Source organism: Amblyomma americanum, chromosome 1 (genome assembly GCF_052857255.1).
Source record: "Amblyomma americanum isolate KBUSLIRL-KWMA chromosome 1, ASM5285725v1, whole genome shotgun sequence".
NCBI classification, from domain to species: domain Eukaryota; kingdom Metazoa; phylum Arthropoda; class Arachnida; order Ixodida; family Ixodidae; genus Amblyomma; species Amblyomma americanum.
In genome coordinates, this window is record NC_135497.1 from 130,335,757 (window position 1) to 130,478,752 (window position 142,996).

A 142,996-nucleotide genomic window follows, 5' to 3' on the forward strand; every position below is an offset into this window, starting at 1 on the left:
TGTTTAGCTGGCAGTCTGAAAAGTTATGTACAGCCAAGGACATTTGATAGTTTACTACTGGTAACGAAATTTCCACCCAAGTTTCATATTCGGAAAAGTTGGCCTCTATGAGAAGAGCTATCATCGATGAGAGAGTAGCAATACGCCATCCTGCTTGCTTCCTGCATTGCAGAACTGTTCGCGCTGAGCAAATTAATCAGTGGGAAAATGCATGCGTCCAGCACCCGAACAGTGCACGCTGATTCCAGAGACTTCGTAGGAACCCCAGGCACTCGCTTTATGACGCGTTGAACGAACGTACTCGTTTAAGTCGCTGCAGCAAACTGTTACCTGACCCACGCTCAATGTATGCATAGGGGTGCACAGCTATAGTCGCATAGAACTCCATAGCGAAGCGGCGTATGCCCTTCAATGCAGACCCTCCAGCCAAAGGCATCAACCGGTTTTCATGATGCCGCAGTTGATCCGATTAAGTCATGGTTGATCCACTTTTACTCTCACCCTCTGAGGTTCGTATTCACACCCGGGGGGGGGGGGGGGGGCAGTCATGACAGCGCCTCTTCTGGGTAACAGGGAACAAACAAAATTAGGAGACACTTTGGCAACTAAAGTGTTGAGAGGCAAAGGCCGACCATTCTGTGACCATTTTCACTATTCCGTGACAACTTGGTGGATGTGACGTCACACCGTTGTTGTGGCTCTATCGATACCCAAATTATACATCTTTCGGGGATCTTAAGTATTAATTACGCTTAATTACACATTTTTCCATCTAATTTGACACAAATTCGACGTTTTTTCGACCATTCTGTGACAATTTACGCTATGCCGTGACGACTTCCAGTAAATGTGACGTCACATTCTTTTTGTGACTATCGATCGACGCCTGCGCTATTTCGACGCAATTTAGACATTTTTGCCTATAATTAATTAACTAATTACTCTACAGTCATCAAACCTGGATTATAGGTTCATTTTTCCCTCCTCTATCTGAACAACCGTTATTTTTCTGCTATCTTTTTTTAGTTCCTGAGTTAAACGTGTGACACCCTCTGCGAACAGACGGACGACAGTATGAGCCATTAAAGGCTTTCGCCTTAATAGAGACGAAATTTACAACCCTCCTGTTTCAGTGCCGATTGGTAGGGCCACTTACCCCCTTTCCCCCCTCTGTGTACTGATGACGAATATCGGATTATCGACGGCAACCCGTAGCCCGGCGCGTGTAACGCCGATTCCCACTCTACATCGCTCAGAAGCTGTGGTGCCGGCGAGCGCGGGGCATCTGGGCCTATGGTTTCGAACTTCACGCGAAAAACCAAGTTTCTCTTCGAGAGTAGATGGAAGCATGAAGTGCGTTGCAGAAAGGGCGTAGCGCATTCTAGAACTGCTCACGAACGGTTGTATCCGCACACCGGTATTGGCCAGGGACTTTGGCTGCCTTCGAGCAGCCCGCGTCTGTTCTTCGAGCCGGCAGTGTGCAAGGCCTCCCTGGCTACTTTCTCAGCTTGAGGAGCCTCCGCCCTCAGTCGCTTTCCTTAGCTGTACAGCGCGCGGTCAGCTCCCATCGCCGCTTTTAGTGATTTTGTGCAGCCCCGTTTAGCTGCTGCTCTTTTTTCGTGCTGGGCAGCACGCTCAGCGTCCCTCGTTGTTTGACACGCTTAGCGCTCGCCCACTCTTCATCGACCTTACCGACGCTCAGTGACGGCGCCCAGAGGCGATGGGGCCGGGCTCCACCCCCGAAAATTGTAGCCTACCATGTCGCCTAGAGTAGACGCCTGCATGAAATGCACTGCAGGAAAGGCGCTTGCCCATTCTAAGACGGTACCGTCAGGAAAACGTTAGCTTACAGAGTTGGACGTGTGTTCTTCGCTGGTTCGACGAGTGGCGCTCGAACGGGCCGCGCGTTTGTTAGTTGTTTAGCTTCAACCTGCGCGTCGCACACAAACGCAACCTTCACGTTCTACTTGCGACTGTGAAGAAAGGGAAGCCTGTTATACGTAGTGGCACAGGCAGGAGCTTATTGGTTTACGTTTTTTTATGGCAGCTCCACCATACTTTTTGTGAAGAAAGGGAAGGGCACGGGCCTCTTGACTGGCACCAGCTGGGCCACTAAATATATATCACTGCCGTGTGCAGTTCGAAAGGGAGTGTAGACGGAACCGAAAGAAAAGGTTCGAAGAGTGACGGCAGTGGCTGGTGGAAGCCAGATACTTTCTTCCACGCGCGCCGCCACGACGATTTATGAATGATGTTGAAGAGAAATCAGCGTTACATGCGCTGTGCCACGGGTTTCCGCCGATAAACTATTTGCCGTCAGGTTCGGAGTCATGATTGATATTCGCCTGAGTTTGCGGAGAACGACAGCTAAAAGCGTTTCATACTTCAGTCCTTTCCTTCAGTTCCTGACGAACAGCACATCACGTCAGCGGGCTCGATGCTGCGGCGGCCGTGCTTATGAACCGCTTGGCTGCCGCACGCGCGCTTCGAGATATAGGTAAACAGCTAGGCGCGTTCCGTGATGCGACTGGCTCCTTTCTTTTTGCGTGGAAATGCCACCTCTTGCGAGTGCGCAGCCCTTTCACGAAGGTCACAAATGAAAGAAAAATGAAATTTGGTTTTGAGGAATGGAAATTGCGCAGCAACTGTCTCATCTCGGTGCACACTCGAACCGCGCCTTAAGGAAGAAGGAAGGAATAAAGCATGGAGTGAAAGAAGAAAGGGGTGCCGTAGTGGAGGACTCGGGAATAAATTCGACCATTTGGGGATCTTTAAGGTGCGCTGACATCGCACAGCACATGGGCGCCTTTTTGCGTTTCGCCTCCATCGAAACCCACCCGCCGCGGTCGGTTTCGAGCCCGGGTATTCTGACTCAGTATAGTTGAGTGCTCTAGGCACTGGCTACGGCGCTCGGCTACAATGTGACCGTGTAATGCCTGGGGAGATGAAGATGGACATTTTGCCGGAACCGCGCGCAGAGAAGTCTGGGGAAACCGCCAGTCGCTCGATCACAAACGTAGCCAGGGAGATGAAGCTTTTCGCTTTCGACCAGGGTTAACCAGAGCTAAACGGACAGCAACCACCAAACCATTTTTTTTTTGGCGGGGGGGGGGGGAGGTTTGGTTTATGGGGTTTAACGCCTCAAAGCAACTCTGGCTGTAAGGAACGCCGGATTGAAGGGCTCCTTAAATTTCGGCCACCTGGTGTTCTTTAACCTGCACCGACATCGCACAGTACACGGGCCTCTAGAATTTCGCCTCCATCGAAATTCGACCGCCGCGGCCGGGATCGAACCCGCGTCTTTCGCGTAAGCAGCCGATCGCCATAACCACTGAGCCACCGCGGCGGCTCATTTTGTAGCGAAAGCTACACTGGGCTACCAGCCGAGCATTTGGCGGTGGCTAGGAGAGGAAAGTTGTGCGCATGCGCCATTACCATAACAACCGGAAAGGAGCAGCAGGTGGGGCGTGCGCTTCGCCGTCGCCGCAGCCGCGCGCCCGCTCCATTGTCGGAACGAAGCACGCCGCGCGCTTCGTAGCCGCCTCGCCGCTCTATCACCCGAACTGCGCGTCGCATGCGCAGCATTGCGTATAAAAGGCTTAGATGTAATGAGCGGCTGTACCACAACGTTTGACATGGATGCAGAGGAGAGCCCAGCCGCTGCTAAACGGCGGTATAGACAAGGGAAGATTCACTCTTCCGATCCTGAGGCTGTCGCTTGACACTTCGCTACTAAACAAGGAGAGAATGATGATGAATCATTATGGCGCAAGGGCGTCTATGGCCAAATAGCGCCATGGCACAAGGTATTTTCGATTACTCAAGGTGGGGTCAAAGACCCATTTCCCAAGCATTTCACCCTAATGAAGCCGAGCACCAGGCCTAGGGAAAGCTTGTACCCATTGTATCAACGGTGGGTACCCGGCGGCACTGGGGATCGAACCCCGCACCTCCCGCATGCGAGGCGGATGCTCAACCACTCGGCCACCGCTGCGGTACAAGGAGAGAGTGAGCGTAAGAAGACGAAGAAAGCAGCGGAGACGCTGGAACAGTGAGAGGAACGGCCTGCCAAACGGGGATGCTGACTGCCAAGCGTAATAGATGGCGCATAGCCGCCGAGACGGGGCCTATATGTCTCTCATTGCTATACAGTGACCACAACAACCTCAGCCAGGGAAATTTACCTCTCGCTACATATATCCTGGCATAGCCGAGCTAAGCCACTGCCATTTTTTTAGGAAAGGAAATGGCACAGTAATCGCCTCACATCTCGGTGGACACCTGAACTGCGCCATATTGAATGGAGGAAGGTCGGAATAATCTCGACCGCCTGGGGATCTTTCACGAGCACTGCCATCGCACAGCGTCCGCCGAAATGCGGTCGGGTTCGAAACCGTGAACTCCGGCTCAGTAGCCGAGCGTCCTAACCACTTAGCCACCGCGGCGGGTCCATGCTTTACCGAAGGAGAAGCGACGGTGCACAGTCGGGATTCGTCTCCTCAGGGTACTTACTTGGGTGGTCTCCATTTCAAGACAGTCAGTATACACAGCGAGGCCTTCATTGTTTCGCCATTATCACGTTGACGACAGTCTGAGCTACAATTTACTCTTATGAAGCGCGCATCGGGGACATGAAGGTTGCTGCCTTTTTTACGGAAGTTTTCACGTTTCATGCGCGCGCTTGCAAGCTCTGTGTTCAGTGCACCTTCGGTTGCTAGCACATGGTCCTCTGGAATCTTCTGTGTTCAGAGGGTTATATTCGCCAGAAGTTTCCTTCCGCGATGACCGCTGTGCTTGGAGCGACCGAATATCGCGTACACCCATACTTAAATGACGCGGCATGCAGACTGCAGGCGCTCGTGGTTCACAAATTTGGCGGACGCATACCCCAGGATTCCTTTCACTGACGTCAGTGCAAGCTATATATTCGCCAGTAAATGATCTAAACGTGTTTGTTCGTGCATTCACTTGACTGGTAGGCGAGCGAATGTGCGAAACTCTCGTCGATCATTACAAATAGCAGTGCAGTGAAGGCATCATCCCGGCCGCACAATTTACATGACTTCCCCCCCCCCCCACCCCTTTTTTTCTTTTCAGTGCCACCGACGCGATGGGCCGCTCCGCCCGCCTTCTCACCTTCGTGTGCGGCTATGTGAAGGTGCCGTTGACGACAGGCGAGCCTTTTTAAAAAATCTCGACTCATTCGACTGCACTGTGCGACTACGGCATGCAGCAAGCGCGATTTGCGCCAGGCATTTGGAAGCGCAGAACGAACGGTTGAATGCACGCCGCTCGGGTTTGTGGTATGGCGAAAGTTTGTTTTGTTTTGTTTTCTAGGTACCAGCAGAAAAATAATAAAAGACCCTTGTGCAACAATGTATTTTGATTGTGTATTGTGTCTGTAAATCGATGCTGAATAAGAGACCTTTTGTCTATTTTTTATTGTTTGGTGTCTTATTGTTCAATTTTATTGTTCAGTGTCTGCTTTTTACATTTCATGTTATGTACGGGCATGGCATTCCGAACAATTCGGTAGTTCGAATTGACGAGATTCCTCTGGAGCAGCAAAAAAAATTGATGTGACAGCATTAGAGCATGTCAGGAGCAAAATCCACCGTCCGATGTCACGAAATTCGACGATTTGTCGAGATAGATTACGTGACCTTGTGACGTCATCAAGACCTGCCCATCGAATTGTGTGCAGGAGGAACGCGGGGCCTTCCGGTTGCGGGGATCTGCCCTGCAGTCCCCTGTGTAGACTTTCCCGCGATGCACCGAGCAGCAGCAGCCTCGCCTCGAGGGGGAGCACATTCCCTTGTTAATTACCTCAACTAACGTGAGAGGACGCCAGCATCCCAGCGTGAGAGCCTGCGCGCACGCGGGAGAGGGAAGAAGGCTGTTAGACTGGGATCGTCGGCGCGAGCGGACGTGTTGCTCGCGGCGCCGCGCTTCGCCAGCGGGGCGAGGAAGCGGCAGGAAGACTGGCTCCCGTATCTCGTCCCGTCCGGCCTCGGAGTATATCCCTTGCCCTAGCGCGGGCGAACATTCGCTCGGAACCTTGCTGGTGAGTCGGGTGACCTTGATTCATTCGCATATCTTGTTGCTAGCTGGTGTTATTGTTGCTGTAGCAATAAATGCCTGTTTGTGTCAGCAATGTGTTGTTCCTTTGTTGCCTCAGAGCAAGGCCGGCCGTGGTCGGCATGCGCTTGGTAGCGCACGCGATCACGGGGTGGGGTCCGGGCGGCTTTGAATTGTGTCAGCCGCGATTAAGTGGGGAGAACGTATTTATCTCCCCAATCAAAACTCCACACGGTGTAATGAAATTCGCTGATTGGTCGAAGTGTGTATGACGCCGTAATGTCACATGATCCTGAAGGAGGTATGACGTCACGTGGCCCCGAAGTAATCAATCACAGGCCGCTACCCAGAGGAGGCAAATTGCAAATGTCGGCACCGTCACAGCATAGCGGATACCTGCTACTGTACCTAGCAGTCCGAATATAACGGTTAAAGGAGCTGACGCAAACACAGAAGTTAGGGTGTATGACTGTCAAGCCCTAGGATGCAGATTCAATCCCGGCCACGGCGACCCCATAGTTATCTGAACACGCTCAATGTATGGAAGACTCACTGGGCGCGCCATCTACTGTCAGTTACTTACTCAGTATGTTGGGTCGCGTCCAATCTCCACCACTGTAGATCTGGGGCCGTATTTTGTAGCGGCTTTTCTCACCGTGCATTCATTTGCTTTCTTAGCGTTGGGCAGTTCCGCCTTCAATACCGGAGCCGATGACTGGCAAATCTTGTATAGATGTCAGTCATGACGTCACAGGTCGCACCTACCAATGGTAAACAGGCATAACATTGAAGCTGGGAAAGAATCGTAACAAAATGCGTCCCTAGTGCTCATTGATATCGTTCATTGGCGCGTAGTTCGCGATGTTTCTCGATTCTGTCTTCTTACCTATGGCAGGTTTCAGTCATCATCCAGTGGCTGAAAGACCTGGTGAATATAGCAAAGTATTACCATTCTGTTTTGAATGTATTTCACTTCCACGTTTTCTCTCTCTTTGTGATCGCCTCATGCGACGTCGCGCTCCGCGTTACCTCTCCGTCATTGGCGGAAGTTCAGCGAGGGCATGGAGTCGCTTTAGCCAAGCACAAAGAATGAAAAACAGCCGACGCTCTAAAAATAAAAATGGAATGGATGGCTTGAGCTGGCGTCATATATCATCTCCCATTTCGGTGGACCAGGGCCGTGGGGAAAGTCTGCGCCCTGATCTAATCCGCTTTCGATGTGCATTGTAGAAGATTTCATGGTCTACAATCGTGGCGCTTGGGACGTCACGTGCAGGCTTTTATACCGGCCCAGGATAAATACCGTTGCTGGTCAGGCTGCGGGCACTATCGCGAACTTGGAACTTGCGGCAGGCTGCGCTATTGCATTCAACCATGGGAAGCGCAGTCACGGGACATGGAGTTTAATGTAACAAATGGGTCGGCATAATATGCGATTCCTATTTTACACTATCGTCTTTTTTTTCGCTGTGTGGTTTGCTGAAGCGACGCCAAGTTCCCCACTTCCTTCTTGTCGTTGGCTTAAAAATAGTGAAAGAAGTAAATTGAATAGAACTAGAGCCTGTATACATTATACGTAGGGCCTTTCCTTTCGGGTAAAACCCGATTTTACACGATTCATGTACCCCCGAAAATGCGCCTTCTAGAGAGCGTACTTTCCCAGTACATGACGCTGAGGGCGCTGCACTAAAATTACCATATACCTTGCTTGCTCTTATGCCAGAGCTGTGCTTACAGTTAACTGATGATTTTAAACCTCTTTAACGCTATAGTTATTAATATGTGGCTTTGCTAGGGGAAAGTTGGAAAAGTGCGTTCTAGAAGCGAGAGGCTAAAGCTTAATTGAGTATACTTGCCAGACGTCTCATTGCCATCGTATCAAGCGTAACCCACGCTAACGCCAGCTCGCTCGAATGCTGTTGTGCAATTAAAATGATGGCCGTGATGCTGAATTAATGTTTTCGCAGTGTACAGGCTGTGCAAGTCTTTCACGGACGCGGAAATGCTGCCCAAGAGATGCACAGGGCGAAATGACAGCAATAAATGAAAAGCAAGTAAATATGGGATTGTCTAATACTTTTGTGCACCCTGCCATTTTCATATAAATAATGAAATAATGAGCAAAGAAGAGACCATTTTGACCCCCCCTCCTCCCAAAAAATCGCTTTCTGTTAAATGACTTTAGCTGCAAAATATGTACCGATTTGGCTAAGTGACTTGATTTGTACCCAAACTTGAGTTAAAGGTATACGCACGATTTTACCCCGCTTCCCCTTCCGATTTCCGAAAAAAAAAGAAATAAAGCACCTCGCCTAATTTACTCGCCTGACCTCTGCTTGCATGGTTGCCGTTCCACGGTACACCTCCGAAGCGCTGTTGGCTATACCGTAGCGCCGTATGCTCAGATTTATCACCGGCTTAGGGCTTTAATGCATTCACTGCGACAGCGAGTTTCTGGGCACTAATCCCTGCGCGTCATGGCCCACGCGTGGGCCAACCTTAAGATTTTCTTGGATGCGGTGTGACCCACCAGTGAGCCTCCGGCAAAGCCAACTACGGATGGCAATAGCGGCCTGGCATGTGTGTTTTTCGCAAGTTCTTTGAAATGTCTGAGCTGTCCCACGGAGGGCCACTCAGTATTTGTGCCGCTCAGCAGGAATAGACGACGTCACCCGTGACCGGTGACTAACGGCGCAATTAACGTGTTTTAAGTAATTTTTTCAAGGCATATAAGCACTGCGGCCTTTGGATCCGTAACAAGCAACTGCCAAAGTGAAACCATGCAACCGTCATGTTCTGGCTTCCGCGACCATTCAGCGGAGGTTCGATCGCTGCATTCAGCACCCGGACCATATGATGAACGGCCCCCCGTTCGTTCAGCGCAAAGTGCAACCAGAACATGGCAACCAAGTGTTTAGAACGAAACCGCCGCTTACGTTTTTGTCTCACGGCCGGGTCATTTAACTTCGATATTTTTACATTTTATTACGACTGTACGACATCCTTCTGCAAGGACAGCTCTTAATACGGCCATCTGTGTGTAAATTACTGCTACCTAAGCTGTTCGTCCCAACAAAAATAAAAAGCCAGGATAAACTCTCCATTACTTTCGACCGCATAGGAGCACCATATATTTAACTGAACACACCCAAGAAATCATACGTAGGAAATAATATTCGGCGAAAAAAAAACCAAAAGTTGCATTCTGAAAAAAGTCCGCCGAATTTACAAAAAGAAAAAAAAAACGAAAAGTCCAACCCTTATATTGCCGAGAATATTTTCAGTGCTTGTTCATTTTTCAAATCTGCCGCCACACCACTTTATCGCTTTGTTTGCGACACAAGACGCGACTAGATTTATCTCGATTGATCGCAGCCAGGCAGAGCTGATTCTACGTTGTTCCGGAATGTTCTAGTAACTTTGCACGCTTTATCTCAAAAGTTCGCTATCAGCTTTAAATTGAGCACGGCCGACCGCGGCGGGCATTCTGTTCGACGACCGCCGAGCACGCTTGTCGCTTCGCCGCCGCCGAGTGATTCAGTCCATTTTAGGTGCAAGTCAGCCCAATAAACAGTTTTTCTTTTAGAAGACCCTTTCGTCCGTCTTCATCGCTGCTTCGACTGCCGTCACCACTACGTGACATCTGGTGGAGGTGTGGGGTTGCCTTCCATGTTCCGGACGCCCCTTTCAAGTCGTGAAGCCAGCCTTCAGCGATTCGCACCCGAGGACGAGCCAGCAGCTCAGCGAGCCAGCCGCGTCTCCAGAGAGAGGAAGCTGAGTTCGGGAAACTACCGGACCGCACCAGACAGCGAAAACGAACGAGAACCGGCGTATTCAGCATGGTATGGCCGATGGCAGAGAAAAAACGCTGCTACGAGCACCGCAACCTCGCCAAAGATGTCGACACCGATCATACTACAGCAGCCGCGGGTGCCGCCAACTTTCAATGGATCCCTAGGCGAAGACCCTGAAGAATGGTTGGATCAATTTGAGCGCGTGGCGTCATTCAACAAGTGGGATGATGCGGCAAAAATTGGACACGTGTCCTTCTCATTGGATGGCTCCGCACGCACGTGGTACGAAAACTACGAGTCGTCCCTTACGACATGGGAGCTATTCAAGAGAGAACTATTGAAGGTATTCACCAGTGTCGTGAGGAAAGGAAGAGCCGAATGACTCCTCGAGTCCAGTATCCAGCTTCCGAATGAGCCCGTCCGCGGTTACATCGAGGAGATGAAGCGCCTATTTCGCCGCGCCGACCCCGGGATGACCGAGGAAAAGAAAGTTCAGTTTTTAATGCGCGGAGTAAAAGAACAACTCTTTGGCAGCCTCGTCCGCCAGTCGCCAACAACAGTCAAAGAATTCATGCAAGAAGCCTGCACGATTGAGAAGACCCTCGACGTCCGAGCTCGGCAGTACAACCGCCCTTCCTCTGCCTGTGCAACCCGTTCGGACACGCTGGCCACCATAAGTGACAGCTTGCGGGAAGTTATCCGCGATATCGTCCGAGAGGAGCTACGCCGATTACTGCCATCCTCCCCACAGCCAGAAGCAGCGACTCTGATGGACGTGGTACGGGAAGAAGTGCAGCAGGCACTTGGCACCCCGGCGGCCACAGAACCCCAGGCCATGACCTACGCCGCTGCAGTAAGGACTGCCCAGCCCCAACGACAACCCCCACGTCCTCCCCGGGATGAGCCACTTGTTCCACAACGCCGCCTCCCAGCCCCCGCCCGCCCAGCCTATGACCGACGCTCAAGCCCCAGGAAATGCGACGCCTGGAAGACTTCCGACAACCGGCCGTTGTGCTTCCATTGCGGTGAGGCCGGCCATACTCTTCGTCACTGCCCGTACCGACGTATCGGTCTTCGAGGATTTGCCATTAACGCCCCACGACCACGCTTCGGACAACGTCCGCAGGAAATCGACGAGTACCTGCGTCGAGAAGAGTACACGACGAACCGCTTTTCGCGCTCACCATCGCCGTCAACCTCGCGCTTTGCGTCGCCACGCCGCAGCTACGCAGCCGCGCTACGAGGAAGGTCTCCCAGCCCCCGTAGGGGAAACTAAAGGCAGCAACCTCTGGAGGTGAGGTTGCTCAAGAGCGAAACGTCGAAGATCCTCCACCGACCACGCCCCATGAAGGCGCTGCACCCGCGACTCCGCATGAAGAACCGGCACTCGCTGCACCGACGCCGCACAGAATGAGAACCCCGACCACGACGCAAACTGCCTTCAAAACGACGCCGCCACACAGAAAAGCTTCGACGACACGCCCCACCCGCGATTCGCATACGCGACAAAGCCGGGACCCGATGCCGAGGCCGGATTGCGATGAAAGAGCCAGGACATCCGACTTAGAAGTGACTATCGACGGCCGGAAAGTTACCGCTCTAGTCGACACAGGAGCCGATTACTCGGTGATTAATGGAACAGTCGTTGCGCAGCTGAGGAAAGTCATGACCGCTTGGGACGGCCCACAAATTCGCACCGCGGGGGGCCACCTCATTACGCCATCAGGACGATGCACAGCGCGAGTGACTGTCAAAGGACATACCTATCCTGCGATCTTTGTTGTGCTACCGCAATGCTCCGCACCATTAACTTTTCCGTGGTGCTTGCTGTTTTAAAACTAGTTCCTCGAAATATTAAACGGACCTGTCCATAATTTCGCTTATAACCTAATATCTCATTATTTTGCAGGAGCTTCAAGTTGAGGACGTAGTAAGCTCTGCCAAGTTCCTAAGTGGCGTTGGTGCTGCTTTCCTGTACTGCGTCACGTTTAATCGTTTTTAAATCCGTTTCAGAAGTTTGCAAAGCGTGGGTAATTCCGAACATAATGTAACACCTGTCTCATTCAAAAGGCGTTTATCCAATTAGGCGAAAACATTTCGTACAGCTGGCCACGGCAATGAGATTGACGGCCATACCTTTTTTTTCTTTTTTGCATGTATGTATCAAGCGCAATTGAGCTGTTTGCAGGCTGGAGTACTACTTGCAATATCCCGGTCATACATATTTAATCTATAAGCTTACCATGAATTCTGAGCATCTCTAAATTTGTGTTAGGGATAAAGGTGGCGACTGAAAGGAGATATTTAAAAGTTAAGACGTGTTAGCAAGGTAGACAGTCAATATTTACAAATATGCTGAGACAAGATATCCGCCTGACAATGTATAAAAACCTTAGATGATTTCAGTGAACCCCGTGTATATTGCAATGCTGCTGTTTGGTCTCAGCGACGCCGACAATGTGATTCCAGCGTTACTGCATGAGTAATGTCGCAGTCACTTAGCTCTAAACAGTTGTGTGCTTTTTGCTGCAAACGTGCTAGTTTTAACTTAGGCTATCCAGTTAAGCGCAGTTAAGTTTAATGAGTTGCGTTGAAAGGAGGCAACTGTAAATGGTCCGGAGGGCTTTTTTTCTTACTCGCAAAATCTCAAAGATTCGTGTTGCTTTCAGCGTGCTGTTTCGCGGATGTTGCTGCTGGCAGGTCTTCTGGGTTGTGGTGAAAAACAGTCACTGGCGTTTTCTCACTGGGTCAGGGCCGCTTCGCGTTGAAGCCCCGTCGAGACGTCACTGGGACGCAGCCGTCTCGCTCGAAGTCGCAGTGTTGCGCGCACTGTGTGCTGGGCAAGGACTCTGGCAATAGCGAGGCGTGTGCGACCATCGTTGGTGGTGGTCTGCGTCCGCCCAGTCATGAAAGTTGGCCAGAGTGCGCAGCCTATTCGCTGCGACGTCGCCCACGCCGTTTTGGAAACCTTCGTGGCGTCGCGAGACGGCTCCAAATTAATTTCCTTTTTTTTGTAATCTTGAGTGGTGTGGTTTGTAAGCATTGAGAGTGAGCTGCATATGTGTTTTGAATACATGTCTTTATTCAAGGATTTGTGCAGAGTCATGTGCTTGAAAGAGCAGCTTATAAATGGTCAACACACGAGCACTTAAATGCAGCGTTTGTAACGCGCACTTTGGTGAAAGACTGCGTATGTATAGCAGGCACTGCAGCATGAAGTAGGACGAAACAGTAAGAATTAAAAGGCTCAGCATTTGCGTATCCATCTGGCGGAAGCGCTAGCTGCTGTCCCAAGCGCCGCAGCGTTTCACGCCTGTGAAACTAACACACGTGGCTGCTACAGCGACGTCGTTAATGCAGTCAATACATTTCGGCTACTACAGCGTGTAGAATTCACCGTAAGATTCGTTTTGAAGGGCAGCCGTTTGTTATAGTTTTAAGGCAGTTGTATATTTACACATAAATAAGTTTTAAATTACAATGAGCGAAAGTGAGAATTGATGGGCAATAAATTAAGTATGAAACGTGATTGCTGCTGTCTCTTTTAGCAGTGGTGCACTGTTAGCCATAAGCAACGCTTATCATATGCGTGAGAATGCAGCGTCTCGATTTCACTCGTGATGATTCTCAAACGTGGAAAGAGCGCAAAGCATTTGCATAGCGTTTCAACGCGAACGAGAAAAGAAAAGAATGCCACCCTGTCTACAGCGTTTGCTGGCCAGCGCTCCCCCTGAACGTGTCTCACAGCTTATACATGGGGAGAACGGCGAAGTAGATATCAGCTCTCACAGCTCATTTGTATATCTCCATATTCCCATAGAACGATCTGGAAGCGGGACGCGTGTCGCTTCCACATCGTTCCCACGTCGCTTTTGTGGGGAGGCGTCTGCAGCATAAGTTTCACTCGAATCGGGGCTCTATTACCACACGGTCTGATAGCAATGCACGCGCTCTCGGGAGCGAGCACTGGAATACTGGAATGGTACGTTAGCGAAAAATGGGAGAAGTGAAACTCGTGCTGAAGACACCATGACGTGCCATTGCCGGAGCGTTCTTATTTCCTTGTTCCCCCTAGCTGCCGCGTGTTGGCTGAGCTGAAGGCCTTCATAGAGTGATCCCTAGCGGTCGGTGGCGTCGAAACTGTGTGGCCACTGTTCCGGCTATTGGAGAGTACTTCGGAGCATCACGCCCGTTGTGCCGCTGATTTTTTCACTGCCTGGTCGCTCACTCCTCGTATCGCCTCACCGCACGCTTTCGGCAGATTGGACTTCGGCAGTCGTTCATTCAAAGCAAGTATCCGAGCATGTTCGCCATGACCAAGCAACCCCATATTCCCGAAGGCGGAGTGACCTCGCCATTGGTGCCAGACGCTTGCGCGTGCACCCGATGAGCGTTTGCTCGCGGTGAATTGTTTGTGTAAAGAAAAGGATCTTACAGAAGCGCTGTGTCAGTGCGCTCTCGGACAAGAACGGAAATTTGTGTTAGCATAAGGAATTTTCTTTCTCAACCGGCTGAAACTGGGCAACTTTAAAAGTCTACCGCATGTATCTTACTGGACGGGGTCATTTCCTCCACTGACTCGGTAACAGTATAGCTGGCTTGCATCTGTGGAGACTTCATACGACTACAGTAAGCTAGAACAAGTTCAATACCATAGAGTACCTGCATGAACGTGACCATTTCCAAGTGAAGCGCGCAAAAACCATGCTTTCGTCTGCTTTCAACGAAAAGACAACTGCGGACAAACGCGAACAAATCGGATTTGGGTTCGTGCCTGCAGGAACGCTTTGGCCCAGCGTGCTGTGCCGTCCTCATTTTGGTGTGGCTTTAGGAGGAAAAGGTCTTCCGTCCTGTGTCGTGCGCAGGCGGGCCTCACGTCGCCGTTGTGCGTCGGTTTGTGTGGCTTCACATGCGTTGTTTGCAGAACCCTGTATTCGGCTCAACTGGTACTGTCCAACTGCATGTGGACGCACTTTCCGGGCAGTTGGTAGTACGTCAGGTTTGGTCTGCAAGTGAGTCCTTCGGCACAGGTGCCTCCGTGATTCAAGTAACCACCACACTCCTCACCAGGCCCCTGAAACAGTAAACGAAAAAAAAAAATTTTTAAGTCGCGTTTAGTATTCCTTGCTTGCTCTTGAAAGGCTCGCTGCACGACTATCGGCTTTGTTAGAGGTGAAAATCATCAGGCGCTTAATGAAAGTGACGAGAAAAAAACTTAACCCCCGATTTACTTCGTTGAACTAAATGCGACGCAGATGCGCTAGCACATTCACTTTGCTTAATTTTGTATCTTCTTCAGTCTTGGTGATCTTTCTGCGGGGGTTAAATCGGAGGTAAATTTAGGGCGACCAAGTTTATTGATGCGGAGGAAATGCGAAAGCATGCGGCCTTTCAAATCCGCTTGAGCAGTAAGGGGCACATCAGGCTTTCGTTATATCGAGGTTTTTCGTTACATTTGAGTCCTGTCTCTTGGCAGGTAGCTCTTCCGTTAATTAACGCCCGAACAAGACGGCTTTTTCGCTAGCTAAGCATTTGGTCCAAATACGAATTCAGTGCTCAAGCACTTCGTTTTTCACTTCGGTTTTTGGGTCTATTGCGCACGAATGGTGCATTAGTCAGGCAGTAAATACGATTAAATACGCTCAAGAAATTTTGTAGGGTCTGCGGAAATTCTGTCAATTTGCAAAAAAAATGTGTAGGGCAGAGGCGTGGGGACTGGGGAAAAAAGCCTAGGATATTTGAGGATGTGTCTTAGTTATCGACTCCAGCAAAGTATCTCGGAGTCCCGCTAGAAAACTACATTGGTGTGACCCATACTGGAAGATCAGTGTTTGCTCGCGCAACCTCATGCAATTTGTTTTTGCCAGCAAAAATGTGGCATGGTCTGCAGGTTTTGCATTGTTCGAGCAAACAAGTCGAACGCATCTTTTCCGCCAGGTACGCGCCGATGGCCTCTCCATAACTGCCTAAAAGACAGTTTCACGTGCGTGCAGAGTTCACGTACGCAAACGTGAGAAGTCTACGTAGCATACGCGCACGTCGTTTCAAATCCTTTTAGTTGCACGTGCGCGACAGACGTCGCGCGTTCTTCTTAGCGCCACCTACTGACAGATGCAGACACTGCTGTATAGCCACTCTAAGACAAGACTAGTCAAAGCCAAGACAGTCGAACTGCGTCGGTAAGCGTCGGAGCGCTTCTTCCTTAGGCTTAACAGCTGGAAAATCGCCTTTATATCTGAAAAACAAAAGCTATTTGTCGCTTGAAACTTTATACGGGACTACCGGAGACGTATACCGGTTTACCGGACGCCGGCTTCGCACGCGCAGTGGCTCCCCCTCACCCCCTCTGCGCTCGCGCAAGCGGGGTCCGGTAAACCGGTATACGTCTCCGGTATGCTAAAAACCGCATTTATTCTTGCGTCATGTTGTTAACTTCTAGTTATCTCCCTAGAAGGATAACTAGAAGGATAAGAATGGGGTGGAGCGCATATGGCAAATTCTCGCAGATCATGAGTGGCAGTTTACCAATTTCCCTCAAGAGGAAAGTGTACAACAGCATAATCTTACCGGTACTCACCTACGGGGCAGAAACGTGGAGGCTAACGAAAAGAGTTCAGCTTAAGTTAAGGACAACGCAGCGAGCCATGGAAAGAAAAATGATAGGTGTAACGTTAAGAGATCGGAAGCGGGCAGAGTGGGTGAGGGAACAAACACGGGTTAATGACATCCTAGTCGAAATCAAGAGAAAGAAATGGGCTTGGGCAGGGCATGTGATCCGAAGGCAAGATAACCGCTGGTCTTTAAGGGTAACGGAGTGGGTTCCAAGAGAAAGTAAGCGTAGCAGGGGGCGGCAGAAGGTTAGATGGGCGGATGAGATTAAGAAGTTTGCAGGCAAAGGGTGGATGCAGCTGGCAAAGGATAGGGTTAATTGGAGAGACATGGGAGAGGCCTTTGCCCTGCAGTGGGTGTAGTAAGGCTGATGATGATGATGATGATGATGATGAAGTTGTTAACTGGTTCATCTCGCAAAATGTGGAGGATCCCTTTCTACGCACTGTTTGTCAGGTTCGCTTGGCAAGAGCTTTACCGATGTTTGTTGTATCAACTGTTTGTCATGTCACTGGTGGAGCGTGTGGTTGTTTCCGTGAAATTGTCCAAGCAACCCTTTTTTTATGTGCCAGACTCTCAATGGAATATTTAACTACTCTTATCAAAGAACAGCTTTACAGAGATGTTAAGTATAGCCTTGCCTATTCCCATATATCGGTCAGTGTACTCTTTGGACCGGGGCAAAATGTATTGAAGCGTGTAAAACGAATGCCTGTACATCCTGCTGTACAGACTGCATGTCGGGGTTCTCCTTATAAAAACATGGATGGCGGGAGGGGGAATTTTTCTACCGTGTGGTGTCGATTGCATGCCTTTGCAGAAATTCGAAGACTGTTGAACATGTATTTTTAGATTACTGGGATGGGGTTTTCTTTTGCGTGTTTTACAGCGAACTTTGATGAAAGGTTTTCCTTTAGATCCCTATGGAATTCGGTTTTTGGCAGTCGAGAATGATGATGGTGTGCCGTATGATATGCGTCAAGTGGAAAGCATGTGGAAAGGCCGAATGGATGTTCACGTCAGATATTCGTCAGAATTTTGGTGATTTTGTTCGTGAAATCGTAGAGGTTTTGAAAACTCAGTCGTGTGCACCTGAGTGGATAAGTGTGTGCTGGAGAAGTGACAAACTTGTGTCATTTATAGCGAGACTAGTTGTCTGTAAATCAGATCACCTTTGAGATTCGTCCAGTTTGTATTTTATTTTGCGAAATAAAGGCAATAAAAAAAAGTGGCGGTAGTGCAGTGGTCAACAAAGCGGACCTGTTCGCGCCGCCCCGGGTTCGAAACCCACTCGCGGTCGTAAAGAGATTTATTTTAGTTTATTTGTGCTCCGAAGCTTCATCCGCAGACAAGACGGCTTTTACGCTAGCGATCCACTTAGTGCTAGCGCACTAAAAACTCATAACGGCATATCATCACTGGCTCACCGCGGCTGGGGTTTCTAAGGCTTGCAGCAAGATGACGCTTTTAACATTCAGTAACAGCAGGAAAAAAAAACAAAAAGGCGACGTAAAGGCTCGCTGACTAGGGCATAATGGAGATTTTAGAAGCGTACTGTTATGCGCTTCTTTTATCGACTCTTGTACGCGTGATTCGCGTCATCGCTCGTGCACTCACTTTCGTTAATCTCACCCCTTAACACTTTCGTCTGCTGTGGCGCAGCACACAGTTGAGGCCGCACGCATTTGACGCGGCAGAATTCTGCTGCGCGCTTGCGCGACCAGGTTGGTCAGACATCATGGACCCTCACCGACGTTCCTAAATCTGTTGCTTCTAGGCGAAATATAGATTTTTCTCTGGTGCACTGAGGGCGCATGCCATTCCCGCAAGTGACGACCTTCAGGTCGTTTTAAATTCGCACATGGCCACTCGGACTTGTACCATTCCTTATGCGAGACGCTCCGTCATTCCTATAGATTCACGCAAAAATGAAAAGAAATACTACACGCAAATCGTCGGTTAACATTCACTCTAGGCTGCGCTGTGTACTCTTTCTATGCATCTTAGTGCACGTTACGTGCATCCGGCCAATTCTTTAACGGTATCACAATTAACAGTGTGAATAAAATGCCATAAAGCGCTCTGTGACAAAGCGGAGTGGCAAAACAGGATGACAACGGCAAGCAGAGGCCGTTTGTTCGACAGTCGGGTGATACTGTTATATTGTCGCGTTCCTTTCAGTTGTTTCCGCGCTCAACGCTGCATTTCTATGGGAGAACGTCGTTCGTTTACAGGGCTTCGTTTGTGGAACTCAAATGACACCTCAAGTCAGCGGCAACGCTCATGCGACGTTGGAGACTGTGCGCAGCGGATGTTCTGAGGCATGCAGAGGCTTGAAGCTCAAGCAAGATCGAGTGCGCTGCTGCTGTGTATGATGTGGCAGTTGGAAGCGATGTTTATCGGCGAACTTGCTTTCACTGAGCTGGTTTTTTTTCTTCTTACTTCTCGCTTTCTGGTTTTCCCGTTGACCACCGCCAACGTCACGTGATAAGCAAATCAACAAACAGGGAAAGCATTCTTGTCTCATAAATTGCGCAACACTAGTCTACTTGCGTCAGGCTTTACCCTCGTTTACAGAAACGCGGACATATGTGACAAAAACTGAAAGGAAACAAGGAAACAAGAGAAAAGCGAAACACTCACGACTGGAAGCCCCGGCAGCGAGGCTGTTTCGTAAGGCCTCCCCAGTCGTCAGTTTTTGTTTTTCCCCTCCCTCCCCCGTGACGCAAGGGGTGCACACTCACGCTAGCGCAGACTTTGCAGCAGCCGCACGTGTCGCTCGTGACTCCGTAGGCGCAGTCTTCTTCCAGCGGGCACTCGACCTCCAGGCAGTCCGGACACGAGGGCATCGACTCGGCCCTGGCGATTGTGGGGCGAAAGCGAAAAAAGAGCCGCCACGGTCACCCAAGCGGGTCCACCAAGCGAGATGCACCGGTGCGCTTTACGAGCATCCGCCTGGGCTTTGCGCAGGGTGGAGTGAGATAGGATGGGATGCACGCCTGCGGCTGAGCCGCTTTTGAAGCCGCCATTGCGGCGCACGCAGCGACACACGCTGTTTGCCACAAGAGTGAGCACAGCTTTGCGTGCTCGGGTTGTCCCCGGCGAGGAGGGTAGAGGGGGAGGCCATGACGAAGCGTGCAGCGGTCGGTTACACGCGCCCCATTGATTCCGTGTAACTCCGCCTCACGAAAGACGTGCAGTGTTGTGGAAGCTACTGAGCGCGCGCGGATCATCTAACTGGGGCCCCATCCAAAAAAAACTGTCCGAGCGTGCAGAGGGCGGCTCGTGATTGAGCCGACGTGATTGGGCTGGCCAATCGCGATAGCCAAAATGCGATGGCCAAGGCGCCGGTAAACCACGAATCGTTAATTGCGGGCAGACAGCTCTGCAAATGCGGCTAGCCCTATGGCTAAGTCAACGGTGCATGGTTTTTGTGCAGGCGTATCTTAGCCTCCCCCGGATCCCGTTACTACGCGCGCACAGGGAACGCGGTTTACAGGCATAGGCCGGATCAGTGCGCGTAAGCGCAAAGGAGCATAACCGATGAACCTATCCAATTGATACGGCGGCAGTTCCGAGTTGGCTTCCGCGAATGTAATGCTTCGCTGTGCGCCTTCGTGGGGAAGTAGATGCGGCCCCGATGAAGACAAAGCTACAGAAATAAGGAAAGTTCTCGCTTATCTGTTAATACATCAACGGCGTGGCATGTACGGTTCGTCCGTGACCGAGACCGATGAACCGGTCATGCAGTGATGTTCCATTGGAGTAATTTTCCCTTCTGCGGGGAATATGAGGTAAAATTTGGCGAAGGGGGAATTTCTAAAGTTTTGGGAAGTTTTAGGAACAAAATGTGACTTTTTCTTCTGAATGGCGGAGTTTTCAAGCTTCTGCGAGGAAAAAAGGGCCTGAAATAGGGATTTTTGGATCTGAATGAGACAATTTTTCGTTGCTGCATTTTCATCACAGCGTTCATGCGCTCTTGTACAGACACCCAACTGAAGTGCGACACGACCTTTTGGGATGCGGCTTTGCAAGTAAATTTATGATGGAAGAGGATGCACTCTATATTTATTCTATACATATATGAATATACACTATATACATTATGTAATATATGTCATTATATGCATTATATATCCATCATATGTAAAGGTGAACAAGGTGAAATGCAGTTTCGACTTTTCGGCCTCCTGCTGAATGTATGCCCTATGACCATGCACTGTACTGTTAGTATGAAGTAAATGTTCTATGTTCAGAAAAGGAAAAAAAATGATGACGGAAGACAATCCAGGCGAGCAACCTGCTGTCAACTCAACAGCAGGTCAACTCGCGAACCTCAGTTGGTACGTAGATCACACATGAAGGAACCAGTGCTAATAAGTTGCAGGGCGCGGAAAAAAGATGGGACACATCAGCGCCACTGGACTTACAGCTGATTTATTATGGGGCACTTGCATCGCACATAAAAGTCTTGTTGTGCGCATATACTCACATGCCTAATTCGTGAATCTATGTGCTGCACAATAAATCAGTTGTCGGTCGGGTGGTGGTATGCACCTTCCTTTACCTGGACCAGCGTGTCCTTACCACTAGTTGTTTTACACATCTAGTGCAAGTAAGCAGCTGCACTGAATGAACAGTGATAGCAGAGTTATGCAATGGCGGATACCAGTGGTCGATTCATTAGAATTTGGAGTCACTCGTTTCGAAGCGTTCAACGAGTTCTGAACGAGTCGTCCAGTCGGTGATACGCCTTTGTTGGGTTCACCGATCTCCAGCAGCACATGTATGGTTCGGATTAGACGACCGGCATTCACCACACTGTCAAAAGGCAGGAGAAAAAAAAAAGAAAGGATAATATGCTTGCACTTACAGTGCGACGAGGCCGACGAAAAGCAGAGTGGCGCACAAGGTCGTCTTCATGGTTCTGTCGAGGCGACGTCCTATAAGCAGAGCTGACTGTGTCTGGATGTGGTACTCTAATTAGCTCGGCTGGTTTCTTCGCGGCGCTTATATGGGAGCGCGATTCGGCGGGTTGCTTGCAGCCGGAAGTGGCATATCCGTCCATGACGGGATGTGCGCACCCCTCCCACCGTTGCTGGTTACGCAGCCCGGGTTGTGCTCCGGGGTTCTCTTGCCTGCCGAGTGACATTTCGTGCCAAGATGTAAAGCCCCGCGCATAATGGTGGCTGGACTCGTTGCTCCCACACGCTTGCGTTAAGGCGCCCTCACTGGCGTGCAACCCCCGATTAGGCTGGGTTTGTCCCGGACGCGACTTCCGAGATTGTGTTACTACATTGGCCCCCGACTGTCGAGGGGGGGGGGGGGGGGGGGGTTAACACCGAGACCCTTTTGCGCAACCTCTGTGACGTAGAAACCGTCGGCGCACACGGACAGATACCCCCCCCCCCCCTCCCCTTTCTGCTCCCAGGAAAACACAGAATGCGCGCGCGCGCGCACGCACAAAACAAGAAAGGAGAAAAAACCCGACGTGGGCAGAAGGAGGCACTCAGCACGAGGGGTAATGATTCGTAAAACGAGGCTAAATAATCTCAAGAACGGTGATTAGGGTGTGGCGTTGCAGAGCCAGCGGTATATCGCGCCAAATGTGTTCCTCCTTGGCGTAACTGGACACGGCTTGCTTGGACCTATTTTTATCAGCTGTTTGCTCTGCGAAGACTTCAGCAGCTGCAGGGAGAGGACGCTTGCGAAGCGCTTCACTTAAGTCGCTCGCGTGATGCGTGTATTTCAGACGGCGCATTTCCTTTTTGCGGCGCGGCTTCCGTGTCCGCTTTCAATGGCAAAGCGACTGGGAGAAGGGGTCGAAGCACGTTCTGATAGGACAGTTTACGCCGACTGCTAGTTTCTGCACTCAGTTTTAGTCAGGCTCTGGGGGATCTGGAACACTGGCTACGCGTTGTATATATATACTGGGTAGACTGCAATCAACGAACCTGAAAATGGAAACGGCAGCAGTTTTAAACTGGAAAGCGTACTTGGAGCTCACAGTCTTGCCTTCGTATCTCAAAGTTTTTTTTTTACAGATACCGCGTGCGCTATCCCTCTTCCGGTGAATGTAGAAGTTGCGGGGCACTTCGAGGTAGAAAGGCAAGTTGTGCGACGTTTTGGCGCAACTGATTGCGTACCCTTCTTGCTCAGTTTTGCCGAGAATTACGCGAATAACGGTGTACATAATTGAATGATATCAGAAATCACAGATACGTATAATAAAAAAAAATCGTACTTAACTGCCTCGTGCATGCCGTACTTGCTAAGTTGAACCAGTTGCGCACGATAGAGTGCTGCAACAGTGACGCAAGACAGGGAAGGCAAAAGCATTCGTGAACACCCTCAATTATAGCGAATAAGAGAGCGCAAACAAGAGCTGGCATATCGATGGGAGTGCGTTCAGCAAGTATGACAGCGTTTTTGAAGTTATTGGGGGGGTTAGTACGGGGCACTGAGGTTCCCACGAAGTGCTTGGAGATGTGCTAATTTTACTTTTGGTAGGAATTCTGACTCTGCGTCACCTAATGTGGCGCATAACAGCAGTTACCGAACTTAGCGACTACTCCTCAAGACGGGAAAAACGACGGCAACGGCTTTAATGACAGATATTTTAATGAGCACTGAATCTACGAGCTTTTAGAGCCACAACACCAAACATTTAAAAGTAAGAAAAAACAGCAGACGAATTGTTTCTGATATTATCAATATGCCCTCTGCATAGCCCAGATGTTAATAGCGTTTAGATATATCGTACGGCAGTCAGTGGAACACCGGAGCATTGGCTTTAATTTTTTAAAATCATTTTATTAAAAGATGTTGCTGTAGCTGGCCTTTAGCTGTGGCCAATAACGTGATCGCTTAAAGCTGCCGTTTGTCCCTTGAGTACATATAAGAATTGGTGCAAATTGCGAAGCGGGAATAGAATTAAAAGTATTGAAAGTTTTTTTTTTATGAAAAGCGCACAACGAGTCGCACGAAACATTTATTAATAGAAGCACGACTCCACAAGTTCACAAGACTGACCCCCCCCCCCCCCCCCGCCCCCATCCTGTGCCTTGCATTTTCATAACAAAAAGGGTTCTGGCGTTGCGTCCGTTTCTGAGGGCACTAATAGTGCGTTTAATAGTGACAAGGGAAAAACTGGCATACGAATGACAGTTTCGCAAAAAAAGAACGAAGCTTTATTTAATTGTTCCGACCATTTGTCGGTATACTGCACAGAATATTTTCGCGACTGGTGTAGATTCGCACTATGACAGCGCATGCATGCATTACACTAGCTGTGTATACTGCCGGAGAACATTGTCATCCACATCATTGTGGACTACGATATGTCATGCAAGTCCATGCAGTATCTGCCGCCATATTAATCGCACTGTTGCACACGCACAGTTGCTGGGGGTCACCACGCACAGTCGGATTTTTCGTCGCGCCAACGGCAATGCAAAGGCCGTGGCTATATAACGCCCCAGAGATTCGACATAGTCCGTCCTCTTCCATCTTGCTGAAGTCGTAGCGAGGTGTTCCCGGCACTGGCGCGCCCACTACGCCACGCTGGAGGGCAGAGCTTCGCCGGTCTGTCCGTAGCAGTAGCGCTTCTTCTTGGTCCCCAGCCTGGCCGTGCCGGCAGAGGAGACGATGGCACTGTCGGCAATGGCCGCGTGTCGGGACTTTCCCTTGGCCAGGGTTCGGTGCAGCGTCTCGAGCTCTCGGTTGAACAGCATCTTGTGGTTCTGAGCAAGCATGTACTCCCAGGCCTTGTAGGCCTCGGCCTCGTCCGCTTGCTCGTCGTCGATGTCAGTGGTGATGCGGAAGTGGACGCTCTTTCCGGGGCCCCCGGTGGTGGCCGCCGCCTGCTGCAGGCCGATGGCGATGACGCACGTGCCGCCGTCGCTGACCAGCGACGCGACAGCCTGGTTGAGGCGCTTGGCTGCCGCCATCGGGTTGGGCGCGTCCAGGGCCTCGGCCAGCGCGGCGTCGGGGGCGAGTGCTTCGCCCAGCGCGGCTGTGGAGAGCACCACGAGCCGGTCATCCGGCCTCAGCGTCACGTGCCGGATGCTGGGCGACGGCAGCTCGCACGGGGGAGGCCCGCGCGCCGTCGACGGCCACGACGAGCTGGCGTGCGTCTGGAAACCCTCCTGCGGCATGCCACAACAGTACTGAGCCCATGGCTGCGTTCTTCTGCGGGCTGCACACTGTGTAACTCTATGGTCTCTGAACAAACTGATGATGCTCAACAGAAAAAAAAAAGTTTTACTATACTCTAGGTAACCGCATGGCTTCAGTATCTTATGTGAAGTATCCTATATATTCAGCTAGAACTCCAGCTACCGCATTTACTCGACTGTAACGCGTTCTTCTTATCGAAAATAGAAGTGAAAAGTCACCCTTTGCGTTAAAATGGAATATTACATGGATACAAAGTAACACTGTGCTGTATTTCTCGCATATTGGTTGATGCGTCGTGCAGGTCGGCCTTCAACTTCGGGAAACGGGACCGGAAAAAAGCAGACTGCCGCATTGGTCGATCAACGGAAGCTCTGAGCCACAAATACTGATCAACACACATTGGAGCAGCGGCCAGACAGCCATAAACTCCTCGCCGAAGATGGCGCACTTGCACCGAACGCGAATTCGACGCATCGTCCTGAAGAAACGCGATAGAATACGCGCGACTTGAAGACATTTTTTTTTTTCTGTGGAAGTTTGGCAGATACCCTCATCGTTCGCAGTGCCATCGATGCCGCACGCGAATGACAGTGATCAGCTTCGGGTGCACGCAAAGCTTGGCGTTGCTACTTGGACGCGGAAAGGCGCTCTCGCTGTACTTTCCTCGGTATCGATATCTGGAGCACTTTTCGGCGACATAGAACTCGCGCAATTTTTCGACGGTGCCGCGCAAAACGAGGACTCGTTTAAATGTTGCCGAATGATGGCCACCGCCGTTCGGAAGGCACGACTCGCCACTCTGTTGTTGAAATGGGTTTTGGTTTTTCATAATTGTTTTTTTTTTGGGGGGGGGGAAGGAAATGGCGCAGTATGTGTCTCATATATCTTTGGACACCTGAACCGCGCCTTAAGGGAAGGGATAAAGGAGGGAGTGAAAGAAGAAAGGAAGAGAGAGGTGCCGTAGTGGAGGGCTCCGGAATAATTTCGACCACCTGGGGATCTTTAACGTGCACTGACATCGCACAGCACACGGGCGCCTTAGCGTTTTTCCTCCATAAAAACGCAGCCGCCGCGGTCGGGTTCGAACCCGGGAGCTCCGGATCAGTAGTCGAGCGCCCTAACCACTGAGCCACCGCGGCGGGGCTGGAAATGGGAGAAGTTTCGTTTTTACGACGAGGCATCTAAAGCGCGTGCGCGGTTGACGCGAGGACGCCGCGGCGGGACTCCTTACTTATAACTTCACTATCGCTCTCATCTGACAATCTTTTGCGCAGCTCTCTTGAAGCAGAAAGGGCGCGTGAAATAGATTTGTTGAGGCCCTTTTGTTCGTAAACTCATTTTTCTGTATACTGCGGCATCGTTCCTTGTAATACAATCCTGTTCTTTCGTTTTTATTTCCCCTTTACGCGCCCACGAAGTCGACCCTCGCGTTACAATCGTGGTCGCGTTACATTAGGGTAAATACGGTATATACTTTGTGATCGCAGTATCATCGACTTGAATAGCGTTTTTCCGTCTTTACAGTGAAGGTTGAAACCGAGCGATTTGCGAATGCAACTTAAACGAAGCGCGCAGCCGTAATCTGGACCAATTCGCGACCAAGCGGAAATCAGGGGCCCTAAAGGTACCGCGCATCACCACAGCATCGCCCTAATTCTGTTAGGCAGCTCATTAGCATAACTGAGCACAAAACAGTTCTGTTAGCTGTTTGTTTATCTTGTATATCCAAGACGAAAACGGTGTAATTATTTGATCCCACCTGACTGTATTAGAGTTTTATGAATGAATTTCTCGGCTTGAAACTCATGGACGAAATATGGGCTAAAATTCATCCACTCACGCTACCGGGAAGATGAGCTGACCCTATACATTAGTTAATCTTACAACATGAGAAGCAAGGTTCGTGAAGCCGTTCCTTCTATAAATCATTGCGCGATCGACACCGCTGACGATACAGAAAATATGGGCAAGCATTTACAACGATTTCCTTTCACAACTGGCTGCCGGAGTTCTATATGCAATAATATATTCGCCGCCGCGATGGCTCAGTGGTTATAGCGCTCGGCTGCTGACCCGAAAGGCGCGGGTTCGATCCCGGCCGCGGCGGTTGAATTTCTATGGAGGCGAAATTGTAGAGGCCCGTTTACTGTGCGATGTCAGCGCACGTTAAAGAATTTCCGGTGCCCTCCACTACGGCGTCCCACATAGCCTGATTCGCTTTGGGACGTTACCTTTGGGACGTTAAACCACATACACCAGTATCATATTCAGATATGTCGGGGATTGGCATATTCTGGCGCGCTCTGGTCATCGCTCCGTGTTTGAGCGCAAGCGACTGGCCGCGGAACGTTTCCCCGTAAAAGAAGGTTTGCTGCCCGCGATTCGTACGCCAGCGGAATGTGACTGCTCGCTGTTGTGCTATCGGCGTCTTTTCCCGGTGTGGTTTTTGTCGGTCACGCGGGGAAAAGCTACCGCAGTTACGGAATGCTGTCGAGCGCCTCTTCATCTCAGAGAGCGGCGCAAGTTTTTTGACTACTTTCTGCGTGCCTGTTTTGTTGAGAATTGAACAGCTGCGCCTAGCCGGCTTAAATATCCGTGCGCGGCGAAGAATGGAGCGGGGAATGTACGGCTCACCTGCACCGCTGCGTCCCAGTCGTCGGCGACGCATCGTGTGGTTTGGCCGTTTGAGTCGAACAGGATGGTCGCCTGCTTGTCGGCGTGTGCCAGCAGGCACGTGGCCCCGCCGCACTGCGCCACCGTCATCAGGTACGCGGCCCCGTCGGCGTCCGCGCTGGCGTCGGCTGGGGCTAGGTGGCACAGGACGATGTTCAGCTGGTGGCAGCAGGCCTTGCTGCCCAGTGCCCTGCGCGGCAGTGCCCGAATTTGGCATCGATTGATCGGCGCAATCAAAGCACTTCACTGGACAGTTTGGCGCTACCTCAAGCTTGTGAATCGCTTCGTCATTTGACGAATTCATAGACCCCGTAAGACCGGACATGTCGCTTAGTTTGCTCTGAAGGGGAAAGAGGTACCGAACTTTATCGTTCCCCAAAAAGAGGCCCTGATAAAGCAAGTTTAATATATGCGCTAATTGAGATGCGTGAAACCTTCAGGCAACTCGCTTCAATGGCACAGAAAAAACAGCTGGCTAGAAGGCACGTCTAAACAGGGGTGCGTCTGTTCTCTTTAAAGATAGCAGGTAGCACTTTAAATAAAAACTTGCTTACAAACTCTAATCTTGATGGTCCGCATTATTTCACGCATTCCGTCCGCATTAGTGCCGGTGTATAGCTGGGGCGACGAAACAGATGCGATGGAAAAAAAAATGTACCAAGCGATGTAGGTAAGCTTACGCGTCTTAGGCGGGCTGGTCATCGAAACCAGGCCATCTCTTGCGCTTGTGTTACACGGAACGGAACGGGTTGGGAGGCTCGCTGATTAATAGTGCGTCCTAAAGCGGCAGCCGAACAGCCCTCCGTGCTATTTTTTTATTGCTATACTTTTTTCGTACTAAGAACCTTAATTTACTCAGAAAATAAGCCGGGGATTTCATATTTGCTGTCTTAAACTGAACAGCCAGTCATAAAGCGAGTCTAACGAGAAGGCTAGCTAATGCGGAAGGTATATGTCATAGCGCAACGCTACAGACAGAGAAGGTCGTTGACCGAGTTAAAAACGTAAAAATAAACATGAACATAGGAACATAGAAACGGAGACAATTACGAGAGTTATGAGCGCCTGTCATTATCTTACCACACCACGCCGCGCCACACCTGTGCGCTGTCATTGCTTGTGTGCGCTGCGTTCTTTCGTGCATTTTACCTAAATTTATACGTTGATTACGCACTACTGCAGAACCTCAGGTATCAGAAGTCAACTATGTAGTCAGCTGCCAAAGTCAGTAAACTTCCGATGCTTCCATGAATGCACTATGGTGCATCGGGTCAAACCCCATCTTGGTCGGCTGCCACGGTCGAGCTGACGAAACCGTATGCGTTTTGATTTTGCAGTGTCGACTGTGCAGCCACTGGTGTCCAAGTAACAAATAGAAGGGCGGGGGGGGGAGGCACGTGATGGCCATCTAGCCGGCGATACCTGTACGTGGAGAGGATGATGCTCTGCAGGAATACGGCCGAGGAGTCCGCCGAGCGGCGTTCCTGGCGTACAAGCTGGGCGACGGCCGCCTTGGCGGTGGACAGCAGCTGCCGCTGGGGGCTCTCCAGGATGGCCGCCAGCACCTCGGTGTGGCCGCTAGGCTGCGTGCACTGGTTGATGTAGAGCCTGCGAGGGGCGCACCACAGACTCCTGCAGCGCCGCGCTCGTTCCCGCCGCCGTTAAATGCGGCTGACGCTAGTATATGCGCCTGCCCAGACTGCCGGTATTGGGAGAAGTAACGACCCGCCGTTTTGCAGTGTATCAATACTATAGCGGCGTGGAATGATTATTTGCAACGGCTAGTGATGAACTATGGCCATGAATTTGGGGAGGATGATGATATCATTTCAATGGCGCAAGGGCGGCTTGTCCAAATAGCGCCGTGGCTAACGTGTGTTACTTAGTCTGCTCGGGGAAGGGGTAAAAGAGCCATTTTCCCAAGTATCTCACCTCGGGGAAGGCAATCACCGGACCCTTGGAAATTTCTTGCCCATTAGAAAAACTGGCAGGTACTGAGCGGTATACTGGGCGGTATAAATTTGGTACGCCGTAAAATACACCAGAAACTCTGTTAATTTCTCGATGAAGCCATAGAAAGGCAAATAGAAATAAAAGGAGAGGCTAACGCGTAGCGGAAGCGCGGCTGCGGACACGCTCGAGGGCACAACTCTCGTGGTAATTTTTCGAGCTCACCGAAACAACAAAATCTATTCATTTCCCATCGAGGAAAGAAGAAGCCTTGCGGGCGTCGTTGCAGGCGCTTACCTGGCAGGGCCCTTGAGGCTTTCCGAGAAGCCAGTCGTCCAGAAGGGGCTCTCGAGGCAGGTCTGTCCGGGGCCGTTGGACTTGAAAGGTGGGGCCAGGCGCCCCGAGAACTTGGTGTCCACGACAGACACATTCCTTCTGGAACTGGAACGGTTTGGAGAAGGGGTCATGAGTTATATCAGGCAACTTTAACAAGACACACACCACTGCCTTCGAAAACAAGTCGCATTATAGGCGTCACCATGCCGACACACACAATGGGAAACTGCTTTCCCTATGTGAGCCACGCTCTTCTCTATATAACAAGTAATGACTGGGCTTTCATTCTGTTCCGGGCGCAAATAACGCAACGCCTACATAACGCGGCTTGAACTTGGATTTGCTCTTGCTTATGATGCGCAAGGCTTTGCACGGGCTCTAGGAAGTGTCCTCTCTTCTTTTTCGCTGAGCAGAGAGCGTGAGAGCTTTGAAAAGGAGAATATCAGGAAGGCCGCAACGTTTTACAACTGTCCCGAGATGTCGGTCATGAGAGCCGCGCACAGCTCAGCTCGCCTTCGGTCGAGGGCTGCGCGCCTGTTTCTCTTCTCGCGGGGTAATACGAGCGTGACATTGCGTTTCCGGGTTTCTTTTTCCCCATCCTTGAGCGAAAGCGCCGTTCCGCGAGGAAAATTCGCACAGCACACAAACGCGCGATTAGGACGCGTCGTGGTCGTTAGGCTGAAAAAACGCGCGTCCAGGCTGGCTGCCAGGAACCGGGTGGGAAGCTGGGCGTCCCCAATCAACCTCGGCGCCGCGCACCACTTCCGCTGTGGGCAGGCGAGCGAGCGCGCGAACAGGATTACGACCGGCTATAACGGGCAACGACACGGCGTGTGGACATTACGAGGCCCACCTGCATGCGCTCGTAACACTGCGCGGAGGTCACGTGCTCCGTCTACTGCGGGAGGCTCGGCGCACCGCTGTGTGGAGACACAAGAACACTGCAGTTGGGGGACAATCTAGCAGGACCTAAAGCTGCACTCTTGCGCACGCCAGTCTTCGACAGCCTTGTTTCCCACTGATATTCGACACCTGTCCTTCCCAGAAGGAAAAGATAGGCACACGCTCGCCGCACCAGCGTCAAATGGCATCCGGCAAAATAGTCATCCGAACAGGGCCTATGTCCTTACGCCGGAATTTGCTTTCCAAAGCAGGAAATCAAGGATAAATATGTGAATTGTATCAGTCGTGGTAAGACGTGCAGATTTTGGAACGTTGCGCGCATAGCTTCCTTTAGCAGCACTGAGATGGAGAGCAGTGTGTGCGCTGCTTTGTTGACTCTGTGCAGTGCTTCTTCCTCTTTATACACAGTTTTGTCGGACGTTTTTTTTTTTTATTCTGGCAACGCTAGGATTTAGCCCCAAGACACTTCCTGTTTGAACGAAAGTTGGCGCGTCACCTGCACCGGCGCCTTATCAAACACTGCACGGAATGCTTCGCTTGCCGCTCTGCCTTATCAAGACCAGCGCGACACACGTCGTCTGCACCTGGGCAAACCTTTTCCGCCGCCGCGCAATTGATGCCGGCAGCGCTCTGGGGGCTAGTATCGTCATCAGCACCCTTGCTTGTTTGTTGGTTTACAAGCGTCAAAACTGGGCTACTGGGGCGCTTGCTGCTTGAACATTTGAGCACGCCTGGCAGGCACGTAGCCACTTTTTCTTTTTTTTGGGTGGGGGGGGGGGCATATTACCTGTGCTGCTGTGGAACAGCACCTTTGTTTTCCCCTCCTAACGGAGCCTTGTTTTCAGTCTTTTTCTTACCTCCTGAATGCGTTCAAACTGTCACCGACAGGGCATTTCGGTTTCCGCTTCTGGTTGTATGTAACCTACACACACACACACACACACACACACACACACACACACACACACACACACATATATATATATATATATATATATATATATATATATATATATATATATATATATATATATATATATATATATATATATATATAGGTTACATACAACCAGAGTTAGGTTACATACATACAAAGTCCATATGTTCGCAGGCATCTGTGAACAGCTACTTCCACTCGCTTTATAAGCGGCCTCAGCGTTTTCTTCGTTGGCACCGAAAATTGTGGACACTTTACGTAACACATGTGGCAAAAGTACAGAGCAATTAAGCTGCGTTTATGTCACGAAATATGTTGAAAAGGGCTTGAAGAGGTGAACACCTATCCAATGCGCTGTGAAAATGAAAGCGAGTAGAGGACACAGGTTCACGCTCACCAGAGGACGTGGAACTCTTGCGTGTCCACGAACAGAGCTTGATTGCACGAAATGTCGAGTTGCTGCAAGGTCGGCGACACCAGCGACGAGAGGGTCACTTTGCTCAGCAGATTGCACGACACGTCCAGCACCTGCAATTGTCATATTGTCGGAACGGATAGGCCTCCAAAGCATTCGCTTCACTTCAAGTCGTTATGCGGCTCAGCAGCGGTGGTTATTTCGAGGACATAATGCGCAGTGACTTGGAGTCCAGAAACGGACGACAAAGAGGTGCTCCAGTTTTTTCCGTCCGTTTTTCTTCCGTATCTCTTCTGCGTGTGACCGTGTCGAAAGTGAAGGGAGATGATTAGTGAACGGATTAAGCGATCACTAAGTCTTTGCGAGTGTAGTGATCGCCATCGGAACGCACACGCGTCCGTACTTTTATTCGCATAACTCGGGGGCCAAGGAGTCGCACACACTGCGCTCACAAGCGAACGGCCAGTCTCGCATGGGCTCGACTGGAAGCAAGGGATCGCTGGATACAGTACACAAAGCCTTAAGCTACTCAGCTGCAGGATTTGGTGCATGCTAGCGTTCGAAAGTCGAGTCGCGCTCTCTTCACGTACCTGCTCACTCCGATAGGTGCTGAAAACGGCGTTTTCTTTATGCCTGCGCATAATATGGAGCTTCTGGAGCAAGCGCCATCGCGCTTATATTGAAATGTTTACACACTGAGGTGTAGTGCTCCCGGAACACTTGAGTTGGGTATGTTAGTGACCCAATAGCATATCCAGTTGGGCGTTTCATAGCGGCCTTTCTCCTATGTGCGCGGTAAACGACGAATTTGGCATGGCGTTCATTGTCCCGTTATCTCTTCGGAGGTAAGCCTGCCTACAGAAGCATTTATTTTTAGTTGAGTCTGCGGATGCCCTGCAAGGAAACCAATACCCTCTGAACGAAGAGAGTGGTGCGATTTCGCACGTACAGCGCATGCGGGCCTCGCCGGCAGCGCTCACTGGCGTGGAAGCCGATCGTGAGAGACTCGCCTTGAGGGAACGGATGTGCTCGAAATTGGGCAGCACGTCGAGCTGGTTGCAGTTGAGGAGGAGCGCCTCGAGTGCAGGAAGCGAAGCCAACGACTCCGGAAGCCGCTGCAGCGCGTTGCCCGTCAGCACCAGGTCGCGCAGGTTCTGCAGCTCCGATATCCTGCGCGACGCGTCCCCCGAAGTAAAGTTGCCATCCAGGCTTCTACTCAAGCGCCGCCTGGAGGTTGAGGTTGTGCGCTTCAGGTGGGACTAGCCTCGTGTTATTCTGTCGGCAGTTGTTCCACCACAGCGACACTTGAATAGTAACTAAGCCGCCGGGAGGGCGCCGTCCAGCTAGCCGCGAGCAGCCTTACCGGGCGGGGACTGTGAGCAGCTGGTTGTAGGCCAGTTGAAGCACCTTGAGCCCGGGGCAGGCCAACACCAGGGGCCAGACCAGCTCGTCCGTGAGGCCCGTCCGCGTGAGCAGCAGCCAGCGAAGCGGCAGGCTGGTTTGCTCGGGCCGCGCCAGGGACGACAGTTGATTGTAGGACGCGTTCAGCCATTGCAACCTGCGCGTGAGCCACAGATTGGCGTTTTGGACGCGCCTGTAACAGCCGACACAAGGAGTGCTCTGCTGTTAACAACACTTCGGCACGGAAGGAGGCGCTGCGGCAGCCCACGGGACATCGTCTTGTAACTTCTGCGGCCACATCGCTCCATGCTGACCCCACTCTGTGTTACGTCACCTACGCTTTGCGGTTCAAGAAAAGAAGTCAAAGAACACGCGAGTTTACAGAGTAAACCGATTTGCACTTCTGTGCGTTGATTGCAACTACAATGCAAACTTCGGTGAGAACAAGGCTACAGCGCAAGGCTGTAGTATTCGGACAGGACTCCGTTCTGGCGCGTCTCATCCGAAGAATAAATGGTGCATACACTCGTTCTTGATGCAAGAACGCATACAGATAACAAACTTAAGATTTTGCTGCCAGTCTTTTGCACCGCTCCCATCGCTGACGCTGTTAATTGTTCAGCGCGTGAAATTTAGTGCCTACATGCTGCAAATGTGTTTTGAGCAGGATGTCGACTGCAGCAACACAGCCCGGATGGACTCCCAGCGTCACAGAAAGGCCAGCGAAAGCTTTTCTGCTGGATTTTTCGAAAAACCTGTCATCTTTTTGCTGTATACCTGTAAGCATGCCTCAGGAGGTTGGCAGGCAAGCTGGTTAGGCAGTTGTGCTGCAGGTCAAGGTGGCGGATGTGGCACTGTGCTGTGATGCTTTCTGGGAAGCTGGCGAGGCTGTTGTGGTTTAGTCGCACCGTGTCCAGCTGAGACAACGTCGGGCTGAACAGGCTGCAAGAGGCAGAGGGCGTCACATCGGCTGAAAAGGAGAGCTCACTCGTGGCTTGCTACACACAGCAGGCACTGCCCGACTGTCTGATCGCTGTATCGTCCGCTAAGCGCATGGCGCAATGCGCTGTGTCGGGTCACCCGTGAGTCTTGTTTCGTGAAAGGGACCGTAGACACTTGTCACCCGTGAGTCTTGTTTCGTGAAGGGGACCGTAGACACTTCTCGTCAGCCCTCTCATCCTGCATTTATTTTAATCCCTCCCCGTCCATCGTGGCCTCCGGCTACAGCAGTAGGGCTGTTTTTTTGCGGCGCCGAGGATAAAATGTCTCCATTTGCCGACTTCCTCAACCGAGAAGAGAAGGGAGCACGTTCATCGAGCGCATCGTCGAAAAAAAAGGGGTGAAAACGACGCAGCCTGATATCGTCTTACTGACCGAGCACGCTTGCAATGGGAGCGCTGGCCGTGATGCACCGGACCTCATCCCAGCACGCTGGTAATGGGGAGGAGAGGAAATCGCAGAGACAAAATTTTAAAAATATATATATAAGTAGGCTTGAGGAAAGATGGCTAAGAGCCCCTCAAACCCTTTCAGTAGCTAGCTGTTGCTCGAAATGTTAGGCAATCTTTGCAATCAGCGCAGAGCGTTAAAAAAAAACAACATACGATGACGGTGATGAAACAAGAGCAACACCGTCGGTGATTCTCTTTTGCGCAGATTTTCCGCAGTTAGTTAACGCTTATCGTCGCGCACGCGCTCTTGGTCAAATGGGCCGATTGTTTTTTAAGTTTCAAATGCCTTCGCGACCGCGTAGCACGGACAGAACTCCCTTTAACTAGTTTTTCTTTGCAAGCTGCGTCATCCCCTAGTTAAGACGGCTTTTACGCGATCTTGTGACAGAGGTATCATAAACAAGGAGAGACGATTACCCTGACAGGGCCTTTCTCGGGGCAAGGCCCCGCATGTCGCTGTCGTTACACGCAACGGGCACTTGCTGATGCGACTCACCTGGCGGGAAGGCTTGCGAGGCGATTGTGGCTCAAGTCCAAATGCTGAGCGCTGCGTGCCTGGGGCACCCAGTAGGGAACCTGCGCGAGCTGGTTCCTGCGTAGTCGTGCGTTCATTGGATCGGAGAATTCACGGGCAGAGATCACGTCTCTAGAAAATGGGCCGGCTACGGCCCACTTTCGTGTTTGCCTGGTGCACCTTACTCTACTTGTGTTCAGCACCAATTTGCGTGTATATGCTCATTCTGAGGAACGCTCGTGAGACATAAGCAGCCTTTGTCAAACGTTCTCGGGCCTCAGCAGCCGCCTGGCCTCGTGATGGAACGCTCCTTGGCCTCTGGAAGCGCTGGACCGCAAGAGTCCGTCTTAAAGATAAAGCGCAGCAGCCATACGGGCCTCATAGGGTTACTATACCACACAAGCCGACCCCAAATCCGGTCATGCGCGCTTAGGCCTCTGAATTATTGACAAAGACAGCACATATAGTGTTAGGACGTAAAGTTGTGTACGAGTGTAGGAGGGGACAAAGTTGCTCGTCCACACCAGGTCACACCAGGGCAAATATATCGAATAACATGCCGTTTAGACACATTTCAACTGTTTGTTCATCTAATCTAAGGTTTTAAATGCGACTTACATGGACAGATCGATGTAGCTGAGTACGTTGCATGGGAGCGTGATGTCAACATTCTGCAGGCCTGTAAGAATAGAAGGTCGTTATTTTCCACTCTTTTTTTTTTCTTTCACACACTAAACAAACCAAAGCAGACTGCTGAGTAGCTAACTTGCGTTCCGACAAAGACAATGGCACCTATAGAGCGTGCCAGGACGGAGACACGAACCAGAAGCTTTTGTTTGTTTTTTTCTTGCACGTCGTAATATTATCGTGCAAACACCGTTGCTGTGCACAAAAGAGTAACGCAGCAGATCAGTTGAGGGTAGTGCGGTCGAGGAAACGAAAACACCGTGGTTGTGGTCACCTTAATCTCAGCCGCTTTTAAGTGCGAAATTTGGTGCTTTCTTAAATATAAATGACAGCGTCAACGGGATCCTTCCTTAACGCCAGTGAGTTCCAAGCGTACGCAGTCAGTGAACCTGACGCTCTGCCCCTGCCTGGAAGGAGACGCTATGCAACACCACGCTTCGTTTTGCCCTGACATGCCCACAGTTTCCACTTCCAGCTAATTTTTCAGTCCGCGGACTTTGTCTTTTATTTTTCAACATTTAGCAAATGTGCAATGATTTGCCATATATTTAGGGATTTTTTTCTTTGTTATTCCACCTTTTCTCTCGTTATCGGGCAGAATCATTTCCATGCGCAGCTAAGTGCAGTACGCACCAACAAGAATTCCTTTCGCAACAACGCAAGATGCTCCAAACTCCAAAACCACCCCTATCGGCTCCCTAAAACCACCTCCTCCTCCAGAGTAGGGCTAACTCTTAGCACTTTCCTTACTGATGTCTTGAGATATCCGGAAGAGTCTGGAGGAAAAAAAAAGCTGCTTTCGTGTATGCCCGTACCGTTACAGGTTCGATTATTTTAGCACAGTGCATGCACGGTGAATGCGATTTTCGAATTTATGCATACATAAGGCACCGCTGCGATCTCTACAGTTGTGCGATTTGCTGGACCGGCTCCTGGAGCTGTGCTTAGTCTCCCTGCCACGCCTTATCAACGAGTGACACCGGAGTGCACGACTCAGGCCTTGCGGTGGTGTCGTGTCACGTCCGCCGAATCTCAGAGGAACGCAAGGTTACGCGGACGTGTGCTGGGGATACGGCATTTCTTGGGCTCGCGACGAGGCGGCGCTCGGTTAAATTTAAATGATTTACGCCGATTAATATAATTTATGTCAGTTAAATTGAACGAAAAGCTATTTTACTGGGGCTTTCTGTTAGTCAACGAAGCTTGCTCGACAAGCTGAAGGTTTACTACCTTCCTCGGCATCTTTAAAGGAATGGCAGTGAGGCCAGGTGTCGCTGCCCAACTCGTTTGATGGTTACGGCAACTGCTTGTCATTTAGAGGGCCAGCACTCATAGATTTCCAGAAGGACGTCCGTTGTCCAGTGTACCTTCAATAGGCATGTCCATAAAAACTATCTCTGTCCGAGAAGGAGGTATTGATCCGAGGAACCTCTACCGTTGGAGGCTACCGTTGGAAGAGGAGGCAAGGCCGAGCAAGTGTAAAATATTTTCCTTGTGCCCCTTAATGCCCATCTTTCCCCTTTAGGTTTAACTCTCGGATGCCCTGCAGATGCGACGTCGCATGACTACGAAGGCTCGTGCACTGGCAGATAAATTGCGCTCCCCCTTACCACGTATTCGGGCTAGCGGGATCTAATAATATTATTTAAAGTGCTGATTTATTCTTCTTTTCCTCGTGTGCCCTAAAATATTAGGGGTGACTCACGGTTATGACTAGAGCAGAGTGTCTCGAGGCGCCCTCCGGGCAGGTTCAGCTCGCGCAGGCAGTTCCGCGAGCAGTCCAGATGGCGAAGGCGGTTCGTCGTCGGTAGCCGCAGTTCTTCGATTTTGTTCCAGCTGACATCCAAGGCTTGTAGGCTCTGCAGTTGGTGCAAGATGGAGTTTTCGCGTTTCACTTCACAGCTTAACAACGACACTGCATTTACAGAGATTATATAAGCGCCGTGAAAGTAAAATTGGGCGTCAGCAGTTCATGAGATGGGGAATACTAGAAAGACATAAATAAGGCCATCTTGGATTTTTTTTTTTTACAGAGCCTCGACTGTGTACATGATTGTTAAAATTATAGTGCTACTTGGTACATGTATGAGACTTCGTCTTCAAAGACAGAGCGATTGTAGCTATATGCAAATGAAAGAAAGTGTAGACATCGCCAGTCTAATCGCCTGCCTTTACGCCTGCTTTTATGCCCGTATATATGCAGCATTCACCTTTGACAAACAGCACACTGATGCGTGCAGTCACGAAGAAGCAATGCGAGCGAGATGCGCGCATATAAATTCTCGGGAGCGAAATAATCCTTGGTTTCGAAGAGCCCACAATAGAATTCAACTGCAGTCTATCTTTGCAGCCTGAAGGGAAAACTAGGAATCTAGACAACAAAAATTGTTATTACCCGCGTCAAAACGAGCTGTTACTCAAATGGCGGAATGAATTTAACCTCTAAATGAATTCTATTTTTTTTAATGTGGCTATTTATGAGTAAGACAGGACTCTATAATCAGAAAGCTCGTGAACTAGTTTAAATTTGGGGCATTATAATCTTCGCGATTTCAAATGCTAAAAGATATTTCTTGTTATTCATTGGTACCCAGTTATTGTCATTGATATTTGCTTTTGTGTTGTCCTTTTTTTCGGTAGTAAGTGGCGGTTTCAAGATGCAGCAGTAGTCAGTGTTACAGTTCACTAATTTTCTTTCTGCGCCGATTTTTAACGCGATAGCGTTAAGGGTCCCATGTCGCAGAAAAGTCGGCGTCATTGCCGGTGAGGGAAAAATCTACGAAAATTCTCCAGAGATGCAACCTAGCTGGCAGGTGCGGAGCCTAGGTCACGTGACCTTGTAACGTCATCCCAACCTGCCCATCGGTTTGTTAGCAAACTGCGTACCGTGGCAGGCGGCAGTAAAATTAATGATTGGCCGCGACAGGTTGCTCGGAAAGCGCAACCTAGGTCTCAGAAACCCGGCCAGTGACAGCACCTGCCATCGTAGGACAGTGGCGTATCGCTTAACCGCTGCACCTCTGCGCCAGGACTGATACGAGAACTGCCAAGGATCTATGCAAGTAGAGAATGACCAATTCCGCATATATGGTCATTAACCAGTTACGTTTCGTTGGGGGCGGGAACGCCACCGCGAGGCGTGCCTGACGTTATCCGCACCTGCAGGGCACTAAGGTCGGCGACGCCCTGGATGCAGTTGGCGCGCAGGTCGAGGCGCCTGAGCGCCTGCAGCGGCTGCAGCGCAGGGGGCGGCGGCAGCTGCGCGATAGCGTTGGCGGCCACGCGCAGGCTCTCCAACTCCGGCAGCCTGCCGAGGGTCTCCGGCAATGCCTCGAGGCGGTTGCCGCTCGCACTGAGCACGCGCAGCTGGCTCAGCGCCGACAGCTCGCAGGGCAGTTCGTGCAGCTCGTTGAAGTCCACGTGCAGTTCGCGGAGCCTGCGCAAGAGAAAACGCGCGTCGTGGGTGTCAGCGGCTGGGCCAGTCTGGCAGAAATGAAGTGCACCCAGAGAGGAACGCGCGCCAGCTGCGGGGAACGAACTATGGGAAAACGAAGGACATGTTCGAGGAGGCCCCGATCATGTCCATTTTCGTGGCTACAAGCCATAGACATTTTGACCGGATCTTTGTAGGTTATGCACAAATAATGAGGCAATGAGATGCGCGTTCAAAAGAGGGGGATGCACAAACAGTGAGAACCGGGTGTGCGGCTTAGCCGCTTCCTTTAAGAGTTATCGCGCAAATAAAAACAGAGGCGCTCTCAAATACCGTGGAGTAGAAATCCAGCCGGTCTCCCTTTCTGCTGTACTCCGTTTACATACTCTGTGTGAAAGGGTTTGCGCTCTACATAACCCGTAATACCTTGTCTTCGAGCCGACGTGCGCACTGTCGAAGTTGGCCTCACATCTCGACCGTGTGCCGGTATATAAGCTCCCGTGAACTTAACAGTAGGGAAGTCAACGAGACTAACAAAATTAACGTCACGACGTCATCTCTACATTAAGTGTCCGCATGAAGATGGGACAAACATTTTCAACCGCACTCTTGCCGCGAAGCGCCCAAGTTATGGCGGCGGTGGGGATGGTGGCACATCGTTGGTGACAAGTCATAGCTGTTATCGTGTCTTGCTACTAGGATATGAAAATGGCTAGGAACTTGGAATGACTGGTGTGGATGGTGCCAGGTCTCGACTTTCTGCTCAAATTTGTTTAATCGATGAACAAGGAGAATCCAATTTCCTGTTGCGACGTTCACGCTGGAAAAAAAAAATTACTGAATACGTCAATTTCCAATTTCATTCCCCTTTTTTTAAAGATCATTTTTCTTTTGCGGCTGACATCGTTTGACGCGTTCACGGATCACTACGCTTGCATTATTGACCAGGATGGCTTTTTTTTCTTTTTAACTTCTTCGACTTCTTTTTCCTGTCTCTGTCGGCAGCGCCGACGACCCCAGGCTTTCGAGAACGACTGCTTGTTGCAAAAATACGGGCCAGTACTGTCATTCTGATGGGCAGCCACCCGATCATCAAAACGCAAGTGGACGCAGCCGATAAAAAAGCGCGTCGTGTCAGGCTCGTCTTGGAACGGGCGGTCGCGTTCGGCCGAAGGGGCGCGGCGCGAGCAGCGCGCGCCCCAGCCGGTCCGTGCGGCGTCGGCGGCGACCCAAACTTGACCGCTCGCTGGGATCGTCGGCTGCGCGCACGTGAACGGCTGGCTTCTCCCTCGGCCGTGGACGAGAGGGAGGCCATTTCCGCCGCAGCGGACGCCAAACACGGCATCCTTCGAGAACCAGTCGCAACGGCCCCAGCTGGGGCGGCAGCAACGATCGTGCACGCAACGGACCTGGCGACCTTCGCGCTGCGCGGTTTCTTGAACTGTCGGCGGGAGCGGCCTGACCCGTGCGCACCGGAAACGACTTCGCGTCTTCGTATACCTGTCCCTTTCAAGCTAGCAAATTCGAGCGCGCATGTTTGGCACTGGCTTGGAATGGAACACAAACATGCAAGGCCGCTAAAAAAATCTTTTTAAGATTCAGCCCATGGCGTAGGCGAGTGCTTTGGCCGACTTCGGCACCGCTCGCGCTAACATATAAACCCAGTGGCGGTGATTTGTGTACATGTTGTATAGTCACCTATACTGTGCGCGCGCGCCCGAAATCGCAAAAGTGGAACTTTCGATACACCACTTTACCTTGAATGCGACTTGACCCACGATGTGGCAACAGTGGCTTTCTCGATATTTTCGAGGCAGCGTTATTTAGAATAAAGGCAGAAAAAAAAATGTAAAGAGCGGTAAAACATATGTGCTGTTTTTTTCTGTGAGCGCGCGGCCGTGCGCCGTATGTAACCGTGTCCGACGACGCAGCTGTCAAGCCATTGTACACGTATACACTACGCGAACGGCACGCGCTTCACGATGAATGGGTGTCTTGCGTAATGGCTGCGCGGTAGCAGTATTGTTTGCTGAGACTGTTTGCAACCTCGCGGAATCACTTTCGAACTCCGCGAAGCACAGGAGCAAATGGCTGGCGACTGCCATTATTCCGCGGCCTTCTTTCTTAATGACTCGCACCTTTCATCCGCTGTTGTGAGGTTTGCATGGGGCACGGTGTGGACGCGTTCTTGAGCGCCTAAGTTCGCGCTTGCGTGCATTAGCGGGTGCGTAGGTGTCGCAGCGATTTGTTCGTGTTGTCGATTACCAAGGTCTTCGGCCTTGCACGCACTACGCATTACCCCCGCGACGAACCGGTGAATCATTTCCCTCAACATCTGGTCGTAATTTGAACGCTTTCGAGAGCCTGCGCGCTGTCAAGTGCTTTGAGGGTGAGCGGAATTGCCGAAAAGAACTGGGACACACCGTAGCAGACGACGTCTGCGCGCGCTTGGCCCAGCTATACCTATGCAGATTCGTCGGCTAATGGGCTAACGCACCCCGCGACCTTTCTCCCAGATATCGATGCCCAAGGCTGCAGCTGCGTAATCGATTGCGTGGTGCGCAAAATGTACTGCTTCGGGTGTACACGGATGCGTGTGCATGAGTGAGCTCGTCGATAGCCGAGATACTACGACTTCAATCAGAGGCAGAACCTTATGCCCTGCAAGGTCGAAGAGGGCGCAATGTCTTAATCATCGCCAGGAAAAGCTGGACAATTTCTGCCGCGATCGTGAGCTTCTTAGCTTTGAATAACGAGCGCATGTGGTCGGGACAGGAGGGTTCACACTAGCACGAACGGCTGACTCAGTTCCTTACGCTGTCTGCGTTTGCACAGTGCGACGCTGAAGGCGAAGCACGTACGAACACTGACTGCCCGAGATATGATGATCAGTGTTTCACCAAAGCAATGGATTGAGGTCAACTATTTCGCTCCGACGAGATGACATGCATAATTTTATTTTAATAGCGCGAATGCAGCTTGGCCAAAAAGCACCATACCAAACTGTTTTAGGTCAAAGGCCATTTTTTTCAAGCATTTCAACCCGGAGAATCCGATCTCCAGACGAGGTGAAGGTTTGTAGACACTTGAAAACCGGTGAGTACTCGGCGACAGCAGGGATCGCACCGCGCACCTTGTGCGCGTGAGTCGGATGCGCAAACCACCATATATGCCACTGGTGCGGTATTTCGCTTGGAAGTAATCCAAACAACGAACAATGCAGAAGTGGGAATGACTGCTACGTTCACGCCTCTTTCAGCTGCGTGTGAAGATCTCCGCTTTCCGGATGACTCCATTTTCCATATAGGGCCTAATCGCGATGGGGGCGAAACAGGTTTCTGCTCCGAAGAGCGGAGACCCACTGTTTATCGCAACGGCGCAGCCCCTTTGCAGGGTCGTACGTTTACGAGCGAAGTCTGTTGAATGCAGGAGCAAGACCGAAATGCTATATTGCATCCCGCAGTACCATGTGGCATGGAACGATGTTGGTGCGTTTTACAAATGCAGCAAACAAACCATATCCTGCGTAATTGCCGGGTTCCCGAAGGCTAGTTTTTTAAGCGCAGAAAGACGGCGCAGGAAAAAAATCGAACTTGACAGGACAGAGCGCGAACTCAGGTTTTTATTGACAGAAGTAAGTGGTCTGTCAAAAAAAAAAAGCTGCGTTGTTAGCGCTCTGTCCTATCAATTTCGTTTTTTTTTCCCTTGCTGTCTTTCCGCGCTTTAAAAAAATGGCAGTGGCGTAGCTCGGCTATGCCAGGTTATGCGTAGTGAGAAACCTATCTTCTTCTGCCGATACCGCCGCTGAACAGCGGCCGGACTCTCCTTCTCATCACCCATGTGAAACGACTGTGATACGGCCGCTGTGTCACCTCCGCGTTTTATACACGCAGCTGTGCATGCGCAGTTATGCGCATAGCACGTGGCATCCACGTGTGTCATGCGCGTCCCCAGTGGCGAAGGCCGGCCAGCTACTCTTCTCTGGTTGCCGCGCATGCGCACAACCGCTCTTCCACGTGACGTGACGCGCAGCGCCGGCGGTGGAGTCGGCGCGCGGCAGCAGCTAAGCTCTGACGTCGCTGCTTCTCTGCTGCTTCTCTCCAGCCGTCGCGCATGCGCACAACTATCCTCTCCGGACCACGGCGGAATGCTCGACTGGCAGGCAAGTGTAGCTCTCGCTACAAAAAAAAAACAACACAATTCCAGTAATGCACCAACTAGCCTGCAAAAAAACGTCCTCGCAAGTTTACTCACGGCTGGCGGCCGTGGCTGCTATTAAATAACTACGTATACCTACCGTACCAAGAAGACGGCAGTGCTACCCCGCATGTCGTTTGCTCTGCATATAGCAAGTACTACTTCAAACCTAATGGGCTAGTGGGAAAACATTATCGAAGACACTCCGGTCAATTGCCGCTCTCAAGAGTCCTGTTGCTGAGACTTGGTAACTGAATATAAGCATGCAAGGCGGTAAAACGCCCTTGCAGCACGGAAATCACTAATATCTGTCCTATGATCGAGGGGCTGTTTAGATTGCAGGCATACAGCACCCTTGGGCACAAGCGCTCGCCGCTGCCGTGATGAGATTGTTCGTCTCGCGGAGAGCGCGTTCCCTGGACCCGCGAAGAACCGGCGCTGACACTGATCCGCTTTGCAATATATATATATATAAGCGTACGGGGAAAAAAAAGGCTTCAATTGTCGCTCCTGAAACCTGGCAGATATTTTAGCGCGACATTGAAGGTTGTTTCTCGGGATTCTAGCTGATATTAATCAAGTTCAGCAATTGGGAACATGCGGTTACTTACTGTTTTTTTTTTTCACAGGGTGCCGCATGCGATCTAGCGAATTCGAAATGGTCTGAAATACGTCCGGTGTAAATGTTATTTGTTCCTGCACACGATGCCGATTGTGCGCGTTTTACGCCACGAACCAAAACGTACTGCTGGAATACGTAGTAAGTAATTAACCGTCACATTCTGCTGATTCTGACGATCCATCAATTTGTCTTGCCGCGATCTACACTCCATCATTTGTTCTTTCCTATGCGCTCACCATTCATTCATTCATTCATTCATTCATTCATTCATTCATTCATTCATTCATTCATTTATTTATTTATCTTGTTAACCCTTACTAAGCGTCATGACTGCGACGACATTAACAACACAAACAAAAGCAATAACACCTTTTAAAATTTCAACTATGACAAAATAAAATAACGAATAGATTGAGTTGTAATCATATAAACACCATCTCAAAAAAGCTCGTGTGCCGGTACAAGCGCATAGAAAGCAGGAATGCACATACAAAGTAATAGGGCGTGACGAACAGGCAGCAATATGTTAGCATTCATTAAAGTATTCGTCGTGAATTGTCTAAAATCCTATCTTACTGGCACTCTCTACAATTTGGGCAGGCAGTTTATTCTACAGCTCTATGATATCATAAAGAAAAAAAAAAGAAAAGCGAAATACGTCAGTACGTGCAAAAGTATGGCCTTATCGCTGCGCTATCACTCAACTATCACGTGATTGGGCCCGTGTAGCGGAAATTTCATATGGGACCGGGTCTTGATTGTCCACCGTTTTCTCCCTTCTCCGTTTGCAGTGTGCACGGTTCCTTCCCTTCTCCTCTCACGGCCTCACGCATGTCGACGTGAAGTCCATTCAGGTATAAAATAACCATGTGCTTGTCTACTTTGTTAAGCGTGTTCTTTTCTAATCAGTCCCGTTGGGCTTCCACTACAACGAGCGAATAGCGATGGTGACCGCGGGCTGCGATGAGGCCGGTTCATGTAAAACGAGGATATTCCACATCACCCCGCCTTTTCTCTACAAGCCGGTCGTATAAATCGCCCCCCCCCCCCCCTCAAAAAAAAAAAAAAAAGCTGACTACGTCGCTGTCGAGGTGGAAGTATTAATCGCAGATTTTAGCAAAGCGTTGTTGCTTAGTATCGACCTGAATGTCGCATTCCAGTGTACAAGACGTGCATGTGACAACTTCGCTACGTAAATAAGTACCCTCTAAGTCCTTGCATGCAATCCAGAGGCTGTGGCGAACGAAAAATGTAAGAAAGAAACAGCTCGTTTCTGCGATTCAACCCTAACCCATTCACTAGCCATGCAGTGCTGTCGTTTTCACCGACCTCGCCAGTTACGTGCTTTCCAGGCCACATTTCTGAGGGAGCTCACACTCCTTTAACGCCGGAGTTATCTGCCTTGCAGATCACCCTATGCAAGACGTGTTGTGGGGTTGCTCAGTATTCCTGGTATTTTCTTAGTAGGTGCACGAACTTAATTAACGGTTTTCTGCCTCCATTCAAGCACAGGGTTGGTCAGTGGGAAGCGGTGCAGTGCCGAACAGTTGAAAGACCTCTCTTTGTACTTGTTTTCGCGTTCCTTCACGCACCGTTGACTTTGCTCCGTACACCCATGCCATACAGGCATTCCATGTAACGCCGAAGCGCCAGGCATTTTGTGAAGCAGATCACGAAACGACTCCCCACGGGGGCGGTGTTAAGAGAACGCCCGCGGACGTGTCGGATTGCTTCATCGATATGCTAGAGCCCCACCGCGGAAGCCGTGCTGTTTCGAAACGAAGCTGGCCTGACTGCGTTTTTTTTTTTTGCTTCGCGCTCGGACTGAGCGTAAAAAGAAGTATAACAGGCCACGCACCGAGAAGGGACCGCGGCGATAACTATCAGCAGAGCCAGTAGCACACGAAGTGTACTGTCGAAGATGACCGAAACATTATGTTTGGCTATGATGACCTTACTTCGCGGAATAAATAGATCGGCCATTTGAAACAGGAGAAGGTTTTTGTTGCCATTCTCGAGAACAGCCTGCATCAGAAGAGCTTTGTGGCTGAGCCCATTTTCCAGGCAGAACCAGTTTCTTATAACCCACGCTCATGTCATTGGACATGTGTTGGTCGTTTGGGGGGCTTTGTGGGCTTGTTTCTTTGGAGGGCTTGGAGGCTTATTTCTTATCAAACCACTTTGTTTATATCATCATGTCGCTCTATTAGTGCAGGGGGTGGATTCAAGGGAAGGAGGGAGGGAACAATTCCTCCTCCCCCCTCCTTGAGCGAGAAACTTAGCAATGAGAAACAGCAGCAATTAAACAAGAAGAACGCAAACCAAGGAACGGACGTGCACATTTCATGTTGTTGTTATCGTTGTCGAAGCAACTAATGGCACATACCTACATTAGGTAATCGGACAAGAATCGGGATATGTGGAAAGGTTAATCAGCCGTACATTTTTTTTTGTCAAGAAAACGAAAATAACAAAGAATAAGGTAGACGACAACACGCGCTGTAGACCATAACCAGGCGGGCCTATCAAAGTGAATGGGGTGAAATGAATTCAGTAAAGACCGAAAGGGTATATATACTATTGTTGCATTTATCATGACAACCGCTGTTTTTCAAATAAGTATAATATTTCGAATGGCGGAAGAAACAGTCCTGTGGTTCTACCCAAGTATGCCGGCTCGAAATGATAGCAAGGCAGGACTGCTCAAACCAAGGCCAAGTCGACGCAGCCCCCCCCCCCTCCCCACCAAACACTCTTCTTCTCAAAGAGGAGACAACGTCCTCTCCTACAGAGAGAGCGTTCTTCGTCGTTGTTGAGAAACAGTGCGTTCAAAATTAGAGGCACATATGGACAGAGTAAGAGCATGCGAACCGGTATCTGAGCGATACAAACAATAGTAAAGGTCAACTGCTTTTACGAGAAGACACAAGATGATATTTGCCATAGTGTACGCAATATATGTACAGAGTGCGTCGAAAGGGTCTGCTTTTGGGCCTTGCAGTGTGGTATTTACAAAGAACCCACTCATCAAAAATATTTGTCAGGTGTCAGAAGAAGTGTCATATTCTCACCTCTGAGAACCTTCGTAGCTTCGCGTGCATACTCGCCCAATGCTTTTCACACTACCTCACTTTGTATAGGCCGCTGCCGCTGGTACGCACCAATATCAGAGATTTGGAAACTGTATCAGTAGCTGCTTGTAATGACTACCGGTTTGCTGGTCACAATGGGCAAAAAGACTTCTAGTGAATAGTTCTGATATTACTAAACCTACCATTTATTTAACCGGATAGATTAAATGGCAGCCGAAATGATTCCCGAAAAATCTGGGCTGAATTTCGAAATTATATGTTCTGACTTCAGCTGAATTTATGTGATCAAAATACGCATGCAATTTTACAGCTTATCGCTAATTTCAAAAGACACTTTGCCCCGAATATTGCCCCACACAGCTGGAATAAAAATTTACTTCCGCAATAAACAGACACAATAGATTCGACCTTCAAAAGGTAGAATTAAATTTTCATGATTGTATTGGCGTGAAAACAGAACATTTTCCTGCAAATGCTTCGTCAGAAACATATGACTTCTTGTGTGCTTTCCTTGTAGCTTAAGTGCAAGGTATATCTTTCACATTTCGATATTGTATACATCAAAGCGGCCGCTTTCAAATCTTTCCGGTGTACTTTTGTACTGTACTTCATTTGTTATTTCCGTCATGGCGAAGACGTCGCAGGATACGCAGGTTTCCGAAGACGACAAAGTTAAGAAAAAAAAAAAGATGCGTAATACAAGAGAGAATAACCGACCAAAAATAACTATGAACCACGACTATGTCATTCATTCATTCATTCATTCATTCATTCATTCATTCATTCATTCATTCATTCATTCATTATATCGTCTGCAGAAAGACGCCGAAGTAAAAGTTGAAATACAAGTGTCGGCATCGTTTCTAGGGGGTGCGCTTCTAAGGCAGTGAGAGAAGTGTTCCAGGAAACATAGGAACGCGCACTCGGTTGCTTTTAGTTGCACGGTTATTTTGCAGCGTTCGGAGTCACTAGATGACGTGCAAATTTGAACGTTCACTGATTAGTTATTTGAAATGCTCTATCATCCAGTGAATCGTGCATCACTCGTTGCCTCTTAGGTTTCGTACGCTTTGAGATCCGATGAAAATTAAAAAAAAAATGGTGCTGGTCGGGCTGCCGGCAGGTTGATTTTACACCCGTCATTGCTTGAGGCAAAGAGCACCCGAGACATCCATTTCAGCGGCTTTCCCCTTCGCAATAACTCTGCTGTCGTCGCAAGCGGTGTGAAAGCGCGGCCTATCGCGGCCGCCTGCGCCTGCTTCCGCCAGCGGCGTGGCTGCTTCACGGCCGTGTCGTCATGCGTTCCACGGATACGCCGCTGATTGGAATCAGGCTTGTTGCCGCCGCTGTGGTGAATGTGACGTGCTTCATCTACCACGTATCGCCGGTCCTGTGACTGGGAGTAGGCAGTACAAGCGGAAACGGCAGCTTGTTATGAATGTAATGCATCCTATTATAGATGGCGCAAGAGAGAGGGACACGAAAGGCGTATACGAGACCAAAAGACGGAAGACATGCACAGAAGCTCTGTTGGTGAGCGCGCTTGCGTGCGCGGAATGTGCACCTGGCCTTTTTCGTTCCGTTACATGCCCGGCAACTCGGTCTTAATTCACAATAAAGTTTATTCTCTCCCTCTATGTTCCCCTGTCTTGAAATGAGAAACGTTCAGCGCGACAAAAAAACGACGCTTCTTTACGAGAAAGCTTTTGTTGTGGAGAGGCGATAAAACGCTCGTTAGAAGTACATTTGAGCGCGCCGCAAAGCATCCCGCCTGCCCCTTCACCCCTTATTCCCGGTCTTTTGGCCACCGAAAGAAAGCACCCACTCTCAACAAGCACATTTCGGTTCCGAGCATCGCGCTCCATTTTCGTACTCGGGGCTCTTAATTTGATTAAAAGATGGGGAGAGGAATACAGGGTATACCTCCCATGTATTTTAGCCTATGTTCGAGATCTTTTTTTCTCAGGACCTACTGGGGTTTGAATTGCCCCGATGACATCATAGTAATTAGCTTTCTTCGCTCTCTTTACTGTAGCATGATTGTAATTTAACGTGGTTTCGCCATTTTTCTTACTGGACGTCCCCCATTTTTAGGCTTAACTGGGTAACAAGAATCCTGCAGAACAAGCTTCCCCCTACGAGCACCTGCAATTCTGATATATGGTAGACTGAACTGTTTGTTCTCTAAATACTGGAAAAAAAAAATTTATCTTTCTAGCATTTAGAGTTCTTGACATCCTGGGGCAAATGTTGCGAAGATTGATGCTTTGAGATAATTGGCTCTAGAGTGAGAAAAATGGCTTTACAACCAAATTATACTGAGCATAAATTATACTGGGCATAACCACATTGATTCATGCCCTCGAAGGCCACCAGCCAGGTAGGCATCCCCGCAAACAAAATACTTCATTTTTGTTTGCCGCCTTGCTTTCCGGACCTCCTCGCCAAGTATAGTCGTCGATGGACAGCCTTACAGGGTCATTAACACACTCTGCAGCATCCCGGAAAAACGCCGAACAGCCTGAAAACGCTGGCTCAGGCAATGCTACCCTTGCCAAAAGTAAGCACAGCATCCATGCTGGCTATTTTAAGCGTATGAAGACCAAGAAACACACCCTTCGCAACAGCCTCCCAAACAAGATTGCTGAAGACACTATGGAGGCATTGTTCCTTCTCTCTTAACCAGTGTATGTCCACTGTAACAGCCACATTTAGGCCGATTGCGAGTGCTTTAAAGAATACGAACTCGTGGCGGACTCTGCGCCCGGCCTCGGGCTCCGTTGCCAGGGTTCAACAGCATTGTAAGGCCATATATGCTGATTTCCCGCGGAAGCGAGCTTCTGGAAGCATCTTTTGGCTGAGTCGCTCTATGAACTGTCAGGCCAGCTTCAGAGTCAAAAAGAATTCAGTGTTCCTCGTGATATTGCGCCCAAGCACCACAAGAGTAAACGACGTGCTTCACGTAATTCAAGCACCATATGGAGCGACGTTTGGCTGTAAAAAGAATGGTAGGAAACTTTTTATTGTACCCAAGTGAACACTACCAATCTCGTCAAACGTGAGAGAATCGATTAGCTTTCATTTTTTTTTTCAACAAGCGAGAGCTACATGTCACGCAATAGGTATAAAACGGGGCGTGGTCGGTCACCACCTAGGTTTCGAAGGAGTTCCCATATTAAAAAAATTATTCGCACTCAAGTGGGATCCTCAGTATTATTCAGGAAAATGTAATCATCATCATCAGCCCAACTACACCCACTGCAGAGCAAAGGCCTCTGCCATGTCTCTCCAATTAAACTTGTCATTTGCCAGCTGCGGCCACCGTATCCCCACAAACTTCTTAATCTCATCCGCCCACCTAACTTTATGCCACCCCCTGAAGGAAAAAGTATACATTTAAGATCACGAAAACACGCAGCGTATATTTTTGAGGGGAATTTTCGCCTACCCTGCTCCTTTAATGCAATGACCTGCTTTCATAAAAAGATCGCTTCGTGTGAAATTTTCGCTGTGCGCACCGAGATGCAAACTTTTTAAGTAGGGTAATTTTGTGATTGCATCTCGGAGATAGATGAGCTAAGCGCAGATAGCTCGAAAACATACATGCACTTCGCCTCTCGGCTCGGAGAAACAAAGCTTTCCTCCGACCGACTGTGTACGGCTTCTTTCGGGAAGCCGTATACACAGTGCATAACTCGCGCGGATCATTCCATGGGTAGACCGAGTGATCCACGGGTAGCCTGGCTGGCGGTCACTACTTTCGGTTTACACGTAGCTTCAAGAGGGGAAACAAATGGCATACCGACACTGAATCATGCGACCAGAAGTCGCTGGTTGAGAGGGGCCGGGTTATGATAGCGACCAATGGGTTCTCCTACTGAACCCACCCAGTATTTATGCTCTTAATAAATGTTTTTCCTCCTCCTCCTCCTCCTCCTCCTACTCGGAAGGAGTACCCGAAAGGCAAGGAGGGAGGAAAGATTACTTGTCCTGCTACTGCACTCGCCGCCGGTGCTATGACGCTGTAGACACAGCGCGACATCGGATTCCTGAGTGGAGCCGCTGAAAGTAGCATATATCTCGGGAATACCAACGGCGGCGGTCACTCGAGAAACCTTCTGTTCACTTCAGGCCGGAAAAGCGCCCATCGGCGGTGACTGCTCTGGCGTCCTAGAGGTGCCAGTCGTTTGATGACGCCATTCCGGTGATACAGATCGCGCTTCACAACCGAACGCCGTGAGGCGGAGGAGGAAGACTCGCACGTCACGAAACCGAAGCGCGCGCAAACTGCCGAATCTGAGCAAACGCGCTCGATTTGCGCTAGACACACACGCATCTGTATACGCGGGTACAATGCGAGCTCTTTGTTTGGCCGTCGCTTCCTCGGACGCCTTGGCGCGGCCCGAGTGGGACTTGGAACGCGCCGGCGGCCCGGCGCGGCGCTGACCCACTTGGCGAGAACCGGTCACGCGCAACCGGCGCGGACTCGCGAAGCCCGGCGCGCGCGGCTACGGACGCCTTCCGCGCGTTGGGCGTGCAAACATCCGCGCGCGCGCGCAACGCTTTTTTATCGGCGCCGCGCTCGCTCGTGCGCGAGAACGTGTGCGCCCGAATACCACGCGCGTGCGTATGTTTGTCGCGCGATGAACGCTGACGTCGTCGCGTCCCATTAGGAATCGAACGGAAACGGGCGCTATCTCAACGCTCGCTGCCACGCGCCGCCGCTGCCAAGAGTGCTGTTTCCCCCGCAAGTTGGGGCTTATCGACGGTGCGCCCCATTCGAGGCAAGGTCCGGCAGCGCAAAGCCGCGCCCAGCGGCCCGTGCTTGTGGGGCGCGAGCAATTTGCTGCTTGAGTTGCCAGAAATGAAGACGAAATAGAAATCGCGTGGTGGGGGGGCAGTTCTTGGCGGCTGTGTAATCTGAGTGCCGAATAGGCTAATAAAAGCGGTGGTGTTGGCGGTATGAGGGTCCTTGACGTGCGGCGACATCCCACAGAACACCTCCCTCGAAATGCGGCCGGGATTCGATCCTGCGTTGCTTGGGCTCAGCAGCCGAACACCATAACCACTACGACTAAATAAAATCCTAGAAGGCGCAAAATTAGCATCCTAATTGACCGATGTTTTACAATCAGCTTCTTGTAATGCGTCACTGGCGGAGTTGGCACGTTGCTCACGAAAAATTGGCGCTGGGGTTCAGTACGCTGTGCTGGCCGCATTATTTTATGCTTTCCTCAAAAAGTGGCCTTGGCAGAAGAGCTCTCCCCTACGCAGTGGGCCAGCGGGGACGTGGTTCCGTTCGCGCGACTGAACCGTTTCGTCTCGCTTCCTCTACACCCTGCATCGTTCTTACTGCCTGCTATCTCGCAGTGGCCCTAGAGGCAACGGACGCTCTTCCAAGTGCTTTGATAATTCCGCCGGTAAAAGTGCTGCGTGCCTTTTACTCGAGACATAGTATTTTTTTTGTCTCAACAGAGCTTTCTTCGCTTGCAAACAGAATATACTTCAGCTTTGCGAAATTTTGTAAATTAGCACCTGTACGCAGGCAGCGAAATCTAGTGAGATTTTCTGGTCATGATAACGCCACAAATGTAAGCGGGACGCATTCAGAAGACATTTTAAGCTTACTACAAGTTATAACTTGCTCGTAAACCGTAAATTATTCTGCAGACGTAGCAAGAATACAGCTATGAAGTTTTAATTAGCGTGCAAGACTAAAAAGCGACTTGAACCAATGAAAGAGAAGCTTTGCAGGGGCTGGAATGCATTTCGTTCCTGGGCTCCGTTTTCTCTGGTTGACAGGTGAAGGCAGGGTTTTTCCGTCAAGACATACTACGTTATTCTGGAGAAAATCTCTCACTAAGCAATCACTGCAAAAGAAAAAAAAGAATGTAAATGTTGTTTCACAGTTTCGATTAGTAGTCACTCCTGCACACGCGGAAGGGATTCTCCCTGACGATTTTAAAACAGCTACATAAGATGATAAAGCTGTGGCAGGCTTCGTGGCTGTTTGAATCCGATGTCAGGGCTTCTGTCCACCCTGACAACCGCCAGTGTCCGAACATTGAAGCCAGGTTTGAACTATCTAAACGATCACACATTCGCTATGGGAAGGACTACTACCTGACATTCTGCTAGCACCGTATGGTTCGACTCTCGAGACTAGCGTCCTCTAGTACTAAAGATGCACGAGCACGCCTGTTCCTTTAGTCATTTCCTGCACTGCGCAGCTGAGAGAATGGGATGCCGTCGCCTTGAAGCACCCCACGACATGCTCTGACCATCGCTACGATCCATCAGACGGCAGTCGGAGGAGCAAGTTGGCAACTATATACACTGCATGCAGTACGCCAATCACTTCCGCGAGCACGCTACGCGCAAATGGCACCAAGTGCCGCGGAGTGTCGCCAATCGAGCGTTCAGCGTCCCGACCACAGCTAGTCTACACGGACACAAAGCATCGGCTACCACAAGATCGCCAGGCGCCGCATTCGTGCACACGGACAGTAAGGCGTCCTGCGCGTATCTGCCGGCCGTTCGCAGCCATGTCACTAGGAAAAAGACGCAGTGCGCGCGCTCTCCTTTCCGCCGCGAGGGATGCTTCTGGAGCGCGCGGCGTGGATGGCGGCAGAAGCCGGCGCCCGGGGGCGGGCAGCAAACGGGAGCGTGAATGGCCGCGCACTCACGACGCCGATCTTCGCCGTATCAAGTGCGCGGATCTGGCGCGGCTGTTGAACATTTGTCTCCATCTGCAGCGGCTGCTTCGCTACGCGAGAACAATGCCCCGCAGCGACGCCAGGGAAGGACGACCGCCGCACGGGCTATTTTCGAGTTGCGGCGCGTCGAGGGGGAGAAAACGCCCCTGCGAATGCATCAGGGTCAGTCTCTGCGCGCATACACGCGCGGCTGTTTGCTTGCGCGATCGCTAACCGGGAAAACGGGATGCGTGCAGTGCGGGCGGCAGTCGCGGCGGCCGCCTTCGAGGCAGGCGTGGCGAGGGCGCGGCTGGATCACGAACGGCGCGGTCCGAATGAATCGGCGCCCGTCCTGCGCGAGGCGGCGTATGGCTCGCGGCGCAGGTGCGCTCTCACCGCACTGTCTCACGAGGTCCGGCGGCGGCCACTTTCGACCGCTCTTTCTCGCGTGACGTGACCCGCGAGCGTATTTTTATAGAGGCAAATTGCGGCGCGGCCCGAAACAAAGGCGTCGGGAGAGCACTTGCGTGCGACTGTCTGGACAGCAGCTCGGACAGGCAGAGACGTTTGGCGATCTGGTTTTGCGAAACAGAGTCGCCGACTTGCGACACGCGGGACCCCCGCGAGGTCGTTACGTACCGCGGCCCAAACGTGCGGCGCTCCCGTGAGCGGGTCGCGTCCAGCCGAGCAACAGCATCGAGGTCAGGCGGCAAATTGCGCCGAGCCACGGATGAGCCGCGACACCGCCGCCGAGGGGCTGCTGGACACGCGCGCGCCGAGCCGACGAACACGAAGCAGCCGCCGACCGCGTTTCTCAAGGCGCGCGGTACAAAGCGCTCCTATCAGTGCGAAAGCGAGTGCGGTACACTGGCTGCGGCCACCCGCAAGCTGCAGCGTGAGCGCGCGCAACAGACGTTTCGCGGTAGCGGTGGTCCCGCGCACGGCCCCCTGAGCGAGTTTAAACACATTTCGTAGCGGCGCTGTCCGCTTCGGTCTTTCTTCGGACGACAGCCGTGCGAGAGCGATTACGAACCAGAGGGAGGGTCGCTGCCCTCTGGACATTTTCCGCGACCTTTGCGAGCTCGTTCTGGCCGCTGAGAGACCGTTAAGCGTACGAGGTGGCAGAATAAAGAATAATGGCCAGCCATGTTTCGGGCTAGCGTGAAGAAACGATGGCATTTGTCTGGAATGAACGGTCTGGTCTTGGCAGCTGGCACTAAACAAACGACAGAAGTAGACGGCATCGAAGCGACACCCTTACTTTAATCCACGGAGTGCGTGAACTGGTTTGCTGTAGGTTCAGCAGTTCGAATTAGGGCGCACATGCTGCATCACCCCTTCGAAGTGGAGCTGAAACGGCTTTTGCGATTTTCATTGTTTGTTCGCTTCACAGGACCGTTCAGTCGGTTTCCCCACGCTTCACTTTGCCCTAATAATGCCGCCACTGACCATCGCGCTGAACACGCGTGATGCTGCCTGACAGTTTCACGTGGGGTTTTCGCGGGAACCGCACTGACATATTCCGCTTCATAATGCACAGGAACTGCAGATATATGTATTCTGTTCAGAGAAATTTCCTCTTCCACTATTAGTAACGCATGCAGCATGCAGCAGTTTTTTCATTATTGCTGGTGCTCAGCCTGCCGGTGAATTTAAGACGCGCAAGAAAACGATTGAGAATTTGATGGTGATGATTGACTGTAATGGCGCAAGGACAGCTTTGGCCAGTAAGCACCATGACACGAGGTATTTGAATCTAGTTGAGGTGGGTCACAGACCCATTTCCCAACCATTTCACCCCATATAAGCCGAGCACCAGGCCAGGGGAAAGAAAGGATTAAAAAGGGAGTAACCTGGCCTCTATATCGCACTTCCTATAAGAAGCTTGGTATGCTGCCAAGCTCTAGGGTAGACTTCCATCACTGAAAACACGGAATACTTACAGTTGGCAACGGAAACAAATTCCCTCTTCCGAGCATACTAAGTTCTAGCAGTTACGAAGATTTTAACCGAGGTTTCAATCTCCTCTTTTTGCTAACCTCAGGACCTCGTCGTCATATAGCTAACTGCATCAAAATATCATGCTTTGCAGTGGGAATATATACCTCCGTTGCCAAGAGTAAATATTCTGTATATTTAGTGATCTAAATCTACCCTGGAACTTGGGAAGCATACTCTGTCCGTAAAAGAGACAGCGCTAGAGGACCGCTTTCTCTCTTTTCACTCGCATATATGCTTATTTGTGTTCATAGTTCATTGTTTCACCGGGGGGCACCCGGCGGCGCTGGCGATCGAACTCCGCACTTCCCGCATGCGAGGCCGATGCTCTAACCTCTACGCCGCCGCTGCGGTTACGATTCAGCATTTCCAATACAGCTGGAATAGAAAAAAAAAGTTATTGCTGCGCAGACTACGCTGTACTCATGCGTGCTGTTCACTCTGACGAAGGATTCAGAGAAACACAGGCCTCCTTATTTACCCGATGCGCACGGTCGTAAGACGTTTGTCACTGGTAAGCCTGAGGTTAAGGTTGAGCAGTTGAGGTTGAAGTTAAGGTTGTTGACAGCTGCAGGTGGGATTAGCCTTGCGTTATTTTGACGTCAAGGCTGCCGGAAATGGCTCCACAGGAGCGACGCATTAAATAACAGTTAAATGCGAGATTTTTTGCACAGTTCTGCGACATAGAAGGCATCCGCCACCAGGCACACGAGTACCCACAGTAGTCTCCCACTGGCTGCCACTGTTGGGTTTGGGTGAATGCTACATGGACTCTGGGGACAAGCAGAAGTTAGCCTTTAACGATAAGGTACCCACTTATAGTCTCAAAGCGACCCCTCTCGCTGATGAAAAGGAAGCTTTTATTAGCCAGAAAAGATCGAAAGACGAAATACAGGTGGTGCCATCAGCGGGCAATTTCGCAACTGAAATGCGCACGTCCACACAGCCGCTAATCTCAGAGGCTACGCTACATGGCCATTCACTTGAAACTGGTGGCAACCCGTCCTCTTAGGTAAGAACGTCGTGAGTTTGAATCGACTCGCGGAAAGATTTGCAAATCTATTTTCTTGGCGATAAGTGCGTATTTTGCTGCCGTAAAAACGTCAACATGGCCACAGAAAGCCGGAGAATAAATTTTTACTGAGAATGATAAATGAATGCAGTTGCCCTCAGCGTCCCTTTAATATCGGCTTTGAACGACCGAATCCGCCTCGGAAGGCAACACGTCAAGTTCGTTTTAAACGGCGGAATGATGTTCATTTTGAACCTGTCTGAAGATGTCGGCACGCAGCCTGCGCACGAGAAATGCATCCGTGATGGCTTTGTCGAAAAGAATGATGCCTCCTTTGCGTCTGCCTATTCTGCTTGCATGGAGGAGCATTGCAAGGAAGTTTTGGTGTCCTAAATCGAAGTTCGGTCTGTTTGATGAAAAGCCGAAGCCGGAAGCGTGCACGTGCTGGGCGTTGCAGGGAGACAGGCTGCATTCAAGTTCACTGGAAAACTTGTTCTGTTCAACAAAGAGGTCGACGTGGAATACGATTCCATCCTGCCGCCTGCCGGCTATAGAGGGTGGCTGGGCCTTATTCCGCAGTGCAGTATTTTCAAGCATGAAATCATTTTGTAGCTCCCATTCTCGGCAAACTCAGGCGCCCCTCGCTCCCAAACCACGACGAAGCCGAAACTTTCGAATCAGGAGAGTTGCAATCTGGGTCAGTTGGTACATAATATTGAATAAATAAACCAGTAAAAAATGGTTGTAGTTTAGCTCTGGTTAAACCTGGAGTGGCGCGATGGTACAGCTGGCCGAGTGGAACTCGCTAAGTCGAATTGCAAAGTCAGTCTTTCGCCGCTGCGTTTCGCTGGGCGTTCCTTCATCTTCGTCCCTGGGCGTGGATTCACTCCTCTCCACTCCTCCCCCACTCGGTTTTGCCGACGCGCCGCGCCGCCAGCAGCTGCCACGGTGGCCGCGGCGCCGCCACGCTGAAGGCTCGAAATGCTAGCGTAATGTAGGCGCGACGCGCACACCAGCTGCGTGCTCTGACGTCACTCTGCGCATGCGCACAACTGACGAGGCGGGCGGCGTCTGCTCCGCTCCGTCGGCGCAGCGGCGAGGCGCGGCGCGCACACCAGCTGCGGGCTATGACGTCACTCCGCGCGTGCGCACAGCTGGCGGAGCGGTGGTGTCACGGCTCAGCGCGCGGTCACGCTGACCTCGCGAAGTGGCTGGCGTAGTGTAGCTATCGCTGCAAGAAACGAAGGACAGATTTATTCAAGACTATTTCCAATACATTCTGACAGTTTTCGTTCGAATGGTAACGAGTAGAAGGGAACTGTCTTATAGAGCGTCGCGTGCAGGATTCTACAAACGCCAGCGCAAACAGAGCAACTTCGTTTCCCGACGCCCGAGACCGTGCACTCGGCCACCGATGCAGCGTCCCGCGTTATGTCTTTGTAACTGGTTTGCAGCAGTTGCTGGCGACTAAATCGTCATTTTGTTGCATCCGTTCGTGTACTGCACTTGTAAATTATCGTCGGTTAAAGAGTGCTGCAGCCGTGGCCAGTGAAGAGGTAGGAAGTCTTGCCTATGTCAGCTTAGCGTAGCCGCACACGACAGTGAGAAGGCGGCCAGAAAGGTGGAACGTGCCACTATAAGGCCAAAGAAGAGCGGGCGAGACTTACGGCTCGTCAAGCAGTGAAAGCAGCGAGGGACGCTGACGGAGAACTGTCCCGCACAAAAAGAGAGAAGCGGCGAGAGAGCGGACTGTACAGCTGAAAAATAAGCGGCTGATGGGGGTGACTCTTCAAGCTGCGAAAGCAGCCGGGTGACCAAACCCAACTCGAAGAAAGTAAGCGGGAAGGCGGTGGCAGTCAGGGACTCGGGTGCGGCTACCAGCATCAGTGAGCCGTCCTTGAATGTGCTGCACTTTTCCTGCGATGCATTTTATTCTTTCACCTATTCTCGACAACGGCAACATCGATAGCAAATTTTTATGACTAGTCGGCCATCCGAGGAAACATAAGTCAAAAACCTACGGTACTATTTGTGCGGATATTGCTAGGTATACTGCAAGCATCTTCTAACCGAAGCAGACATTTGTCCCTCGTTAAACGAGGCCCGCTGTCTGAATTCTGCGAATTGACGGTTTCTGCATCATGGGAGTGGGCTATCAGGATGCCTGCAGGCTACACATGCACGCGGCGTGCGGTTGTTTTTTCCTTCGTTACTTTCCATGCAGTCTCGAAAAAAAAAACAGTCGCGTTTCATTTTGAGATCACTGGTTAGCGCCTCATGCCGCACAGATTTATACGTAATCGCACTACTGATCTCAATATTCCTTGCTAACGTTTCTGGGACAAACCCCTGAGGCATAATCGTTAATCTAGCGTCCAAGGCGTTCGCTTTCAGCCAACTATAGATACATGCTTGGAACGCGCTTTCGTTGAGTAAGAGCAAGAGAGGACTTGGTTTTTCGTCTACAACTCTGCATTGCTTTGCAGCTTTGCACTGGAAAACTACCCGCCTCCTTTCTTTATCTGCACCATATGTGTGTCCTCCAATTCTAAGCGTATACCTGTATATATGGCTGTTTGTGTCAAACCCTACCACTGTCGTCTATGCCTGCAGTGGCGGAAAGCCTGAAAGAGCATCTGCTGTTTGTCTCTGAAGAAAGTACTAACTGCACGGTTATTGCAGTGAGGTACTTATAATTAATTCACCTTTAATTTCGGAAGTGTTTGTATCGAAATACGGGCCAATCATTTAGTAATGAATTTATTTTCATTACTGCGGAATCAAGCCAAGATGAAATTATTAAGAGCGGAAATTCCGTCGTGAAATTGTGGTGCTCTGGCACCACAATTTCAAGAGCATCTGCTGTTTGTCTCTGAAGAAAGTACTAGCTGCACGGTTATTGCAGTGAGGCCCTTATAATTAATTCACCTGTAATTTCGGAAGTGTTGGTATCGAAATACGGGCCAATAATTTAGTAATGAATTTATTTTCATTACTGCGGAATCAAGCCAAGATGAAATTATTGGGAGCGGAAATTTCGTCGTGAAATTGTGGTGCTAGCGGTGATAACTATCCTATAAACAGATAGTTGGTTTGTACGCGATAAACAGTTAATCGTTCGCGGAGCATTTACCGGTCGTATAAAGCTTCCTTAGGCCGATCTGTCTGTGATTCAGCACTGAAATTCGATGTGATTATGCGAGTTTGTGCATTTTCTCTAAACCTAAGGGATAACGGGCTGCAGGATTCAAATAGAACGCACGCGTAGCAGAGGGCGGCAGAAAATGAGGTGGGCGGATGAAATCAGGACGTTTGCGGGCATAAGATAGATGGCTGCAGCTGGCACAGGGCAGTGTTAACACGCGGTCTGCTCGCATAATAGACAGCGTGACCATCCAGACAGAGGCTCAGAACCACGCGCTCTATAGTGTTCCCAGTATGTGTGATCCACCCTGTATTAACCGATAGTAATTCGATGCTGGCTATGGCGAGGATAGATCAGGCGGTTCAGACGCTCAGTGCAAGACCTGTTGGATGAGGCATCCGTCCTGTACTTTCGCCATAACAAAGCATCAAACTACTATCACTGCTACTTAGGGACGTCTTTTCCGGGAAAATACTGCCTCGAAGCACTAAGATCAATATAAAATAAAAAAGCAATGTTAGTACGAGCTTTTGAGCGCAAAGCATCTGCTTATATATAAATAAAGACATTCTTATGCAATAGGAGCGCTTGCGCACGCACGCACACAAACGCGGTTGGGGCGAAGAGTGCTGCAGGGACAAACTAGTCAGCGCGATGAAAGGGGAACACTTAATATGGCGGAATGTTGATAGAAAGCAGCAGGTTTATTGACGGAACTAGAAATTATACATGGGAACATTATGCTGAACCCCATTTTTTCGACAAAGAAAAAGGCGAAGAAATACATGGTTCCGAAGCGAACGCTTCGCCCAAACGCCCACTCCAAGATAAACCCGCCCCTCAGCGTAGCAATCATGAAAGCAGTAACTGATCACTTTTTTAACCTAGTATCTGATAATGTTTCTTTTTCGCCCTTAGACAGACATACGGTGAGGATAGCATCCAGTGTCGAGGATTCTCGAAAGGGAACGATCCCTCCGTTGAGGCCTATACCATGGGGCGCTGCCCCCAGTTCGTGCAGCCGTATTCACTCATTTTTGTCTTTAAGCCGCAACTTTTAACTTCTTAGGTGTTGGCGTGCTTTTTGACGGCGCAAAAAAGAAAGTGTAAAAAGTGACGTGATACCATTTTGGAAACCGTCGTACAAGGGCGCTTAGTTTTTTCGCCAACCAGGGCCATGTGTTGAAAGTTGCGAGCTATTTCCGAAGAGAACATTTTTTTTATATCTCAGCTAAATACAATGAGTCGTCAGAATATTGAATCGCCATTTCGCGCGCCAATACTAGCTGTGCCTTCATTCATGTAAGACTAACTGCTCTAGTTTTAAGGTTGCCGCTCATTGTTTACAGCAGCATGTTTATATGCAAGCGGTCGTTGCAAAGCACAACAGGGAAGCCTTTTCGCAGTACGGGAAGTAATGAGCGAACTTCCCCGCTGCCTACTGGGCCGCTGGGTGCGGGCACACCTCATCCGCCTTCCGGTGCTGCCCGCAGTCAGTTGATCGTTCGGGTTCTCACCGACAAGTTTCACAACGAGTCCCACTTTCGCCTTCGCGCACGAAACAATCGTGAATGCGGCTCTGCGATCCGCCTCTGCAGCCGCACAACGCACGCAGGAGATAGATGGGCAGCCGCTATTGTGAGGGGTCCGCACTGGTAGAGATACATATGGGGGGCCGAATTACCGGCGCTGAGACAAAGCGCGCTCGCAAACAGCCGGGGAAAATGTATCGGTAATGAGTAAACGCCCTCTGCACGGGAGCTTGAGTTGTTTCTTTTTTTTTTCCTGTCGCTTTCTCTCTTATTCTCTGCCGCATGGAACGCGCACAAATTAGAAGTGGATCGAGCGTTCGGCCTTGCAGGCTCTTAATCAAACAAGGTTTCGCGAAGGGAACAGACAGGGTCGCTCCTTCCCGAAGCCTGCCGGCGTGCGGTTTGTGAGGCGGCCAAGCCTTTCAGCGGACCGAACGCGTAGCCAGCGCCGTGGCTTGCTAGTTGTGTGCGCTGCTGCGCAAGCGGGCGCGGCCGTCGGCGGACCGATCGAGAGAGAGAAAGGGAGAAAGAACGTTCTCACGCGATCACTCAACTGCTCAGGCATACTCAGCCCCTCAACACAAGCACAGTATGCGCCAGTGAACGCGGACCAGAGAATTCAGCATTTTCGAAGAAGCTGTCGGAAACTTGGTGCTGCATTCGCACTTTTTCCTTCGGCCTCTCCGGCGCTGCCCGGAATTAATGAGGCGTGCAGTAGTTGGCTCCTTGGCTCGTGTACCTTTGCACAGAGAACGGAGGGGGGTTTCTTCGTTTTTTTTTTTTTTTTGCTAGAAGCGCGGATTCGAACAAACGTAGTTGGCAAAAAAAAAAGAAAAGAAAAAGCAACGCCTTCTAGCTCTGTTCACGAACTGGCGCGGTTGCGCGTGATAGAGGTTGTGCCTTCCAGTCTGCCCACATTTCATCGTTGATGGGACTTTAATTGCCAGGATTCAGAATTGTCTGACCCAAGAGATTTAGGACTGGTCACGGAGGCTTTTACAAAACAGTGTCTCTGAAGCTCATTACATTCGCGAAAAAGAACAAAAAAGAACGCTAGAAGCACGGTCAACTTGCGTGTTCCACTAGCATTGCAGAACACCGCTTGAACTTGATGTCATAAACGCGTAATTGGCATTTTTTTTTGTAGCCGCCGCGGTCGCACAGTGGTTATGGTGCTCGGCTGCTGACCCGAAAGACCTGGGTTCGATACCGGCCGCGGCGGTCGAGTTTCGATGGAGGCGAAATTCTAGAGGACCGTGGGCTGTGCGATGTCAGTGCACGTTAAAGAACCCCAGGTGGTCGAAATCTCCGGAGTCCTGCATTACGACGTCCCTCATAGCCTGAGTCGCTTTGGGACGTTAAACCCCGTAAACCAAACGAGTTTTTGTTACGATTGTTCGTATCGCACACAATGCAAAGAAGGCAGCGCCATATACATATGAGCCCTTGCCAGCTGCGTCCTGGAGCGCTCTTTGCCGCTTGAGACGACAGTGAAACGAGCAATGCGGATGTTTTGGCACAGATTCGTTGTCAAGCAAACATGCAACTTTTATTGAAATTTGCATGAATATTATCGCGTTGGCATATTTTATCCTAGGCATGGTGAACTTCGTCATCGCGGCGGTTCGGGCGCGTTACCGTTTCGTTCGAAACGCATGCCTTTATGGAGTTCGCTCTGCCCACCGAGTCACCGTATAACGTCGAAAATGACGGGCCGCGGAATGACTGCTAACAGCGCTCTCCGGTCGGTCCTGCACTGTCGCTGTCCGAGTGTGCAGTCCAAGTCATTCTGAAAACGCGTTCCTCGCAGAAACGACAATCGTTGTCACAAATGACGCAACGAAAAGCGCAGTTCTTTAAAAAAAGGAAAAACGCCACGAAGTTGCCCTCTTCCGGCCGTAGCTTTCTCACGAACGGCATACAGAAATGGCCGCCCAGCCCTTAGTGCTGCCCGGGAAAAGCCGAAAACACCATGCCGGTCATTAGGGGCCTGCGGGCAACGGGCGCAGTCATTCTTGACCTGCGCGAACAAGTGGGAACACTCGGTCTAACGCGAGACGAACGGAGGACGCCATGCACAGGTGCACCAGACTGCTGTGACGACGCCGGAAGTGCACCGCCCGCGCGGCGCTCGTAACGGTTTTCTGATTTAGCGGAAATAAGCTTCGCTGCGCGTAACGCTGACAACACTAGTGTCGCTGTTTCGTCCTTTATCGCACGCAGCTGCGGCACGTCGATGTGCGCGCCTTCACTATATAGAGCCAAAGCGGTTTCTCTCTGATTTGCTGTCGGTCGTCTCGTTTCATCGAAAATCGTGTAACGAATGGTGCCCCGGGGACAAGAAGGAAAGACTTAGTCCTCAAATGTTTGCATGCAGTGAATTCATTTCATCCGTTATTGAGACTCTATAGCCGGTTTTCTGCCTTGTAATTAGTGGTATAGCCACAGCACGTCTCCGCTTTCCCCTGCAGAAGGGTTGAGACAGGGAATTGACGTCGCTTATTAAAAAAGATACCAAATTTGATCGCCGCTGCCATGCCTCACGATGGAAATGGAATCCCATATTTAACGAGGCTCTTTCTTCCAGTGATCACGCGGAACGCCCACACGGAACACGCAGACACGACGCGCAATCTCGACGTGGTTGTTTATTCGTTTTTCCCCCGTATTTGTAATCACCCTCACCTTACACTGCGAGCAAGCCTTGCGGCCATGCGGAAAAGCAGTGTTTTGGTAGGACCGCCTCGCGGCATGCATGGCGCAGCCGTGGTTGGCGGAAGCGCCATGGCCGCCTTCGTTGCGGTGTGCAGGCAGCACGCAGGGCCTCGAGCGATTATTTACGGCCCAAAGCTGGGAATCGAGCAGCGGCGTGCTTTCGCATCCTCCCCCGCCATTGCACGCACGGCGCATGCGGCGCCGTCTCCATCGTCGTGACTCTTGTGCTTCCCAGGAGCGAAGGGCAGAGGGGAAAAGAAGCACGGGAAGCGCGAAAGAAGAGGCAGGAAGACTGGGACATGTGGACAGGCCGAGGGGCAGAAAAAGAAGCACAGCACCACGCCGCGCAGTTGTCGCCGGCCGCCGCCGCGAACCGTGAATCCTGCTGCGTGACCACAACTCGGCATGGCCTGCGCGCGCGCCGGGTCCCCCCTCCCACCCGCGTGTCTGCGGCCCGCGAGAGTCCATTACGCGCTACGGCGCACGCCGATGCACGCCGGGTTTGTTTGTACGCGTAGTGCGTCCCTGCGTGCGCTGCACTCTTGTGGAAGCAATTTGAAGGTCATTTTTACCGGCAGCAAAGCACCCCCACTCCACACACACACACACACACACACACACACACACACACACACACACACACACACACACACACACACACACACACACACACACACACACACACACACACACACACACACACACACACACACACACACACACACACACGCAGACACACCGGCATCTTTTTTCCTTGTTTATTTTCAGTCGCACTTCTGCTCCCTCGCGTACGTTTTTCTTCCCCGGCTTGCTTTTCCCTCCTGTGTTTGCTTTCCCTCGGTCCCCGGCGGAAAGAAGGGTTCTTCTCGGCGTACTCCGCCTGAAGAGCGTTCACGGCTCTTCAGGCGGAATACGGCAAGAGTTCCTTCCTCCTCGTCCTCCACCGCCTCCTGTGGACCGTAGCCAAAGGCGGGCCGCTGCACGGGCCGGTCGGCGCCGTGACTCGGCGCGCCAAAGGCGAGCCCGAACAGTTGTACGGATATTGTCGGAAGTGGCATCGAGGGGGCCTGCAAGACGCAGATGCGCTCGCTCGTGAGTCGCAGCTCAGACACCACACGGCAGGTGCGATCGAGGCACATTTGTGAATCGGAATGAACGCGCCGGCGACAGTGTTTGGTGCCTTTCCTGACCTCGGCTTAGGCGTCCCGTCGCACGGCCGCGAATTATAGTCCCATTTATGCTCAGCTCGCCTGTCTTCCCCCCCGTATCGCGATGACCTCGAGAATGCTCGGTTTCAACGGTTGTTTTGCATAACCTGTCCGCGAAGGTCCGAGCGGGAGGACGGGGTCGCTTTCGTTATGCGATGGCTGCCGGGAGGTACGCGGAGGTTTTTCACATCCGCGAAGGCAAAACGCAAACGTGCGCTTTTACACATAAAGTTCCCAGCCAGGTATACAAATCAGTCAGCTTCGCTCTACACACTGCTGGAGAAAGTCATGTTTCTCATAGCTTGGGTCTGATACGATACCACTGCCGTCCCTATCGTGTCGACACGACGCGTCTACACACACCGAGTCCGGGACAGAACCCAGAGTGGGCCCGCAGTTGTGTGGGTGTTATAGACCTTTTTTGTGGTTACAGCTGAAGATACAGGCTTACAATGCAAACACATCTTATGCGAAGAGGCTTCTTGAGTGCCTTTCACTATTAGTTCCATGATGTTTTGACCCAAAGCGTCGGTATACTTGAACGATCGTGGAGGCTCGTGCCTTGGAGACAGAAGTTATACGCCATATGTAAGCTGTGTGTGTGTGTGTTCGCATGTCGAGCGACAGCAGCGACCTGCTACGGCGTTAATGCAGTGATGCAATTCGGTCCCGAAGTAACGTGGCGTCCGCAAAAGAATTTAAGCGTGAATCGCCACATGTGGAACACTACGAACAACAAGCTGAAGTTCTTCGTCGTACTTACAGCTGCTATTTAAGCTTCAAGTCCACAGTAGCGGTTAAATATTCCATTCATCAATACCGAAGTTCAATAACGCACACTGACGTTTACCGCTACGCGGGCTCTGCTGTATACCGACACCACAAAAATGCTTCCGTCTCCATTGTAGTCTATCATGTGTGCGTTATGGCTACACCCTCCCTACGAATCGGCTTTGTGAGTTCCTTCTGCTCATGGGCGACGAGACAAGCGACAGCGCGAAACCTATAGCGTCACTGTGCTAAACTGAACGGGTAAAATGAAACAAAGATGAAACGAAGAGCGAGTGAAACCTATGCGACGAGTACCACACACTTTCGGCTTGTGAGAGCAGGATATCGAGAAGGAACAGAAACCCTCTTGGAAGCCACAGTGCACGTACGCAGCCGAGAAAGTGGCTGCTGTTGACCGACAGTGGGGCGCTCTCTATTAACTCAGCATGGCATGGAGGCTCGAAATTTACATGTGCAAATTTAACGAAAGTGGGCCAAACGGTCAATAGTTAGTTCAAGTGAGGTTTACGCTCAGGTACAGAGTGAAAATCTGATCCACATCGCCCCGCCTGTTCTGCATAAAAAAATATGTATAAGATTATTTAAAAACGAAAGCATCGAGGTGGAGTACTGGTTTGTCAAACGCTGGAATGGTAGCGCACGCGAAGGAAAAAGAGCAGTACAGGTCTCGCAGCACAGAGTCTGCTGTTCAAGCAGTGTAGGAAAAGAACATGCACGCAGTCGCTGCACTCACATGTTTATGTATGCGCTGTTGATTTTTTTTCTCTCTCGAAATGGGAGTACACGCTACGATGGTGGCCTAGTTGACTAAACGGTAAAGAAAATGGGGGGGAAAAGACTAGGCGGACCTTTGGTGGTCGCATTTGAAAATGTGAGTTAACCCATCGCTGACGCTCTGACACGCAGGTGCTTTCAAAACTGTGTTCAGACTGTGTCCCACGCGTCAGAACGTAAGCAATAACGGAATTTGGACCTATATTGTCGGCACTGAGAGCGAAGGTACCTCTCTCTTTCATACTCTCCCTTCGAGCAGCAGTGCAAGCACGCATATGCTACAACGTGTCAAACTTTCGGCAGGAGGACCGTCTTCCTGACGGCCCTGACGAGTTCCGCCTGTCGATAGGATGACGTCGCGTCTGGGAGGCGTTTGCTCTCGACTTGGGAGCCCGCCGGAGCAGTGCATAACCGTGCCGGGGGCACGCGAGCTCACCTGTGCAGACGGGACACCTCCGGGGGAATCTCCTGCAGGTAGTTGGAAGCGGCGTTGAACACAACGAGGCTGGTGGCATCCCAAACGCTTTCGGGCGCCTTGCGTAGCCCGCAGTCGGCCACGTTGAGGCGCTCCAGGGTCTCGGTGAAAGCCCCGCGAACAACGAGGCTCTCGAGGTTTCGGTGGCGCAGGTCGAGCACTTGTCCAGTGAGCGGCACATCATCCTTGACCACCTCGGGAGACGGCGAGGTGCGCGGAGTGTCCCGGTTGCCCACCGAGGGAGGATCGGAGCCGGTCTCGAAGCCCGTGTCCGAGCCGGTCTCGGACTCGTTGGACTCCGACGAGGCCGTCATATTGCGGCCGACCGCGCTGTCAGAGGCCCCAGTCCGATGCGTCAGAAGGGCGTCGAGCGGCGTCCACGGCGGGTTCCCGTGCGAGCCATGCCGGGGGGTTCCGACCGCGGTCACGCTGGCTGCACTTCCGGCGGAGGAGGAGGTCCGCGCGCACCTGGCGCCTGTGACCGAGCGGAACTCCCGAGAGAGACTGCACCATCTGCCGAGGCAGACCCCGTTCAAGGTGGACGATCTCTCCCGCGCGTACAAAGGACCCCCCCACCGCGGGACCACTCGGGCCTCCTCGCCAGCCAATGGCGGCGGAGCCTTCGCGCTCTCGGCTCCTTCTTGCCAGACGCCCCAGAATGAAGCCAAGCGAACCTGCCGCAAGAAGAAAGGACCCACGCTCCATCAAAAGGGCGGGGCGCCCGACTTCGCCCGCCGTTTCCCGCCGCGCTTAAGCGTCCGTGCGGTGTGCCGTATTTTGACTGCGGTTCTTCGTTTTCTCCGCTGCCATCGTGGGAATCGCCGGGGAGCATCGCGTCCGTCCGTCGCGCTAGGTGGCGGGCTCGGCACCGGCGCACTTGACAGCGACGTGCCTGAAGTGAGCAACTGGTGAAGCGAAAGCACGGCCGTGCTCACGTACGCACCGGTATTGTGATGCAGGGAAAAAAAGATAGAGGGAGCTTCGAACAAAAAGAGAATCGCTTTATCGGGCTTAGAGAGCTCCTGAACACACATGGTTAAAGTTTCGTGGTATGCGAGCTGCTGCAACGCACATGTCATTGCCGCTTTTACAGAGTAATAGCATCACAAATAATTATTTCAACGGTATACGAAAGTATATTATTTTCTTACAACGCGCTAGCTACGCAGAAAAGGACGTTTACAAAAGCACCGAACAGCATTAAGAATTAGGAGAATATAGCTAACATGCAGTAGAGGAACACGCTAACACGCCCATGTGGCCAATCACTAACATATCAGCGACAAACACTTTTGGTTTCACTGTGTAGTGCGAACGACACCTGACGCTCAATGTACACACTGCGCGGAGCACACTGTCCTCAGCTTCCGATGCAAACGAAATCGCAACACACGCTTTGGATCATGGTGCCAACACCCGAAGCGGAGGGGATACAGACAGGAAGCTGCTGCATGACTGAGAACTGTGATAGCGAATAAACTGGAAGAACAACTGCACCTTTTCTCTACGCTCGTTGACCCGATCCGTCTTTTTTTTTTACTTCTTTTCTTTCCAATCTTCGCTTCAATCTTGTGTCTCTTCCATACTCTCTTCATCTTCTCTTGACATATTCTTATTCACTCGTTCCTTTATTCTAGCTCACATAAAACTGTCCTGCTCAGTTCTGTATGTGGGGCCTTGCTATAGAACTAAACTTCAAGGGCACGCCCTGTTATTTTTGCAATAGCAACCGCATTCCACGTACACAAAAGGCTTTTTAGATGTGATTTTACCCTTGCCAACCAATGTATGCACAACTGGTATTTGTTACATCACTCAACAGCTAAGTATAGCGGGCATCAGTGAAACGCGCCGCTAAATTTTAATTATTGTTTTTGAGGTACAAAGACGACTTTTTCGGAATATAGTGGTACCGGTGTTGGCGCATACTAGAAAGAAATGTGGATGATAGTGACTATTGCTGGATACAACTCAAGAACGAAGCGGGAGATACCCCTCAAAGGAGGCTCTCTAGCCAATAGCGCCGACGAATTTTCATTACGCCGCGGTTAACCCAGTTACGTAGTGGCTAAACCCCTTGCATCTGCTATTCCCTCCGATGTCACGTTAACAAGTACAAGGCGATTAACCAAGACCTCATGAGAATCAGTCGTCGCCATTGGCTGGAGTGCCTCCTTTGAGGAGTGTGTGCCGCTTCATTCTTGATTTGTATTCGACTATAGCAAGCTGGTTAACCAATTGAAATAGTAAATATGTAGTTATATAACGTTAGGTGCCTGGATGCAATTGGAGATTTATGGCTGTTCGCTAATGATAGACAAATTAGCTTTTAGAATTTCAGAAACGCGATTATCCTCAGCGCAATACGGTTCAACAAATTTTGTCCGTATCGGGCGCCTTCCGTAAACCGCACGTCTTTGACGCGTGTGCAGCAACACCCGCCAGTGCACATGTCACGGGACCTTCATTCTCCCCTCTGCGCTGCAGCAGATAGCAGTGGCGAGCACTGCACTCTGTAATAAGCTTTGCTCAAAGCTTCGTACAGTGCCTGTACGTGAGGCTGTATATGGGCTGTACTAAAAAAGTACGGGGGTGGTTATCATTATGCGATGACAATGCGCTAGCATGAGGTCTCTCCTTGCTATTAATTCCTTCTTAGGCTTACTCATTTTCCTTTTTTCTGCGCCAGTCATTGTCATGTTTGCTGTGTCATTCTTAGTCATTAGCAAATTAGTCATTTCTTTTAGCTCTCCCGTGGCGCCCGCCTTGAATGAAATGAAATGAATGAAAGTTTATTCAGACAGACAAAATACAGACACGGTGGTCTGTCTGTAGGAGGCTGACAAAAAGGCACGCATGCCTAACAGGTGTCAGTCCCCATTTCTTTAACACTACACACTAGACCTTCCAGCCTCTAATGCTAACGCATTAGAAGCGTCGGTATTTAGAGAAAAACTAGCCTGTTAAACTTGACAAAAAGAGTAAAGCAAAGCAAGGAGTTGGCAGTGCAGTGACTGTCTTCAGGCCTCTCTCATCTAAAAGTTCGATCAGATTTTTTCGACACGGCTGAAAACCTTAATTGCAGTGCCCGACAAGGCACGGAAATAGTGCTCCTTCTCTCTCTCTTTCTTCCACGCTCTCATGCTCTCCAAAAAAAAAATAATAATTAGGCGGGTCTGTCTAAGTTGCCCTATAGATAAGCTGTAATTCTGCATTTATCTTTGGTCGACTTTCAATCACGCACTAAAATCACATCATATTACTTTTATTTTGACTGACCTTCAAAGAAATGGAGTGGGCTATGCGGCACGTCTAAATCGAGTGATTTTGATCACTAACAACTAATCGATTACAGCACCCGCCGCCAGCAGTTCAGTGGCTTAACTTTTATAAAACATAAAATGTACTTGCGAGACAGAAGGAAGATCATCATGTTTGTACCTGCTGAAGCCGTCTGAACCGGTATCAAACGATGAGAGAAACGCGGCGCAAAAAAAAAGTAAAACACCATATGTCGTAATTGCCAGCCTGTAAATAAAGCCACACGGTAGTGCTGATGGCGATTTCAGTTGAATATGCCTTGAACGTACTTGCAGGAAATTCTCAACGGCATCAGTGTTGCCATGCCTGAAGATCACACGGTGAAACGCTGCCGGGAAATTCAGTCGCTCGACGAATAGAGCCCTTGTTGACGGAAGGGTCAGCACAGAGCGGTCGTAGGCGTTACCTCTGTGAAAAGAACTTCGCGGGGTGCTATACAGCGAAGCCCTGAGAGCTTCAGACTGGGAGTTGAGTTGAGGTTGTTGAATGCTACAGGTGTGATTAGTCTTGCTTATTCTGCCGGCAATTGCTCCACCGTAGCACTCCTGAGTCCTTGCTCGTGCGGTGATGCGAAATGCCGAAATGTGGCACAGAAATCACGAAAAAAGAAGTGCGACGTTTCAGTGACATCTGGAATTCGCCTGCTGAATGTTTCAGTGATAGGTATTTTCACAGAACATTTCTGGCCGCAACAAGAAACCTTACGATAACAAGCATCACTCGCGCCAAAATTCTGAACACGTATCCTGGACGCTAGCAATGTTCTCGAAATTGCGACCTTCTTCCGGCAATATCTTTTTCAATATGTGTAAATCAACCGGAAATGGAGGTAGGCGGGACACGCAATGCGGGGACCCTTAGGGTGACACAGTGGATTCCAAGAGAAGGCAAGCGTAGTAGTGTGGTGCGGAGATTCAGGTGGGGAGGTATGATTAGGAGGTTTTGCGAGAATCGGGTGACCGCATGCTGGCGCAGGACATGGCTAATTGAAGATCAACGAGATATTGACTGATGGCGATGGCGATTGCACAAGTCGTGTCTCGGAGCGAGCAAATCAGCAACATCTGCGGCGGCGTCCGGTCGGCGAGGCAGCGCGGTTACCTGATCTCAAAACAAGGAGGGAGAGGGAGCATGGCAAGAGGTGCGCATTCCCCAGGCATTCGTCCAACAACGAGCGGGCTCCAAGCCGCTCCTTGGAGCGAGGTGAAAACGTGGCCTCGGCATTACCCGCATTTTATGCGTGCCGTTGTTAGGTCCCCGCTTGTATTTCGCGCAGCTTATACGCGGGCGATTGTGCTGAGTGCGAGCTGTGCGCTTCATCATTAAGGTCCTGCCGAGTCCTGAACCGAGTGGCCTGAAGACAACCCGGTCGCGTCGTTTCGTGACGGACGACTTCCCGACTTCTCCGGTGGTTCCTCTCGAGAGCTCTCATTACTCGCGGAACGACGCCGGTGCGGCAGTGGCACACGGGCGCTATTTATAGCGTTTGATGAAGCCTACTTCGCAGACAGATCAAATAGCCCTTCCATTTCGTCGCCATCTTGCGGAGGCCTGTGTTTCTGCTGGTCCGTTTGTCAGGGCCTCGTATACGTCCAGCGTTCTTCTGGATCACAGCCAGGGATAAGAGCGCGTGCCTGCTTGCATCCCTCAGCGCTGTCGCGAGGCGCTAATCGCATGCTGCGAAGACACCGGAGAAGGCAACCAGGAAGAAGCCATTCGGAGAGGGAGAGGGGGCACAATTTTGCGAATAGCACACCGGGAATTCGCCTACAACATCTGTAACGTTTTCTACCATTACACTTGATTGGTAAGAAGAGGTAGCAGGCGATGTTGCACATTATTTTGTAGCCCTCGGCAGCTTTTTCGAAAGGTACGGCGTAGGCTTTTGGGTATAAGGTGCAGTAAAATGGTGGATATTATCGGCCTCGTGCGGCGGCACTCCAACATCATGTATATATTGAATGCAGTCCCCGCTAGGGAGGGGGGAGGGGCTCATATGCAGGGTTTCCTCATAGCCCTTCTATGTAGTGCGCGTACTGGGTTTTGTTAGTCTAAATGGTTGCGTCTGACGGATGGGCGGATATTGAATTTTGCATTATGTTTGGATCTAGGTGGTGACAGTTGTCAGATCGCTACATCGTATATGTATACTACCTGGAACTTTGGTATTTATTTACGAATGGAAACAAATCCCAAGGTCCCAAGGTCCTTTTTCTAAATTTATTCTCGAATAAGGGCGTTGGGAGGGGGGGGGGGGGGGCGTTTTGCTGCGCAGAAGACACCGCTAAGGTGTAGAAGAAGAGTGCAGTAGGCAGAGTGCTAAAGCTGTTGGATGTGCATTAACTGCTTGTAAACACATTAAAGCTGCATAGCTGATACAGAAGCGAATTTGCTTTGAGAACTCGAACCTCGTGAAGTAACAAAACAACAGGGAACTATTTGTATACCCTCCCATTTGTATAACATCCGCTGGGCATGCAATAATAGCTTCCTGCACAAATATTAATGACCAAACAAAAATAATATCGAATGATGGATACGTTCCCAGTAAGCCATGGAACCGTTTGCAGAACGCCCATTTCCAGCAAATTTATTTGCAAATTAGCCACTTTTCAAGCGTACTGCCCAGCTCTCACGGCAAACACTTTCCGGATTTTCTAATTAACCAATTTTTCTTGCTTTACTTTTTTACAGTTAACGTCACCCTGTCTTGCTGCTTGCTTCTGCCAGGTACCAGGCTATACGAATTCGAGAGTAGCTGGCTAACGCCTCGTGACAGAATACAATGATGTAGGTGCGGACATTTCTGGGTCGTTGGAGAAACTTTCAGCGAACGGAGTCATTACGCCGACAGCGGCATAAGCGTTCTATTGTGCCTACGAGGAGTGTTGTAGCGAAAACTCTCGCATCGATTAGCATGCTAGTGCTCAGCAGCAGAGAAGGATTGCTTCCGATTGGACTGGTTGGTTGACGTTGTCTTGGGAAGCCAGATTGAACGTATCCTGGTATGTTGCGATGATGATGATGATGTCATCAGGCTGAAAGGCACTCTTTCTGTCCGTCTCTTCTACGTCTTCATCAGGAGTACGGCCAAGCTGGCCCGCCTAGACGCAGCGACTTACAATCCTCCACTCGCGAAGTGTCGAGGACGTCTGACAGTAAGAAATCTACAGCTACGCTTCATGGCGGCAGAGGTCGTTCATCCTTTCTGGAATCGGAGTTTCGGGAGCGCCAGTGTAGTATGCTTCAGACATCGCATTACGCGCCCGCTTTAATATGGTTGTCTGGGGTCACGGGAGCTCCTTGAGCATAGAGGCCCTTTCACACCTGCGCACGAAAGGTGCGAACCAAACTGCTTTCGTTTTCGGCTGCCGGCGCACAGTCATGGACAAATTTTAAAAGATGCGGATTCGCGGAGAATAATTTATTCCTACTGTGTATCGCTATCTAATCACTGGTACCTGCTCTAGCAGATGAAGCGCGCATATGCCCCATCAGCCTTGTCTGTTTTTCATTAACCTCACCTGCCTGACTGCGTAGAGAATTTTTTTTCCCGCGATCCGGCATCCCGCAAACTTTTCTCCATGACTGTACCTTTCTGGAATACTAGCTCATAACCATTTGCCGCGTGGCGGCGCCTGCTTCGAGCCCCCAACCGGCGCCAGCCCACTCGGGTTCCTGCAAGTTGTGGCGCGGGCTGTGGCTCCTTCGGATCCGCGTCGTGCCCGCACGCCCGTTGCGGCTGCATCCGTGCAGCGCTGATGCACTGCGCTCGAGACGCAGTGGGTCAGGAGTCTGAGCAAGTGGCGACGCGCCAAGCGCCGCCGCGCGAGGGCGCCGTGATTCAGCAGCAGCCAGCGTGTGTGCAGGCCATGCAAGAGTGCGCCGATGCATGGCAGCTTCGGCGACGTCTCGCGTCTGTGCGCGCTGGGGAGGCTTTTGTCTCGTGTCCGGCTTTCGCTGCCTGGCGGAGCCTATTTATCACGCGGCGCGGTGGTGGCCGAACAGAGGCGTCGGGCGCCCACCTGAGAACGCGTGGATCGAGCGGCGGCCAGGAAGCGGCGTCGGGATGGCGCCCAGACGTGGGCGAGAGCGAACGTCGCTACCGGAGCCACTCTCGCCGGCGCGGCTGATTGTCTTGCGCGTACGGACCATTGTTTTGTTTACTCTTCCGCGAGAGAAGTGTGTCGCCGAGCGAGATATTTTCCCTGCATTGTTTCGCTGAAATGTCTACAATCACGACACTGCTTTCTCGAGACAAACGCCGGACAGGTCGAAGGGCACGCATATGGCTGTTGGCGCAGTTTCGGCTCGAGGCTCAAACGCGGTGGCGGCCACTGTCCTGTTCTCGCGGTTCTCACACCAGTAGAAGAGTCGCCTTGGCTTGAGGCAAAACAGTTCTCATCCAAGTCAACTTCTTGAGACAGAGGCGGTTAAAACATCTTGGCCCTCGGTTGCATCTACCACTGGCCGCTGCCATGACATGTGGAGACGCGTTAGGGTGTGCCGTCCCCCAAGCTAAATTACTCGTTGAAAAGGCAAACGTGTCATGTTCCGTCGCTCAGCAGCGTCGTCTCGCGACGGCATCGCCGGGGCGCCAAGCGGAAGCGGCGTCCAAGCGCGCTCGATCCGAGCGCATATCTGAAACAGCCGCGGGGTGTCTCGGATGTCTACGCTGGTGGCTCGCCAGAGGCGGTTCCGCCGAGCGTGACCGTATTGTTCCGCCTGAGGGCGGCGTCCGGCCGCCGGGTCCCGCCGGTCATTCGAGAAAGTTCATCGAACCGCATCCGCTGATTTGTGTCATTCGTGGTCAGCGGGAGGCCCCGGCGCAAACGCACCTTCGCGGGGCATCCCCGCTCACTTTCCTGGCGACCGATGGCCGCTGTCCGCGGCGCTGTTTACGTGGGGCGCACTTCCGGAGCCTTTGTTATGCGGCGGCAGAGGGACCCGTATCGGAATCCGGCGTGTCTGCCCTGCGGCCCGGCAGAAGACCCTTTCCTCCGCCAGCGCTTTGTTCTCCCGTGGCGCGAGCGTGCCTGCGACATTTCCGAGCAGCCATTGCACCCACGGGCTTGCGCTTCAACAAGCTTTGCAAATCGTCGTCGTCGCGCTGTGAGCGCTCGTTCGTTTCTCCCTCTCCTTATTTTTTCTTTCTCTCTCTCCATCACCTCAAGTTTCTCCTCTGCCTGTTTTCAACGCGCGCGGGGCATCGCGCTGGGCCTCGCTCTTCTAAAGCGCTGTTTCATGCGTGGAAAACGGCCGTCTCTTTGAATTTAAAAGACCGTCTCTTCCTGTTGCGGTCTTTTTATATTTGTCTCTTCGTCAGTCTCGGTGCACAATGTTTCTTTTGCCCGCATGTATATCATCATCCAGTTTCTTGCCTTTTTCTTTACCGACGTGTGCGCACGTGGAGCAAAACCGAAACATTTGCGTCGAGGTCGAGAAGAGAGATTACTCAAGGCTTGCTCCACAGGTAAGCGTGTGGAGTGATAAATAACAAAAGCCTTTGAAACCACTGGGTGAGTTCACGAAGCGAAAATATCATGGGAATAAAAATGCATCCACTGGACTCTGAAAGCGGCTTTTGGCAGGCCAAAGTCACAGCGGCCCTTAAAATAATAGTGAAGCTCAGCTAGTGCGTTGGAACGAAATATCGCATTTACTATCTGGCACTGACCGGGAAGCATAGCATGTTAATGCTTGTTATCGCATCGTCGCTGGTAGAACATTCATGACTTTGTGAAAGGATTTGTGGCATCCTTTGGCGATCGAATCTACTCCATTGGTATTTGCTTTAGGAGAGAATTGTGACGGACAGTCGAGAGCGAGCAGTGATGGAGTTGACGCTCGCTTTGGGTATGCTGTGCTGACGAGAACTCCTTTCCCGCAAAAGTAAAGGTGCCTACAGGATCTTTTTTCGGCGCTCCGTGCCTGCGCGGGACTTTCTGTCGAGCACGTGCAAGGTCGTCACGCACATAAGTGCTCGCACGAACCTTTGTTGACGAACTGCTGAATACGGCCTCGCCGGTTCGATTCCGACCACAGCTGCTGCATTGCAAGGAGGCCAATGAAAAAGCACCTGCTTACTGAATTCCGTTGCATGTTAAAGAACTGCAGGGGGTAAAACATATAGCTTTGGCAGGAAGAAAAAAAACGATTTGCCCATTAACCATATTCGTAAATGTTGAAAACATCCGAAAAGCGTTATGTCGACAAGATTATTGAGAGCCCCAAGAGCACTCGGTGGTGTCGCCGCAGAGGTTTTCCAAGCCGTGCACACTTCTGTCCCCAAGTTTGTTTCCCACTTTGCGTCTGTCGATGCGTGGCATGTTGCTCGAACAGAGTGCTCGGTGCTTCCCTCTTTCGTGCGGTACATAGCGCATAGCGCGGGCATTACGCTTCCTGCCCACGCATGCGAGCGGAATACATTATTTAAGCCAACAAACAGCAATGTATTAAAACGCATATTCCCATATAATTGAAGAAAGCTAAATATTGTTGGGTGTTCTGAAACCTGGAATCTCTGGATATCCAGGTACTTTGGTGGAAGTTTGGCGCAAATATATATTCGATGAGCCAAGCGCGTTTGAGTATCGACGACTGCACTTCCTAGACAGTGAAAGGTAATCAGACCAAGTGAAATAAAATTTGGTTCCCATGCCGTGTTGTTGAATTTTGTGCGCCTTTCAAGGAATTTTTTTTTTTGCGCACGCTTACATCCATTGCACTACGAGGCTTCTGAATCAATAAAAATTACGTGTGTGGAAACGCCCAGCTACCAAAGATAAAAAGACACTATAACTTGGATATCTGCTCTTCTCAATGGGGTGATATCATATGAGATAGCATGAACTTTGTATTCCTGAGCTTGTATGAAAAATGTGATGTAAGTATTTGTTCCTGGCACGAACGTCCCATACAATCTCAATATGATACCGGGATGCGACAAAACAAACAGGTTGTTTCGCAGCGATAATCGATCGGAATATTACCCGACATCGATGCGTCACGTCTCTATAAACAAGAACACAAACGTCACTGGATTTATCAATGCTTACGTAATCTCAAGAAATGTAAAGTGACTGTAACCTCCTCTAAACTTCGTTCGAGTCTTCACGTACACGTAAGGATGTCCAGAATAACTATCATAGAGCCTCGCTGTAAGAAAATTGCCCTCGTGTTCCACCCATCACTCGCGTCGGGAATTTATCTCATTCCGTCTCCCTAATTTGTATGGACAGGTTGTTCTACTTAACGATGTGACAAAAAAAAAAAACAACCCGGGGCAACCTTTGTGTCGTCGGGCCTCAGCATGTGCGCCACTGTTGCGTTGTTTTAGACTAAAGGGTACTTCTTGTAATCAAAATCCACCAAAATAATTTAGAAATGCTTTAGAGCAGAAGCTGCTGCGCACAGACTCCAAATTCTTGACAGAATTTTGCCCCGCTCGGCAGCACTATTGGGGCTCAGAATAGCGCGGACCGCTAGAACACTCATGTCATCGAAGGCGCAGCCCATATCTCAGTGTGATGAAATCGCTGTATCACCCGCGCCTCCTTGAGATGTAGTATAGCGCTCAATATGAGCCGTAGGGGCTCAGTTTTTGAAGCAGTGTGAGCTCAGTGTTTATGCATGTATCCGTCAGTGCAAGGAGCAAAGCCCACTGAATGTGTAAGTCTGCATGGAAGGGAATTGATTTACTATGAAGTGGAAACCTCAGTTGGGTCACCTTGGACACGATGCAAGTCATATTGTCGATAGTTCACTGTTCCTCCCACCTTGCTACGTGTGCGTATACCGAGGAAAACAGCGCGATCAATAACGAGGGCTGCAGAGATGAGAGGTATCCACAATGCTCGAGTCCATCTCGTGTATATTAGTGCTCCTTTACCAGGTGTTTCAGGGAAGCAATTCTCAAAAATAGGCTTTTTGAGGTAATAATAGCCACATGAATTTTTAGACTTTAGAAAGTGGGATTACCCTTGGCGCTGTGGCTTTACAAAATTTGGCTTTTTGAATAGTTTCGTGCACTGGAAAGGTTGCTTTGCCTGCATGCTTTTCGAAAGCGCATGTATTTTGGCACGACGTAGCAAATTTCCTTGAGCCACAGCGCCGAGGATAATCGCGTTTTCGGAATCCTAAAAACTTTTTAGGCTATTTCGAAGGACAGGCTAAAAACTTCTAAATGCAATCGGTTACTTAGCTGTGATAGAAAGTTAATTATCAGAAATTAGTTAACCGGCTTACTACTTAAGACACTGCACCGGCTTTCCGGTGTCCGCCAATACTGGTAATACTATGCCGCAAAAACCATATTTTTGTCCAGAAAACCTATTTTTGAAAACTACTTAAAGTCTTGCCTGAAACACTTGGCATATGCTCCCGCTAGTGCTTACGGCCCTCGTCTTAGTTTACACTTGTGCTCAGTTCTCCGCCGCCGGAGGGCGGGAGGCGCAGGGGCTTCTAGGGGGTAAAAGTTACACACATAACAAGCTCAAAGCAGGCAATATTTTCAAACACACAAGACGTAGAAACACAAGCCACCCATTCCAAAAAATAGCCCAGACGAAGAGGAACGTTACAAATATCCGAAAATAGGAGACCCCTTTGGTGGAAGGAAACAAGGCCTCTGTAAAGGCATATTTAACCACATGCAGACTGCACAACTGGCAGGCTGGCCGGGAGGAGGGATGTTCAAATGAACAGAAAAGTGACGGGAAGGACCTGGCTTCGACTTCTCATATTACCATCAACAGCCTGTAAATCAACTCAGGCCATATGCCGGCTGCTAAACAACGAGATGATTCGGACAGGAGAGCCAGGCCAGAGGGAAGATGAAGGCAATCCATTCTATTTCTTTATATTCTTCAATTTTCGTTAAAAAATAATGATAGAGGTAAATATCCCTGAGAACCAACCCGTTCCCTTCGCTGCGGAGACGCTGGTAATTCTATACGTATCTTATCTTCCTTTTCCTCCTTGCTCCTGCCTGTTTCCAGGAATCATTTAGATTGTATTTGTTTCAACAGTGACTTTTCGGTACTAAACTGTTTTCATCTGTTTTAAATTGGCATTTCCTCCATCCCGGGATTTGACAGTGGTGTGGGAAGACACCATTTCCAACGTCTCATTCCGCAATCAATTGTACTCCTCAGCTATGTTACGCCAGAACCCTTAAATCACTACGTATTCTTACTGGATGATGGTTGAGGCATGCCGTAGTGGAGAACTCCAGATTGGTTTCAGGCTCTCCAGCACGCACAGAGACCTTAACACACGGGCGTTTGGGCACATCGCCTCCTTTGAAAATGCAGCCGCCGTGGATGTGATCAAACTGACGACATCGGGCTGAGCAGCTGAACGCCTAATGCACTGATCCACCGCATTGGATGCACTAATTTTTGCACCATTACAAGGGTGTCATCGGTGATCCGCACTGGGGCACGGAACTTCTCTCTCTGAAGTGATCACATCCAACGCCTTCTATATAGCCAGTGATGCAGACTAGGCTTTATGAATAATTTTGAGATAATTTTGAGATAAAGCTCACGATAGCTTTCTAGGTCAGGGAATGCTTTCGTGGACCCTATTTTCCCCTGATTATGCATAGGAAGAGGGTATGAAAAAGTTCCCGGACCAATGCGACTGGCTTAAAAATGAGTGAGCCTCCACCTAAACGACTGCTGTAGAGGGGCTCGAGAGCTATGTGTTGGAATCTCCTGAATACGAATACCACCCAATCCTGTAACTAAATACAAGCCACGCACACGAAAACTAGCCATGTTCGTTAATATTCACATTTATTTTCAGGATGAGCTACGCGCATGAAAGGCGGTGTTATACTCCGGGCTATACCGGTTGTTTCACCTAAGATGTTCTGCAATTTAAAAAAAATGGGGTTTTTCAATTAAAAGAGAGCTTTTTTTCGGCACAGCATTGTCAGCGATGTGGCGCATCGGAATACAGCTAATACGAGCTAACTAGTAGGCTGGTTAACTAATATTGAGCAGTTCACTTTTTTAACTATTACTGTTCATCATCATCAGCCTTACTAGGCCCACTGCAGGGCAAAGGCCTCTCCCATGTCTCTCCAATTAACTCTGTCCTTTGCCAGCTGCACCCACCCTTTGCCTGCAAAATTCTTAATCTCATCCGACCACCTAACCTTCTGTCGCCCCCTGCTACGCTTACTTTCTCTTGGAATCCACACCGTTACCTTTAAGGACCAGCGGTTATCTTGCCTTCGCATTGCATGCCCTGCCCAAGCCAATTTCTTCCTCTTGTTTTCTACTAGGATGTCATTAACCTGCGTTTGTTCCCTCACCCACTCTGTCCGCTTCCGGTCTCTTAACGTTACACCTATCATTTTTCTTTCCATGGCTCGCTGCGTTGTCCTTAACTTAAGCTGAACTCTTTTTGTTAGCCTCCACGTTTCTGCCCCGTAGGTAAGTACCGGTAAGATACAGCTGTTGTACACTTTTCTCTTGAGGGATATTGGTAAACTGCCATTCATGATCTGAGAGAACATGCCATATGCTCTCCACCCCATTCTTATCCTTCTAGTTATTTCCCTCTCATGATCCGGATCAGCAGTCACTACCTGCCGTAAGTAGGTATATTCCTTTACCACTTCCAGGCCCTTGCTGCCAATTGTGAACTGCTGTTTCCTTGCTAGACTGTTGAACATTACCTTGGTTTTCTGCATGTTAATTTTTATACCCAGCGCTCTGCTCCGCCTGTCTAACTCATTGATCATGATTTGCAGTTCACCTCCTGAGTGACTCAGCAAGGCAATGTCATCATCGAATCGCAGATTATTTAGGTATTCTCCATTTACTCTTATTCCCAACGGTTCCCAATTTAGGCCTCGTAATACCTCCTGTAAACAGGCGGTGAATAGCATTGACGAGATCGTGTCTCCTTGCCTGGCGCCCTTCCTTATGGGAATTTTATTGCTGACTTTATGGAGGACTATAGTAGCTGTGCAGTTGCTATATATATCTTCCAGTATTTTGACATAAGGCTCTTCTACACCCTGATTACGCAATTCCTGTATGACTGCTGAGGTTTCCACTGAGTCGAATGCTTTCTCGTAATCAATGAAAGCTATATATAGAGGTTGGTTATATTCTGCGCATTTCTCTATCACCTGATTGATAGTGTGAATATGATCTATTGTAGAATATCCTTTACGAAAACCAGCCTGATCATTTGGTTGATCATATTCTAAGTCTAAGGCTGCCCTTACTCTATTAGCGATTACCTTAGTAAATACCTTGTAGGCAACGGATAGTAGGCTGATCGGTACCGCTGTAATTTTTCAAGTCCTTGGCGTCTCCCTTCTTATGTATTAAGATAATGTTTGTTTTGTTCCAATCTTCTGGTACGGTCGAGGTCATTAGGCATTGCGTGTACAAGGTGGCTCGTTTTTGTAGCACTGTCTCTCCCCCCCCCCCCCCCCCCCCCCCATTCCTTCAACAGATCTGCTGTTACCTGATCCTCCCCAGCTGATTTTCCCCTATCCATTGCTCCTAAGGCTGTCTTTACTTCCTCTTTTGTTATTGGCTGGACGACGCATTGCTGTGCGCTACTGCCTCTCTCATTGACGCTCTGATTACATTGACTACTGTATATATTTGTGTAGAACTCTTCGCCTACGTTAACTATCTTATCCGTATTGCTAATGAGATTGCCCTCCTTGTCTCTTAACGCATAGATCTGGATTTGAACTAAGCCTGATTTCCTCTTCACCGCTTTTAAGCTACCTCCGTTCTTTAGAGCATGCTGGATTCTCTCCACGTTAAACTTCCTTATGTCGGCTACCTTGCGCTTAGTTATTAACTTCGATAGCTTTTCGTCACCTGAGATAGCTGTCTGGTATCCAGCCGAACTGTCCTACCGCCTACTTCTACTGCGCACTCCGTAATGATGGCTGTCAGATTATCGTTTATTGTACGAACATCAATATCGTCTTCCTTAGTTAAAGCCGAATATCTGTTTTGCAGCGCTATCCTAAATTCCTGTACTTTCCCTCTTACGGCTAACTCGTTAATGGTCTTCTTCACTAGCTTCTTCCGTTCCCTCTTCAAGTCTAAGCTAATTCGAGACCTTACCATTCTGTGGTCGCTACAACGCACCTTTCCGAGGACGGCCACATCCTGAACGATGCCAGGTCGAGCGCATAGTATGAAGTGAAGTCAATTTCATTTCTACTCTAACCATTGGGGCTCTTCCAGGTCCACTTCCTGTTCTCTCGCTTGCGGAAGAAAGTATTCATTATCTGTAAATTATTTCTATCTGCGAAATCGACTAATAACTCTCCCCTGCTATTTCTAGAACATATCCCATAGTCGCCTACCACGTGGTCGCCAGCCTGCTTGTTGCCCACCTTCGCATTGAAATCACCCATCAATACAGTGTACTGTGATTTTGCTTTATTCATTGCCGATTACACGTCTTCATAGAAACTTTCAACGGTCTGGTCATCATGGCTGGATGTAGGCGCGTAGGCCTGCACCACTTTCAGCTGGTACCTCCTGTTGAGCCTAATTACAATAGCTGCTACCCTCTCGTTAATACAATAAGGCTCCCCTACATTGCCAGCTATATCCTAATTAATTAGCAATCCCACACTTAGTTCTCGTCCATCCGCTAATCCGCGATAGCACAGTATGTGTCCGTCCTTTAGTACTGTATACGCCTCACCTGTCCTCCTCACTTCACTAAGCCCTATGATATCCCATTTAATTCCCGCTAGCTCCTCGAACAGCACTACTAGGCTAGCCTCACCGGATACAGTTCTAGCGTGAAACGTTGCCAGGTTCAGATTCCAATGGCGGCCTGTTCGGCGCCAGAGATTCTTAGCACCCTCCGCTGCGTCACTGGTCTGACCGCCGCCGTGGTCATTTGCTCCGAAGCCGCTGGGGACAGAGGGCTGAGGGTTGATTGGTTTGATCATAGAAGGTTGTGGCGAAGTACTGCACCATGGTGGCCAAATCCTGTTATGGTGAGGGAGTGCGTTGTCGGTTCTGGTCACCGAGATCAGGCCACACCCTAGGCCTGGTTATGCAATTCCATCGACACGCGGATATTTTTTTTGTCAAACCCAGTGCGGAATTGCGCGGCACCAGGATTCGAGCCCCGGTACTGTTGCAGGCGAGGCGGACGCTCTACCTCAACGCCATCGCTGCGCCTCTATTAGTCTCCTTTTTATATTGGGAGGCGTGTAGCCCGCCATAAGTAATATCGATATCAGTTTTTAGAATTTCGAAAACATAGTTACCCTCGGCCCAACTAAATATGATTATATCGCGCCAAACTACATGCGCTTTCGAAAAGCTTGCAGGCAGAGCAACCCCTCCAGTGCACATAACTCGTCGAAATAACGAAAATTTGTTGGACCACAGCGCCGAGGGTAACTATATGCTCTCGAAATTATACGAATGGATATTGATGTTACTTACGGTGGGCTATGCGGTTCTCAATAAATAAGAAAAATAACAATAACAGTTCGAAAATTAACTGCGCAATATTAGTTAACGTTAGCACGTATTAGCAGTATTCTGATTCGTTACATCGCTGACAGTTCTATGCATATATTTTTAAAAAGTGCACAACATCTTACGTGAAATACTTGCTAGATGGGCTCCGAGACGAACTAAGCATGTTGTCTGCGGCCGAACAAAAGCATAGCCCTCGTCATATGCTAGCGGCGGTAACTCTTCCAGGGGGCGGTGCCATACGGACCATACATTTTTAGGAACTTTATTCTCAGAAGAAAAAAAAAGTGTCAGTATGGTTCTTAATCTTTCAATCTGCCGCTGCATAATGATGGTTGACAACGAGAAAAACCACAGCCGTTGTATAGTGTATTCGTGCGCTCTTTCAGCGTTAGTTTTTGCCAGAAAGCATTCTTCAAAGCAAAAGCTTCATGAAGGAAGAATGCAGTGGCATGACCGAACCGTCTATAAAGTGCCAACGCAGTAGCATCGCCTGGAAATGTTCTCCAAAGCGCAATAGGTAGCTCGCTATGCCCAGGAAAAAGAGAGGCGGCAGCTGCAGCCACAGTCGGGGCAAGCGCGCGAAACTATAGACATCCGGTCCTCAGGAGCTGGCATGTTCCTCGTGAGCCGCTATCCTCGACGTGCTCGTATACGGTGCAGTAATATGGAGACGGGAGCGACATACGTGTAAATATAGGATGAAGGTGCCTGTTTCCTTCCCGCTCTGCCGTTCGCGTCCACTGTACTCTACCGGTCGTTGAGGTGCCGCGTAAGGTGTAATTTGTTCGCACCTTTTTTCTCTCGTCCTCTCTTTTTGCTGGACAAGCCGCCGCCGGGACAACGAAACGGCGTCTGTGAACACTGCCAGTTCGCGTCGCCCGTTTTATTACATATATATTTCACCCTTTTCGGCCACGCCGGGCTGCTCTCCCTGCGGCATCTGCGGGCTACGCGCACGCACTGGCTGCATCGGCCCGGCTGCCGCGCAGGCGACCCGGTTCGCCGTCCCGTGCGTCGTCGTGGCAGCGCCTCTGTCTCCCCCGCCCGCATCGCGGCGGCAGTTACCTAATGCAGACCGCGAGTCCCTGTTTGGCCCCAGCTGATGGCTGCTGTGTCGTCTTGTTTCGCGTCGTGCACGTGGATGTGCAGTCGTGACAGCGCCGGCAGGAGGAGAAGTATAGAGGGGTGCGCATTCGGGTCACTGCTGCGGCAGACGCCGCTCTGTTTCTGCGCGCGCGGCCCTGATGCCGCTGTTGCTGCTCTTTCGAGGAGAAAAGCGTTTCGCGAGCGCAGAAGAAACGGGCGCGCGTGGCCTGGCTCCGACGCAGCCCTCCGCAGCAGGGGCAATCCTCGCAGCCTCCTTGGCTGTTTGTTTCAGTATAGCGGGTCAACGGAGAATGCTATTCTGCCGGGATTCCGGGGAGTCCCGATATGCGCAGAAGTTGGCCGAGATGAGTGCGTCCCGATGGCATCTATATGTAGGCCACTGCGATGCCGAATGCACGCGCACCACGCGCGGCCCGAGTTGTATGGTATAACGAAATTATGGCCCTTGCGAAGCCTGTATACCGTGGAGAGGTGGAACTTTCTCGCGTTAGTGCCGTGAGACCGAGGAGCCATGAAAAACGTCGGGGCCCTAGCTCGGTGAGCACCCGCCGTCTGGGATGCAGCGTACAGGCATACACGAACGAGACATTGTTTCCCTCAGTCGAGGCCGTTTCCCGAGTCACAAGGAAGATCAAGCATCGGACGCCGTGCATTCGTCCAGTGACAGAAGGCGCATGGGGCGGCTGTACTCCACTGAGGAAGCTGGGCTCCTTGCGGAGCGCGCTCTCAGAGGCTTGATAGCTTGATAGTTTGTGGGTTTCTTTCCTGTTTACACATACAGGAAAAAGCGAAGGGAAATCTAAAGGCTTCGAGCCTGACGAGGCCTTTCCTCCACACACAGTTTCGGCAGCATTACAGTAGAATTCAGAACGCACCTTTGTGGAGACAGTCAATACATAGTCATAAAGGCATACATTTATGTGTCATGCAGACTCCTGTAGATATCAGTGTACATAATTAATACATACAGTAGGCACATTGCCGTACAGGAGACAAAGAAAATTAACGCAGATGCAAAGCTGAGCCATATTGAGGAATATGTATACAGGTAAAGAAGGTGACATCAAAATAGAAAAAAGTTATTGTTTGCAGGCGTTATAAAAAAAAAGAAGAAAAATCACTGGTAGCTAATTTTTTTTTTTTTGTAATCAGTGTTCTTACCGCTTTTTTCTGAGTTGTTTTGTTCAAGTCGATATCATGTGACAGATTATTTATGACAAGTGGAACTTCGTAATCTAAATGTTGTTTGCCATAATTCGTGCATCTTCGAGGCTGAGTTTTTGCTTGCGAATAGCGAGTGTGTGTATGTGAGCCGGATTACTTGTTACGTGGAGTTTATAATTTTGCACATATTGAAGTGACTTGAAATAATAAACTTCATCAGCTCTTAGTAAGGAGTGCTGTACAAACAGTGGGCCTGTTGGTAAGTCTTTTGCGTGTCCACCGTACCTCTCAAATAACCGAAGTTCGCGCTTCTGTAACTTTAGTAATCGGAAGTAGTTTTTACTGCTGGTTGTAATCCAAACCAAAATGCAGTAGGAAAGTCTGGAATAAAAGAGAGTATAATGAACGGAAATTTTGAGCCCCAACGGTATAAGTGAACTCAGTATATAGGCACTCGAGAGATCCACTGAGGTCTATAGCAAGGTTAAATGTGGGTGTTCCATGACAAGTTTTCCTGGAACCATACTCCTAGAAATTTTTGCTTCTCCTGTTTAAGCTTAGTGATCCGGAAAATAATGGACAGCCTAAAACGCAGTTGGGTTTTACGTTAGTCATTGGCGATGATCTCAGTAACATGCGTTTCCAGGTGCGAGCTACGTTACTTGAGGAGAATTTGCTCTCTTCATACGCATATTCAGCTTTCAATTCGCCTACATGACGTACAGCCTCTGTAAAAAGTCTCCAGGCCACAAGGTTTGCTTTCAGCTGTGTAGTGGAGCATTAAAGTAACCCGTCAAGCTGCAAGCTTCTGCAACGTTGCAGGGACCATTGTCCAAGCCCCTTTGGTCGTTAAAGGTGTCTGAGTGCTCCACTATGCGGCTCAAAGGCGGACCGTGTTGCCCGAAGACTTTTGACCAAGACTGTACAGTCATGGACAAATGTTTGCGGGATGCGGATTCGCGAAAAAAAAAAAACTATTGCGTGGTGAGGCACAACAAATCACGGAAATTCATATGAATATTAGGAGATTTGCCTACTCCATCTGCTGAAAAAATACAATTTGCCTGTCTAGTGCGACAACGCAGAAATTTTTTTTTTCCCGCAAATCCGCGTCCCGCAAACTTTTGTCCATGACTGTACATGTGTGCTCGGTACAAGTCCGGCGCATTATCTGCCTCCACAGACGTGGATGAGCCTCAAGCTTTCTTTGCCTCGTAAAGCGCGGCAATACAGCCACTCATAGCGTTGCCCACGCTGCAGCAACGGCAGGCAAAATATGGCCCGGTACGTCCGTGCCTTGGGAGGCAGCGTTATATATGGCGCAATTATTGTCTGCTCGTTGCTGTGCTGAGCGGATATTCGGACATCCCTTTGAAGAACGATTCGAATCGCCAGTCCAAGTGTTGAGCATTTCCGAAGTGTTTTCGAGTACCGAAAAGACGCCATCTTTCAATGAAAAATGGCAAGAATGCGCAAGCTTAAAACAATAAAAAAGAATATATGTATAGACCAAACTCCATATAAAAATGCTTGCGTTCTCCTTGTTGTCTTTCGGTGTTCCGACTTTTGACAGAACACTGATGCGATCAGTTTTTTTTTTCTTTAGAAAAGTAGCCTTGTTTGTAGTCTGTGGCACCAGGCGCCGACGGTTAAAGCAATAAAGTAAACAAAACCGGTGATGGAGTTACGCACGGCTTGACACGTTAATTGTGGAGCTTTCAGCAACGTTTCCGCAATCGCCCTAGTATATAGCTGATCGCTATTGTACTCGCATTCTTGTGGCCAAGGAAAAGCTAAGCCGCCATATATAGTATGCAGTTCCGGGTTTGCATTTCAGTCTAATGCGCAATGGAAGTACCAATCAAGGCCCGTGCGGCTTGCCAGGCGGCCAACAATCTCAAGAGCAAAAAGCATGCTGCTTTCCGTTTACGTGTTTTTCAACGCCTCTACATGTGCTCAGAAAAGATCGAATAACATAAAAAGAAATCGTTAGTCCGGCCTGTTTCTAGCAAAGTTCTGTTTGTCAGTTTTCTTTGACCGAAATAAACGGATAACGCAGGATACTGTACCAAGTACTGAAATATTTCAGCGAAATAATAATCCATTTAGAACACACTTCGAATTGAGAAAAAACCTCTACTCCCGCAGCCCTGCCGATCACCTGTTGTTGAGAAAACCTACCATCACGACACCACCATGCAGGACGGACGAAATATGCGTCTGTGGGTGCAGAGCACACCATTTCGCCTTCGCTGCAAACATGCGCCTCTCTACCTGTTTCGCTGGCATCACTTGGGGGGGGGGGGGGGGGGCAATTTTCATACGTAACTAGATTGGTTTATGGTTGGTTTATGGGGTTCAACGTCCAAAAGCGACTTAGGCTATGAGGGACGCCGTAGTGGAGGGCTCCGGTTAATTTCGATCGCCTGGCGTTTTTTTACGTAACCGCCCAGAATTCTCGCCGCATCTTGACCCAAAGCAGCGTTAGCGACAGCTGTGCATCACCCGCCCAGAGATCATCCGGGTCACGTGGCCACTATCACATATATCACAGATACTGCTGCGACACTTGTCCATGAGTGCCCCACAGCTCTTTCCCACGCTGAGGCACGAGCGTCGAGACCGCGACAGTGGTTGCGGTGCGGTTTTTGCGCGAGCAGCGGCGGCCACTGTGTATACAGTAAAGCGCGTGTGTGCCACGACTTTTCGCACTCTAAACTGTATATCGAGCGAAAACACCACCTCGCTATTATTGTTACGTCGCTATATAATATGCACAGGTTTCGTTTCCTTTCAGTCGCGAGCATCTCATCTTTTCCCTTACCTCTTTAACGTTCGTATGCCCTCCTAGAGGCAACCGCTTCTACCCTAGTGGTCTATTACCATGCGCTTGCCGTCCGCCTGGCACCGTTCCAATCCACGCGTGCCTGACAGCTTTTTCTTTTAACGCGTCCACTTCCTGCAGCCGGCGAAAAGGAGCCGCGCGGCGCCAGTGGCCCCTTATCACTGGTGCTCTGCGCCCATCCATGCATTTGCACTCGCATTCTAGCCAGCGTGGCGTATACAGGGAACCCGGCCCTCTGCAAAGCTCTGGCAGCAATGCAAAACGGCCCCACCACGCGAGGCGGATGCGTGCGACGCGCGCACCGCCCGCCCTGGGCATCGGCTCCTCCGCAGTGGCCACTTGATGCCTCTCTCCCCGCTCGTTCCAACACACACTCGTGGCCGCACAAGTGGAATAGCCTCGGCGAAGCACATAGGCGCGCGCGCGCGCGCTGTCTGCGGCCGGCAACGTTTTTGTCCTTCACCTCGCTCGCAGGGCGTGGGTGGCGTTCTTTGACTGCAGCCCGGCCTTCGCCCGCTTTGCTTGCTCCTTTTTTTTTTTTTACCTTCCACGAGCGTTGGGCGCCCGCCGCCGCCGCCGAGGGAGGCGGGTATATTAGCCTCGCGCTCAGGCTTGGCTCGATCCGAGGCTTTCAGCGAGCGCGCGCGTAAATTGGACCGAGGCGAAAATTGGAGGATCGGGAGCACGCGGCTGTCGGTGAATATGCATGAACCGCGGCCGCGCTAAATTAAGTCTCTCGGCTACCGGCCGCCCCTCGCACATTGGCAGCCCGCATTTAATCGGCGGGAGCGCCGCGGGCGCCGACACGCCGGTGCTGTGCGCTGCAGGGCCGTCCCGGGTTGAATACTGTGCGTCAATCCGCGCACATAGAGGAAGAAGTGCGCGCCGCACTTTCCCCGCGCATCAGCCACCGATCGGGCGCTCAGGACGGTGCACGATGGGGCTTAACACCGGGAAGCACTTGGGGCGGGAAAAGTGCCAGTATATGCACGCAGTCGCGTGCCGAAAGGCGTCGATGGACTTTAAGTATTCGCCTCATGCGTGGAGATACCATATATGTACAGTACATAAGACCACACGCTCCCGGTGCGGTTCGCGCGGCGCCGAAGTATATGCTAGGGCCAATATGCTGGAGATAAGCGGCCCGAAACGAGAACCTAGAAATAATGGAATCAACGTTGGCATGCGTCAGAGAATGGCCAATTTGCCTGCTTTGATAAGCTTGATCAACGAAAAACGCTGAAAAAACAGGCAGCGGCGCAGGGATTGTTCGACAGCGTGATTCGCGGTAAGCACACGGTAAGACGTAAACGAATTTCGCTGAAAAGTTGATGTGAAATCAGAAATTAAAAACGGGAAAACATGAAGCATACTAGTTTACAGCCGCTTTGCCAACTTACTTTCGCGCCAAGGGCCGCCGGGGATCGGTAGTCGGGCACCAAAAGGGGTGTCATACTGCTTTCGGGGGCACGCTCAACAGAGCATTCGTGAGCTGCCGAAAAGCCTGTGATGGTGAGTTTTGTTCGCATGCACGGAATCCCTCCTGCTTGAACCGAGGGAATTTGTCAAACGGACTGTCCACCCGGCAGTTTTCTTCGCTGCCTGTATCGCCTGTGCAGAAAAATGCTAGCAAGTGACTGACTGAATGCATATCCCACGACTGAGGCTTTGAGTGATCATACGCATTCAGTGGACGCTGATTTATTCCGAGGGGTATCCAGAGCAGTTGTCACCAAGGACATCGGCTTCTTCCACCGCGTTCAAAAAAACAAACAGACCCGTTTTTTAACGACACTGAAAACGTTTGAAGCGCCTTTATCGATAACCACGTGGAGTCAACAAAAAAATAGCCGATATGTGATGGTGCAGCGTGTTAGTGCATTTGCCTGCCGGTCTGGGAAAGGACAAAGGTTACTTTGTAGCAAGGAGCTCCTGGGGGCCTATTCTCGCGTGCTCAGGTCGTGGTATTTATTGATGAATGTTGAGACCTACTTGCAATCGCTGCGCCTTAGATGGAAGACGCGGTAAATCAGACATGGTGTTCTCTCACGGTCATTGCCATTTGAATGCTTTGCGGCTGGCGCCGAAAGTGTGCAGCAGCGTTCGTGGCGCGGTTTTATATGCAACCCTGATGGCCGTCAAATAAAAGAATTGCTCGCACCTTGCAGCTGTTGTTTGCGTCTTCGAAGGAAGCACGGTGGCTCGTTCCACTGCGCCGAATGTCGGTTTACCATCCCTCTACACCACCCAGGCCTGAAATGAGAATGTAGAGGGATGTCCTGAAGTTATTGTCTTATTAATAGAGGACAAGACTAACTGACTTTCGTTTCAAGCGTGCGGACACGCAGAGTTTCGTTGATCAGTCGTCAAGACCAGGGAAAATCGCGCTGAACTGCGCCCCTGCACGGACGAATCAAAATGGTCTCCTCCCCCTCCCTAGTCCCCTAAGCGCAAAATTTCCTGCGTAAGGACCCTGACCTTTTTTATCTGCGAATAAAGTTGGAAAATGCAGTTTGCTTGTGGGATCCTTCCAACCTGAGGGTTGTTTACATATTCGTCCTTGTTCAAGTAGTCTCTTTCCTACGCCAGAAATATATACAGGCCGTTTCATCCTACTCAATACAGGTTGTTTCCAAAAATGGTATACAACAGCTACACAACACCACTTTGAGATTCGGTTGACTGGCCAGGCGGACGCCGTGTTCAAGGATTAAAAAAAAAAAATTCTTGCAGGCTACAAGAAAAACTTTCCAAGCAACCTATTTTAACTACTTTGTATTGAATAGACTGATACACTCCGCATAGGCGACAGCAATGATAACCGTTATAATAAATTATATAATGAATACGATGAATATGCCTGAACTCTTTACCACAGATGTCGCGTGCTTAACATTGGAGCCTGAACCAGGCTGTAAACCACGAGAAGATACAGGCTGTACTTCACAGAGGAAAAATAATAATAATAATAATGAGCCGACGGTGAGGCTGCGATCGAATATCGAGCATTAACACAGCATACGTCGCCGGTTCGAATGCCTGCCGCGAGCTAGATTCTAACTTAACTAGTAAGTTTATGCTGCACGAAGCGCAAAATTGTATGTAACCACCCCGAACACTGTGCAACAAACGGTTGAGCCACAATGTTCATATGAAGATTTGTAAAGGCGTCAAATTGGGGATAAATAGGTCACCAATTCGAATCCATGCCACCAGCTAGGTTCTAACTTAACTAGTAACTTCATTCTGGAGCCTGAACCAGGCTGTAAACCACGAGAAGATACAGGCTGTACTTCACAGAGGAAAAATAATAATAATAATAATGAGCCGACGGTGAGGCTGCGATCGAATATCGAGCATTAACACAGCATACGTCGCCGGTTCGAATGCCTGCCGCGAGCTAGATTCTAACTTAACTAGTAAGTTTATGCTGCACGAAGCGCAAAATTGTATGTAACCACCCCGAACACTGTGCAACAAACGGTTGAGCCACAATGTTCATATGAAGATTCGTAAAGGCGTCAAATTGGGGATAAATAGGTCACCAATTCGAATCCATGCCACCAGCTAGGTTCTAACTTAACTAGTAACTTCATTCTGCACGAAACGTTGAATCGTATGACAAAATCGGGAACATTCTGCGGCAAACGATTGGCCCGCAAATTTTACACGAAGGTCGGAACTAAGACGCCTGCTAGACAGGGATATATATACCGGATCGACATGATTAAGTTTTTAAGTTGTGGTGGCAAGTATAACGCTGCCACCTGTTAATATTTTATTCCATTATGTAACCATCTTGGTTACCTTGGCAATCACTGGTTTACAATTCGCGTTATATATGCGCTATAACACAAATTCGGCCGGCGGAAACAGTGGGCGCTGGCGGGAGAACGCCTGAAATAGTGCCGACTATGGAAAGTGCGTCATCGCTAACGCTTGCTCCTAGGATAAACAGTCTGAGCTCTGCAGAGCGCGCGTAGGGTAAAACGCGCGCATATGCGCTCGCTGTTGACTTCACGGCTCGCTGCCTGTCCCCACCCCTACGTAAAACCAGTTTCTCTCAAACAAAACTGTGTTTTTGCATTGAATGCGAAAACTGCGGCTTATATGAACTCGGAGCTTGTGCGTCTGAGTCTTGCCATAGCAAATGCGCACCGGACTGAATTAATGATAACGATAAAAAAAATTCAATGAAAGATTTTTACCCATGAAAAGCTTTAAAATAGATGGCCCCTATAGCCTGAGTCGGACGTTAAACCCCATAAACATAAACCTTTGAGGTAGAAGCAGGAGTACTTACTGGCAGTTTCAGTGATGTAACCGCGAAGGCAAATTTCAAAGATATAGCTCTCCTTTTTTACCTTTGCTTGAGCGAAAAGAATAACAAAAAAAAGTTTTGAACACTTAAGCTTATCCCTTTATGGCTGTTCCAAAGAGTGAAGGATATACGTGTGTGTGTGCGTGTGCGTGTGCGCGTATATATATATATATATATATATATATATATATATATATATATATATATATATATATATATATATATATATATATATATATATATATATATATATATATATATATATATATATATATATATATAGCTTGACCTGTTATTTTCCGTCTTCTGTTAGATTCTTGGTGATTGTGAACGTTATCGGATCATTGCGACTGAATAATCCGGATTATGCAACACATTACCAAGCTTTTGATATACTTCCGTTTAGTGATGCTTACGCACTAACAACTGCATCCCTACAACACGCTCAGTAAACAGTGGTCGCAATCGGAATTCAGGACGCGCATATAGCGTTGTCAGATGCCTATGTTTACTGAATCGAACGGGTGACTTGCCAGATATGAATTTAATACTGACCGCTATATAATTGCGTCGAAGTGACCTACATGCAGGTTTCGCAGTCATCCACTCGCGAACAGGTAGCGGCTCGTCTTTGCTCATGCGTAGAGAACATTCCCTTACTGCTGCCTGATGGCTCCTTACAGCGGATTTTGTTGTTTGTATTTTCATTGCGTTCTTGTCGGGGGAAATAACCCTCCACGCCACGCACATGCAAACGCATCGGACGACCGGCACCTGCGATATTAAACTTGCTGATTTGGAAATTGCTTCCTACTCCCCAGTGAGCGAGCGGCTGAAACGTCGCCAATTGGCCGGCACTAAGCGGTGTCGCAGCGAAAAAGAATGCCAGACAAAGCTGCTTCTCATTCCTCGAAGATGATGGAATAATTAGTGAAAAAAGTAGATAATAAACTAATGAATGCTTGGAATTCAAGAACCTAGGAAATCCGTAAGACTCCCGCAGTCATCGTTAGAAAATTGTGGCGTTGTGCCCGTTAACAAGAGAAATAAATAAGAAAATGCGAGAAAGAAGGAAAAGAAAACCTCGGCCAATTAACATCAGAAAGTGCAGAAGTGGAGAAGGCAGAACAATACTCCTAGCTTGCATCAGGCTTTTCTCCTCTTTTGAAACAAAAGAATCAACGAAAGGGGAAGGCTCGTAATTGGCCTGTTTGCCGTTGCGCTCTGGTGCACCGGGACGAGCCATGAAACAAGAGGCAGCCGAGGGCGTAAGGATGAAGCAAGCAAAGAAAGGAAGCAGAAAATGAATGCACAAAAGATACGACCGCGTACACTGTGCCACACAGACTGCGTTAGTGGCGCCATCTGAGAAAACGTGGGCGCACTCGGACGCGAGTCGTGGGTGGTCCGCGCACTGCGCGGCTGTTTCGAAGGTTGATGTTAAGGGGGTGGGGTCGAGGGGGCAATTATCGCGCGGCCGTCCCTTAAGAGGGGCTCAATCCAGTTCGTCCGGGAGCCGAACAGGTTCCGTGCCGGAACACCGCGCCACGCTCTCGGCAGAGGGCCCTGTCGTAGGTTGCATGCATGCTGCATAGTTTAGGTCCATGCCGGGGTAACGTGGCGAAGCAGCCCCCTGCCCTGAAAACGGCTGCGTGAACCGTTGTTAACATAATTTACTTAATGGCCCGCCCGCAGCGGTGAAGCACTGCCTTGGGGCACTGCTACGCTCGTGCTGAGGTTCCGCGTTCGATCCCCAACAGCGCGCCGCGTCTGACGTACTTTAGGCACGGTCGGCTGGAATGCGAAAGCGCTCTTCGGCAACGATTGTGCCCATGATCGAGAGCGACCATCTACCGCACATTGTTTTATAGCCAGTTTCACGTTTTACAGGCAGCATTTAGTATTTCCTTCAAGGTGAACGGCCACTGTTTTATTGTGACATTACAAGCTCTAACTTGAAATGGTTCTGCTGGACGGCTTTGAGAGACGGTATTGCAGTCCTAATCTGCAATATAACGCGGTTAGTTAAAAATAACAATGAACCGAATAATGCTCGCGTAGTCTTTAAGCAAACAGAGAAAGGGCGAAAGGAAAAAAAAAGTTAGGTATGCGATGCGAACGTGCTGATCAAGTTCGCAGCTTGGTATGACGCGTTCCGTAGTCTCGCTTTCGCTTTTAGGCCGGTCGCCAAGTGTGCGCATTGCAAAAGAGAAGAGCGAGCGAGCGAAGAATTCGGACACGGTACGTGAACAGCACCTTACAGCGCTTTATTGCATTTTATTATTAAAGTCAAAACATCAGATGGACATGCGTAAATTAGCTGTGTGCATCAGCGTGGACTACGTAACTTGTTCTACTTCAAACACTAGCACTCGTAATTGACTAGAAATCTTATTTTTTTTTACAACCATGCCACTCTATACAATCAGACGTGGCGATTTCGGCGCACTTCTCACTAATATTGCGCAGTTAATTCACGATCCCTCTGTCACCAAGCAAACTTTGAGCCATCGTGCTCCTCGCGTTCATCCCTGTTTTTTCTCCTCTTTGTTGTTTGTAAACGACTTGAAACGACAAGGAATCGGGTCATTTGATGCGCTCCTTGCAGGAACACGTCGCTCTGCAGGCCTTGTACTGCTCCTTGGCGGGGTTCCCGCATAGCCACTGGTGCCAGTGCTTGGCGATTTCGCGACAGTTGACCCAGAAGTCGGCGTGCTCGCAGGAGTTTGCTACAGTCGAATAAGAAGAATCGGAGCGTCAGGTTAGGTTCACCTTTGGACGAGTTTGAGATCAAATGGCACAGCTGCTGCATGCTGCTGCATGCTGCTGCATGTGTCAGTATTAACAGATTAACAAAAACAAAAGAATCCAATAAATAGCCTTCCTTAGTTAATGTTGCCCTGTAGCTTGCTGTTGGAGATTGGCTTTCCCAGAGCTCAGATGGTGTGAAATAAAACATCGCAACCTCGCCGGACAGGCGCTTGCTCGAACTTTGGCACGAAATAAAGCACGCGGCAAGGACTGAATTAGAACGAAATTTTCCAACACAATTTTAAAAGTTGTGCCGGCGTTGTTTTGAAACGTTAAACTCCGCAAATTTCTAAACAAAATTGTGCACGCATAACAATTATTTAGTAGCTTTATATTGCACTGGCTAATTTTTACTTCAAGGCGAAAGCGATGTTATCTTAGCCTGTGTTTTCTGATAAATCTCCAAATTTTTTCTTCATCTGTGTTTGCCACTGTAGTTACCAGTTAAATTAACTGTAGTTAACAGTTAAATTAACTGAAGCAGTGGCAAAGCTGTGTAACAAAAATTGACCAAACGTCATTAATACAGCGCAAACCATCCGTAAAGAACATGTAATACTCAACTGCACAATTTCTTGGAGCGACAGTGGCCGGGGCATTTGCTGCACGGCTTGCCTTTTGTGTACGGCTTCCCAAATCGCTCAGGAAAGTTACCTCTGAAACAACAGAAAGGAAGGCTCAGGCACAAAATGCCAAAAACGAATACTGAAGTGCTTCTGCTACGGCTCAGTTACCAAAGAGAACCGCGCGTCAAGAAACTCACATGGGGCAATAGTTGCACACGTAGTTGTAGAACGGTTTTTTGACGACGTTCCGACCGCAGTAATGGAGGCCGCATCCCACCTTGTGCGAACTGTACCACACCATCTGTGAAAAATTCAAGCATGGATCGTACTGCTGCTTGTCCTGGCAAAGCGATATTTTTGTCCGCCATTATTTTTTTACTTGAGAGATTCAGAGGCATAAATTGTGTTTTACATCAATTACCAGATTTTTCGGCATTATCAATGATTTACTTTGCGAGACTTCGCACTTCGCTTATAGCGCAGAATTACAATTACTCATAACCCCCCACAACCTTACACAGCGGCCCCATTGCCCTAACTGCCCTTCCTCCTACGCCGACATGGAACGCTCTCTTCTCTTGCCCCGTTGCTCTCCCCCCCCCCCCCCCCACTATCTCCCTCCCCTTGCCTGGCCCACCGGGTTGGCGGACACCGACGAGGACCTACAGAGAGCCGTGGTCTGTCTCGCCATCGATATTCTAGGCGTCTAGACTAAGACGGCCAATAAAACTGTTTTCCTCCTCCCCCGTGGCTGAGCGTGTGCTGAACGGCGCAGTAGGTGTACAAGATGCGCGGACGAGATGGGCAGAAGGCGCCAATTTTCAGCAGTTTATTTTGTGGTTCGCCTCTGTGTGTGCGTGTGTTTTATTGTATAAAATTGCAGACGGCACCTGGCAGAAGCAGCTGGCCGTCTATTTAAAGGCGCGCCTGAATAAGTTTCGCATCGGGGATCCATGCATGGTCCAAAAATCCGACGGCTTAATCGCATTCCTTCAGAAGAACGAAGCAATGACCTCAAATTCAGACGACGTGACAGACGCGTGCCACAGGGCTCTCCAAAAGGAGGTGGTCGAAGCAGTTGAGAGAAGCATGTAGATGTAGCCTCGGAGGAGTAAAGTTTGAAAACAAACGTTTCATAAGCACAACAAATTTTGCAGGCCTTGTGAAGCGTTACCTAGAAGCCCAGTGCTTCGAACATAGGGCAAAATATTTTTCCAGAAAAAAAAATAGCCACAGGTTCCTGTGTGGCTCCCGTTTTAACCACCCTATACATGGCAGAAGGCAACCGGAGACAGGAACTGCTCCCACGAGATCTTGACGTCACAGTATACTTCCGATACGTCGACGACGACCTGGTTTGCCTGCCCGTGGGAAAAGCCAGCGGCGTGAAAGCGGAAGGCTTACTCGCGCCCTTCATAAAGTGTTCAGTTCCCTAGACTCCATTTGCGAAACCACCGATGGAAGACTGCTGCAATTCCTCGCTCGTATATTCAAGAGGCTCAGAAAGGGGCTCTCATTCAAGGTTCGGTATTCCTCGGATGTTAAAGAACACCGTTTCACGAACATCCTCCAGCAATAATTTCTTTAACGCGCTTTGTAGAAGTTGAGTTACCTGTAGTAAAAATTGAATTTCAGCGTCTTTGCCCCTTTCCCTCTCCTCTCGTCCCTTTTTCCACACTAAAAGGTCGGCCCTCCTCCGCCGGCCCCACCGCGAGAATCCGCCTTTTTCACGACGCGACTGCGCATGCGCCCATCCCCTGGCGGCGGTGTCGCGAAACATATTGGAAGGGTCGCGGGCCCCTTTCGTGACCGGCAGTGGAAGTGTAAACTAACCGGCTTCGTCCGCAGGGTGCGTTGCTGCAGCCGTCGGGCGTTCAGCGCGACGCATTTCGCGATACCTACGAAATGTGTTGCATACGGCTGCAATGCCCAATATGTAAAGGGAAGCAAACTCGGATTTTTTCACTTTCCTTGCGCTTCCCGGGATAGCCTTCGACGCAAAGCGTGGATAAAAGAAGTTCGCCGGCTCGACGATCGTGGCCGCCCTTGGGCACCGTCAAGCACGTCAAGACTGTGCGGGAATCACTTTGTGACAGGTACGGACGAGGTACTGCGGTTAAATGCGTGTGAAGTCTATCACAAAAGGTTTTATTCATGGCCAGGAAGGCCTCGAATGTCACCGCGGCATTTAGACTTCGTTCCGACGCTTTTTGCTTTCTCAAGCAAGAAGGCCGAATGGGCAAGTGCTGTGAGCCGCTTTCAACGCGCGATGGAGCGGGCAACGAAAAAGAAGCTACGAGAGCATTCACGCATGGTGCTAAAATTTTGTCAATCTCCTATGGAAATTTCCTTGTTTATGCCACTACACCCTGGGCAATCCCCCCGTGTGGGTATGTGCCATGTATTAAGAGGCAGAAGAAGAAGGTGCGTTATGCGCGTGTTCGAATCATATCCATGATGAAGACCTCTGCGTGGTATCGCCGGAATGGATCAATGTGCGCCTCTCGCGCTCGTTTTTATGGATGCGCACGCTTGTTTAAGCTATGCAGCGGTGTGCCGCGGGAAAATAAAATGAAATGCTAGCAGAGCTGCGCCATGTTGTGAGTACGCTTGTGCTTTTATAGCTCGTGTAGCTATTCGGCAGCTCTTGAGCACTACGATTGCTTGTGAAAACTGTTGTCCCCAGTCGTTTTCTGTGCTATGCGGCGTGCACGATGTTGTATCCACCTTTCATGGATGGCAGACATATACAGCGGAAAACGTCAACCTCACTGATCGGGGATATTTCATTGAACATTATGTTCCGAATGTAGCCTTCATTTCTGAAGCGGCGGCCCTTACTCAGCTGGCGATCGCATCGCATGCCGGATGATCGGAGATACTGAAGAATTTGCCCTTCGGTGGGCACTGTAGCCTGCCTCGGATTTCACACCCAGCCATAAGTCAACCCTAGAAATCGTCCAAGTACCAGGTGCTGCCCAGGACACGCCATCGTCGACAGATTCCAACAAAACGTGCTCTGCAGCGGCACTCAGTCCGGCCGGGCTGGCAGCGCAGTACCCTACCAGTGAGCTTTTATCGTTGTACGCGAGGTGGCAGCACAGGAAAATGAAAAAGGCGGATTCTCCGGGCGGGGCGGAGCTTCCTGACCCGCCGAAGCGATGCTGCTGACTGGCCGCGGCCATGGCAGCTGTGTGACGCCTGAAAGAATCTAACCAATAGGCATCTCTGAATAGAATTGCGCAGCATCGTGTGACGGAGCAGGGCGCGAGCATGAAAAGGTCGCCGAAAGGACTCGCCAACTTTCGCGCGTGATTGTGAGTTTTTTTGGCGCCCGTGTGCTGTGCGATGTCAGTGCACGTTAAACATCCTCAGGTGGTCCAAATTATTCCGGAGCCCTCCACTACGGCACCTCTTCTTCCTTTCTTCTTTCACTCCCTCCTTTATCCCTTCCCTTACGGCGCTGTTCAGGTGTCCAACGATATATGAGACAGATACTGCGCCATTTCCTTTCCCCCCAAAACCAATTATTGTTATTATTATTTGCTGCGTGTTGAACTGTATTACTTGGCTCAGGTGTTCAGGACGAGAGAAAGTAGTGATTGAGCGAGTTTATGTGCTCTCCTCTTAAAGTGTTTCAGAGCCCCTTTAATGAGCAGCAAACACATACAAACCTAGAGGAGAAAAGCTATTTTGAACTATATATACGACTCGGCCCAGACCAAGCTGAAATGGGGCCCAGCCTTGTCAGCGATCCTGCAGGCCCTTCGCAAGTCCCCGCGGAAGATCGACAAAACCATGAAGAGGTATAAGATTGGGCTGGTAGCTAGCAGACACCGTGACGGCGCCATCGCATCAATCGTACAGAAAAGCTGTTGAAGCAAACCGCTACCAATGCCGAGCAGGCAGAGATGAAAAAGGTCCGTCTAGTGGTCTTGCCTAAGTACACATATTTCACAAAAGCATAAAAAACAAGCCTGGTCAGTAAGCACACGTCCCAACGGTGCATCCAACGGCTATAGCAACACACTGTATAAGGGCTGTACAAAACATTCCGGGACTTGCAAAAGACAACAATATCTGCGGCGTAAAACACAGCAACAGTTTCACAGAATGTGAAAAGAGCGTGGTGCACGAAATATAGTTGACGTGTGGAAGAGTACGTCGGCCACGTACAGAAATTCATCATCTAGAGACTAACATGGAACAGGAACGCACTGCAAAACGCAGCCCACTCTTACAACCCCAAAATACACACACTGTGCCCGACGGTCTTACGCACCTCGCTGCGGATAGACGGAGATTAAAGCGAAAATAAAGATGAGACCGACGGTAAAAGAGCTGAGGTACCTGCCATAAAGATCTCAACGATTAACTCAGCTTGGCTCACGTGCGCAATTGCCGTGAAAAAAAAGAAAAACATATGGAGTACCACGAGGAATTAGACAGAATGACCGGACTCCCGTTCCGTGCGAACAAAAAAAAGAGTAAACGTTATTAATATAAACAGCTGAAAGTTCACGCCTCGTTGCGTATGTCCCGCCTGTGAGCGTGTTCTGTACCCCTACGGCGTGATTCAGTACTCGATAAACCGCTAATTAGCCTTGACTAAGGGAATGGTAGGGCTCAAGGTCATAAGGGAAATTATTTTATCTGTCTGCTTATTGTCGTTTATGACAGGGGCATGGCTTTACTGACCTGTGTGTAATGGCCGACCATGGAAGGGATGTTATTTCCAGTGTCTCCGAAAGAGAAGTTGTGATGTTCCAGAAACCATATCTTGATGGCGAAAAACCATGGTACTCTTACATTAGACACGAAGATGTTCTGTCCGCAGGATCCGTAATCTGTGACAGAATAGTGACACATTTTTTTTAGAGGTGCCTGAAACACAACAGTGCAATAAATACGCTTTCTAATAAAAAAGCTATAACACGTTTACCTCAGTTTCAATTAATGGAATGATAAGTGACAACCACTGGGCCGTATTAATAGTCGTACTTAGGCAAATATGCGTTTGGAAGATATTCCAAATTCATATAGAAGAAGCATTGCGTACTGAACCTGCTAATTAAGGGTTCATTTAATCACTTTTTTCATCTGTAGATGGGGTTCGGCATGACTTTCCTGTGTAAAATTTCTCACTTCGATCGTAGGGGGGCGACAGTCCTCCCCGTCATAAATCCACTCCTGTGGTGAAAGTGATAAACGCTTGTAACAATTAAGGCAAGCGAATGCAATATTACAGAGTAAATTTACAAATGGATCTTTAACGAAACAAGCAGTGTACGCAATGTACCCAGTCACTAATTCCTTAACTGAGGACTAACGGGATGTTTCTAAGGCAGCTCCTGCTCATTTTTAACAAGCGATGTAAATAGGATCGATAAACCACAAAATTTTTTTGTTAATGTGTGCAAGTTTACCGCAAGTAAGTAGACATTTGCCCCCTTGTAAAAATGCGTATATTTTGCGTGCCATAAATTTTTTCGGTCAGCATAAGAGACAAAGGCAAAGAAAATCTTTCGGCTCTTTGGTAAGGCGTGCACCTTGTTGTTTAGTAATTGGTAATAATTCTTCTGTTATCTATTTCAACGACTTTTTTTGTTCGTTCCTTATATGGGAACAATCCGCTATTTATTGAACAGTTTGCTCTTCTACCCTCAGTAGTGCATATGTACAGTCGGGGACAAAAGTCACTGGACCGCGCGCGCCGTAGGCGAAGCCGATAGCTCTATTGTTAGCTTCCGGCTGGAGACCACACTTGCGAAGGTGAAAGAACAGGATTTCGACTTTCATTTCCACAAATGCGGCCTCCAGTTGGCGGCTAACAATAGAGCTATCAAGCCACCGCGGCGTGGTTATCGCGCTCGGCTGCTGACCCTAAAAACGCGGGTTCAATCCCGGCCACGGCGGTCGAATTTCGATGGAGGCGAAATTCTAGAAGCCCGTGTACTGTGCGATGTCGGTGCACGTTAAAGAACCCCAGGCGGTCGAAATTTCCGGAGCCCTTCAGTACGGCGTCGCTCATAGCCTGAGTCGCTTCGAGATGCTAAACCCCAACGGCGCACGCTGTCCAGAAACTTTTGTTCGCGACTTTATAACAGCGAAATTAATGCAGGCTAACACAGCCCAAAACTGCAATCATTGATTATGCATACCTGCGCTGTACATAATTTTGTCTTCATTTTGAAGCAAAGGATAATATAGAAGAGTTGCACTGCTTTTAATAGTAAGAAAAGGCGCAAGACAGAAAGCTACAACTGTAATCTTTCCTACCAAAATTTCAGGGTGTACTGTGCTTGGGTTCTTCATTTGTTTTCATTGATTACTACGCTCAATCAACTTCTTCGTTAAGTGTCACAACGTATACATTTTGGTGCTGGAGCAAACAAAACGTTAAAAGATGATACAATGCAACTCGACAGCCGGACGAAGAAAACGATGAAAAAAACTAGCTCCACTCTCGCGCACCGCTCTGCACGCGCGCCTTCGAATTGCGTTTCGCTCTTTTCACCCAGTGAACGTTACACTGCTAGGGCAACTCGCTACGGTGCTTCAGGGCTCAGTCCCTGCCTGTTTCAACGGCCAACGGCAATGACCGAAAGCCCTCCATGCTTCTCTCAGGCAAGTGCGTCTTGGTGACGTTTCACCTCGCTCGTGAACGAAAGCCGCCGGTGCTGGCCGTCTTCGAAGAGGGCAACGCCGACGTTTCGCAAAGCTCCTGGGCCCTTCCCTCTAGAGCACGGCGCGACGCACGAACCAACAGCTTTGGGCACAGGATCAGCGTCCCTGGTTCTTCGGAAGTTTCTTCTGGGGCCCTTGCTGCTATGGAGGACCGGCACTACCTTTTTGAACAGCACAATCCGCGGTCGCCCTGGAGTGCCTCCCTTGCGCTCTGTGCGCAGATCAAGAACGAGTGGCTGAACCTCCTGGACGTGACGCGGCCTCTCCATGCGTTGCCGGTAGATGCTATCCTAGGCCACGCAACGGAGCGCGTTCTGCAGTGCATCCATTTACTGCAACACCACCGCTACCTGGCACCAAGCAGACGCTTCTTCACCAAGCACCATCAATGCGAAGCTGCTATCCCTGATGACAAAAAAGAGCTCGCTGGTCAGGGCAAACATCTGATCTGGCTTGGAGTCGACATCGAGCGCAACGTCATCGTGTTCCGAGCTCAGGCCGCGGCGGCTTTTGCTACCTATGGCCTGCGCTTTCATCGTGGCGACCGTCACCACCTCGTACGGCTGGTTGTCACCCACGCTGCCGCTCGACTCCCTCGTCTGAAGACACAACCTGCCATTCATGCCTCGATGTACCCATGGCGCTTACGTCATCGGCCCTTGGGGTCACCTGAAGAGCCCGCTGGTTGGCATGGACAGCTGGACGGGGAAGGACTCGGCGCTGGGCCCACGGCCACTGTAGTCCTCACTCAGCGCGTGTGGTGGTACGCGGGCCGCACCGTCGCCATTGTGAAGGCAACTTCTTGGATCTGGTTCTCGACCACGCTACCGCTCGACTCTTTCGTCAAGAGTCGCTAATACCTCGACGCACCCGCTCCGCCTTCACCATCTGATCTGGGTGCTGCTGAAGACGCGCAGTGTGGGCACGCCGTGGACGTCGCTCTACTGAACGCTGTAGGTCAGCAGGGCGGATGTAAATGGGCGGCTTCAGCATACCTGCCCTCGTGAGATGCAAGCACTCGTTCGTGCCGACGGCGAGCGCTTGCCTCATCTTCGTTGTGGTTGCAAGGCGACGACTGCCCACGAAGTGATGGACGTGGGGATTGTTCGCGTGTTAATTAGAAGAGAATGTCGCGGCCATCCGTGAAAAGGGACGTTTTTAGCATACTAGAGACGTATTAGCGGAGACGTAACCGGCTTACCGGACTACTCGTGCGCAAGCGCAGTGACACCGACGGGGACAGCTGGCTGGCGTCTGGTAAATCGGCATACGTCTCCGCTAGTACGTCTCCGGTATGCTGAAAACGTCTAGTGTCTCCTGCACTTATGCCGGTTCCTCGACGGCCCCTCACCGGTTCCAGATAAAAGTGGCGGTGAAGGACTGGCACGAAGCCTACTTTTCGTGGTGCCGTCGAAGAGGATTACGAAGCCGACGTCTCGATGCTACGTTTTGACTTTAGCCGGAATTTATTCCCTCAAATATAAATCTCATTTCCAAACAGCTGTCTCTCTCCTCTTATGCACTCGTGACCACCTGGCTATGCTCCTTAGCGTGGTAACGAAACCTTGCCTATCCTGGCCAGTGCTTTGAAATGTCCCCTAGCGTGGTAATTAAATAAATTAGAGCCTATGTAGTCCTATTCTAGCCAGTGGCACGAGCTATAGCTTATCATACATCCTTCAATGTGATCCCTTCTCGCTGCCTGCCCGCCGCGGTGGCTGAGTGGTTATGGCGCTCGGCTGCTGGCCCGAAAGACGCGGGCTCGATCCCCGCCGCGGCGGTCGAATTTCGATGGAGGCGAAATTCTAGAGGCCCGTGTACTGTGCGATATCAGTGCACGTTAAAGAACCCCAGGTGGCCGAAATTTCCGGAGTCCTTCACTACGGCGTCCCTCATAGCCTGAGTTGCTTTGGGACGTTAAACTCCCATAAACCAAACCAAACCCCCTTCTCGCTGCCTTCGGTCGGTTGCCTTCTCGCGTGTCGCTGCATATAATGCTTCAGATGCCAAGGCAGTCGAGCGCCTCTCTGCTCCGATGTTGGACTCAGCGTCACTGCTGCCACCGGGAACCTATGGTCCACGTATGCAAATGACGGCTAAATGCACAGTCTGCAGCCGCGAGGCGATCGCCGAGTGGGCTGAGACGTCGGCCAACCAGGTTACTGGCTCTGCGCTAACATGGGTTTGAGTTTGCGTTCAGAACGCAAGAAACTTTTTTCTGCTAAACGAAAGCACGTGGTTTCCCTTCATGTTGCTCACAAGCACGTGGCGTTGCAATGATTGCGTGGCAGGTTGCCGAGCATCCTCGATATGCATAGGGCAACTGTGCTCTCGGGCACTTTGTATTTCTCTTCTGGTCGCCATTTCTTCCTGCTTCGAGCGGCGTCCGTTCATGGCCAAGAGTGCGGGCCATTTTTCACTGTTTCTTTCACAACTGCTATGAGGCGCTTCGGTTTTGCGTTCAGACGGTTGGCTCGCGTGGCCAGGCACGCGCGTGCGCAAATGGTTACTTCTATCGCTGTCAAAAACAAACAAACACACAAACAAACAAACAAACAGATTATTCCATGTAAAAATTGGTTTTGAGGAAAGGAAATGGCGCAGTATGTCTCACATCTCGGTTGACACCTGAACCGTAAGGGAAGGGATAAAGGAGGGACTGAGAGAAGAAAGGAAGAAAGAGGTGCCGTAGTGGAGGGCTCCGGTAATTTCGACCACCTGGAATCTTTAACATGCACTGACATCGCACAGCCCACTGGAGCCTTTTGCGTTGCGCCTCCGTCGAAGCCCGGCCGCCGTGGCCGGGTTCGAACCCGGGAACTCCGGCTCAGTAGCCGAGCGCCCTAACCCCTGAGTCACCGCCTTCCTTATTTTATTGACTATAGTGGATAGACTGGAATATTCACTTTACGGCCCTCTAATCTCATACTTCTCAAGCATGGTCTTATACTTCTCAGTAATTTTGTCTTCATGCCTTTTTGTTTTTATTTGGAGAAATAATGAATGGAAATTGCAAATAGCCTTCTATTTGCAGAAAACTGAGACAGGTCTTGCTCAACAAATAAATGAAGAGGAGGAGGAGGAGGAGGAGGAAAGGCAGGGAGGTTAACCGGAAGAATAACTGGTTTGCTGCCCTGCACGGGGGGAAAGGGGTGAGGGGATAGAAAAGTGAAGGAGAAAAGAGTAGCAGGAAATTTAGGTCACCATGTAAAAGCCAGAAATCGTTCAGTAAAGTCAACAAATAAATGAAATGGCGTGCGTGCGTGCGTGTGTGTGTGTGTGTGTGTGTGTGTGTGTGTGTGTGTGTGTGTGTGTGTGTGTGTGTGTGTGTGTGTGTGTGTGTGTGTGTGTGTGAGAGAGAGAGAGAGAGAGAGAGAGAGAGAGAGAGAGAGAGAGAGAGAGAGAGAGAGGGGGTAGGAGAAATAGGTTTCTGTATGAAGCCGTAGCTCATCGTCATATAAGAATATCCCGTCCCCACAAATATCACTCTGGGACCTTTCCTTCTCCTAGCGATTGTATCACGCTGCATTTCTTTGAGTTATGTCTAGGAGTGCGTTCTTCTTCACATTTTCATCGTGGCGTCGTTCAAAGGTAGTCATCATCCTTTCTAAACCACGCAGTAAAATATCCAAAGGTCCTGCTTCAAGCACAAGAGACGCTGAACTTAATAACGAGGGAATACCATTATGCTTACAGCTTATGAACGGCGCGTGCTCTAGTATTTGTTTTCGAAGTGTTGCCTTCATGGAAAGTTTGTTTCGATGCTCAGAATGTGTCACTTTATGGAACTACAGCCGGCTTTAATCGTCGGCAGACTAACCCAAGGGAACTGTTACCAAAATTAAAAGAAAACGTAAGCTCGAACAATTTTGTAAGCGCATATTCCTTCTTTTTCATTTACGTATTACTGAGCTTGCTGCAAGCCTTGTCAAGGCAAGCTGTCGTAAATGTGTGTTTTTCGCCTACTTAGCTTTGCCAATTTAGTAGTGCCTAGATATATATATATATAAAACCTTTCCATTCGTAGCAGCAGTAAGATTGGCGTCAAGAATATGAATTATCTTTTCCGGGAGAAGGGCACGTGTTTGTGTTTCCGTTGTCTTGGGCACAACTCTGCAGAAGCATTACCTTCAACCCATCGTCCAGAACTGTTGTCATGCACAAGAAGCTGGCAACTCTCCGCCCAACGTTGAGCATCTGCAGCGGCTCCTTTGTGCCAAGTCTGAAAAAGAAGGAAGGAGCTGTAAGTGTCTCTTGCACTCAACGCAATAAACGTTGCGGGGCGTTTGGACCGGAGCTGGAGCACCTATAGAATCCCTCGTTTTCACACAGTCAAGATTGCGCGATAAAAAGGCGTGTTTCCGCAAATTCGCGGCCCTGTATGGTGCTCGCAGCTCAAGTTCGGCTTTCAAGGGGTGCGGCTACAAAATTTCAACCAGCTGGTTTCGTGCCTGTGTTTTTGTCAGGGCCAATTTACGTAGCATTGCCCGCATATTCAAGGGGTTATTACAGGTATCACAGATAAAGTCGCATCCCGTTCCGGCGGTGCGTTTGAGAGATTTTTTTGCTATTGTTTCAATATGAAACCAAGATTTTATTCAGGCCAGAGTATTTTAGATTTTCGACGGAAGAGGATATCTCAAATGGCACCCACCGACTTCGAACTAGGAACCATCTTGTCGAACGAGACCGGTTGTGTGTGTGGTTTGCAGATAGGATTAAATATGTTTTTGTGTGTGCATTTCTCGGTTTTAGACGTCATTTGTCCTTTCCAAGTTTAAAAGCCTTGCACAGAAGTACGCTGTCGCTATTAACAAAATCTGTAGAAAAAAAATGGCGTTCGTAAACTGCTAAGGTCGAGTTCAAACCCGTGTTGTTTAAATTGCTCCATGCCCCCGAGCAGGAATTCGCGACAACGTCAGAACCATCACACTGAGCGAAAGTTCAAAGCTTTGATTTTGAGAACGTCGACTATGTTTCATATTTCAACGCGGAGAATGACGGCTGCATCTGTGCATCTCATCTAATTGTCCAAGAGAAGAAGTAAAAGTGTATCATTAGATTAAAACACAATACCATACCATTTCGAGCATGTCGCTGGCTGGTGGATCGACTCGCGTGCGAAAGAAGTTGTGGTAGAGGACGATTCTTTTCATCACTGGCCTGTACCGTGTGTCCAGACTTCGTTTTGGCAACATGTTTCCGTACACTTTAGGCCCTAGATAGGTATGTTCAAGAGGTGACATGTAAAAAATAAGTGAGTGGCACGAAAGCTAAATAAATATTAAGCAAAAGTAATTGTTTGGAAGGCGAATATGCGTTTTGCCTTCACCTAGTTCATATACCTAACTAAGTGTGAGACGCGTTAATAGGCTTTTTGTCACCTTTACATAACAGCTGAAATAGCAACCCATCTGTCACTTTACGACTTTGTGAATATGCTCCGAAACTTGGTAGCTGTTCCATGTTTCTTTTTTCTTTTTCAGAACTGATCCAGCTTCAGCATTGATAACAGATATATGTACAACACCAAACAGCTGGCGGATATGGGCCTTAACAAATGGTCAAGCAATGGGTTGCTTGAAAATCCAGCAAATAGAAAAGAGTCAGATGATACTTGAAGCCAGGAGAGGTGAATTTGCAGAGGAATTAAATACAAGAAGGAATGCGTAATTAGTGTTCGACTGTCGAATACAACTAAACTAAACAACCCGATGTTTTCAAATTCCTGTATTTAGCTCGAACTCTGCATAACGCATATTTACTATGCAACAGCATTGGTGTGATGTTAATGAAACGCTCCCTCTTATTACATTGCGGTCCAGTATACAGGGTGTTTCAGCTGAGACTTTACATAATTTTTTAAAAATTGTCTTTTTGAGTTTGAAGAGAGCTTTTTTCGGCATATCATTCCTAGCGGTGCAATACATCAGAATACAGCTAATATTTGCTAACTAGCAAGCTGGTTAACCAATATTTAATAGTTAATTTGTTTAACTCTTACTGTTTGGCTCCTTAATTATTAGGGACGTGTAGCCCATCGTAAGTAATATCCATATCAGTTTTTAGAATTTCAACAATATGGTTACACTCGGCGCTGTGGCCCAACAAATTTTGGCTACATCGCGCCAAAATACATGCGCTTTGGAGAAGCTTGCAGACAAAGCAACCTCTCAGTGCACGTAACTCATCGAAATAGCCAAATTTGTTGGGGCCACAGCGCGGACGGTAACCGCGTTTTCGAAATTCTAAAACCTGATATGGATCGGTGGGCTACACACCTCTCAATAATTAAAGAGCTTTGGGACAATAATAAAAATTTAACTATTCGATATTAGTTGACCAGTCTACTCGTTAGCATGTCTTGGCCGTATTCTGATGTACTACACCGCTGAGAATGCTATGCCGAAAAAGCGCTTTTCGAATTCAAAAAGCCTATTTTGAAAAGCTGTGTAATACACGCCTTGGTGGCTCAGTGGTGAGGGTGCTTGGCTACTGATCCGGTGTTCCCGGGTTGGAACCCGGCCGCGGCGGCCGGGCTTCGATAGAGGTGAAACGCAAAAGGCTCCCGTGGGCTGTGCGATGTCAATGCACGTTAATGATCCCCAGGTGGTCGAAATTATTCCGGAGCCCTCCACTACGGCACCTCTTTCTTCCTTTCCTCTTTCACTCCCTCCTTTATCCCTTCCCTTACGGCGCGGTTCATGTGTCCGCCGAAATATGAGACAGATACTGCGCCATTTCCTTTCCCCCGAAACCAATTATTATTATTGTAAAACCTGTGTAAAGTTTTAGGTGACACACCCTGTATATACAGTTCGTGCCATCTGTTGGCAACGTTCTCAGGCTGGCATGCTCGTGGCCGGAGTAGGTTGGAACGCATTTCCCGGCGAAAAAAGTTGTGCTGATTATCTCGCACGGGATAACGGAACTCTTTGTCGACATCTCTAATCGCAAAAGCAGCCAATGGCAGCGACCAGTCCGTCACTGCAAGGTTCCGCACCCACTCTAGTCATGAATGCTTTGACCTGAAAACTTCTTCAACAGACGGCACATGAGTGCGGCATTTCGCATAGGATGTTGAAGATCAGCATACACGATGCCCTCACGAAGGCAGTGCTGCACAGGTACTTCACTGATTGTGGTCGTTTCTATACACTGTTTTGCTTCACAGAAACACAGATATCGTTCAAGGACGTTAATGGTACGTGAACAGGACGAGGGCGCCCACTGTTAACTTCCATGGACATAACCGGCTAGCCCGCGAGAACGTTTTACGAAAAGAAATGTTGGGCTGACTTACTTGGTAGCACGGGTATCTTCCCTCCTGAGCAAAATTCTAATAAAAGCAGCCATAGAGATGTCGTCTGCAGCGATAAGTTTCGCATTGCTCGATACTGCTGTCAATCGACCGCTTTAAAATCTCTGGAAAAGATTGTAGAAGAGGCGCACTCTTTACTTTTATAAAAAGAACATTTCGAAACCTCTCGCAAAGGGGGAGTAACGTTGGTTTACAGTATAATAGCTAGTCAGGGTCGAACCGGTTACTTAACTGGGCACGGTTTCTACCATTTACTTTTGCATGGCGTTAAAAGCATGATTAATGCTTTATGAGCGGGCTTACTGCTCTCTCTCTCTCCGCTTATTTCAACATTGTTTCTTGGCGCAGTTCCCCGTATACTGTTTTAGCCTGATGCTTTTCTTTTGATAAGTTGCTTTTAACGTACTTAGTCCATACATTGCTTAGATCTTTTCAAGCACTTTATGCTGGAGCAAGTAGGCAGCTGTCCGTTAAGTGGTATTAATGGACTATTTCAGGCAGAGACACGGCGTTAAGTGCTGCAACTTTGAGCCTGGAACTGTTATCTTTTTATTGTGGCTACATTGCTTTAGTTCCTAACTAACCTCCCTTTCGTATTCCTCACCCAGATCTCCGCCCTCTCTCGGGCCAAATAGCATGCTTTCAGTTTGAAGTGCTGGAAGAAATTCGGACAAGTGGAATTCAATCTTGTGACCAGCTTTGCGGTGCTATACGATTATTCTCCCGGGACGGCAGACGACATACGTCTGGAGGCATGCACGTGTGCTTTGTATTTCTGCTCACGTCTCTTGTCCTGCGTCCCGTGAACAATGCTCCTAGCACTGCGAAACTGATCGCAGGATATTATAGCAATCAGGCCCTGTTTGATATTGCAAAGAATTAAGCGTGTCGTGTTTCTTAAGGCAAGATTTCAGCGAATAACAGAAGAGAGTCGTTAATCAGGGAGCGTACATATTTAGCTAATGTTCCCATAGTAATCAAGAATAATTTTATATCCTTGAAATCTTCAAAACAAAAAAGTATATTTCTGGCCCTAATGGAAACAACTAGGTGCCCCTGCCTACCGCAGCCGCATAGTACCGTTTCAGAAAGTCGTACGCTTTGGTTCGTCCTTTTTTCTTCCACGCCGCCCTTTCGCCGTTGTGTCACCGCAGACGCCGTCATCTTCCTTTAGGTGAGGTGGGAGTTTACATCTGATAAATCTCTCTCACTCAACTTGTAGCAGCAAATAACGCGGCGTTTCGGCTGGTCATATGGCCTGTTGGGAACCGCCTTGAAACCTAATCAGCGTTAGTGGTGTTCGTTGTTTCTCACGAGGGGTAATGTTTTTTTTTATTATTTTTTACAGTATCGATCACGTTAGCGTAATTGTTTTCCGTACATACTTACTCCTCCTTATAACGTATAATGTTATGTTCACTTACATAACCAGAATGACGCTTCAAAATCATTTTGTTCACGGAACTAAAGCTCTATTTGTTGAGTCACTGCTGGAACTTGGCCTGTGATGGCGTCATTGGCCCTGAACTCAGCGACGTAGCCCTTCCTGTTTCTTTTTTTCTAAATGTGTTTTTATTGAAGAAAGATGTCAAAGAGCAGTTCTCGGGAGCTGCGAATTCGCGCCTCACCGAGGCCATTGAGCCGTTTGAGCTGATGAAGCTCAATCTATGTCGTCGCGAGCTCAAATTCAACCGCTTGGATGACGCACTGGGACTGGTGTGAAATCAAATCACATGAAGCTCTGAAATGGTGTGGATGATGTGGAAACTTTTGCAAAGGATGCGAGGCGAGGGCAAGGACCCTCCGAACCGCAAGCTTGCCAATCCGTACCGGTAGCTGATAAGCACACCAAGGGCGTTTGTAAAGGATGGTAAAGTAATTAATTTATCGTCCACATTACGTTAATCAAACCGGTCAAGTTTAGTGATTAAAAAACTATCTGCGTCTTCAAACATAGTGGCTACCTTTCAGTCGCTCTAAAGGCAAACGAAGCGAAACAAAGCTACAGGTGTATATCTTACACATGTGAAAAAAAAATTCAAACGTGTTCGTCTGCTTCACGTCAACCAATGATTTCATTCCGGGGACATGTGATTTGCATTGCAAAGGCTGCGCCTGTTAAAGTTCTCTACGCTGACCGGAAGAAGAAAAATGACTGCGAACAGCCGGCGCACGACAGCGAACGTCTAGTCTCGCAATCCCCTCAAAGCCATACAAAGCTGATACGACAGATGTGCGGCGGATCGGCTGAAACGGGTGCAGAGCGAATGCCTCGCATAGCGATGGAATTTTTCAATTTTTCTGGCGTAGAGCGATAGGCGCTCATACCGCTCATGTCGGAGCACGCGAGCAGCTAGCGATGCTGAGTCACAGCCTTCCCGCGTCGCGCAAAAAATATTGTACCGCCGCGGAACGGCATACCACGGGAAAAGCCGAGTCTTGTCTCGAACGCGCGCGCGCGGGCGCTATCGCGTTAGCCGCCTACGAGGAATAGCGAGCATTTTTGCACCAGGTGACACAACATCCCCTTCGCGCGCTCTGAGTCAAGAAAACTCCGCCGGAAGACGATATGGTTCCTTCTGATTCAGCGGCAGTTCCTCGCCGCGCGCTGCCGCCCTCGTCTCCGCGCTCGGGCGAGGGCGCAGCCCCCGTCAGAGCGATCCGCGCGGCTGGCTGCGCTGGGCCTCACTTCGGAAACTTTCTCCGCCACGACGCCGCGCCCGTACGCCGAGAGCACGACGCCAGGAAATGTCTCCGTCAGTGAGAGAAGCGAGGGCTCGCTGAGCAGGTGCGCCGCCTCGTTGCCGCTGTTTAATGAACAGCCGGTGCACTCGTTAGCCGCCACACCATGAATGCTACTACCACGGCCTCGCCGCTGGCCGCGCACCTGGACTATGGACTGTGCAACAACTACTGGTTCGCCCTGCCGTTTCAAGCCGTGGTCGTGGGCGTGACGTCGGTGGGTGCTGCAGTCAGCGTCGTTATGGCCGTGGCTCTGCTGAGGTCGCCGGCTGTGGCCGACCGTCTGTCTCCGCGGCTTCTCGGGGGCACCTGCGTCACGGCGCTGACACTGAGCGCGGCTTCGCTCGCGACTCCGGCCATTCAGCTGAGCGGCAAGGAGCCCGGCTACGTCGAGTGCGTGGTGACGGGGTCCCTGTACCTCTCATCGGTACAGACGATGGCCTTCTACCTCATCTGCCTCAACGTGGACGAGTACATGCTGGTTCTGCACTGCGGCTCCCCGCATCGCAAGTGGATGGACCACGTCTTCAGCGTCGCGCCCTGGCTGCTCTCCTGGGCGATCACGATCCCGCATGCGGTCGAGTATTGGGGCTGCTTTCGTCCGAACAGCATCACAGGCCACTGCGCGGTGCAAGGTCCGTGGTCCACTCGCGTGGTCAACGGAGTTGCCACGGTGTTGGTGCCGGTAGGCGTGACCGCCTTTATCTACGCGCTGCTCATGGTCTATGTGCTCTCGGAGAGGAATAAGTCTTGCCAGCCCTTGACAGAGACGAGCATGCCGCGTTTTATTCAAGTTACGAGCTCCAGGTACAGCAGCCAGAAGCTCGAAAGGGACTTGTCATCCTTGCTCTTCGTTATTTCGTTTGTGTGCACTTTCTATGTGGGCTACCTGCCGTATATGATAATCGAGAGTTACTTCTTGGAGGAGGTTGGTTGCCTAGGTGTGCGCTTGGCGTACCTTTGGTGGACTGGCGTGGGTTGCTGGGGGCCCTTTTTTAACCTGATAAGGTGCTCCAAATACCGCAATGCGTGTTACAAAGCCTGGTGCGGGCGATCGTCTTCGCGCCAAGACGGGAGAGCGGAGGAGTTTGATATGTAATTACCTTAATGAGTGTTGTGATACGCACAGTGTACCTTACCAGAGCGCTTGAAAGCGCTTGTTGTTATTGCCGTCATAAGCGCACGTCACGACTAAGCTGCGTGCGCTACATGACTGCTAGGCTGTGTTCTTTTCATTGTGTGCTAAACGAAACAACGAGAGCTAACGCGATTTCGTCCGCTCCGAAATGCGCCGCCTGTGCAACCGAAAATGCAAACTGCTGGGGCCATGAAAAGATGCCTGCGTGACTACGCAGGCACCTTTCCTTGGCATTCTCATGCGGCTTCTAGCGGATGAAGTAGCAAACGTTGAGCTAATTGTGGGAGATTCAAGTTCAAATCGAGACTGATTATTTACAAGATTACACTTTCAAACTTTTCTTCCTTCCCGACGGATAAAAAAATGATAGCGATCGGTAACTTTCATGCCTACAGCGCTACCAAGAGCAAATTACAAAGCCTTTCATTGGTTTATAGCTGCTCATTTCGCTGTACGCGTCGCGTAGGTACGGTTCACCAAAATGAGCAAACATAGTTTGGCTTGCATAAATGTTCACGTGGAATTTCTTGAAAGCAAATTTAATAACAGCAAATTTTACACGAACCGTACGTTATCCGACGCAGACCTGGGGCTTGAAGTGGTGCCAAATCGGGCAAGCGCTAAAAACGCCGTAGGTGGTCCTTAACGCTTGGCACGGTCGTGTCTCTTTCTGGTAAGGACGACTGCATTTTACTAAGCTGAAAATGGTTCTTGGAGTTAACGTTATCAATGGTGGCTATGTCTGCACCATTTGTCGTTTTCATCGTTGTTAGACTTGTCAGGAGAGCACCTTTTTTCTTTGTTTACGATTGTGAGAATATTTAGCTGCGTTGTTGTTACACTGCAAGTATAGTTTATCTTTGTTGTGTTTCGTATTTAGTGCTCCACGTGCATACCACTGTGTCATTTTGCGAGGTTCTCTGTACGGTGCAGGGGCACTGGTTGTAGAATCAAACACTTGGAAATCATTATTTTTTTCTTTTTTTTTGTTCAACCTATTCTTTCCTATTTCAATCCTACAGTTCGTGCTATAGCTCTTCTGAGATGTACTACTTCAACCTTCTTTCGCAGATGTAAGCGTATAAAAATTGATCGCCCTTTCTGTCTTTTCTCATTTGATGTTTCTATCAGACGTCATCATTTCTTATGCCTGTGTGCTGCCTCCAAAGTTACTGTGGCATATAGGCATTACCTGCCGCCGGATGATTTTTCTCTCTGACCTTTTAAACACATCTCGCTCGAGTGGTGGCACTGACGCATTTTTTAGTCATGTGAAGTTCCTTCAGGCGTGAGCCTTAGTGCCAATGTGCATGCGAGTAATCTGTGCAGCTGTCCGTTGACGAATCGTGCTGTAATATCCTTAGACAAATGAATTTGTCGAAACCTCAGTTCAGAGTTCCTAAAGACTCCTGTTATCGCTCAGACGATATAGGTATGAACTTGTTTTGCTTAGCCCCGTTCCTAGAGAACAGCGTGCCCTACGTGGCCATGTTTCCTCTACCGCGCGCTTAAGGTGGAAGGAAGTGTACTTACTGTATGTTTGCGATCATTAAGGTTTTGAAAATATTCATGGGATTTGCTTTGTTTGTTCTGTGTGCCTGAAAAAAATTTTTTAAGACTACGACACTATGTGAAGTTTAACTTTCGCTGATATGCCAATATATGTTACGATCTGAAATTCGGGGACTGCAGATCGCATTTGACATCAAATGCGATCTACGATGCAGTAGTTGGCTGCAGTGGTCTTGCGACAGTACTGACAGTACTATCACAACATTTCTCCTGTTATAGTTTGATCAGTTGCATGATAACGGCGTGTATGTGTGTGTGTGCTTGTTTTGATGAGTTGTGTGGAAACCCCCTGTATGGTATACAATGGCACCGCGCACCGCGCCCGCTGATGCGCATTGTCACTGTATCATTCGTCCAGCTTACGTATTCCTTTGCTATTCAAGACAAGAGAACCTGCATATTTAAACTCAAAAGTGATATGACGCGATGTATATCTTTTGCTCGCATTTCTGAGTTCATTATTAAAGACTGCGTTCAATGAAGCGGTAACTAACATTTTTCATTATCCCGGTAGCTTGGTGCTTACCCCCCAAGCGCATTTTTGTTGTGAATTGACAGAATATTTTGTTTTGCTGCAGTCCTCTCTAAGTGTCCGCCCACAAAAACAAAGCATGTGAACAAGGCGCTGCTCACAGCAAAAAAAAAATAATGGAAGCATAAATGGCTCTGTTCGAATGTAAGCTGCAGCGGATAAAGATTAGTATAAGTGACTGATGATTGGTGCGAAATAATCTGCACTGCCGGCGCTGCATTTCACGCAAAACGCCAATAACGAGAATGGCATGCCTTCCCCAGTCCTCAGTATTGCGGAAAGTGGAGCAGAAAGTCTCCGCTTGCAAGTAATTCAATTTTTTTTCCGCCCAGCTGGTCGTCGGTCATTTGGGCTTATCTTTTTCCGCTTCCACTGCACACTTTGCTGCCTAATACAAGAGCTATCTCGCATGCATATATGTACTGTCTAATGTATATTTCTCATCTATGCTTATAATAACTGCAGCCCGTCTGCACTGCCCCTTTGCAGCGAGGGGTGGGAAAGGGTACGAGCTTTCAGCGCCATGAGTCACTGCAATCAAGTCATTGTAGAAACCATTAAATTTCGAACTACACAAAGATGCGCGTCAGTGTAGAGGGAAGAGGTAAACAAAAGTTATTATCTTTGTAAATATCAACACTACCGGCAGCATCGGCGCGGCTGATAATGTTGACAGCGCTTGCAATCTGCACGTAGACATGGTTCGGACGCAATGGACACCGTTTGTCGAAAAGTTCGTACTTCACATCCTTCGGTGCATCCCCTGCGCGGCAAGGCTACGACCGGTATACGGCGAAACTTTCCTACAGGCTGCCCGAATGTGTGCCGAAGGGTCATTCTGGAACTTTGCTGAGCAGGGCGTCGGCATGCGGACACTTACGTGGTTGAAAGGAGCACCGCCGGGTGGATGCGCTGGGCGCCGGTCCGCTGCTGCCCCGGGGCCAAGGCCCTGCCTGATGCGCGCGAGGAGTGCTCTTTGGGCGCCCGGCGAGGCAAATAACGGCCGCTTGCTGAGCGGTTATCCGCCAGAGAAAGGCAAATAGCGAGGAGGCTGAGGAGGGGAGGACGGGAGTTTCGCGCGCGCCGCCGTCTCTTCGCGAGGCTCGGAGCCAGCCACCTCGTCGCCAGGCGAGGGTCGCATGGCCGCCGGGAGGTTTCGAAGAAGGCCGCGTCTGCAGAACAGCCCGGCTGCTGAAGGTAAATAAGACTCGCTGGGCTACCAGCGGAAGACAAAGGGGCGTTCTCGCAACGCCACGACACTCCACAGCGCGACGGCTTGCGTACTCGCCCTTGTATTTTGACGTCCGTCTCGCTTCAGCAATGCTAGAGGAACGGCGAAATGTGTCTGTAATGCAGCAGAGCATCGCAGTGGTCATGTAATGCACATTTTAGGGGAACCGATGGGCGTCGTCTCTGTACAGTGACACAGAAAATGTGCTCATGACCGTGTACAGTTCTCTGCAGAGTTTCTGCAGGAATTGAGTTCGACTTCCACTTCCGGTTGGCTACCTACCGTTTTTTTTTTTCAAATGGGTGCAAGGCTATCCCTCGGCCTGGTGCTCGGCTTTAATTCCAAGGTGGATGGCTTGGGAACAGAGCGTGCGCCTTCAAATCCCCTTAGTCTGAGCTTGAACAGGTTGTAATCAGCAAATATCATTTGACAGACAAGTGCTTGATTCATCTTCAGCTTTCGTGTGTTTTAACCTAAGCGCTGGTTTCAGCGCACTGAATACACCCTGACGCACCATAAGAAAGGTGATTGCACCGCAGAAGAGCTAAGGTGGCATAACTTGATTCTTCCTTTCCATCTTTTCAAGTGATCGCATCCTAAAACGGGGGCATATAAACCGACGAACACCCGCTAAACTCTTTTTGTCAGTTAGAACATAAAGAAATTTCACACCAGCGTATTTAATTTCATCGCTACTTTGCCCTTTATTATAGAAGTTTACTTTTATTGCCTCACGTGCAACAAGGGACACCATGCAGCTTGGTCGGCCAATAGCCGCTTTTAACCGAAATTACCTGGCGCTAACAATGGTTGCTCAAGGCTGAGTTTTGTTACTTTTTGCAAGGAGTGCAACGCATTTTAAAATTTTCGGGGTGTACAGTCGGGGAAAAAAGTCTGTGGCCCGTCCACAGACTTTTGTCCCCGACTGTACGCCTCCGTAGATGAGCTAACGGGAGCTCTGTCGCGACGAGAGAAGCACAGCGTGCGGAAGCTACAACGGAAGAAAAAAACTCATCGGTCTGGAAAATCGTCACTTCAAAACCGCGCAACACCAACGTATTCGATAAGCGCAGAGAATATATGCAACCATAATGAAGTGCTTTCTAAACACTCGCTCCAATTCCCGTTTACTGAAGTGCGTTTGTATTGCGATTGGGCGGGGAGGCAGCGCTACGTTAAATTTGTTCCCGTGCCAACGCATCCCGTAAACTTTTGATGCCGAATCTACGTTGTCCGATGGCTCAGCGCACTGACCCATAAGCAGCACTGACGCGTGCGATGGCTGCACCCCCTCCCCCTTTCTTTCTTTCCTTTCACACAGGCACGGTGCGAGTAGGTCGGGTTGGGGTTCTTGAGTGGAAGTAAAAGGGCACTGCATGCAGGCGGAAGCGGTTCGGGCAAGTCGTCTGCACTCGTGACTTCGCTTCACACATATTGCGCGAATCCGCGGGTGCTCGGTCCAGCGTTGGTCCACTGCCGATTGCGTCGGCAGCGGAGCCAGCCAGCCGACGAAAGCAGCCTTCCGCAGTCTCCTTCCGGCAGATAGCCTGCAGATGACGCTCCGCCTTAGTGTGTTTCACGGCTCTGTCGCAAGCTCTTTTCTTTGTTTAGTTGCGGCGACGACTCGCAGTCTGGCACAGCGACGAGACCTGGGGCCCTTAACCGTGAAGAACGTTTCCAGATGGCGCTCAGAGCTGCTACCGGAATGGCGCTGCGCCTTCCTATGTAACACGTTCTATTTTCTCTCTTTTATGCTCGCTATTTACTTTTCTTTTGCGTGTGAGTTGACTCTCTTCATTGAGATATTGTGCCATCGCTGTTCGCTGGGCATACAAGAGTTACAATCTGCCTTTAAGCTGTCCATTCATCACCACGGCGAAGCAAGTGGGAACATTCATCACGTCGACGACCAATTGCGTAAATGTGGTGAGAAAAGAAAAAATGAAGCACCAAGGAACTAGCAGTTTTTCTTTAGTTATTTGTCGTCCCTTTAAGGAAAAGAGACACACAAAATGAACTTTCATGTAACCTCTTATGGCATTGTTTCTGTGAAAGCAGCCTAGGAAAGCATTCAGGTGCGAAAACAGGCCCTATTCATTGCTCTTAATGCTGTATTAAAAACTTGCTCCTTGTTTCCGATGGTCCGCGAGGGAGCAAACAGACTGCCCTGTTGCTATTGCGTCCGCAGGGAAAAATTCTGCGACTGGAGCACTCTTCGGTCAAAACCAAAGTGTGTAGTCATGGTTAAAAGATTTACGGGATGGCGGTTCGCGGAAAAAAAAATTCTCTGCGGGTTCAGGCAAAGGAGTCTACTGTAAAGTCTAGAAGTACGAGGGGTCATGCGTATACTCCAGGCTCTGTAAAAATACCAACTGCCTGGCAAGCGAGGCAACACAAAAGTATTTTTTTCCATGAATCTATATTCTGCAAACTTCTGTCCATGGCTGTACATTGCTCATTGCCAAAGACTGGAGGAAAGTAATTCGAGTGCCAATATTCAAGCTCTGAAGAAACCACAGTATGAGCTCTTGGAGTGTGCGCATCGGAGTTGTTCGACGGTCTTCATTGCGGTGCCTTCACCTAGCGAAAAAAAAATTCTGTCTCTGACTCCCTGATTAATATTGCTCCCTGCACATACAGCCTTCAGGATTCGTCCTTTAGGAGGCGATAAAGCTGCCGCTATGCTAAACCTTTGTGGATTCTGCCTGTGAGTAGAATAACTGTTGTAAGCAAGCAGGCACGTAGCCAGGATTTTTTTTCGGGAGGGGCTCAATGTAAATTTTTCTGGCTGGGGGGGGGGGGGGGGGGGGTTGCTGGTAGATGGGTGAGCACTGCCCAGAGAACAGGGAGGGGGGTAGTTCCACCCCCTCCCCCCTTTAACAAGTGGATACGTGCCTGGTTGTGAGTCACCGGTTCCGTTTGGCTAATAGAGGAAGTAGTAGTAGTAAGTGGTTTATTAAAATAATAATAAAAAGGAGGGAAAAGATTGTTGCTAAGCACGGCATCTGCCATCGATACTGAAGCACCTGAGCTGGGGCAGCGGAAATAAAGGATAGCAGGCAGAATGGAGAAATGAAAGAGGTGAGGGGACAGCAAGAGAGGATAGAGGGGAGATAATATACACAAAAACTATTTACACAATAATAAATATGTACGGTTGCGCGCCTGATTAGTTCATGATCAAGCACCCTGAGTGAGGCAGTTACGGCGCCTTTCTTTTCCATACGACCAATCGTTGTTATCCCCGCCACCGCCTTCACTAGCAGCGTCTGAACGAACGTTTTCAGTCTTCCCTTAGTTGCCTTGCACCATGTGCTTAGCTTCACCTCGCTTAGACACCTTGTGCGTAATGGACGACTTGCTCCAAGAACGTCCTTTTGTGAGTCCCAAAATTCAGTGTGCGCCAATGTGCTTCACACTGATGAGCGTTTCTCATGGGGTCTCCACTGAACTTCCTTTTCCGCGGAGTCAACTCATGTGTAAGTTGGGTTAACTAAAAACTGTCTAAAAGGTCTATTTTTTGTACACTTCGCTACTCTTAGTTTGACCACAGCATGACAGTTAAGCGTACGGTGCATGTACCGTCAACACAAGGAAGTCGCAAATTCGAGAATGCAATGGCGCTATAGTTAATTAAAAACTGCAAAAAAACTGATGATTTTCCATTTTATTTCACAGAAATGTATCACAATGAAAACGAAAGCAAAAGTAACATTAATTTGTCAGATATCTGCTACGTGCACTACACTTATGCTTTATTGAGCTCACTTGGGTTATTTGATGATTATGCTTGGGATGCGGACAACACGTGTATTCAAATCAGTGGGACATTTGTTGTGCAGATGGATTGGCGAAAACTTTAATAAGTTAAATGAGCCTTGCATTTCGATATAAATAAGTTCTGAAAAAAAGGCGAGAAATAGAGCGAAAAAAAGCTCATACTCTTCTTTTGTGAGCGGGAGATCTCAACAAATGCTACAGGGGAACTGGTCAAGACGGAGGCAGCGCGCTGCATCCACGGAGAGTGCGATCTCTGCCGCGCTGCACCGCCTGCTCACGATTATCGGCTGCACGCTGGAGTAAGCATTCGTAGCCGAAAAAAAAGATAATGTGCAATGCCACTTAAAATATAAAGGAAAAAGTTACATCTGGAGGCACTGAACACGTTCAGCACTCGTATAGTTTGCACGTTCTCGTTTTTCACCGCGACGCCATGCGCAACCCGCACGGAGACAGTATAATTACAGCGGTTTACGATGTGGTTTGCAAAACAGCTGCAGTTGCCTCTGGCAGAGCCAAAGTCAACTTAGTCATTGTTTCTTTTATATGCGCCGGAATGCAGATAGACAGAGGTCAGCAAATTGTACTCGCAGCATCTGAAAAGATGAACAGGTACTATATTAGCGCAGGCAGCTCGACGATCTCGTAGCTGCCTCACTGATTCGACGCTGTTATACTGGACACCTGCTGCTGCCTAGAAAGCGCGTCACAGAAGCAAAAATACCGACGTCGAGGGAAAAATGTCTTCTAGCTGCAAAAACACTATGCCTCTTCCTCATTCTTACCGCTCTGTCTGCTAGATATAAATCCCAACTTTATCAATATTTTTAGTATTCCCAGCTGAGTTTTCCATTTGTTTCCTTAACTCATGTTTCCATCTTTGCCTCACAAGGTTGGTCACATTCGCCCAGAGCGCAGTTCGCCTTCTTCGGTTTGTGATCAAGAGATTGCAGTATGAAGCAATAAAACACGCTTTCGGATAAACTAACACTCTCGGTCTTTCTCACGAGGCGCAGAGTGTCGACTCGGGCGATCGACCCTGCTTTGTGCTCAGGATCTGGGGCCTTTCGCTTGCAACTGTGAATCACTACCACTTCATGCGTGAGTCGAAGTTCTTGAAAGATTCTTTTGGTATTTCTGTTGTCGCACCCATCCTGAACACACACACACACACACACAAAAAAAACATGCAATACGAAGAGAGCCAATGCAATATTGTCCGCTTGCAGACAGACACCCTGCGGGGATGACGTGGCGCTGCGGCGCGCCGTTTTCTTCACGAGTCCAACTCGGACTTGATGATGTGGAAGGCGAGCGCCTTGAGGCCGCTGAACAGCTCGTCGCCCGTGGGGGTGATGAACTCGCGCGGCAGGATGAAGCCAAAGAGTCCGCGGTCGCGCAGCTCGATGACAAACGTGTGCTTCACCTTGGCCTTGTCGTAGACCCAGTCCAACGCGGCGCCCGACGTGATATCTGCACAGTTCAGAATAGCCACCGGTTTTGATCAGAAGAATAAAATCGTTCAGGGAGTTGTGGGTCGCTATACGGCGAGCATTCAAGAAGGAACGAAAATTTCTTCCAAGTTCATTTACATCATTTTTTACCTTGCGTTATGAGTACATTTTATACGCGCATATTGTGCGTGCGAAAAAATAAATATGGAGGAAACAAAGGTACTTGTGTTCAATGTCTAAAAAATTAAAAATCAAACCCTGTTGAAGGAGTATTGTAACGCCCTTCGTCGTCTATGTCATGTCCACTCTACCGTCATCACTATACTTTCCCCCCTTTAAAGAGCTTAAGCAGAGGTGTTGTGTTCTTGCATCGTAGCGTTCGTACATCGATGTATTAACTTCTAAGTATCGCAGGGCGGGGCTTCATAAACTGACTCCACAGATGTTAAGTTCAGCACAATAAATGAATGATCCCGGTAAAGTTAATAGAAAGGCATGCCTAACTGCGTAGTTGCTGAGCACTTCATCGATATATTTATCTGCTTATGCGGCCTTTTCGTTATGCTTTTCAAATATTTTGTATTTTTCAGCGCTCCTTAGTGGTCGTCATGGTGCCTGTGGAATACTTTAGTGTACCGTAGGTGCTGTAGAGGTTCCGTTATTGCCACTGCCCCACATCGCCTGCTCCTGCACTATTACTTCACAGCACGCATGCCCAGTTGACGAAGATCACATGCTTGCATCTGCACTTTGCATCAGTCGTGCTTCGTGCTTGTTGTCCGTGTTCTACAGTTTCTAATATCGAACATAGTTACACCATAATAGTCTTTTTTATGACACGTTGCAACTTGCGAACCAAAGTTTTATACCATGCTTATAATAAAAAAAAATTCAAAAACTGCAACAAGTACACCGTACTTTGAGCTTAATGTTAGCACTATAAAGACAAGGAGAGAGACAGATAGTAATTTAATGAAAGGAAAGGTGTAGAGGTCGGCTGGCGGTAAGGTGACCATGGCCTGCTGCTCCACACTGGCGAAGACAGAAAGGGAAAGTGGAAGGAGAGTTTGAATGGAGGGTGATGATGTCGTAATACAATAACTTGCTTGGTGTGGTCTGGGTTATAGAGCAGACCACGCACACACTGGGTGGTACAGACGGCGTGTAGCACATGCATATGTCTTGCACACACCCCAGTTCTCACTGTACGCACACCGCACATAGTTGCAGAGAAGAGCTGTGCACAGGGTCATATCCCGGCACCAACGCATGTGCGCTTACATTACGCACCTTTGCTGAAAAAGTTGGATAGGCACGTCCCGACACGTCCCGACAAAAAACGCATACGCGTGTGCACAGGTGTGATCCGTACTGTACACCATGTAGGCGCGCAGAGCACAGCACACGCAATTGTCACAGACGGAAATCTTGGCCTATTTCTCATAAAAACCTGAAAACAGCCTTCATTGCACACCGGCCGTCAGTTTGTATCGCCCTGGCGCCTAGCGTAGTTCCCTCGGAGAAAGAGCAACTGTCCAACTCTCTGAAAGTGTTTTCCAAGGCCCTCCTAGCATCAGTGTAGCGGGGCACTTGCACATAATATGACGAAGTGTCATAAAGACACGGAGATGCTAAAGGACAAACATACTGAGTATTTTGCTTTGATTCACCCATATTCTACCAGTTTTCTCTTTGTGGCTGGTCCTGCTTTCCCCTATAATAATTAGTACGATATTGCTTGCCGTTAAATAGTTAAATGGGGGAGAACATTCGCAAAGATCTTTTTTCGAAACACTGCTAAACTAATGAGGTGCAATAGAGCTTGCTCTTGGGTCAGTTCGTGTATCTTGAAAATCAGACAAAAGATTTTTTCTTGTGTATACGCGTCTTTGTATCCGCTGGTACCACCTTTTTTGAGATTTTCAAGACGTCGAGCTAACGTAGAGACAGCTACAAGTTGTGACACGAAAGGAATAAAATGCAATGGTTCTTTCTTTCAGACCCGGAACTCACACAGTGTCTGGCCTGCGGTTCCATGGCGATAAAAGGCGCTGTTCCGTTTTCGAATAGCAGTCACCAACTTCTCCAGAGCCTCGTACTGAAAAGCAGAAAGAACATCCGAATGAGAAAACCGGGAAAGGCTTAATCTTATACAGGCAAACGTCGACGCCGAACGAGCTTTAGAATCCGGTCTTATGTCCGGTGCTGTCATGCCTCGATTGTGCAAGAGACAGAGCTACAGACCAGATGCCTTGCCGCAGTTCCTCGTTACGAGAGATAAAGCTGCCAACCATACTTGTCTCGAGCGCGGGCACTCTTGCGGGAAACCAACGGGATCAATAAGCTAAAGTGAAATAAAGTTTTTCTTCTTTCGGTGTTACTAGGCACACGTTGCTGATATGATACTAAAGTGGATGAGTGCATTAATTGCCAAGGAATGGGTATGCTCGTTATGAAAAACCTAATTCGAAACTATGTACGAAGGACGACGTAGGTGAACATAACCAGACTCGGTGATGTGGTGTAATCATGGTCAGGGAATACCCGAATCACGCCTACCACGGCAGGCACTGTATCATTGGTTTTCAACAATTTTTAAGCATACTACTACCGTCATCAGCTCTGCCTCTCGGGCTCGGATATCTGTGCCTGCGCGTGCGCATGCGCGTCACAGGATGCGAGGCACACGCGTTGTTTGCGCGTCACATACTACTGGTAGAGCGGGAGCGCCGTGTTAATATGCGCCGATGCATTCCACCGTTGCCAACCGTTCTGTTCAACAGCTCCTTGCCATGGCGCGTAATATTAAACTAGCCATTCCTGTGGGCAGAACTGAGAGCTATTCCCCACCTCCTTTGAGCCGCATTACTACAAGAGCAGCAGTACGCAGCATTGGGCAGCAGTAAATCCTGCTGCTACTTGTCCAGTAATCAAATGATGGCATGATTTAAAAATATAAAACATTAGCAGCATTGCTAGTTGGGACAACCAAAAGGAATTGGAGAGCCAAACAAAAATACTTGCTGTTCGCTGACAAATTTCCCCCCGCCGTCAAGCGGCAACAGGGCGAGCGCACATATAGTCAGCTGTGTTACCTATATGATCAAAATCAAATTGTCTACAATATACAGTTAGTACTGCCGCAGTGTAAGGTTTCATATCTTCATCGTGAATTGAAAACAATTGTTTGCTGACGTTTTGACGGACAGTGTTTCTTTTCTAGTTCCTTGCTGGTAGTTGCAGCTGCAGCTGCAGCACTGTTGTTCGGCATATTTCCATCAAAATGCCGAGGCGCATTGCCTACCCGCCGCGCTTGCCATAAAACATGAAATATTCTATTCGCTGTAGCCTAAGTGACGCCAAATGTATGACACAAGTCCCTGTGTGAGGCACCACTCGCATTATGTTTTATTATGCGTTGTGCCGTCTCTTCTCGCAGCCGTGGCGGCATCAAAATCTCTTTCAGAGTCCCACGGACCTCGAGCTCGCCAAAGCGGCCGTTTTATCGCCTGAAGAGGTATAGCACTGCCTTTATGTCCTGATAATGTGTTGCCCTAACTTTGCAGCCTAAAGCCTTGAGCATGCATGGTAGCTGGGCGTGGCAGCAAGACTTTGGAAAAGACGTCCAAGAGAGGATAAGGTTATCGGAGCATTCCTTCGCCTATTTATGGTCAGCGGATATATACATGGCGATACAGACCCACGATACATGGTTTATGCTGTTTTGTACCTGCGCACTGGCGTTGAGGAGAGCTGTATTTCCTTCCGGCCCTTTTTTTTCTTCTCTTCGTTTCTCCGAGGAAGAGAGCCGTTTGCAGTGTACACTGCACGCGCTACTCGTACTTGGTTTCGCTGCGCCTGAACGGGTACGAACGCACTCGCACCGTTACTGGATGCCGACAGGAAACGACGTGCAAACGGAGCTGCCAGGATACTGTTCAGCTCCAGAAAAGTGTGGCATCTGCGCCTCAGTGCGCACGCCCCTGTACTTCTGTTTCACTTAGCGCCATGACGAAGCGTTGGCACTGTGAATGCTTGACGCTAGCGCCACATTAAAGTGTTTTATGCTTCTTACAGCTTCCCCGCTCCATTTATCGTTGAGAACTTCGCCGAACGTCCGGCTAAAATATTCGAAGCGAAACGCATCGCCCACGATGATCAGCAACCGGTAGTTTATTTGCAGAGTTGCATTTGAATGTAGCCAGAGTTCGTACGACAAACCAGTAGCAGTATACGATAAAAAAAGAAAGAAATAAGGACGGCTAAGACTGCGGAAAAGCGAATTGATCAATGTTTTTCTATCAGTGATTTGCTAGTTAGTATTATGTGCCAGTCTAATTTCATCTGTGCTTCCCCCCCCCCCCTTTTTTTTTTCTTCCCCGTACCTTCTTCGGGTGACTGGATTATATCCTGTGTTGTATCACGCGCCCCTCGAAATAATTCACAACTAGCTAGGCATCGCGTGCTGTCCACACCTTCTTTGTCTTAACATGTACGCGTTTTGCCAAATTCCTAGATAAGTACAGCCGCCTCGCTTTCTTTCTGTGGGTGTACGCCGCGTACCTGAGACCTGTAGTCAGTGGTGTATCCCTTGGAGTAGCCGTACGGTATCATCACCATCTGGCTGTACGAGTGCAGGTTGATGTACGCCTTGAGCCTGTCCTTGAGGTTGTTGATGCCGTCCCGGATGGCGCGGCTCTCTGCCTCCGAGAACGGAAACGTGCCGGCGTAGTTCTCAGCACACGGATTGGCGCTCGAACCGGCCACTGTGTGGAGTAGACGCGTAAACTGCACGCCCCCTGATTTTCGCATGTTTTCTCGGTGAATGCATTATGAGTGCGCCACGCGAGGCTGGTTATATGCTTCAGAGACTTACGACCGAAGCGCACGTCGAAATTTCGGTTCGGATCCACTCCACGGCAGAGGCTTGCCACGTTTCTCACTCTGTTCTTTCGCCACAGGCGGTGCTGAGCAAGATGTTAGAAACGGGACGAAGACTGAAATCAATAAACATGGTACTTACTCTGCAGTGAATTACAGTTCGTTACACACACTTATTATCTGTTATGTTCGTGCATGTGGTTGTCTGGATGTCATGCTGGTCAGGCATGCTTGTGACACCTCGCTGCTTTTCGGACAACTCGAGCTTATGCATGCGGAACTCATAGCACAAAGCTGACAATCTGCGTCGCACAAATGTTCGCTGCAGCACGTTGCCGGTAATTGCATGGTAGCTTTCTCATGCGCAAAGAAAAAAAGAAAGGCGATGTGCATCCTCAGTGATCATATACTATCCTGCATGCACAGTGAAGATAAGAATGAAAACTACTTCAAGCCTTTGCATTAGGTGGGATGAACACACGCCTGTCCTTACAACCAAAATTTTTGTGCACCTCGTGCGCGAGAATATCGACATAAAACTAAAGATAACATCAAGACCAGGAGAAACAAGTGAAGAAAGCCGACAGTCACCGAAATCCAAGGACAGCATCAGAGAATGCTTATACATTTTTTTCTTCTTTAACTTGTTGTTTTGATCTCGCAAATAAGTAGGCTGAAAGATAACTGAGAAGAAAACCGGGAGCTAACGTACGAAGTAAACCTGTCATTCGGAAGAAGAGGATTACGAAGAAAAAAATCGTTATATGAGCAAATAGAATGACCATATATATGGTTTTGAAATAAATCAGTATTCCCGGACGTTCGTCCCGTACATCAAATAGTAATCATAAGTCTCCTTTGCTGATTCATCATGCCATGGTCTGTACACCTGAAAGGCGTGTGAAACGTATGTCATGGCGGGCCCAGTGGGCGGTTCCATGCACTTACAGTTGTCCAGGTGTACTTGTAACCGTCGGCGTTGATGACGGGGAATATGTACCAGTCGAAAGTGTCCACCAGTTTGGTGATGTCATCACTGTCGTTGTAGCCTTTGAGCAAGCGGTCGATGACGTACAGCGCTGAGGCCGTGGAGATCCACTCGCGGGCGTGGATACCGCTGTCGATCCACATGGCCGGCCTGCTCGAGTTGCCTCCGGAGCTGATCTGCGCACGCGGTCGACAGACAGGTGGCACCGCGAGACGTTATATCTCTATATACCACTCCATAAAAGCTGCTGAAAACAAGCTCCACATTGAACCAATGTCACGCTTAGAAAACGGACAACACGTCACCACTGAGGGTTTAAGCAGGGTCACGGAGCAGGGTGTCCTTTGGATGCCACACGTAAGCGAAATTTTCCCGTTGTCTGTACTGCTAAAGCACAATGAATAGTTTCAATACCGCAGTACCCACAACGTTCGCAAGTTAGGGTTTTATAAATTTAATTAACGAAAATACTTAGAGCCACGAATAAAAAAACTTAATGCGAATCGGAGAGCGAGTCGCTGTGGCATAAGAACTGAGCCGCGTCAATTTCATCTCATGTGCCATAACGTGACTCTCACTTCTAAGATTATAGAAATCATATAGGACGTTCAACTTGAAAAGGGCCCTAATTAAAAAAAAAGAAACAGCTCGGAATGCGAGAACTAAGGTAAAGCGTTATTGCGGGCGCTCACCAATCCCAAAGGAGTGTTCTTCTCCTTAATTAGGAAATGCAAAATTACGATTAATTTGTCGGCATTTAAACTACTTAAGACTTGTGCCAGATTTCAAGAAGTTATAGAGCGAGATACATGACTCCAAATGGCGCACTTTCTGAAAATATATCGTTATTTGGATACTTTTGTCTGTGTGTGTGAATTAAATGCGGCAAGCCTTCGCGTGTCAAAAGTGGGCTATGATTTTCAAAGAAACACACTTCCCCTGGCTTTGAACGACTGGCTACAATGCTGCTCTAGTTTCATGTTCACTGCACACACTAGTTTATTTTAAATTCCGTCCTGAGGTGAGGTGGTGCATCCTGTATGTACGAATCGGTAAAACGTCTCTCTGCTGCTGTGAGACAAAAAAGGAGTGTGCTCACCTTATTTCAGAGAAATCTCGTCCTTGTTCACAATCGCACCTGACCAGATCTCACTCCCAAAGAGGAGTTTCGTTTATATCCTGTTTAATGCTGCCTACATTGTAAGATCTGCCTTGCCGGACCTTTTTTGATAACAAGAACCATTTCAGATTGGCATGGCTGATTTTGGTAATTTTTATCTTCACATATATGTTTTTGTTTAGCTTTAGTCGCGCCGGTGTACACAGAAAAAAAGAAGGCTGAGCCAGTTCAAACCTTGACTCCACGAATCGAAGCTCCTTCATCCGTCTTCCCGATAGTGACACGAGTGACGATGCTGGGAAACTTTTGGGCCGATGAATCCAAAAATCCGTATATCTGGAGAGCATTTGTGATGTCCGCCATATGAAAAAAAAATCTGAGATATCATATCATGCAAATTATGTTAAGAAATGCATCGTGAAACTTTCGTAGTAAGTTGCAATACAAACGCTTTTAGCGCGCTATTGTTTCAGGTCGATAGACAACGTGTACCACTAACCTCATCGAGAGTATGGTACATGTCAGTACGGAACGTTCCAGCGTCCCTGGGGTTGAGATCTTCGTCTCTTTGGTTGTCTATTCTTTCTCGATCAATCCACCTGAAAGCGTCAATAACGGCAGAGAGGTCAGTGCAGCGGCGTTTTATTCGCTGCCGTAAGCCTTACTCTTGTAAGTTGTCAGTGAGAACGGTGTACTGTATTCCGCTGAGCTCGAGGTGTTTTTGAAACATGGAAGCTTCGGATGGGGGCAGTCGTATGGTGATGTTCTGATCGGGTGCGACAGGTTCGTCCCAGAAGTCCAGCTGCACATTAGGTGTAGTGAAGTAAATGCATCACCAACTAAGTAATATAGAGCACCAAAATACAACGCGCTCGCATACAGACGTCAGCTGTTGCCTAGGCTTTAGTAGCATGGCTGCTATCTCCCCAGTTAGATCGCAACAACTTGCTGCAGAAAGTTATTGATGCAACCAGCTAAGAAAAAAAAGAATTGGCACGTGTAAATACATGCTATACTTGTCCTGAGATGGATCCTATGCGGTTGTTGCATTTCAAAACAAGGATATCTGCTTGCTTCGAACTGCCGTGCTTTGAAAAAAAAAGATCTTATATTTATGGAATGCGACTGTTTACGTTATAAATGCGTGCGGAAAAGCAGTAGCTCACAACTAGTCTTTAGAAACTGGCAACTATCCCTCACTACGAATACTGGCTACAGCAACTCGTCTGTATGAGTATTGCTCTAATTCAGAGTCCACGCTGATGATGTGCACAGTTTAGCAGGTATTTACACCGCGAACATTTATCACTTACATGAGTGTTGTTCGTCTGCAGGTTCCGAAGCAGCTCGACGGACGACATAGAGTTTAGGTACGCCCTCACGAGCTTATGCCTGGAGTGTAAGAGTAAAGAAAAAGTATCTTGAAAATGAGTCTTGTACAACAACGATGCCACTGAGGTGAAAGAATATTAAACTGGTTGCATGCATGGTTCCAGTGAGAAAAGACCGTCTTCCGCTTGGTACTTGGTATCATTTTGATGGTTATAATTTGTATGAAATGCACAATATCGCTACATACCCTTGAAAGCTAACCCTGGCGTTGCAGGCGCTGAACAAGGCGAAGAGTAACCACGAGAGCAGAACACGCATGATACTGCGATGCATTTTTCTTGCCTCCTGAAAGTAGTCCTGAAACAGAACATGATGTACTTAGACACGCCTGAATGGCAAGAAGGCGCCATACCACCCATCATACACTGTCAAAGTACATAAATTACCATCTGTAGGACAACGCAGCGAGCTGTGGAAAGAAAAATGATAGGAGTAACGTTAAGAGACCGGAAACGGGCAGAGTGGGTGAGGGAACAAAGGCGAGTTAATGACATCCTAGTCGAAATCAATAGGAATAAATGGGCTTGGGCAGAGCATGTGATGCGAAGGCAAGATAACCGCTGGTCCTTAAGGGTAACGGAGTGGGTTCCAAGAGAAAGTAAGCGTAGCAGGGGGCGGCAGAAGGTTTGGTGGGCGGATGAGATCAGGAAGTTTGCGGGGATACGGTGGCCGCAGCTGTCAAAGGAGAGGGTTAATTGGAGAGACATGGGAGAGGCCTTTGCCCTGCAGTGGGCGTAGTCAGGCTGCTGATGATGACTATGTCTGAGCGCGTGTTTCCCAAAATTACCTGCATGCGCATGGCGCTCTTTAGCGCTTGATGCAAAGCAAATGGCGACACTGGGCTTCGTAAAAGCTCTTCGGTTGTCTTGGCAAACAACTGTTGTCGCTGCTCATGCAAGTGGATTGACAGAAATAAGATCTTTCACGAGAATTCCACACCGTTGACTAAGCTAATTTTTTTCTGAGGTAAAATGCGCTTAAAGGTGGAAAGTTGAGCTCTGTATTAAAGGATTGTATAAAAAGGTGATGCTACTGGTGTTCCTGCTTAGCACATGCGCCATTTAAGCATAGCTGCCAAGCGTAGAGATGTTGAAAGTGACGGCGCTAGCCCCTGTAGTACTATTGCGGTACGCAGAAAATTCAGCGCAGTGATTTTCATAATTAAGCTATGGCTCTGCTCATCACTGCGAGCTATTATCAACACCCCTGGTCAATGGGGTTTTGCGTTCCAAATCATCAGTTGAGTTTCGAGGCACACCCCATAATTTCCCGGATAATTTCGACCACCTTGCGTTCTTCAACCTGCCCGACATTTCAGCGCACCCGAGTTATTGCATTTCGCCTCCGCTGAAATTTGGCCGCCGCGGGAGCTCTCGCTCAGCAGCCAAGCGCAACGCCACCGAGCCATCGCGGCGGGTGCTGCGTTACCGACATCGCCACAGCGCAGCTTTGTGAAACAGCTTCCTTTGCCGCAGCGGTCAACAAAACTCAACTGCTACGACACCAGTTTTGCGCGAATGGTTTATCAACCTATTCCGAACCAGAATGCACAGAAAAACCACTTCATTAAAAGCGCTCTAAACCCGCTTCAAACGCGTTTCAGGAGCAGAGCGTATTAAGCACCGAATGTACAGCTCTTTGTTTAGCGAGTGCATGGCAGACTTGCAGTGAGGACAGGTACTGTCCTCCGTACTTTTCGGGCGCAAGCATAACCAGTGCTTTTACCGCTGAATTCGCTTGCTCATCAAATATATTGTTGCCAGAGGCGGAAGACAGCTCCAAGCGAGTTTGGCTGGTACCAACAGCCTAACGCAATATTCATTTCGAAGTGAAAGCGCATGTTCGAGGTAGAGGTACAAGCAGTGTGAATGCTTATGGTTCGTTGCCAAAAACAAAACTTATTTTTACTCCCGCATAGAACTTTAGAAAATATTATGAGGATCATTCGTCCAAAGAAAAACCACTGAGAAAAAAAAAACCTTTGCTCTTTTTATACAGAAAAAAAAGTATGCTCACAGTTCCGCAGCACAAAAGCCCACCGAGACGAGCAGCTTCATTAACATTGTACGGGTAAATTGTTCAAAGAGTAAAGGAAGCCATTGGTATCACAGCCAAAGTTTAGATACTGCAGCAATGTTTAACACACGCCACAACGTCTAGAAGTGCGTCTGCGGTGCGTCGCTGCTTTCGAAGTCCTGCGATGTGGGCATAACTCAAGAATACACTTGTTTGAATGTGTGTTTCAATATCAGCTACACCAAGCGAATGAAAATGTGGTGTTGGAATCTGCGATCACGGATGCATCAGTGAAATCAAGGAACCTGGGAAAGCTCAGAAGTAGGTGGCGTTTTAAGTAATGAAACAGATGACAGCCAATCTTAACATTTAAATCAGCAGACCTTTCGTTTTTCAATGTTTCAACAACTTTAAACAAAAGCGACCGTCCCTTTTTGGTATGCGAAGCTTCACACCAAGGAACAGATGATGTTAACTGGATGGACAACCTTCCTACTCTCGAAACGCCTCCGGCCACTTGCTGTACGGATAATGTGAGGGATGCATGATAAGGCAACACGATAAAAATAGCGCGTACGGGGACTGCCATGGAACAGTGCCGCAAAGCATAAGCATGCCTTACTCCTGAAGCCATCGAAGCGCCCCGGCATCGTGAAAAGTGACATTTACACTTGGTGGTGGCACAAAATTGTCCGAGTTCTTTTTTCGCGGCTAGCCTGGGCGAAACTTACACTATATACGTTCAGGTTTTGATGTGGGTGCTGTGTACACTACGCAATTTTAAGCGCTATGTTGTTTACATTAGTGAAGACAGCGGTGTCGTGAAGCTGCATTTGTACTTCGTTTCCCTTATCAATACAGGAGAAATCCACGAATAGAAAAAAAAGCACGCCAAAAGAAAATGCTCAGCAGGGTAGCTTTTAATACTGCGTAGAATTAAAAGAACCGGAAACCAAACTCTATAAGGACTAAAATTGTTAGGGTGGAAAACCAGGTACTAGGAAAGCAGGGTCGCTTCGTGTCCATGCCTTCCAGCAAAAAAACTGCGGAGGAAAATCTAAACTGATGCGATAATCCTGCAAAAGAGAAAAAAGAACATTGCAGAAAGCTGTCCAATATAATTCAAAAGCTAAAGGGTGACTCATGCCAAACAAGTAGCATTATTAAGCAAGCAAGTAAGAACTATTTCGACTAAATAAGTACTCGGCGGCCTATTAATCACTGCGTTTCACTAAATGGCTCTAGTTTCATTCTTCCGTAACGGTCCATACGCATTCTGTCGCGCACATCTTGCCCCTATTCAAACGAGAGTGAAACTGGGATACCCGCGTTCTTCGTTTGTTTTAAGTTTCGCTCTCCAGCCGATGTTTGCATTTAGCGACTCAGCCTACGAGGGACGTCGTCCGGAAATTTCGACCACCTGGGGTTCTTTAACGTGCACTGACATCGCACAGTAAACGGGTCTCTAGAATTTCGCCTCCATCGAAATTCGACCGCCGCGGCCGGGATGGAACCCGCGTCTTTCCGGCCACCAGCCGAGCGCCACAAGCACTCAGCCACCGCGGCGGCCTAGACACAGAAGTATCTTTCATTCCATCGCCTGATTCGCTTAATTCCTATGGGAGCTGTACGACGTTTATATGTAATTTATGACCAAAAGTAGTATAGAAAGACACCCCGAATAGCTCTCAAGGAATGAGCTGGCTGTTCATCGTTTTGAGCGAGAGGACAGCCTTGCCCTAACCATGAGCAGTATTTTCACAGTCCCAAAAACAAACCAAATGCGAACCTTAACGACGTCAAACGTCCACAATAGTGACATGGATGCGCAGCATGCATGAGACGCCGTACAAGCTCTGTGTACCGCGTCTCCAGAGCGGCGCATCCATTCACGCATGCAGTACCTGTCCCTCTAACTTAATCCAAACCAAATCGGAATTGCTGATTCATAAGCTGAGCATATACAGCACCCAGTTTTTCGCGACCACCAGCCAGCGGGCGGGACATCAGAGCGGCGACACCAAATCATCGAGCGGAAATTTCCTGGAAGGGCCGGCTGGCCATGAAAGCGCACATCGCCTTCCTACCTTCCCTCACCTGTCGCAGCTTCCGGACGGGGAAGAACGGGAACGATGATGCGCCGCCGTCTGCAGCTGCCACCACGCGAAGCTGCCGCCGAGATGTCTGGGCGCCCGGGGAGTCCCCGCTGAGCGAACCGCGCGCTGAGGATGGCGCCCACGGACAGGTTCCTTCGCCCTGACCGTGGAAAGACAGTGCGGAGACAGCGCGAAGTGGTTTGTCGACTTCGGATGGCGCTCGCGGTCGGCGTGAGTCAGTGGCGCGGGGCCGCCCTTTGGCCCATTTTGGGTCAACCGGCTTCCGTATGCCACCTTGCGGCTCCTTTCCACGCCTCGGCTGACCCTGATTCCATCACTGGGGAGGAAGACGGGGCGGATCGCCCCTCGAAGGGCTTGGCATGGGCATTGCCTCCACCACGTGTTCAACTGCTGAAACACGCTAAGGAACGCGGCATTTCCAATTACTGTACGCGTGCCGGCAGAGCCAAATCAAGAGCCTGTTCTGGTGTGCTCTTCAGCCTGGCACCGCTATAAGCAAGAGTATGGAGTTTGTAATGCTGAACTATTTACCGCTAGCTTCATGACCTACTCCACTGCGCATTGTTGACTTACACTGCCGAAGACGGCTTGAGTTGTACTTTTAACTGTTTACACCATTGAAGGGACATTCGAAATAATTTATTCTGGTAGCACGAAGAAACAAAGAAGAATCTGCGGTACAGTGACTGTGCAGTGTGCGATAACCTCGCTCAGTCTATATGTGCACTTCTCTTTTCAAAAGCTTCCAGGTAGCCGGATTCAGTGCTGGACCATTTAGCGGAGACGTACGTAATTACACCCTCGTAACTTCAAAACACTTTAAGAGGCGAGAAAGAAAGTTCTCACCCCTAGAAATCAGGCGTTCTCTGGATGCTGCACAAACTGCTTTGCAGGGCCCTGAGTCAAGCCCCACAACGTTTCGGAAAGACAGCACATAAGCTATCCGTTGACAAGCGCTCGTTTAATAACTACAGGCCAATTTCGTCAACTAACGTTTCCTGAAATGATTTCACGCACTCTCGTCTCAACTCCTGAGTTGTTTAACAAATAGTTGTCTCTTATTTGCAAGTCTCAACATAACTCTTTGCGTGGATGCTCTTTTTTTTGTGTCTCAGTTAAATGAGTTCATGACTGGTGTTCATCACTGCGTGCTCTTGGTTTGCGTGTCTCTTGCATTCTCATCAATTTTGCCAGAAATGTTCGTCTGCATCCTTTAGCAGCTGCTAATACCGGCTATTGCAGTTTTCTTGGTTCAACAATTTTCTGTCTGAACGTCCTCAGTTCGTTGCTACCAAAATGCAAGTACGCCTGTCTCATTCAGCTGTAATCCGGCGTCCTTCAGGCTATAGATATTAATTTTTGTTTCTTATCGATGTTACTACTAGATAATGTATTCTTCTGAGCTTTCGTTTGACAGGAAAGCGTTGACCGTGACTGTTTTGAAGTAGTGCGCCATGTGGTTTAAAATAATTAATATCAAGAGGGCAAATTAGAAAGCTTTAGGTTTGGCCCAATATCTCTTACCACGACAATGGTGGTTTGGTTGAAGAGGTTTCGTCCAATAAATATGTCTTTACCTAACCTGCAGCACATTCACTATGTTACTACAATGAGTATTTACACGCCTGGCTTCTTTAAAACAATGTTGGTTCATCTATCTGAGAGGCCTTACTAGGATTCAGCGCCATTCAGGGTTCCGATTTTAGGCCTTCAGGTTTGAGCGCACATAAATCTTGTCGTTCTAATTGAATGACAAAGCTTCGAATATTGACCCATATGCAGTAATGAACTGCTATTGTATTACACTGCAGTGGGGAGGGGCACGAAATGCACATCAATCATTTGGCGCGCTCACTAAGTTTGTCTAATCGATATGATGCAGTCTCGATTGTCAAAACAATTCTAGATTCACAGTCCTCGACTACCCCGTTTCGCCAGCCGCAATGACGAAAGAGAGGCAGTCGAGGTTTAAAGCACCGCTTTAAATTGCTACCCCTTTGTCTGAAAAGACGTAACGGGCGTCATTAATTTATGCGCATAATTTGGTACTTCTCCTGACCTTTCAGAGAACTCAGTTTGCATCCAGCTCACTATTATCTGCCTTCAACTACCTCTTAAAATCAGCATAGTGCCTACACACGAATAAACATGTGCTGAATACGTCCCCCCCCCCCCCCCCCCCCCCCTTCTCTGTCTTCTTCAGACCTCCAGTCTATACTCTGGGAACATCGCGTTCTGCGACGTTGTTCTGTTTTGTTCTTTCCCTCTCTTTTGTGCACAGCAGACACGGTCTGTTACCAGGTGTTTCACGGAAGACTTTAAGTAATTTTGAAAATAGGCTTTTTGGGGAAAGATATGGCTTTTGCGGCATAGTATTAACAGTGTTGATAGACACCGGAAAGTCCGTGAATTGTCTTAAGTATTAAGCTGGTTAACTAATTTCTGATACTTAGTTTTTTAACGACCACAGTTAGGCAGCTGGTCGCGATTAGAGATTTGTATCAGACCGTTAGTAATAGCCGTATCAGTTTTTAGAATTCCGAAAAAACGAAGATCCCGGCGCTGTTGCTCGACAAAATTTGGCTACATCGTACCAAAATACGTGCGCTTTCGAAAAGCATGTAGGCAAAGAAACCTTTCCAGTGCCCGTAACTAGTCAAAAAAGCCAAATTTTGTCGAGCCACAGCACCAAGGGTAATCGCGTTTTCTAAATTTTAAAAACTGTCATGACTACTAATAACAGCCAGCTACAGATCCCTTAATTGCAACTAGGCGCCTAACTCTAGTAGTTAGAAAGCTAATTATTAAAAATTAGTTAATCAGCTTACTACTGAAAAGGATTCACGAATTTTCTGGTGTCCGCCAGCACTGGTAATACTATGCCGAAAAGCCATATTTTTACCTCAAAAGCTATTTTTGAGAATTAATAAACTCTTTTCCTGACACATCTGGTATAAGTGCGCTTGAAAAGCACACTTATTACCTGCCCCACCACCCCTCCCGCCCTATAAATCCGGCAGCAGCGTTCGGGTAAGATAAGAAAAAAGATAAATACGCCCCCTTGAGGGGAAATTGCTTTTTGTCTATCAAGAAGAAAGGAAAGGAGGAAATCCACAATTATGCAGCCGACCACCACGGCGGATCTCGCCCTAGCACTTTCAGAAGCTAGCCCGTACCCAAGTGCTTGTCTATTAGACATTGACGGCAACGTAATTACAAGCACATATAACGCACCACATAACAGTTTTTATTGCAGTGATAAGTATGCAGATACAAAAAGAATGTTTACCTAACCCCAGCGGCGTGCGCGCCCGTTTTGCGAGAGTAGGAAATGTTTTGAAGGAGACGCGGAAACAGCATGTCTCGTTTACAGGGGCTCCGAAAACCTGACATCATGATAAGCGTTATCGCAGGAATCCCTGCAAAAAAAGTATGTGCGGAAAGAGGAGCGCTTGGGAACGAGAGAAAGAATTAAGAATGGTTAACGTTTAAAGGTTCTGCGGCTATCCAGAATGTGACCAATAAAGTGGATTTTTCCTTCTTTGGCCCATGTTGCAACAGGACGTGCGTGAGAACAGTTCCTCACGACAAAGTTAACAATTCCGAAGTAACATTCAGCTGCGCATCCAGGTTTTCATCATAAAATACGATTGCAGCAATTGCCTATGTAACGAGTGAAGAAGCAAACAAACAAAAATAAATAATCTCAGTGTCATTTTTGCATGAAGCGTGGAACCTTGAAACTTATCGGGTAAGCGGAAGATGCTTTTGTGGCCGAAGAACAAGTGGCAGGAGGAGCCTTGTCGAAGTTAGTACGTCAGCTCAGGGAATAGATCTGTTAAGCTCTCTCCTAGCTATGAACTTGCCGAAAGCCTTGAACCCCTCTGCAGCCTCGTCCGCAGTGGGCACAATAAGGAAATTTGGCAAGAGAAAACCGTAACGGCCCTTGTCCCTCAGTTCGACGGCTAGAGAGTACTTGATCTTTGCACCGTCGTAGACCCAGTCCGAAGATGATCCAGCTGAAGAGCCTGGAAGAAAGTGCGGGGAAGATTCATCATTAAAATAAATTACAGTTTAACATTGTGCTCTTGCAGTTCAGCTGTGTCTCACGACAGCGTTCGGCAAATGATGAACTATGTCCAGTGCGTACTCTCAGCTCCGTTATATCTTCATTACAACAGTTCCAACTACTCAAACAGAAACTTGCCTTAAAGTTAAAATCAGCAAAGTTTCATTATTTTGAAATGACGCTCCCCGAATTCATCAGAAGCAATCCCCAAAAGTTTTGGAAATTTTTAGGTCGAAAGAATGAGCAGTTGAGTAAGGTTCGAATTAATGACGACATTGTGACCGACTGCACAGTGATTGCAGAAGGTTTTAACTCTTACTTTCAAAGCGTATTTCTGACGGAGAGGGCAACCACAGCTAGAATTCGAGGTGATGATCTTGGTAACGTACCGGCTATTTCTGTGAATGGTGTTCTGTCGATGCTGCGTAAACTTGATGATAAGAAATGTTCTGGTCCTGATGGGCTTGCAAATGCTTTTCTTAAACGTTTTGCAACGCAATTATCCGAGTTTTTAACACAGATATTTCAAGTCTCTTTAACTTCTGGTGATGTGCCGGAGGACTGGAAAATGGCCCGCGTTGTTCCAATCCATAAAAAAGGATATAAGCTAAGTATTTCTAACTACAGACCGATTTCAATTACTTCTTCTTGTTGTAAGTTAATAGAACACATAGTCTCTGGGTACCTTAATTCGTTTCTAGCTGAAAATAACATTTTATCCCCTTTGCAACACGGCTTCAGAAAGGGTATGTCCACCGTGACGCAGTTGGTTTCTACTGTTAATGAATTCCAAGTTGTTCTTGATAAATCCGGGCAGGTTGATGTTCTTTTTTTAGACTTCCGCAAAGCTTTTGACACTGTTTCTCATGGCAAACTCATTTCTAAATTAGATAGTATTGGCGTCCCTACTTATCTTGTTAACTGGATTCATGCTTATCTTAAACATAGGAAACAATACGTAGACGTTAATGGCTGTAGATCTAACGATCTTCCAATTACTTCAGGCGTACCTCAAGGCAGCGTCTTAGGGCCACTGCTTTTCCTAATCTATATAAATGATCTGTCTGCTTCCATCCCCGGAAATGTCTCTTTAAAGCTTTTTGCAGATGATTGCATACTTTTTAAGACCATAAATAACCAGAACGATCACTACTTCTTGCAAAATGCGCTTTTAGCTGTTCATCAGTGGTGTGTAAAATGGGATATGCAACTAAACCTTGATAAAACTATTCTCTTACGCATTTCGCGCAAAAAACATCTTAGTCCTTTATCTTACACCCTTGCAAAATCATGTAATCCACGAGGTTACACAATATAAATATTTAGGGGTAACGTTAACTCATGACTTATCATAGACTTCACACATTGCAGACATTTGCTCCTCGTCCTTTTCTAAGCTTTGTTACTTAAGGCGGAAGCTTAAAGATGTCCCAAGTAAAGTTAAACTCCTTGCATACTCAACATTCATTAGGTCCAAATTAGAGTACGCTTCGGTATTATGGGATCCATTCATAAAGAAAGACATATACAAGATAGAGATGGTGCAAAGGAAAGCGGTTAGGTTTATTTATAACAAATACAGGAGGTTAGACTCACCTACAACACTAATGAAAACCAACCATATTCCATTACTTGAAGTACGCAGAAAATTTCCCGTCTGTTGTTTATGCATAACCTTTTAACACATAAACTAAACATATCCCGCCCTGAAATTCTCAAACAATTGTCGCGCCGAACACACCATTCACGAATTCATTTGCTGGAACCCATTTTTTGCAAAGACTGACTCATTCAAGCACAGTTTTTTTCCACGGACTGTTTCCGACTGGAACTCTCTTCCCGAGGCCATTTTCCAGTCCTCAAATTTTAGTAAAGCTCTTGAGAAGCATTTTCTCGAGTAAATGAGCGTTGTATTTCGTTATTCTGCTCATTGTTTGTAACCCCATGTATTTTCTTAGTATTTGTCATTTTGAATGCCTTGTATAGCCCCTCCTGCATGGGCCAATCTATTGGCCTGCAGTATTATGAAATAAATAAATAAAATAAAAGCTGTGCGTGTGCCCAGAGAGGCTTGTTTCGCTTTTTGCTGAAAACAGCGGAAGGATGCAGACACAGAGTAAGGTGGTGCCGCTCCTGTGTATGCGTCCTTGCGCGGTTCCTAGCAAAACAGACGTCAACAACAGTCGCAGTCAATAAATTCTTTTGACGTAGGACACAGAAATGTGCCTCTCACCCAGAAGGCTTGAAATGGTTCCCACTTGATAGTAAACGCCGGAGCGGATCTGTATAGCTCTGGATACCGCACGAGCAGATGCAATCTAGAAAGAACAGAATGGATCGTCGTGAATGACGGTAGGGCGGACCGTGATAGAAGTGAGGCGAGAACCGACCTGGTCAGCGTAGTCTCTAGTGTAGGTGCCACGGCCATGTCCATACGGAACCATGAGCAGTTGACTGTACGAGTGAACTGTAACATATCCTTTGGTTCTGGACCCCAGCTCGAGAATGGCATCACGAATGGCGCGGCTTTCGGCCTCAGAAAATGCCTGAGCACCTCGATAGATGTCTGAGCAAGGATGTCCGCTTGTTCCAGCACCTGGAGGAGGAACGTAGCAAAGAATGGCAAATAACTGGTTGCGGATATTAGGATCGCTGTGAAAACGGTAAACAGCGAAGGCTTCAGTCATTTTTCTTTTTTTTTCC

At 49.2% G+C, this 142,996-nt stretch overlaps 4 protein-coding genes across 4 annotated transcripts in view; all 4 read right to left on the minus strand.

Moving 5' to 3' along the window:
- Positions 1-12,932: 12,932 nt before the first annotated feature.
- LOC144113676 (venom protein 302-like) lies at positions 12,933-21,672 on the minus strand. Its single transcript, XM_077646909.1, has 3 exons — positions 21,355-21,672; positions 19,226-19,340; positions 12,933-14,946 (listed from the first exon to the last, which is right to left on the minus strand). Exons 1-3 carry the CDS (start codon positions 21,402-21,404, stop codon positions 14,812-14,814), a joined length of 300 nt encoding a protein of 99 aa, XP_077503035.1. The 5' UTR covers positions 21,405-21,672; the 3' UTR covers positions 12,933-14,811.
- Positions 21,673-23,651: 1,979 nt separating this feature from the next.
- LOC144113678 (protein phosphatase PHLPP-like protein) lies at positions 23,652-68,144 on the minus strand. Its single transcript, XM_077646910.1, has 13 exons — positions 67,578-68,144; positions 39,086-39,362; positions 37,632-37,785; positions 35,858-35,918; positions 35,222-35,317; positions 34,052-34,216; positions 33,237-33,431; positions 32,884-33,043; positions 31,856-31,986; positions 29,580-29,723; positions 28,755-28,940; positions 27,294-27,522; positions 23,652-24,628 (listed from the first exon to the last, which is right to left on the minus strand). Exons 1-13 carry the CDS (start codon positions 67,928-67,930, stop codon positions 24,035-24,037), a joined length of 2,745 nt encoding a protein of 914 aa, XP_077503036.1. The 5' UTR covers positions 67,931-68,144; the 3' UTR covers positions 23,652-24,034.
- Positions 68,145-96,122: 27,978 nt separating this feature from the next.
- On the minus strand, positions 96,123-118,263 carry LOC144136026 (cysteine-rich secretory protein 2-like). Its single transcript, XM_077668216.1, has 8 exons — positions 118,126-118,263; positions 111,244-111,365; positions 109,022-109,158; positions 108,069-108,162; positions 101,952-102,100; positions 97,451-97,554; positions 97,252-97,343; positions 96,123-96,605 (listed from the first exon to the last, which is right to left on the minus strand). The coding sequence occupies exons 2-8, from the start codon at positions 111,326-111,328 to the stop codon at positions 96,463-96,465; spliced, it is 804 nt and encodes a 267-aa protein (XP_077524342.1). The 5' UTR covers positions 111,329-111,365; positions 118,126-118,263; the 3' UTR covers positions 96,123-96,462.
- Positions 118,264-122,672: 4,409 nt separating this feature from the next.
- LOC144113694 (uncharacterized) overlaps positions 122,673-142,996 on the minus strand; it is a 25,167-nt gene continuing 4,843 nt past the window's right edge. The window contains exons 8-21 of the mRNA XM_077646947.1: positions 142,684-142,889; positions 142,527-142,611; positions 140,058-140,252; positions 136,205-136,458; positions 132,279-132,388; positions 132,013-132,091; positions 131,365-131,501; positions 131,199-131,298; positions 130,934-131,035; positions 129,540-129,755; positions 128,587-128,677; positions 128,274-128,476; positions 125,724-125,808; positions 122,673-123,729 (exon numbers count right to left, since the gene is read on the minus strand). Coding sequence (XP_077503073.1) covers positions 123,533-123,729; positions 125,724-125,808; positions 128,274-128,476; positions 128,587-128,677; positions 129,540-129,755; positions 130,934-131,035; positions 131,199-131,298; positions 131,365-131,501; positions 132,013-132,091; positions 132,279-132,388; positions 136,205-136,458; positions 140,058-140,252; positions 142,527-142,611; positions 142,684-142,889 — 2,060 coding nt within the window. The 3' untranslated portion in view covers positions 122,673-123,532. The remainder of the gene's footprint in view (positions 123,730-125,723; positions 125,809-128,273; positions 128,477-128,586; positions 128,678-129,539; positions 129,756-130,933; positions 131,036-131,198; positions 131,299-131,364; positions 131,502-132,012; positions 132,092-132,278; positions 132,389-136,204; positions 136,459-140,057; positions 140,253-142,526; positions 142,612-142,683; positions 142,890-142,996) is intronic.

Bases quoted from the DNA above. Each gene is read 5' to 3' on its own strand.
- LOC144113676 (XM_077646909.1), bottom strand. From the start codon at position 21,404: ATGAAGACGACCTTGTGCGCCACTCTGCTTTTCGTCGGCCTCGTCGCA. The intron at 19,341-21,354 runs GTAAGTGCAAGC...CACAATCGCCAG, and splicing joins TTCGTCGGCCTCGTCGCACT to GGCCGAGTCGATGCCCTCGT. The intron at 14,947-19,225 runs GTGAGTGTGCAC...TTACTGTTTCAG, and splicing joins GCTGCAAAGTCTGCGCTAGC to GGGCCTGGTGAGGAGTGTGG.
- LOC144113678 (XM_077646910.1), bottom strand. From the start codon at position 67,930: ATGACGGCCTCGTCGGAGTCCAACGAGTCCGAGACCGGCTCGGACACG. The intron at 34,217-35,221 runs GTGAGTCGCATC...TGCCTCTTGCAG, and splicing joins CTCGCAAGCCTTCCCGCCAG to CCTGTTCAGCCCGACGTTGT. The intron at 24,629-27,293 runs GTGAGCCGTACA...GGCATGCCGCAG, and splicing joins ACTGGGACGCAGCGGTGCAG to GAGGGTTTCCAGACGCACGC.
- LOC144136026 (XM_077668216.1), bottom strand. From the start codon at position 111,328: ATGCGAAACTTATCGCTGCAGACGACATCTCTATGGCTGCTTTTATTA. The intron at 102,101-108,068 runs GTAATGCTTCTG...ATTCTGTCACAG, and splicing joins TTCTGGACGATGGGTTGAAG to ATTACGGATCCTGCGGACAG. The intron at 97,344-97,450 runs GTGAGTTTCTTG...CTGTTGTTTCAG, and splicing joins GTGTGCAACTATTGCCCCAT to AGGTAACTTTCCTGAGCGAT.